The sequence below is a fragment of the Anoplolepis gracilipes genome, chromosome 1, assembly GCF_047496725.1.
Source record: "Anoplolepis gracilipes chromosome 1, ASM4749672v1, whole genome shotgun sequence".
NCBI classification, from domain to species: Eukaryota; Metazoa; Arthropoda; class Insecta; order Hymenoptera; family Formicidae; genus Anoplolepis; species Anoplolepis gracilipes.
This window is the reverse complement of record NC_132970.1, coordinates 22,261,390-22,405,568: the sequence shown is the minus strand read 5'-3', so window position 1 is coordinate 22,405,568 and position 144,179 is coordinate 22,261,390. Positions and strand designations below refer to the sequence as shown.

At 30.9% G+C, this 144,179-nt stretch overlaps 2 protein-coding genes across 3 annotated transcripts in view; one reads left to right on the top strand and one right to left on the bottom strand.

The window, feature by feature from the left end:
- Positions 1-7,998, top strand: part of LOC140664632 (transmembrane reductase CYB561D2) — a 12,696-nt gene extending 4,698 nt beyond the window's left edge. Inside the window, exons 2-3 of the mRNA XM_072889900.1 lie at positions 43-301; positions 3,301-7,998. Coding sequence (XP_072746001.1) covers positions 43-301; positions 3,301-3,822 — 781 coding nt within the window. The 3' untranslated portion in view covers positions 3,823-7,998. The remainder of the gene's footprint in view (positions 1-42; positions 302-3,300) is intronic.
- Positions 7,999-40,569: 32,571 nt separating this feature from the next.
- On the bottom strand, positions 40,570-140,929 carry LOC140665471 (lachesin). Of its 2 annotated transcripts, none has more exons than XM_072891643.1 (5): positions 140,498-140,929; positions 106,038-106,252; positions 80,143-80,345; positions 54,385-54,598; positions 40,570-45,848 (listed from the first exon to the last, which is right to left on the bottom strand). In XM_072891643.1, exons 2-5 carry the CDS (start codon positions 106,168-106,170, stop codon positions 45,433-45,435), a joined length of 966 nt encoding a protein of 321 aa, XP_072747744.1. In that variant the 5' UTR covers positions 106,171-106,252; positions 140,498-140,929; the 3' UTR covers positions 40,570-45,432. The 2 variants fall into 2 exon arrangements, with proteins under 2 accessions (XP_072747744.1, XP_072747754.1); XM_072891653.1 differs by lacking the exon at positions 140,498-140,929 and adding an exon at positions 107,287-107,803.
- Positions 140,930-144,179: the final 3,250 nt, after the last annotated feature.

Genomic DNA, 144,179 nt, shown 5'->3' with positions numbered 1-144,179 from the left:
CATAATACTAATAACAAACCATACGATTTGTATATTTTGCAGGACAATGGCGAATAAAGTCAATGTCGAGCTTACGCTTCAATCCACAGAATCTACGTCGAGAGTTCCACGTAACGATTCTAATAGAAGTATCTTAAGCACCGAAAACAGCAGGTCAGGATGCAGCGATCAACGTATATTTATCTCTGAAATGGACGTGATTAACCATATACTGATCGTAGGAGTAACGGTGTTTCTCGTATATTACGCGGCGAAGGAAAATCACGTAACAAATATACACGTAATCCTCTGCACTATCGGGGTAAGTATTCTACTCTCGTGAAACATGCGTTTGATCCTTCTCCTTCTCCGCGGTTTATTTTCTGAAGCATCATAACTCATCATAAATTGATAAAACTGATCACGCTCCGTATATTACCGCCCATGTAATCAAGTGCCAAACCAAACTTTGTTCATACTTTTCTTTGAGCACACTCCGGAGAAATATTTGGATTAATTAAAATACTTTTGGTGTATGATCATGTAATTTTATTGTTTAAAATTTCAAGTATGCGACATGTAAAATAAATTAAGCAAGCAATATTGTATGACGATAGAGGATTTAGATATTTTTCTTATAATTTGAAAATTTTATTTCAAGAGCTTTTTTAACTCATAAATATTTATATAAAAATATATAACTTTTAGACATAATATATATATATATATATTTTTTTTTTTTAATTTTAAAATAATAATTATGAAGAATATAATTTTCTTTGTAGAATTTCTGAAGTTTTAAAACTTAATATTATGTACGATAAACTCTTTGAGTTCAATATATACATATATATATATGTATAGTAAGTTTATATAATCTCTACAAGCATCAGAATTTTGCTCTGCCCTCGAGGCACAAATCGATATCAATAATTAATTTCACTGTTTATCACTATATCGAAATATCTATTAACAGAGGCGCGCATATTCAATCTAGAAAGTGTCATTGTTTTACATACGCTTACCTACTATTACAAGATGTAGCATGCTTTTAATTTCACTCATTACACGGTACGATGGCACAAGACGGCAATCATGGTCAGGTTTATAAAAAATGTAAAACCACTTAAAATTTTCCAAGTGGATCGTGATGAATAATTTGTGTAGTTCACGGTTTAAAAGGTTGTTAAAAAGGAAAAAAAAAGAGGAAAAAATTGTCAGACGATCCACATGCCGTATGTTTTGCTTTTAGATCTCTTAAATACAGCTGTAAAGAGATAGCGCTTTTTTTTTTTTTTTTTTTTTTTTTTAGTCGCGATGAAACACATTACAGGGATAAAAGTTTCGCTCGGATGTAAATTTTTTTAAAAACCTTCTCTCTTTCTTTTCGCGTTTGCAAGACGTTTTCATTTATTACGTAGCTCATCGACATGCATCTGATACACGCGCGGAGCTGTGCCAAGAAAAGCCCATTGTGTGAATTACGTTCTTCCTTGAACTCGTCGCATCAATATGCGAGTTTACGACCGAACTTGTAATGAATCGTAACGCTTATCTTTTCCTTGTAACAAAGTCCCGGTCCGCTCGGGCTTCAACTGCAACGATAATTGCTTATACTCGCTTATCCTTGCAAAGCGGAGCTTAAACTTGGATGGATCATTAATTTTGATCCGTCTAACTAACAGTTTCGCGTATATACAAATGCATTCCTTTATCAAATTATCCGTTCGCAAACGGTCAACAGATTAAATGTAATTAATTTTTTCCCTACACATTTTTTGATATAAATACAATAATAACTGTATCTGTTTGTATCATATCTGTTTCTGTTATTTCTTACGCGAAAAACGTATATTTTTACTTGGTACAAAGATAAATTTTGTGTTAGCTATTTTTTGTATTTGTTGTATTTTTTTCTACATTGATAAATATTCAAGAAATTTCTCAACTTTCAATACATATATGTGCATATGTAGTCAATACACGAGTTTTTGCAACATTTGCGTATTTTCTTGTGCGTCGTATTTTAAGCAAAATATCGTCGTAGTCGAACAAAATTTTATAGTCTCGTAAAACTTTATCCCTATAAAAATAAAAATGATGATCTTTATATAAAAAAGCCAAGCTCACTTACTTGCTAATTAAATTAATTGAAGATATTTTGAAAAAATTTATATTTTTCCAATTGATTAGTCTCCTATTTCTGTACGTGAATTATTTCTATAATATTTTATTTGATAAGTGTCTGTACTTGCTACTGCAATGAAAAAACAATTTTTTTCAATACCAATCAACAAAACTACCATAAAAATGAAATGTATAAATGCCTTTAGAGAGGAGCTAGTCTTTTTTAAGCAGTTATAAATAACAAAATTATATAAATAAATTTATTAAACATTTTTCATTAAATCGTTATGAAAAATTGACAAGAACAAAAAAATGTATGAATTCGGTCGCTTAATGAATGAGGAATGCTTTCTTAAGAAATTACAAATGAAAAATTTAATATTTTTTATCATCCAATACATATGTTACTTGTACTTCTAACAATTGTTGCGAAAAGTGTATACGTGGAGACAGTGGGTTCCGGCTCCCTGCGGGGGCCTCTACTTCCGGAAAAAATAATCTAACTCAAACTCAATTCCAATTTTGAATGGAAATAGGTTTGGGTTAGGTTATATCTTTCGGAAGTGGAGACCCCCGTAGGGGGCCGGAACCCACTGTTTCCAGGCAATTTCTCATAACGATTTAATAAAAAATGTTCAATAAATTTATTTATGTAATTTTGTAACTTATAATTTCTTAATAAAGACTTGCCCCTCCCTAAAAGCATTTATTCATTTCTATGGTAGTTTCATTGATTGGTATTGAAAAAAATTGATTTTTCGCTGCCGTAGCAATTATAGACATTTAGCTTTTATTTTTATAAAATAGTTTTTAAAAGTTTATATCTTGAATCTCGTCATAAAAATATTTGTATAAAATAAATAACTGTCCAGTTGTTGTGCGTAGTCAGAGTTAATCAAAAGTGACAGGTACGAAATTGATATGTCTCATATTTGTTTCCAACCGTATTGTGTGCGACAGCAAGAAGTATTGTACAGTGTATGTGTCCTAATTGAGTTTCAGCGACTCTCGAAACTCAAATTACAACGTGCCCCGTCGTGTAACGTCCAGCGTACAATTGCCATATCGAGGGCGGTTCCTTCCCCATCAAGAGAGTTTAGGCCAAGCGAGATGGCAAAAGAACTTCTAACGACTTAGCCAAACGATCCAAACTTTTTTCCTACGCTCGCTCACGAATTGATCTTATTCTTTCAGTACGTTCTGCTGATGTCGGAGGCCATTGTCGTCCTGGCGGGTGATAATTTTCTGACCAGCTGTCTCTCGCGTCGCGCCAACAAACATCTCCATTGGATTCTGCAAGCAATCGGGCTAATTTTCAATTTGGTCGGCGTGGGTCTGATGTACGACGCCAAAACAACACACTTTAAGTCGATCCACGGTATTCTGGGCATCGCCTCCCTGGTAATCGTATGCGTGGTAACGATCTTTGGGTATCCGGTGTGGATTGCGTGGAAACTACGCAACTTCGTGCGACCGGTAACTATCAAGTTACTCCACAATTTTCTGGGCACCGCCGGTTTTGTCATTGGTATGGCGTCGCAGTGTTACGGTTACAAAAAAAGAACGATATACCAAATGACAAAAATGGAGAGCGCCGACGATATTCTACTTGTTCTTACGGTGTTGATCGTGATACTGTCTGAGAGAGGCGCACTCGTTTCTTTCATCAGGCAAACTGTCAGTTGTCTAAAATTACTTTGTTCTTCTAGGTCGTAGAAGAATATTAGTGCCAAATCCATCGTCTAAGAAAAAAAATAATCATAAATTTTGTTTTATATTTTTTTACGGCTTTATATATATAGAATAATAATGTGAATAATTATATATAGTTTTTTTTTAGCAACAGTTTGAAGAATTAATATGATGCGATTATTTTAATAGGATACAATCCTTTTTTATGTAATAATTTAGAAAAATTGGATTAAAAACGTTGGATAATGGATATGCCATATATCTTAAATAATATTTTAAATAATACTTGATTATTAAAAGAAAGAGAGACAACTGTTTTAAATACAAAGAATTAGAAATACGGAAATTTTATATTTGCAATGTTTGCAATTTTAATTCTTAATTTAAAGTATGAAATAAAATAAAATTAAATGCAATTTTCTTACAAATAAATATATTTGCATTTAAATTAATGGAAATCATATCGCGCATGCGACATACTCTTGAAAGAAATTCGGCGTATTATGAAAGAAAATATATAAAAATGTGTGTGTGTGTGTGTGTGTGTGTGTATGATATTCAATTTATTAGCTCACGCATATTAAGAGTTTGAAAAAAAAATATATATAAATATTATTTATTATTTTATTGAATGTTGTGTTGCGCTTTTTCAAGTTGTTTTCCTTCTATAAAACTATTTTAGCAACTGAGCAGATATTTTTTTGACGAGATTTGAATACGTTCGGTGATAGTTTTACGGAGAGATTGTTGTGAAATCCACGTTTACATATAGTGATTACTCAATATTGAAACGATTCAAAACCGTATGAGTTTATCACAAATAGAATACTACCAAAGTGGTTTTGTAAATTTTTTTTCTATATGATATATCAAATATTTTTCTATTTGAACCTACAAGAAATTTTTTGGGAAAGATTATTAATACCATTGCAGATTAAAAAACATTGCGGTATAAATTCTTGCAAAAAATTCAATTATCTGCGATTTAATCTTTCAAATATGGAATATTGATGATAGAAGATGCAAAATCAATTTTACGAAGAGAGTTATGAGTTCGAAATAATATTAATAATATAATAAAAATAAAAAAAAACAATTATTATAATGTTTATTAGCAATGATATAATTATTGGATATTTTATACTATGCGCAAAATGATAAGTTAAATTATTAAATATTGATTCACCAGTTATTTCATATTTATGTTACAAACTCAAGCCGACATTAGTAGTGCTTTTAGGTAATGCTTAAATTGCGAATAATCAGGTGTTAATAAATTATTATGTTTTATTGTTGTTAGCAGTTTGGTACACCTAATAGTTTATATTTTGAGAGAAAGACAGGCACGTTGATTTAAGAAGCATTCGAGGCGAGGAAAAGTTAACTCATACTAGTAAAATATCTGGCGAATAGAAGTCCTGAATCCTTTGGCGGTGAAGATAATGTTATTACAGAATCGAATTGCGAGATGTTCCAGGCGCAAGCATTCGGTTACGGCAACATGCCACTTCTACCTTCTGACGGCGTATAAACGAGAGAAGTCAAAGTTTAATTAGACGCGAAAGCGTAGCACAGAGTCTGAAATTTCGAAAGTCGTAATTTCTCCTTCCTGCCAAACTGTAGTCTGTTTCCTATCTTCTGTCTAAAATATATATATATATATATATATATATATATATACATACTCGGCTTTATTTGAAATTACGTATCCAATACTTGTTAATCAGATCGATTGCTTGATTGAAATAGCCAGTATTTTCAAAGTGCTTATCGTGATAAAGATGTAGTCACAAAAAAAAAATCTGACAGGAATGTTCTTTTTATTCTCTTTATTACTTTATTTCTATAGCGATATACACTACGCAAAAAATTAAAAGAATATTTTCTTCCACATAAAAAAGGCCAATTTTCAAGTAGTTGCAACTTCCTTAAAAATAATCGGAGTAAGATCAATAAAAAGGCATTTCAAAGCTTGAAGTTTCTAGTTTTAGAATCTTTAAATAAATTTCAATTTCTTTCTATTCGTTACAAAATTACATTGTAGAACAGCGACGTCCGTCGATTGAACAAATTTTTCAAAAGTTTGTCCAAGAATACCGGATTAAAAAAAAATCCTAGCACGATTTTATTAATTGAATGTTAAAGAGCGGAGTTTTAGCTTTAATTTATTTTCTTAACGAATGTTCTACCATTTTTTTCGCCGAAATATTCATTATTAAAGCAAAATCGAGTTATTGACTTTGAACGCTTATAACTAGTGAAAAAATGATCGTACAATAATGATTGAAAAAGCAATTTAAAGATAAAAGTTAACACTTTAAAATGCTCCTATTGATTTTTCAATCATTATTCATTTTTAAAGCGTAATTGTTATTTAAAAATCAAGTAAAAATTGCATTTTTACCTTTTTTAATTTAAATCAATGAAAGTTGACGAAAAACATTAAAATTTTCATGAACTCTATAATATTTACAAGTAAAAAGCATTCCAGTTACTTGTACAAAAGATCGAAGTGTCAAGCTTTTTCGTACATTTCAAAAAACTTAAATTAATGATTATTGAACAATCATTTTTTCACTAGTTATAAGCGTTCAAAGTCAATAACTCGATTTTTCATTATTAATGAATATTTCAGTGAAAAATATCATAGAATATTTGTTAAAAAAATTAATTAAAGCTAAAACTCTACTCTTTATTAACTAACTACTTAAAAATTGGCCTTTTTTTAGATGGAAGAAAGTGGTCCTTTAATTTTTTTGCGTAGTGTATATATAAATGTTTCAATATTTAAATGTAAAAATATACATATGTGACAAATACAAAGATTTATTTTACAAAAATTAATTAAAGAAAGAAGTACATTCTTAAATCGATTAATTAACAAAAATCTAAGTATAATTTTTTAACTACTTTGTTCATTATTTCATTGATTGTAATTATTTTAAAATTATCTATAAAAGGATAATATAATAGAGTAAAATAAATCTATGGCACAAAGAGAGTGAAATCTGTGATAATTGATTGTCAAAAATGTAATTTAACTTATTGTTAGATAAAGAGAAAGTTACATTGTATAAAATAAAATAAACTTTGTTTTATTATTAATGCGTAACAATTATACAGTTTATTGACAGTTTCACATATACAGTTCTTACTATATTTGATTTTAATTATCTATATAATCGACATGTGTATCCTAGAGCATTTACATAATCGCAATGCGGAATCATCGTAATAATGCAAAAGTGTAAACACCAGATTGCAACTGCATTGCAATACCTAATTTCACGCAATCTACGTTCAGATAATTAATGCATCTCTGACGCGCAGAACGAGGCCGATAATGCTGCGAGTGCACAGGACTCGAGTGATATTTATTTGCGTGTGATAACGAGCGCAAGAAGTGCGCCAATATTTATTCGCTCGTGATAGGAGTGGCCATAAGGTATATATGTAGGTATCCGCGATACGCGGCCGGATGCTTGACTGTTTGCAACATGCCACATACGATTATTTATGTGGTTATTTATTTGTATCGACGTTAAAAGCGCGGAAGTGTGTCAATGATCGCGTTAATTAACACAGACTGCTTATCTACCTCGACCATCTTTAATCCCGTCTCGGCGATAATCCCTGCTCCACTTTTATTGCGGAACGAACGTTAGGTCGCATATAGACCAGAGTCTCATGAATCATTCATTCTAGATTAATTCAACGTGCAATGTCTGTCCATACTTTACTAACATGAATCCTCTGTTCGCGTCCGTATGCTTTTTTTATTCAAAGGAGAATTGCTCTTTCTTTTGAGATTTCTTTCTGTTATTAACTTCTTATACTAGGCGATTATAATAACCGAACATTTTAGAATTTTCGTTCAAAAGTTACGCATGCACGAGAAAAATTAAAATTTTCCTCCTCCTTTTACAGAGCGAGAATTTCAAGGCGTCATTTCTCACTTTATGCAAATTGCTAGCGGTGATATTTTATTCCGCGACAATTTCGCGCGAACATTCTTCGTGACAGTAAAAAACAAGTCAAAACTGAACATGTGACATTTTTACAATTTTCAGCTAATATAATTTATATTATTTTTTATTACTTTGTTTATTGTGCAATAATAAATCTAATACATCTCTCTCTTTGATAATTTATGATAATATTAATAAATAAAGATTTTATGCGATGTAGGATAAATTAAATAATAATTTAATTTATTAACCAATAAATTAAATAATAATTTAATTTATTGGTTTATATTATTTTTTATATCTTAATTTATACAGATAACATTTCTTAGATAAAACTGATTCATTTATTGCATCATATTTTTTAAAGCAATAAAACTTTTGTGAATAAACATTTGTAATAATCTTCCCTCATCGAGTTTAAGAATGTAATTTTTAATTACAATAACATAAATAGCACAATAATTATTACGTGTCTGAATGAAAATCACATAATATTTGTTTAAACAGAAAATATTTTAGTCACAATAAAATTAACGAGCTTCCATAATATAGTTTATCGTTAATTGTTACTTCACAAATACGCATCACTTTATCGAATTAATTAATCGCGTGGAATTCGGGCTCTTTAAAATCCCGTTGTATTTTTATATATTATTTGTATTTACCACAACGCACTATTATATAATATATTAACTATTGTATAATAAATTTACAGTAAATAAAAAGTTATATAGTATTTGGTTTCTGACTACTATCAACATAATTAATTATAATTTAAAACATATTTGTAAACAATCATTGAATCACATCATCATTTAACTTTTCCTGATAAGATTTAATTATAGAGATTCTCGAAAAAGAATATGTGACAATTCCGTCAAGTAAACTCCGCATGACCGTAACTCCAAGCATTATAAAAGCTTCTTTTTTTAATAAAGATTTTATTATCACTTTTTTTAAATAAGATAAATTATTATCTGCTTTCGAATTTAAAATAATATTACTTAAGTCATGCAATCACGTTGCTACTCGACAAAAAAAAATGGACTTATAGTTATATGTATAAGATCATATTTAATCTTATTTATATACAATTACAATTATATAATTATATTCATTTTTTTCTCGGATATATTAATCACCTAATAAATATATGTAATCACTGAATTTCAAATATGATTTGAAGAAAAAAATTTTATTGTACATTTTTTATTTTGCAAGAGGAATTGCTTTAATTTACCTGTACATAATTTCCGAAAAATCTGAATATCCGAATATAATGTAAATATTATATTTCAATAAATTATAATAAATACATGTAATAAGTGACTATTCTTATTTTTATTAAAATTTATATATTTTTTAATGTTGCTTGAGTAACATATATTTTTCGTAATAAACGTACGTTTATTAAATATATATTATTAAGCTAAATGTAACCCCCTTGGTGAAATAATATAGTGATGAATAATATATGAATAATGCCTGAATAATGTATTAATTATATATAATTGATTCTATGTAAAAATATAATAAATAGACATATGTAATAGAAATTATGTACTATATCAAGTGAATCGAGAGAATATATGCATATTCAATCTGTATGATAATAATGAAGAAAGACAAAATATGCTTACGTGCAGCAATTAACATATAATATGTATGATATGTATTAATATTTGATACAATTAGTACTATATATAATCATAGGAAATATTAAATATGCTGAAATATTCAAAATATCAATATTTAGGATTGACAATTCCGAATTCAAAAGATTTACAATAAAAGTTAATTAATTTTATGTGTAATAAAAGTTGAATAATCATTACTTTGAACAGTGTATTTATTTGATTTTAATAATACGATAAATAAAGTGTGCAATCTGTAATGTGTATATTATATTTATATATAAAAAACAAAAAATAAATTTGTAAATAAATTATACTATTTTTCATTATTATTATATAATGCATACAAATAAATGTTTTAATTATTATCACAATTTTGCTGATTATATCTTGCTCTTTGCGCCAATTAATAATATAGTATCCATGTTGTTCATTATTTAATAAATTTGTGTAATTCTGTTATGTAATTTAATGTAAGAGAGGTTACTATATAAATAATATCTCTTGTTTGATTAACAATAATTTAAATCTGATATAATTGTAGAATATAATATTATACTTAAAAATATTATTATATTAGGTTAATGCAAAAATAATTGCAGTTTTCATGTATCGAATTGAAAGCGCACATATCAGATGAAAATTATATTTATTAATCAAAATAAAAACCATTTCACAGATTTTTCCCAACAAGAAACAAATTGTTTTACGTAAGGTTCGCTTTAATTATGTTCTTTAAATTATTATTATCAATAGCTGAATAATATTCACGACCCTCCTCATCTTCAAGGCTTTCATCACGAAATTTTTGGAACCAATTTTGAATAGTACGTTCGCTAATTAATTCTTGTCCAAAAGCAAGCTTGATATTTGAAGCAATTTCTACTACTTTATGTCCTAATTTAAACTTATATAATAAAATTGGGTCAATTTGCTCTTTTCCATAAATAATTTAAATAGTTATATTAAGCAATGCTAAACACTGAAAATAATAAGCAGAATACATAAGGAGAAATTAGTAATATTAATTTCACTGTTTATAATAATGTATCGCATGATTTTAACAAAAGATAAAAATAACTAGAAAAACTGGTGCTAAATTAAAAATGATAAATAATTACTTTTGCCCCAATCTAATAATTTTGAATTAAGATCATATGTGATTCGAATATATACATTGCGTGAATTTTATTTAAACATTATCGCCATTTTCTAAAAAAGAATTTTAAAATTGTAATTTCTAGTTTTATTTCTAAAATCGCGTTAAAAACAATATCACAGTCACGCGATGAAACAATTTATGCGTTATATGTCTTTAGCCGTGGCAGTGATTGAAACAACACAGGTCATTTACCGAAAAAATGCATTTCAATGCGCTTTCTGTTCTTCGAGTTTCGCGCAATTTACTGCAATGCACTCGATGCGCGTCAACACACACGTTGCGTCGTCGTCACACTCTCACTTGTAATTGTATATCCGCAGGTAGATATTACCTGGAAATACAATACACAGCGTACCACGATATTTCGGCATTCCGATTTCCGGTGGGATACAACATATATTGTCTATTGCAACGCACGTCAGTAGTATCCGCCGCGGCCGTGTTTCGTGCTGATCTTGAATTATGCCAACTTTTATGACCGCAGTCAGCGCGGAGACGTCGGGATGAGGCAAAATGCATGCGTGAAATAAACTCATTTAAAGTTTTAACAGATTATTATTGCATCGTGCGCGAGAGCATTCACGCTTTATTAAACTATATTATATTCATCGATCGGGTGTATAGGTACAGAGATGCAGGTACATATTAAATTTAATCATAATTAAAATCAGAAAAAGAAAATTATGCTAATGTGTTTAAATTTTACTTTAATTTTTTCTTAATATATTTTCGTAATATTAATTAACAACACGCGAATGATATTACACACGTATATTTTTAATTGCCTCAGATTATTTCACGCATTTTGTTAATTTTTTGAATTCACACGAGAAAAGGATTATTCATAGCGCGCTACATTTCTCGTAATAGCTTCCTGCGTAACAAATGCAGGTCCTAGATAAACGTAGGCAACTAGAAATATGTCAACAGTAAATTATCCCGTGCTCTCGAAATTACAACCATGCGCGCAGTATTGCACATGAGAAGTATTGAGATATCAATTTCAAATCATTTCGAGAGAGGCAATTATTGCTTTTCATTTTGAAGTTTTAAGTTTATTGTTTGTAATTTATTATTCTTTAATTAATTAGCACAACAAACTGTAAGGAATTAAAAGAGATTCGGAAAATAAATTCTTTAAGTTTAATAATGTATATTTTTTGTCTTGCTTTTGATGATTATATATTAATTTTTTGATTTAAATTTATTAGTATATATTTAAAGCATTAATTTAAGTTTCTATCAAAATCCAACTAAAGTTCATTGAACGATTATACTTATTATTTATTTCCATGCTTAGATATTAATTTTCTATAAATTCAATAATTTTGCAATACTAATATGATTTCGTTGATTTTTAGGATTCATTAATTTCCATTAAAGAAGAGTTATCTGGTAACCTATTGCAAACATTGCCATTAAAAATAAATATTAAAATTTTCTGTACAATATATAAGCATATGTATCATGCGGATATATTTGTCTTTATAAAACGTTCATATATGAAACAGATAATAGGCGAGCGATTATTTGTTTACCATGCTAAATCGGATTTCTTTTACGAACTCATATGTATGCATTATCTCGAGATTAAAATAAAATATACATAATTTACTTACCAGAAGGTAAACAACAATGGAATACGTAATATTGTCCTATATAATACAAATGTATTCAAATTATAAATCACAAGGTTCAAAATAATTAAAAAAATAAATACATAAATATTATGTGCAATTGAATTTTTTTAATCAAAAAACCTTCTTATGGAAAATTTCTCTCGGTGAATTTTATTCAAACGTTAAAATTTTGTTGCTTATGCTACGCTAAAAAAAGTCTCGATGAACACAGAAGCTATAGTTTAGCTTGTAGAGAGCTTTAAATGTTGATGATTCTTTTTTTTAGAAAATTGTCAATATTTGCAGTTTCTTGCGAGTTCCAACAATTGAAGTCTCAAGATTTACCACCTAAAGGTTTTCTCAATTCGAGTATCACTTAGAATCCTCTCGTCTATAGAGTCAATAGAACCGAATAATCGTTTAATCATTTATGATCATTTTTTTACTAGCTGCATCTTGTATTTTTTCAAAAGATTTAATGACTGTCTTATATGATTTTGATATCTTTGATACTTCAATATTATATTATAATATACTGGTAATGTGAGTAAAAAGGAACTTGAGTTTATTTTAAAAAGTGTACGAGGTGGGAGGGGCGGGGGGTTATTTTTTAAACAGCTAATAAAAAATTGTGTAATGAAAAAGAGTTTTTAGATCTATAAATTTTTATAGAATATAATAAATAAAAATCTAATTTTTAATTTAACTTACTTTTTAATATAAATTTAATTTTAGTTTAAATAATTATAACTATTAATATTAAAATATTTCATATCTATTTGCTCACCTCAAGGTTGTTCCGCAGTCACCGGATGGCTTCCTGAGCTTCCTCCTCCTTCTTTCTTGTATAATTTTTTATGACACATAATATTTATTCATCACAAAACACGATTAAGTATAATCATACAGTACTTTGCATGGCACTTCCAAGTTAACTTTACATACGTACTTTACTGATTTGCGATGGAAAAAACGTAATGCGAAAACTTGACTATTGTTCAAAACCATTTGCTTGATACGAGAGTTACACAACTAAGTCATATATTACTTCCTATGACAACATTATCTCTATTGCAAATAATAATATATGTACTTTCGTTTTTGTTAAGACAATTATGATGTGACAACTTGAATTATAACAATAATTAATTAAAATTAAAGATGTGCACAAAATATAATCTTCTAAAATATATATAAATAAACAAATGTCAAATTTATGATAAGTAAATAAGTATTAAAAATAGAAAATTAACAAATGCATTTAATAAGTAATTAAACATGTCTTGATTGGAATTAAGTATTAATATTCGCAACGTTCTGTTAATAACAAAAAAGATTAAAAAAGTCATCGACAAGTTTATCCTGAAAATTGCGTATATTATGCGAATTGAGTTAATAATTACTTAAGATGTTAATCAAAGGAATGGTAATCAAAGGAATTAATTATATGGTACTCCTAAAATTCCTAATTGTATATCTCATAAGAAATAATTGCGTTTGACAATTAGTATCACTTGTACGCGATCGTATTTCAAAGGATCGTTGACAATAAATGAAGCGATTTGTGTCGCTATCTTCTCATTCAAGTGTTGTCGCGCGACTGACACAACAAGATCGACATACATATATGTACATAAGTATATTCCATGAAACACAAAGACTAAAATAAGACGGTAATTATTGTACATATGTCGTCATCACATAAAATATTTTGTAAAATAAACTTGCGAAATATTTCATTAAGCGTTAAAATTGTAATAATTGTAGAGAATGATAGCGCACGTTTCCTGATCATATATAACGACAAATATTATCTTTCGAAATGTAATCGCGAAAAGTACCAGTAGATGAGAAATGTAATCGTTTTCTACAATTATTACAATTATCTCTCTTGCGATGAATTACTTTTTGTGATTATAAAGAAACTATTAAGTAACTCAATTCGTAATATCACAAGATATTAGATTTTGAGGTCAAAGTTTTTTTAAAGAAACATTACAAATATTTTCTAATACTTTTACAAATAAATTTTGTATCATAAAATATATTTTAGATTTGTTTTACAATCTTTTCTCAGATTAAATATTAATTATAGAGTATATTAGTAATCTAAAAGGAAAGAGATCAATTCCGAACTAGTGATATTTTTAATTAATAGATGTACAATTTTGTGCAATTAATTCCATCAATTATTGCGTATTAATTAATTATTAATTTAATTCGCAATTTTAAAATAAATTTGTGAAATTTTTTTATTAATGTCGCGAATATACAAACAAAGGCAATTTTGATTGAAGGGCGTCAGTGATGCGTTTGATATTAATCTTATAAATAAAAAATAAAAAAAAGCTCTGATATATTATATATAAAAAGTCGGGAGGGTAGCAGAGCTAATGTTATTTATTCTTGTATATGCTGAAGATGATTCAAAGAAAGAAGAGAAACGTTTAATATTATTAAAAAAAGTTTTCACACAAGATAAATGCATTTATTTACTGCACTTAGTAATTATTAGTCTTATTCCCTCCTAACTTTTTTATACATATTAGAAATCGTTGGTTACTCTGTCTATGATAATAATATACTTGTTAATTTTAGTACTCATAAATACGGCGTTTATTCATTTACATATTTTAAGATATAAAAAAACATATGCATGTGTAATATATAAATTTTTTTTCATGCAATTCTTAAGTATCGAGCAAATAGCAGTTTTAAATAATCAAGTAATTTTCATGTGTTTTTCCGTTCGCAATTTAATAAAGTGCATACAATTAATGTTGAGAATTTCAAAAGTAAAATTGTACAAGCATAATAATGTTGAGAATTTTGTTAAATTGTATAAGCATAATAAATAACCGTGTTTTTGCAAGTCAGTGTTATGTGAAGCAGCAAAAATAAACAAGAAAAGAAAAGAAGGATTAAAGAGGATGATAGTGAAGCAACCGCAAGATAAGCGCAAATTACAAATTATCAATTTACATATTATTTAACTCATTATTTGATGCTCATGAATTTAGTTGCTCATCTATCTCCTTGATAGTGATCTGTTTTACATTATTATGTTATACAATTTATACATTAGATTGTATTCTAAATTATTTAAATTACTTAACAAAATTTTTATGTATTATAATCATAATATCTTACTTTATAAATATGTATAAAGTATTGTTTAAATTTATTAGTTATTTCAATTATTTTTCATATACAAATTAGATTTTAATTTATTATATTTTATAAAAAAGAACGCTTTATAAAAAATATTATTTTAAAAATTATGTACTTTTTTTTAAAAATATTTGTTTAAAAAATATTCAATAAAATTCAATTGCTCTAATAATTTTTTAAAATTTTAATTATTTTAAACGTACTCTACGTTTTTTTTTTCATTTCAATATATTTGTATTTTACAAATCAATGTTGTGTATTGAAATTCCGTTGTATTGTGTTAAATGTTAAATTATCTTTTTATTTTTATCTCAAGGTAATAAATTTGTGCAAAAATTATATTATATCATATATATGTATGTGTTGTGTACATTCGCCATGCAAAATGTAATCCTTTAAAAATTATCGTGATACAGTGTCATGCATACATAGTGTTGTGATATTTACATAGTTTTTTATTAAAAAAAAAAACTTAATATATATAATATTTGTAAAATAAAATTACAAGTTATTTTACTGTCAAATGCAATTATAAGCTAGTACAATACGTTCATTTAACAAGTCGAAGCATATGTTGTTTCCTGTGGACGAGTTAACGTATGTTAACGACGCAACAATGTTGTAATTATATGCGACGAGCAATTAAATTCGTCGCATGAATGAGAATTTGTCGAATATTTCACAAGTGTGTACATTGTTTCAGAGTCGGCTAAATAACGTAATGCTTATTGCTTAATAACGCAATGTTTATGTGATAACTTATGTGAATGAAAATTTTACTTTTTTTTTTAATTTGTAAATTTTCAAAAGATTACATGTAATTGATTAAGAAATTCAATATAGCGGTCTAATTCTTGGAGCATTTTTTAGAAAGAAATTTAAGAAAATTAAATCTAAAATCAAAAAAGAAAAAATATATATAATAATATATTATGCGCATGAACTTTCAAGATGATTGATTTAGTGTTCGTAAAATGAATGTTCTTTCAAAACTGCTGAAAATTAATTCATTTCTTTGAAACGCATGCATGTGGAATGTTCCTTTAATCAACGCATGCTCTGTGCATGCCTTGAAAGCAATGAAATTTGTTGGAAAATGGACATTCATGGGGAGAATTTTGCAATTGATCATGTTTTTTAGCGCAGTGCAATTAAACGTTGAACGAATCGGCATAATCGTCGAAAAAGGATGAATTATAATGGACATTATTTTTCCGAATTCGAATAAAAAACGGAGAAAAATATTATCTGTTACGTTAACTGATTTTCAACGCTTCATTTCCCGCATATATATGTCCCGAATATATTCGTAATAGGAATAATGAAATGAGTATCATTAAATTTTAGCGAGCATATAGAAGCAAGTGGAGTGAACGATGACGCTTTTTCCATTGCAAACAATGTGAAAGTATTGAGCGAAAAATACGAGTTACGTCGCAGCGTTCACTTGCAGACGATATTGGTGTCGCATGTTACGTCGTAGCTTCGAATACCTTTCGCAAAGGCATTCCAAAGTCTTTGCTTCCGCAAAAGACAAGACGTCACGATGTTGAAAGTGCTCTTCTTCACGCGAAGAGCCACTAAGTATGTGACATACGTACACTGTGCAAGTCAGAGTGTGGTCAGAAAAAGCAATATGTCACGGAAACGATAAAATCGGACGGAAAACTTTTATTTCACGTTCTTTATTTAAATATTTCTTTACTAGTCAAACATATAGTGCATGGATTAAATTACGGAAGTTACGTTTAAATATTTTCATATACAGGTATGGTTGTGCATGAATTAAAAATTCCATTATTAACAATGAATTAAAAAAATATCAAATATTGGAGATCTAAATATCTGCGATTTTCTTGCTTTATTATAATAATTTGTTATTAATTAAATTTATAATATGACTATTAGTAATGCGACGGTCGGTTTATTGTTTTACCGAATTAATATACAATTAGAAATTAATTATTATATATATATATAAAATATATATGTAGTAGCTAAATACAAGAAGCGTTCTCTTTGTGCAAGTCGACAGCATAGTGAAATATTAATTATTAGCTTGATTTAATAAAATGCAGTCTGGTTTTTGACATATTGCTGCGATTGTCACTTGTAACTGCGAGATAATGGTATGAATAAAATATGCCATTTGTATTGCGAGACATAAAGTCTGTGGAATTTATTTCATGCGTATTATATGTATAACGAAATTAATGAAGTTAAAAACTGCTTTCTCTGATCCATGCATTATATTTTTCCATCTTTTCCTTCTCTTCCATCCGTTTTTATTTTTATATATTATGAAAGCGTTATTAGAAATGGTACGATATAAAAAATTAATTAAGTTTGCTTGTATGTTTATTGTTAAAATTAGAACGTATTAACGTTTGTGATAACAATTTCCTGCGGTCAATAATGTTCTATATTGTTTGGGAATTTTAGGACAAAAGTGAAAACTTTGGAATACACCCTTTTTTTTAAAGAAAAAACATAGTTAGCATTCGACAACACGACTTACAATCGTTTCTTTTGGATAAATTTCTGTCTGTCTATTTCTTTTACTCCCTTCTTCTCTCTAATATATAATCTACATTTCAAATCGGATTCATCCGTAGATACGTAAGATACGTAAAAACTTTTGCAGAAATCCCTTTAGCTGCTTTTATGTAATACTGAACAAACAAACAGAATCCGTGAAATTGGACAATTATTTTTAGAAATGTTAAGAAAACAAATAAACTTGAGGGCTTAATAAAGAGATTTTTAAAACTTTAATACATGAAAAATGATGAAATTATTAAAATTGACTGAACATTTGTAAAAAAATAATATTTCTTCTTTATACCGTTAAGCATTATATATATCATGTCTTTATTGTTCTCTAAAATTTAAAAAAAATTACACACATACATTATATATATATATATATATGTATATATATATATATATGTATATATATATATATATATATATATATATGTATATATATATATATATATAATATTATGTAAAAAATATATAGATGCATTTTTCTACCAAAGGTATTTAGAATATTGCATATAAAATTTTAAAAGGAATTTTATCAGTTACATTTTCTCGAGATATCAAACACATAACTACCCTTGTCATGTGCGTTGCAAAAGCAAGCATGGAAAACATGTTGCTTTAATAATTGTCAGTTATTATTCATTAATTATATTTTTTTACATTTTCATAATGTTTTTATATCAATATAAATATCAAAGATTTTATCAATTGTACATATCAATTGTACACATCAATAGGTTTGCTCTGTGCTTTAATTAAACATTTGTTAATTAAACATTTCCTAGCACACAATCAATGTATCTATGTAAACATGGATTTTGCCGTTTTATACAAAGATAGGAAATCTTTTGGGACATTCTCTGTATTCAAAGGGATGTATTTAGTAGATAGTAGATGCGGATACTATATATAATGCATTATGCCACCATGTCCGATACCCACTGTTAGTCCCAAGTTAGTCCAATTTACGAGCAAGACCCCTGACTTCGTGAACCATGCACTATGCCCTCATCTTTATCCGCATACGTGTACATTGAGCTTCATTAATGCTTCACCAAGGGGACACCCACACCACTCTATGCAGTTTCCTATTATAGGGAAATACGATGTACGAGAGGGGTTTTCCGACCACGGGTGGGCAACCCCTGGCGAGCACTCCGGGGGTCACCACCAAGTTATAGAGAGGGCCAAGAAAATTGCATGTTCCATGAAATTTCAACATGATTTATCTATGTATCGTTATATTTCCTACTTTCTTTAAACTTACTAAAATGCATTTTAAACTTTTCCCTGTAACTGATTGATTTATATTTTTACAACATATCTCATATATATGTATATATATATATATATATATATATATATATATATATATTATTAAAAAAAATATTTAAATTAGAATTTAAAAATTAAAAAAAAAATATTAAAATAATTCTCTCGATACATTTTAAAATCTTTTTGTCGAATGACAATAATGCTTTATCAAAAGATGTCAATTTATAAAGCATTTTGAGAAATCAATGGAATCAACGGTTTGTTGAAATTCGGTTGGCTCATGTAATATAGAATTTTAGAAGCTTTCAACACGCGAGAATTACGGACACGCGAAATTGGAATGAATAGAGAATGAATAATGTATTTATAGATAATATCTCTTTATAAACACATCGGCAGTGTCGTTGGACTTGCTTCTGGGTTGCGCCGCAGAAAATGCGGCAGTGCGCGAAATGAAATGGTTATGCTTCATTGACGGGACCGTTGCCTCTACGTTAATGGAGTGATGTCAATTGAACGAGGTAGCGCGCGATGAGTGCCGACATTGGTAAACCGACGCGGAGCGCAAATATTGGCGACGCTTTGAACATTTGCACAGGACATTATGAATTTCGGGTCGGATTCCAACGGCAGGACGGCGACGCGACGGTTTCCCTTTACGGTAGTAATCTGTCGCCGGTGATTTGGGTCGTCGGTGGATTTTAAATCGATTAAACCGGATGCGATACCGCCCGGCGGGCTTTAAATGCACGCATTGCACGCTTGATTTGGTTATTCGATTTCGCAGAAAACAAAATCCACGGATGCGAGAGCCTATGTGTCCACGCCGTACACCGTATCTATTTAACGCGAGTCGGAATGAACAAAAAAAGACTCTCGATCTGTTTCAAAGTTAAAGCCTGTTAAACAACGCCGTTGTCAAGCTGTTAAACATGTCTCTTTTCCCTTCTCTTTCTCTGTTTCGTATGTGCGCGTTCGAAAATTAATATTCATCGAAGTCGCGCGTCGGCGATAAATTCTGTTTTTTTTTTTTTTTTTTTTTTTTTTAAGAATAGCGCCACGGGGAGCTTTTTTTCATTGTCGCTTAATTAATGTGCGCGCTGGAAAGCCTGTCATGGAAGTTGCATGAGTGAAAAGCGCGTGCGAACGTGCCAATATGCTGTTTTTGATATTTTTTAAATCCTTTTTTTAAATGTCAAATGTATGAGCACTTAAACTTTTTCAATTAATATAATTTAATTATTTCGAGAGTCTCTCTTACTCGTGTAAATGATTAATATATATGTATTGGATGTAATATTTGACTATGTTAAATTATGACCTTGAATAAACACTTAATATATCCATGAGTGGATTTGATTGCGAAATAATACAAGAATTATTTTACCTATCTAATCAATATATCAAAGTATTTGTATTTTTTGAATATATTTTTTTATTAAATTATAAAGATATTTTTAATTAATTTTTAAAAAATCGATAAACGCATTAGCTTTATGTATTATTCTAAATTTGAGATTATCTGAAAAAATCCTTTATCTCATACATATTGTATATATTTAGATTACATTCTCACTTTACAGTTTTATAAACATACATATATTTTATTTTGATATAATGTTATTTATCATAATTTATATCATGTAATTTATCATGTTTTAATATTTTTAATCGCCAATTAAGAATACATAATTACAATACCGACAAATTAAATCTTCCAATGGTATGAAAAACGTACTATAATAAATAAATATTACGATGCAAAATAAAAAAAACACATAAGTATAATGCTTATACTGGCCAATTTAACAAAATTAGCTCTATTTTCTCAACGAGAAGCGAAATGCACTTTCTTACAAGTTGCTAAACGTTCTAGCTACTAAGCATCGGCCGTAAAAAAAATTTGGTTCGTCGATCAAAGTTTTTATCCTACAAACCTATATACTGTGATGTAAAAAAATCGATATTTTCTCATAGAATGAGTTGATTATCTAGAAGTAAATACATAACGATCGAGTTTTTCGAGTTCCGGTGAATTCCTGCTAAGTTGCGAAAGTTCACGCGAGAATCTAGGGAATACCTGGCGGTGATCTTAAAGCGCAATTTCTTTTACGCTGAAAACTTCGTTCAAAAGTGAAACCCGTCTTACGTAATAAAGAAAGCACGAGACGGAATCGAAAAATTACGAGAAGGCAAGTCAATCGAGTATTTCCTTTGTTGAAACCTTTTTAGTTTTTCTAGTTAGTTTATGTATCAATTTATTGTACTATTCAATAAATATAGAGTTTAATTGAAATTAAATGAAAGAATAAGCCTTTGGTATGTATTTTTAAGTTTTATAAAAAAATATTAAAAATTCTCAAAAATAATTGAAATTTTAACGATAAAATAATGGTAAAACATAATCTAACCTAGTTAGAGATATATATCTAGATATCAATTGCAAAATTATTCTGAAAATAGTACATATTTTAAACAGAAATATATGACATATATATATATATATATATATATATATATATATTTAAAGATTAGAGTATTTATATAATAAAATCTCTTTTGATTATAAAATCTAATTATAGATTTATATCCTTTGTTGAATAACTATTTGCAAATCAGAATTGTGTTAAGCAATATAAAGTTGTTAATTAAATAATGATATTTTCAACAATTCTATTGTTGAACATATCAAACTATGAGAATATTTAGACTAACTAATTTAATTAAGCTATTATTTCAATTTAGTCTAATAATAGTAACTGCATAAAATATTACTTTCTGTTTATAAACTATATTTAAACATTCCTTATTACTATTCAAACATTAAAACAATTTCAAACTTAAACAGGAAGCATATATATTTTGTTACAAACAGGTAAAAATAATTATGCAAGTTAATAATCATGTAACAAAAATTATTAAAAATCTTAAAATCTTTTAACAAGATATATGAAAACAGATATATACTTTATCCAAGTGACTTATGGATAATAACTTATTTATTAAAATTCCTTTTTTTTATGTTTCTTAAGTTGTTTTATTAATTTGAGATTATCACCTACACATTATTATTATTTTTTAAATTTTATTATTCAATTATATTAATTATTGTAATAGAATTTTGATTAAAAGTTGAGATATTATGTGTTTATTTATTAATTCATTTGGAAAGATTGTCTTTAAATTACTATAGCTGACATTGAAAATAAAACAATACAACCGATTTTATTTGATACAGCAAATAAAATTGTTTGTATTATTCCATTTTTAATGTCGGCTATAGCTATTTAAAGACAATGTTCCTAAATGAATAAATAAATAAATACATAATATCTTAATTTTTAATCAACAGTGATGGCAACAAAACCTGTTTTTTGGCCCATTTTTTGGACCTCGAATTTCAAACTTTTTTTATGCCAAATAGTACTATATGATGGGATATTAATCTCACAATCAGAGAAATTTTAAGATGAGCATAGGCACGGTTCCGGAGATATGAAGGAGTGAAAGTGATGGTTTCTCATAATCCATGAAAGTACACGAAACTCTTCAAGTGTCCATACCAAGGAATAAAATATACAAGGTGGATCATTTTAATCCATCCAGTCGAATAGCTCGAAAACCAAGCCCGGGAGAGAAAAATGTTTCAGACAAAAGTTGTATGGTTTCGAGGGGGCCATAAGATGCTACCATTGGTTTGACCTTGAAAAGTCATTTGAAGGTCACGTGAAGGTCACTTCAAGTTTTTTAAATGGAACACTCTATATATTTTTACATATTCTTGTAGCTCATCTCGAGAGCTTTCCAAAACACTTATGACAAAATATTTTTCATTAAGTATTTTTTGAGTTATAAGGCTTCAAAGTTGCAGTATTTTGACATAAAATACAAGCTATCTCATAAAATATTCATTTTTTGATTATCTTACTCTAATAGTTTTATGCACAGAATAACGAGACAAATCAATTGGTATAATTAAAACACATAATTATGTTAAAGTAAAAATCTGAATTTACAACTAACAGTTACACATTTTTACTTTAACATAATTATGTGTTTTCTTTACACCAATTGATTCGTCTCATTATTCTGTGCATAAAAGTATTAGAGTAAGATAATCAAAAAATGAATATTTTACGAGATATCTTGTATTTTATGTCAAAATACTGCAACTTTGAAGCCTTATAACTCAAAAAATACTTAATAAAAAATACTTTGTCATAAGTGTTTTGGAAAGCTCTCGAGATGAGCTACAAGAATATGTAAAAATATATAGGGTGTTCCATTTAAAAAACTTGAAGTAACCTTCACGTGACCTTCAAATGACTTTTCAAGGTCAAACCAATGGTACTATCTTATGGCCCCCTCGAAACCATACAACTTTTGTCTTAAAAAATTTTTCTCTCCCGGGCTTGGTTTTCGAGATATTCGACTGGATGGATTAAATGGTTCACCCTGTATATAACGAAGTGAAACATATCGTTTTTTATGGATTTTTTTACGCCGGATTCAAATATGACCTTTTTTCGAACGTACAATAGTAAAGTATTTCAACTGTGAGAGAAGTTGTGAGTGCTTCATGTACCGAGACTCTACCTATCAATTTCAGCATTTCCTCGGTAATTGAATTGCTTCAAAGACTTGGTCAGTGATTAATAGAAAACGTATTTTCAGGGTGCTTTACAAAGCACCACCCCCATAAATGAAATAGCGGTGAATATTGTTTATTCTCAGAACAATGAATCGTAGATGATCTATTCGACAGAAAGTACCCTCAATATTACGTGAACTTCAGACACGCATTCTTCCTTGTGCAATACACCCTGACTCGAAATCATCACTTTCATCTCCTTGTTTGTTTGGAACCGTGCCTATGCTCATCTTAAAATTTTACTGGGATTAATGTTTCATCTAATAGTACTATTTGGCTTGAAAAAAAGTTTGAAATTCGAGGTCCAACAAATGGGCCAAATTTGCCATCACTCTTTTATTGCAATAATTAATATAATAAAGTAGTAAAATAAAAAAATAATAATGCATATGTGATAATCTCAAATTAATAAAACAATTTAAGAAAAACAAAAAGAAAAGAAATTTTAATAATTAAGTTATTATCCATACAAGTTTCGAAATACTTAAATTAATAAAAATTGTAAAATACAATGTTTTTTACTCATAATCATTGTCTTTTTCTTTTTTTTAGGTAAGATCATATATGTATATATATATATATATATATATATATATATATATATATATATATATATATATATATATTGCTCGAAGGATTTGAAAAAACTTGTAATATTGCTTGTTATATAAAGTGCATTATTAGAAAAGTGCTTTCATTTTGATCTAGATTATGACCTATTCCATCTGCGCTAAATGTTCAGTTTATTATGGTAATGCCGCAATGCAGTGTTGTGAGTATCTCTACGAGCGTATGCAAATATAATCACGTTTGTGTTCGTTTATAATCCTCTGTGTGCATTCAGGCCAGTAGCTTGTTCAGAAGCCTCAAGGAGACTTGCTTCTCGAACTTGGAAAATTTGTATTCGCGTGTAATGGATTTATTTCGCGTTTTCTCGTACATTGATTTACTTTCACTCAGAATATTTTATTAACGCAGGAGGACTTTTGCTAATTTTTTTCACAAGTTTAAAATTCCTTAGTCTTTTATTAATCAAATACCTTTATATTAATCGTTTTAATTTAACATATTTTTCCTAATTTCCGAAATTTTCTCCTTCGCGTTTAAGCGAATTTTATAGGCGTATTCAGTTTCATCTCTGTGCTTGTACCTCTGTGCTTAATATTTATTTCAAAGTTACCTGACGATGTCTTACAAAGTATTACCGAAGTCTCGTGCATCTTATGCAATCACGATGAAATTGGAAAGTTGCAGGAAGCGAACTGATCGAAGAGAAGCACAGATCCTAGTGGGGATCCTAACCGAGTTATCTATTGGTGAATGGACCATGGACTCGTACCTGGCACGACATTCGTAAGGAAGCTTGCTGCCCGGTTCTCGTTGATTTTTTTATTTACTTTAAAATATACAACATATTTATTTATTGCAAAGATTGCATTGATAAAAGTATCACGTTATGCATAAATATAATCGTCTTACGCTCATATATTTTCCGTATACAGAGGAAACGCTTGTTTAGCAAGTTATACTTTTCTCACTTTTGTGTGCGCTAGAGAAAGAGTACGTATGCACTCTCTTGTAAAATCTTTATGTAAATTCAAAGTACTACCATTGCTGCACTCCTTATTGCGAAAGATGATGCGTCTCTTCTGCAGTGGTTTTACGGGCGAGCTACATCTTTTCTCTGTCGTCTGACTATATCTCTGCGAAAAATCAAGATCACATCAATTTTTATGCGTGTGTCTTTTTAAAGTTTTATACGTGTAATTTACTCGCGGAGAAAGATAAAAAAAAGAAGACTATAAATGTTTAAATTAAAAATTACAATTTTAATTGTAAAATTTTACATTAATTAAACGTCATTTACGCTAACCAAGTTCCATCGAAAAAGTAAACACTGAGCATTGCGCTTATTAAGCCGGCCGTCGCCAATTAAGCTCGTTTTTGCGTTCGAGCTTACGTTCGCGAGTTAACGAGAGAAATGAGCTATTGAATCTGACAGGATCGTTACATTATCATAATATATCGCCTGTTAGAAAAATATGACAATATGACGTTCGCAATTTCACTATGACGGGAAATTTCGGAATGTGACCAAAGTTGGGGCTAATAGCATTAACCTGACAATCACTGGAGCGGCAACCATAACTCGATGACAAAATTATTTGCGTAATACCTCGCGGCGAAGTTGTAGAAATCCGGCGCTTAGGAAATGCAATGTATGTGGAATATGTCGTTTTGACATATGCAAATTTTAAAAAGGAAATTTGTCGTTTGTCAAAGGGCCATAAATCGTCAAAATTTGCTCTTCGATCGATCAAACATATTATATCTCGTACGGATTCTGTTTCTTTCGTCGCGTCTCACAAATATATTACTCGTAATATGTATCGTTTTCGTATTATTTCTTTCATATTCATTAATGATCTAATTAACGATACGCATTATCAACACCATCGACGTTACCTTCTTTGTGCGTAAACATTCACCTAATTTGCAGTTTAGTTCAATTTAGCACATTAGTATGCTGCGCAAATGATATATAATCATGAACCTCCAAATTATGCATGCATGCTACTTACGCGTAGCAGATGCATTTATCTTCACCAGGATGCACATGATGCCGGATTTTGTCAGTCGTGCATAGATTGTTGAGAGAGTTTCCCATGTAAAGTTAATCCTTATTCCCTGATCGGAGTATAGTCATCGTATCAGAACCTAATTTTATTTCAAACTTTAAAATTACGGCTCCCTTCATATTTGAACCACCGAGTAATTTCTCAAATAACTATAAGATCGTAAATCACGTTGTTCATCAACGTATAATGGAAGCGATACTCTAATAAGATTATAGCTTTAGATATCTTATCGTTTAATCTTTTAATCCGCTTTTGTGATTTAAACATTCATCTTTTTTTATGTGGCGAAATTTTAGAAATATCTTTATTTACTAAAAAAATTTTATTTTATTTATTACTTCAAATTTTCCTATTTTATTTTGGCAGAAAATTCCTAGAACGAAATTTTCCTAGAAAGCTAAACTTTGTTTAGAAAATCGGAGTTGTTTAATATTATTCTATGCATCACACCTTTAGCACGCTTATTAAACCTAAATCACAATTACTTGACACATTTATGATAAAACTAAGAAGCAGCAAAGTTCTGAGTTTTGTCATAAAGATGCTCAGAATTTGGACGACAGTTTATGAAGTCTATGTGCATATTTACATATATACATTTATATATACACACGAATAGAAATTTATATAATAAGTAATCTTTACATTCTAACTAGAACTACATGCAAAAATATAATAAGATATCTTTTTGCAATTTGCCGTTTAATCAAAGAATGCAAACTCACTCACATCGAAAAAATTATATTCTCAGCTTAAAAATATTTTACCTATCTTTATAATATATTTTTCTAAAATAAGCGTCAAAGAATCCTCGTAATTTAAGAGAGAAATCATCTAAAGAATAGAGCATTAATTTCAAATAACATGCAAGAATAATACTGAATAAAAATATTTTCTTACCATTGTATTATGTAATATTTAGAATTATTAATTCCAATGATAACAAAAAAAAAAAAAAAAAAACAAATTTTACAAATAGACATTTCCTATTTATTAAAACTTTGACAAGTTGAATGTACAGTTTTTACCTAATTTAAAAATAAGACATTTCAAAAAATATCACGTAAAAAAGAAAATATATTTATTAACTCTTACTCCGTATTGTTATTTTTGGCACCTTCTAACTGTACAGGTGGGTCAGCGTATTTTCGATAAGTTTATTAATACGTAAAAGTGTTTTAAAAAATCTGAAAAAATGTGTATACCTTCTTTGAACATTCTAAATAAAGACTAAAATAATAAATTTGAAAAATAATTTACTTAAATATATTATTTTATGATTATTTGTTTTCGAGAAATTGACGTTGTTAGAAAAATCACAGACAAAAATGACCCACCAGTACGGAGTAAGGGTTAAGAATATCTATTAAGAGAGTAAAGTATACAATTGGAGAATACAATTTTTTCAGTGTATAAACTTTCGTTGTAGCTTTAAATTTGCACGATGCATTTCTGTGATACAGCTTTGCGCTATGTGTTTGAATATCTGCATAGATATATATTCGCGAAAGCTTCATTTCTTTGCTTCTTTGTCAAAGACAAAACCGCAAATTCGCAGGAAAGGTAATTTAGCAAATCAGTCCGTTCGAATGAGCGCCGCAATCGCAAAGGTAGATATGTACGTAGGTATATGTATATATATATATATATATATATATATATATATATATATATATATACATGCCGTTCTCTTCTACAAACGCAATCCGAGATTACGCGCGTACCCTGACACACGCGTATGTCTTTTGCCGGAATGTAGGTCGAAGTAGGGCGTCGCGTCGCATCGCGACGCAATTTAATCCCGCGCCGCAGCAATGCGTTAGAGTCGGTACCTCGTGTATAATAATCTGAGCTTATCACGGTTCGTCGACGGGAGAGGCTTTGCCGCCGCCGGGCCAGGCTTGTCAATTCGTATGCGGTCGATAAGGTCATCAAGGATGAACCCCAGGATCATTTAGCGATGCGCGCGAAGCCGGCCAGGTATGCACACGTCATCGTCATCGTCATCATCGTCCTCGGGATCGCTCTCGTTCGCAGGAACGGTGGAGAAGCTGTACGGCCTGGGTGTCCGAACAATCACACGAGATATCCCCGTAGTTATGAAATTTACGGAATGTCAATTGAAAGCGTGTATGTACATTCGACAGCGAATCAAATTGCGGATTGGAAGTACGTCGAGTTCACGGATGGACTATTGAACGGTACGAATGGAGAAATGAGCATGCGAAAAATATGTGGATGTTTGTAAATTTTCGCTTAATGCACAAGTAGATCAGAACGATCAGAAGGATCCCTGAGGCGTACGCAGCATGTTTTATGTACGCGTGATGTTTTTTGCCCGGAAACGTTTACTACCAAAACTGTCAGTTAATTGCTTTTCAAGTTGTTGATATTTTCTTTAGTACAAATAGTAGTTTCAATTATTACGAATCGCTAGAAACAATGTTATTACGATTTATAACATTGATTAATAATAAATAAAATCGGATTTATTTTGTATATCATTCTATTTTACTTTGATAAATTTATTGATTTTCATACAATTATACAGTTAATAGTGCTTGACCATGTCAGTTTTTTATAATAGAAACGATATAATAAATATGTATATAGTGATGTTCAATCATTTTACTAATTTATTTAATTTATATTAAATTTAAAATGGCTTAAAGTGTAAAATATATAATTATGTTTTTATAAAAAAGATTATATGAAATAATAAAAACCGCGATATTTAATAAACTATTAAAAATTTATTAAATTTTAAACTATTAAAAATATATTTAGTTTTGATTAAATTTTTTTGTTAAAAAAGTCCATTGAGATATTCTGATTTATTAAATGCAAAGTGTCTTTTGATTATTTATAACAATAGTCAATATTAATTTCGATTAAATCTGTCCAATATTATTATGTATTTATTAAATTATATTTATATGCATCTTCTATCATCCTCTTTTTAAAATTTTAAATAATATTTTTTAATATAAGAATATTTTACGTACATATACTATATATTAAAATGTTTATTAAAATAACATTTTTTAATTTTTAATTGTTTTAAATAGATTAAAAAATTTTATAAAATATAGAAAAAGAGATGAGCATATATAAATAAAAAAAATAATAAATAAAAGAAAAATTAAAATATGTATAATAATTTATTAGAGAAAGAGAAAGGATGAGAAAGAGAAGAGAGGGGAAGGAAGGGAGAGAGAGAAATAGAGGGAAGTTTACCTTATTTGTATCAAAGAAACACATCAGTGTAAATACAGTGTACATTGAAGAGTACATTAATTATTATAACATACATATGTAGGTATAAATTACTGTGTGTGAACAGCTGTCAAACAATAGACCTGTAATTTAGAGAGATATAAACTAGAATCTACACATATTCACTTTACTTACTAAAAATATAATATCTACATTTACATATATTTATGCTAGTACAGTAAAAATAGTTTAAAAATGGATATAATATAGTAAAGCTTGCTAAGAAAACTCAGTATAAGTTACAATACGTACTTTCAACTGGGTGAGAGAGAAACATGTGTTTTGCTAAACAGGAACTAAAAGTCTATATACATTGTTGTAGTTTACAAATTTGGGAAAGTTCATGAATATGTATTCGTGAATTTTCCACCGAGAGTAATTTTCATAACTGCATGCTTGTCACATACAGAAATAATTTTATTATAATATGCTTTATGCACTAAAATTACTGGACAATTGTTGTTTTAGTATAATATGGTAATCGTAGAAAGCTGATTGAAAATGTAGCTTGAATATTTCTTGAAATCTAATGTTCATTCTACGGGAGACAAATACTAAAGGTCTTTATAAACTCACTTGCAGCTTGAAATAACATTTTGCACATAATATATTTGCAATTATATTGTAAAGAGTTTATTAATATTTGAAAAATTCTTGTTTTTTATTTTTTTAGAGAGATATCTTCAAACCGCAAAGTAACGCGCGAACTGATTAATAAAGTCCATTTTTTGTTTTTTTTTTACAACTACTTTGTAATTTTTGTGTAATTAATTGTATAAATTCCCAATAAACACATCCAAGTAAAATATATACTTCAATGGTGATAAACAAGGATGATTAGAAATAAATTATCTTTATATATATGTAAAGTGGTAGATATTATACAAAAAGTAAAATAATAAAAAAGATGTTTTTTATAAAAGATAAATTAAACAAAAGAAGAATGTGATAAAAAATAACACAATAAAAAACAAAAAAAAGATGCACGAGTTTCAATTTATGATGAAAAGAGAAGACAGTTGAAATAAATTCTAATAAATCACTGATCAGATTTTCATTGTGAATTAAATTATGAGTTGTTACGATTATGTTTATTTTTCGCGAAAGATTGGAGTAACTGCTTTGAAACATGTGATGTGTAAAAAATGTTATTGCTTTCGCTTTGTTCGTTGATGAACGCATTTTTGCAATACATATTGGAAGAATGCAGAATATGAGTTCACCGACGTAATATTCTATATAATAAAAATTGCGATAGAAAATACGTAAAATCACCGACCGGTGTAAAGAAACATATCAATATAACAAAAAAATTTGCATTTGATTTCATGAATAATATTATAACCGACAATCTAGAAATTATAGTTACGATTTCGCACTATGATATGTTATAACTATTACACTTAATAGAAGAGCAGAGAGAATCCCAGGCGTCGTTTTCACAATGAAAATGTCGAGTGAAAGCTCCTAGAAATACATGTGAAATACTAAAATATTCATGAAACGATTGGTGGAATCACATCATTGGTATTTCCGAAATGCTCAGCATTTTTTATTCTATCGCGTATTTTTTATGTCTCTTTTTTTCTAATTAGAATCTCTTGCAAACATCGTTATACGATAGTATACATTTTCTCTAAACTATTTCGTCGTACGCAAAAAAAAGAAAAGAAAAAACGCGTTAATCGAAAGTTTCTCTTGGCACTATATCCAGTCACCGAAACCGGACAGAGCCGAAAGATTAAAAGATTCGTATCGCTTAGAATTTGCATTTCATTCTATCGAGAATTTAGAAGTAAAATTTCCATGTTGAAAATTACGATGGATTTAAAACCTGATCCATGATGTTAAAATTAGAAACAAATTTTTTTTTATATTTCGAGATGAAAATCGTTTTTTGTCCTTTTATGATTTTAAATAAAAATACACATGTGTAAAAAAAATTAGTGTTTATTGATATTAGATATTAAATATTGTTACAGATATTGCTTTGAAAGTTGCTTATGACAAAGAGAATTTAGAAATAATTGTCAATAATTTTATAATATATCTGTCATTAGAAGCAAAACATTCTATCAGCGATAAATTTAATAATAAATTCCCAAATATTTCACTAATATAAAATATTATTACTTTAGCAGTAATAAATTTTAATAATAAATTTACTAATATTTTATGTTAGTGAAATATTAGTGAATTTATTATTAAAATTTATCGCTGATAAAGTGTTATGTTTCTAATAAACAATATATTATAGAATTATTGGCAACTATTTCTAAATTCTCTTTGTCATAAACGACTTTCAAAGCAATATCTGTAACAATATTTAATACCCAATATTAATAATAATATTTAAGAATTTTTGTGGGAGTAATATTAATTCGTTATACTTGAATAGTGCGCGCACAGAACTAATTTTGTTGTCGTGTAATTTCCTAGAGAATTAGAATCAAAGATTACTTTAAAGTTGTAATTCGGTAAACGCTTTGTCGGACTAGTGAAAATCTCGAAATTTTAGACTGCAAGACTTTAGAGTCCAGGACTGATTGGGCAGTCGTGGTAATTCCGTGTAATTCCATCGAAACTTCGAACGGTTGTGCTCGCCTCTGTCTGGAATTATAAACGGATATCACCAGCGGTCTTGAATGCCGATGCTCTCTCGGATCTGATCACCAGCATGAAATAATTTCACTCGCATCGCAATTTTATTATCCACACTTATTGACGTTAGATGAGTTAATAAATCCGATAATATTTCATATTACTGCAAATGACTATATTCTTCAAACTTTTTTATCTTATTATGCTGCTCTGATACAATTATCATGTATATTGGCAGAAATTCTCGACATCGTAGAAAGTCGGATTTTTATAGTTTTACTCAAGTTTTCTGGAAAATTTTTAAAACACAAAAGGGGAAAAGTGTAAAGTTATATAATCTCATTTTATATGTATACGCAGTAATATATAAAAAACTGTCTCGAAAAGAAAGTTTCTTTTAAAAATGTTTTCACATCAGATTTACAAATCTACATGAAATTTAGATTCTGTACTTTCAACCATTTGAAATATTTGAAAAATTATGTTGCGTGTAATAAATTATGTCCGACATATTATAATTTATAAGAGAAGTTATTTATATGCAGTTTAACTTGAAAAGTTAATATACCTTTTTGTTTTTCATAAAGTCAGATCTACCGCGTAAAAATATTAATGAAAACAGCATCAGAGCGAGTAAAACTTTATGAATTTTATGAATATACAATAAATTTTAAATCAACTCTAGACCGCGCGCATCTATTGTTAGTAAACATGATACGTGGTTTCGCATATCCGTTTCATAGAACTTCGAAAATGGTTGTGTTATCGTTTCGAATGACAAATCTATTCCGGGTGGAATAGATGTTTTTGGATATCGATTACCTATGGGAACATAAATATAGGTTATAAAATACGAAAGTTAGACATAAAAGAGAGAATCATGATTTCACACCATTATATCATATTTTATACACTTACTTTCTAGACCTCTATATCTCTATTAATCTCAAAAAATTTATTAAGATGTCTTTTATCTCAGAAAACTAATAAAATGATGCAAATGCAGAATAGAATGTAAATAAATTATTTATAATTTAAAGAACCATAAATGTAACATAAATAATAAGAAATTTTTTTTTTATGAGAGAGGACTTTCTTTTCTTTTTTGCTCTTATAAATTAATATGTTAAATAATTAAAAAGAGAAAATAAAACTAAACTGTGTAAAGTTTTACATACATTATAAAAATAAGTATTTATGCAAAAGAATATTTATTAAATTTTATTATAATATTTATTAAACTTTTTTTAAGAAACTTCAAATTTAGATTGTCAAAAGTTACATAATTTATTATTAAAAATCTGATTTATTTTTTAAAATGTTTTCTATACCATATAAATGAAAAGCATACATAACACATAAATTTCACATTTAATAATTAAAGTTAAGGATTAAGAAAAAATTAAGAATATTATGATGTGTCTGATTATTATAGAAATATAGGAAATAATTTATAAGTTAAAGATATATTTTATTTCTAAAATTTGCAAATAACTGAAGAGAAATATAAAGGAAATTTGTTTTGTAGGGAATTTGTAGAAATTGTTGACCCATCAGGAATAATTGGACTACAAGAACGATGGTTATAACCAGAGAGCGCATTGTGGTCCTTATGAGGATCTTGATTTGATTGCTCAAGTGCTTCGTCGTCCTTAGCGGTTACGATATGATTTGGGATGAGAGCCGCGGTGAATCGATAAAATGATCATTCAGCTGAGAGTAACAAATCAATCATTTGACTTTTATTAATAATCTTTTGATATATCAAATTCATTATTAAATAACGATTAAAATCTAATTTAAAACGTTATATTAAGTATATTATAAAAAAATTTTGAAACGTTATGACGTGAATGAAAAATTCGTAGAAATTAATAAATTTTAAAATATTTCTACATGCTTGTTATATTATTAATTGAAAAACGCATAAGCATTTTTATTACTGAAGTTATAGAAGCATACATAACAGCATTCAGTTTACTGGCATTATATTGAATAATCGTGCGTTCTCTCTAATATTGTCTCATTCATATAAATATTTAAATTTTCATTATTTGTGGATATAATTATCAGGTATTTGCGTAGATAATTTTAAAAGATAATTTTAGATAATTATTCGAAATAATCGAAACTATTTTTAGATAATTACTAGATAATTAAATTTCTAATAACTTATGAACAGAAGTAGATTTTTACAAGATGAAAGTTGTTTTACATTGGAAGTTTTATTAATATCAAATATATGAAATTATATTAAGCTTGTGAAAATATTGTAAAACTTTTTCACATATAATGAAATCGTTATTTTTGTAGGGCACAACTCGCATAGATCCTAAAAAAATAATTGCATCTCGCATCTCAAACACAAGCGATGAAATATACATGCATATATATGGTATCTTTCTTTCTGCAAAATTAACGTTAAAAAACGAAAAATGATATTCTTTTATAAGAGAATCTAAACTTCCGAGTCCAAAGTTTTAAATTTCATATATTGAAGAAGTTTTTATAATATTATTTGATCTGCTTAAAATGTTAAAAGCTAGTCTTTTCAGTATTATAATATTATAATATTAAAGACAGGAAAATATGATTTTTACGTTGAGCACATCCGAAACTATTCATGTCATATTAAAATACCGCTATCAATTATCCTGAAAGAAATAAAATGTCTGTTTATATTTATAACTTTTGATAATATAGGATTGATAATATTTATTTAGACATTTTTTATTATATAGATATTATTAAAATATTTTTATATGTGTAATTTTATTTAAAAAAAAAAGAGAAAATGAAAAAAGTTACAGTAAAACTACTTTTATAATAAGAATGACTAAAGATATCAAAAGAGACACATGCGCACGGACAATATTTGAGATATATATTATTAAATATTCAAAAAGAGAAATATTCAAATTGCTTGATTGAATATATTTATTGATCTTTATGTAAATATATATATATATACATATCTTGTATATAATATCTATTTTTTATAAGAATATTTATTTTTATCATTATGTTATTTACAAGTAAAATTTATTTAAATTATTTTTATATATGTATGATACATAAATACTGACTGTGAAACAATATTAATTACGTTCAAAATTATAACTATTATATTAACTATGCGAAATTAACGTTTTATAAAGAGAGAAAAATGATATTCTTTTATAAAAGATTTAAAACTTCCGAGTCTAAAGTTTTAAATTTCATATGTTGAAGAAGTTTTTATAATATTATTTGATCTGCTTAAAATGTTAAAAGCTGATCTTTTCAGTATTATAATATTAAAGGAAAATATGATTTTTTACATTAGCACAACCGAAACTATCTATATCATGATAAAATACCGCTATCAAATATTCTGAAAGAAATAAAATATCCGTTTATATTTATAACTTTTGATAATATTAAGATTGATAATATTTATCAAAATATTTTTTATTATATAGGTATTATTAAAATATTTTTTGCATAATTTTATTTTAAAAAGGAAAGATAAAGAGAAATTGAAAAAAGTTACAGTAAAACTACTTTTATAATAAGAACGACTAAAGATATCAAGAGAGACACATGCGCGCGAACAATATTTGAGATATATATTATTAAATATTCAAAAAGAGAGATATTCATATTTGCTTGATTGAACATATTTATTGATCTTATGTAAATATATATCTCTTGTATATAATATGTATTTTTTTATAAGAATGTTTATTTTTGTCGTTATCTTATTTACAAGTAAAATTTATTTAAATTACTTTCATACATGTATAATAGATAAATGTCGACTGTGAAACAATACTAACTATGTCCAATTGTTCTCGGATATTTTTAAAGTTAGTTTAACGCATGCATATATTAAAATAATAATAACTTTGCTTTTGCGTTAATCTATTGTAAGTAAGAATGTAGCAGATAGTATTATATAAGCTATTCTCTCCGACGCTAATCCGATCTCCGGGAGTCCCCAGGAATTGTATGTCATGACTGGCCGTAAAATATGCAAAGTAACGCGGAATTGCAAATAACTGCATTAAATATAATGCATACAATACATATACAGTTACCTATATGTATGTATGTTATATTTACATGTATATATGCACTTATATGTATATTGTATGTATGTATCTGAGAAAAAAATGGTTTAAATATGATCAGATATAAATATACATATTAATTAGATACGCATAAAAGATCTGATATCACATTTTTATATAATCATATATAATAATGTCCGAAATTTGGCGCGATATAATTTTATATAATCATATTTGATTAGATCTAATTATATGTATGAAAACAGATCTAACTGAATAGGATTATATAAAGACAAGATTATATCACGCTAAATTTCGAATATTATTATATATGACCAGATCATATATCGCATCAAATTTCAAATTTAATTATATTGGCAAATTATATTAGATATGGTCAAATCGCTCTACATTTCGCATACAATTATATATGATTATATATGATTATATATATACATAATTACGTAATTTTATTTTTTTCTCGAATGTATATACTTCGATTATATTATATAATTTATATATTCTTGTATCACGTAATATGTATCTAAAATCGCTTAACTTTCGTTTCTCCTGCATATTTGTATTATCTTATTTTGAACAGATTATTTTATTATAATTAATTCTCTAAAACAAAGCGATGTTAATCGGATTGTCGAACTAAGATATTTCCACATTGGTTCCGCTGTTCCGCAATTAGGTGTGTTTTAAGCTTTTCAGTTTGCCGGTGGGAAAATTAAAATCAACCGTGAATTAATCAACCGTGGCTCGTAACAACGGACATCGTAGCATGACTGGATTCGCGCAGGCGGTTATCAGCATTGTTATCAGAAGCGAGGGCAGTATCCGTCATAGCTTTCACCCTGACACTCCCTTCTGTCCGTTCGTCCAGGAAGATATATACGGTGGGTACATATAATAATCCGGGTTTTATCCCAATGTAGACAGCCGACGCTACTTCGAGATACGTGGTACGTCTGATACGACGAGGAAGGTTGTCACGAATCGTAACGGTAAGCCGAGAGAGAGAGAGAGAGAGAGAGAGAGAGAGAGAGAGAGAGAGAGAGAGAGAGAGAGAGAGAGAGAGAGAGAGAGAGAGAGAGAGAGAGAGAGAGAGAGAGAGAGAGAGAGAGAGAGAGAGAGAGAGAGAGAGAGAGAGAGAGAGAGAGAGAGAGAGAGAGAGAGAGAGAGAGAGATAGAGACAGAGATACTTGATTCCGCTTAACTAACTATAACACAGTATTCCTATCAAAGACATGAATCAGCAATATAGTCGGTCCTACGCCTATGACGAGATGGCGCGGATAGATTAGAGTCATCTTTCTGGAATAATGACGACCGACGTGTCGGTGCGCGATATTAACGATTCAAAAGCACGTTCGGATATCGGACGCTGATTGCGAATGCAGCATCCATTTGATTTGCCGCGTGCGGTGACGCTCGACGTGCATCGCTTGCGCCTGTATGTTAAAATCTTTTTTTTTCTCCTCTCTCCCTCTCTCTCTCTCTCTCTCTTTTTTATTGTACGAGAACCGACGCATCGATATGCAACGTGTTTACGCGAGAAAGTGCGGGTGAGTTTCATATTTACCCAGAGATATCGATGGATGTCGGCCGGGGCCGCGTTCGGTGCTCAATTCCCGATCGGCTGAAGGGTTTCACCGCACACTGGAGAAAGAAGAGATTTCAAAATCGATTGTTCCCCCCCCCCTCCCCCCGCATCCGTGGAACGGCGTCGAGCGGGTGAGTCCGAAAGGGTAGTCGTTTACTCCGGAATTGTTGATTTGTGTTTAGGCGTGAATGCGCTCACCTGATTATGAATCGTTATTTGCAGATCGGCTCGAAGGGTGAAACTCGAACCCGGGTTTAGCGCTCGATTGGGAGATTAACGCCTGCCGGGGGCTGGTCGACACGAAAAATCCTGCAATCAATCACCTGAAAGCCACTTTTAATCTGATGATAGATTAATTTTTAATAATAACGTTTTTTCTTGCACCAACCGAAACAATATGAACCTTCAGAGAAATCTCCGTGATGGTCTTTTAATCAAATGTAATCGCAAATATCTTTTACTTAATTCACTATAATATATATGAATCATTTTAATTATAATTCTTGTAGAACGATAACTCATTAATATTTATAAGTATATTTTATAAAAATCACGTATTACATAAAAATAACTTTCACATGTTGTTTTCATGTGTTTTTGTTGTTTCTCGCATTTAATCTATTATATCAAACGGTTTGAATACTGACACTTTGTTCAAGAATAACAATTTAATAAAATACTTACACTTAGGTATAGTTAGGTATTTCGCAGAAACTATTATTTATAAGTGATGTATAAATGATGCATTACTTATAGAATGACACTTATGTATAGGGATGAAGTTTCGTACTGTCAAACAGGAAACTTTACCTATAAAGTCCCCAACTATAAAGTAATCGATTAAATAAACTTATAATCAAACTATTCTATTTGATAAAGATTTTAATAATAGTTTATTTAAAAAATGGCATTAATTGTTATTTTCTAATATATATATATATATATATATATATATATATATATATATATATATATATATATATATATATTTATAATTATTCTTTTTTTATTTAAGTTTATTTGATTCATGGCTTATAAATATTCAATAAAAATTTAAATTAAATGTTTAAACATTTGATTGCGAATGGAAAATATGCATAAATGATTGAAATTCTATTGTATTGAGAATTAGAGTCGTCAAATTAACGAAAGAGCGCAGGCAGATAATTTCGAGCGTAATTACATCGTAGAATATGTATTTGATCGAAAAGAGATGTTACATTTCAGAATGAAAATTTCAATTTGAACACCATGAATAAGATTATGTTTCGTTGAACATAATTATGCAAATTTGATTTTCTCAAGGTAATCAGCGCTCTTGGCTACGAACTGTTTCATCAATGCATTCGTATTTATGGAATAACATACGAGGCTTTAATCTAATAGCCTATACGGATCAAACGATTATCGGAATTTAACTTTGTGTACAGAACGGGAGAGATCATAGGGAAATCCTGTACAAGTTATTAACGCTCGAATCCTACCTTCTGAAAGTGTATTTATCTGTGAAATGTATCTTTCCGAAACAAAACTACACATATAATCAAACGCAAACTTCTTAATTTTCTTTAGATTAAAAACTAAAAAATATTTTAAAGTTAAACTAAAATTGTAACTGTAATATTTAACCATTGCATTTTATTGCAAGTAAATTAAGAACGACAGATAAATATTATTAGTCTCTACTGCAGATTACATTTTGTAGCGAATGAGCATTAAATAAAATAACAATAATAGATTTTATTTTAGCTTTGAAAAAATTAACTAAATTTGACAATTTGTTTAAAACAGTATAAAGTTTATTTTAAAATATAATTACAAAATTTTAAAAATCTACATAATTTTATGATAAACTAAGATTTTGTAGAAAACTTTTAGTTTTGACACTTAATTTTTGAATCTATTAATTTATTAAAAGACATAATTAAATAATAACCATAAATCGAGGCGTTTTTTAAAATTTAGTGGTAAATGTAATTGGCGATGTCCTCAAATTCCACGAAACTGTTCAGGAACGTAATTGTCTCCTTTCGTAAATTAATGAGAAGTTATCCATCTGTGTGCTATTCAAGCATGGCACAATGATCGACATGTGCCGATCGAACGTCAATTTTAATGTGGTAAACATTGTCATTAGCACGCTGATATTATCGAGGTCAATGCATCAAATTGCAACGTGATAATTACACTTACCGGAGATACCAATAACGTAATTGTTATTGTTTGAATCTTGCAGTATGTTCATCTTTCGTCATGACAATTTATTACATGTATTAATATATTAATTTGTAATATTTAATATACTATATATTGTATTTAAATGTGAAATTTTTTTCCTCGAAATCTTTGCCTCCCACTTATAAAAAGTATACATCTTATGACGCTAAAAGTAATATAAAATTAATCAATTAGATAATAAATTAGAAAATAATTACTTGCTGAAATTAAAAGTAAATATAATTTTTATACTTTTATACCATTTTGTATAATTATAAGCATTTTGCGTAATTATTTTGAATTTATAAAATATGACATACAAGAGTGTAATTGTACTTGAAAAATCGGTATATGATTGTTTAAACCATTTATTATACGCTTAATGATTAAACAATATTCCAGACAACGTAGTTACAGAGATATTACCGTTTAGAGTTACTTGAAATCGTGCGTCGAGCGATCGATTCGTCTTCAAAACATTGTCCAGTCATTAACATTCTCTTAGTCTATGGGATAAGCCGTTGCGCGGATTTTCACACATCGGCGAGAACTCTTCATTCAACGCTGAATCGTGCGTTTGTTGAGTGCCATTCGCAGTACGAAGGATTATTCCCGTCGAAAATGTACGATATATGGCCGTTGGGGACGGCTATTGCAGGATAATGAATTAATGGAGGAAACGGGGGTAAATGAAACAATGTATTTGAACTCGCAGCACCGCCGACCGCTGGATACGCCATCCTTTCCCGTTTTTTGCTCGCTGATGGGTGAGAAAAATTTATCGCCATCATAAATTCCTTTTTCGTAATTATATGCGGTACATTTGATCACTCGCCTAATTGAATCGGTCATTCCGAAAGGGAATAACTTATAGAGGGTGAACCTTTTGGTACCATCATCCCATTTTTTTTCTAGTGACACAGAGATCCATTAGATCCAAACGATAAAAACGCGGATTTTGTTTCTCAGCAAAACGCCAAAAAAAAAGTATCAATCATCACACGAACGAGCAGTGACACGACCGTCACTTTTATTTTGCGAAACAAGTCTAGTAGATCGGGAGCGATCCAGCGGATTTCGCTTCTCGGCAAAACGCAAAAAAAAAAAAAAAAAAAGTAGCAATCATCAAAAACAGACAATAGGTCATGATCGCATGAGTCTGCTGCTTCGACAGCGAATAAATCCAGCGCGACATATTTTCCACGATATTTCACCACTGAAATACAGGGGAAAAGAGCAGACGCGTTGCTAGCGAGGGAAAGAGAAAACGATGGCGAAAATTTTAACCGGAGCGTCGCGCGGCTGGAATTGATACGCATCGGAAATCTCACACCGTTAAGACTAGACTTTTTTATCTTTTTCTCTCCTCTTCCAGTGGAGCATTTATCAATATCAAATCTTTCTCCGTTTATCTATTTCTATTCCTATCACGACGCTCCAAGGTTAAACACAAGCAGCCGGTTGTATGTGGGATGCGCTGTAATCCATAGGGAGATGTTTCTTGAAGCCAGTAACATCTCTCTCGTGAATGTTGGGTATAACTAATTTCGATGTTATAAACAAGGTCAGCAGCGCAGCGACGGAGAATAATATCGTTAGGCTGCGTTGCATCACGGCAGGATTATCGCGATTAATTATGTGCGCTATGTAGCCCGAATATACAAGATTATTCTGCGTGCGTGCGTGTCACTTACATTCGGATGCAGCTTGCATTCGCTGAAATCGAGCCCGACCGACAGAAATTACAGAACTATTAGATATCACGTGTGCTTTAGTATTCGGAATATTTCGGCCAAGATTTCCCTTCTTCCATTTAGTAAGATTTCCAAAAATTCAGTTTTCGTAATGACTTGTAATAATGGAAAATATGACATTTCAGATGTGACTTTTCTAATATCGGCAAAATATTCTTACGTTAATAGTTTGCAAAAATTGTTTACGTTCTCACTTATCGTCTTTAATTAATAATTTTTTTTTTCCGGGTAGAATTTTATCCAAAGAATGTCTATTCGATTTGCAAAAAGAGCAGTCTCAATTATTCTTGTGCGAAATATAAAATGACTACAGATATAAAAAATCCAGGATTTATGTTGTCTTGGAATTCTTGATAACAAATGTATCTTTACAGTTTCTAAAGTCAATTCATTAATTAATTCTTTCCGTTCAGCGATAGTTCGGCTAAGTTTGCTTGCGTTGTGCCAACTTGCCAGCGGGTGCTGTGCATTAAATTCGGTGATTCCAGCAGTTTGCAGTTCTCCGTCAGCTTTAAAAGGAACTTTCGAAAGCACGCAATATATACACATACTTCTTAACTTTTGTCGGCCTTGCTCGTTCGTTCCTACAGCTGTACATTCTTTCCTACAATTTTTCATCGCGCGCATCAGCGATTGGCGTTGTATATGTGTCTGTGTCTGTGTGTGTGTGTGTGTGTGTGTGTGTGTGTGCGTGTATGCGTGAAGAGGGTGATAATCAAGATTAACAAGTTCTAAACTCCGTAATTTGTCAGTGTCAGGATATATTCACGAGCGGTTAAGGATTATCGGCAGCTAGCGCTTGCACTTTCAATCGAGGGATGCACGCGTGCAAGGTTAGCAGCTTGCTCTGCTTTTCGGAGCAAGGTCGCATCCAGGCAAATTACGGAAAATTATGTCGGGGAAATGGCGGTGCAACGGTCCGGAAATATCGTCGTTAATTGTGACACTCGTCGTAGACCGATTAAACGATTATCGTTTCATTATCGGGAAAGCACGTGCACCGTACTCTTGCTTGTAACATCAATCATGTCGAATAGATTGTCGCTTGAGTATGTGAGTTTTATGCTCGAAGAGCGTAAAAGAACGTTTCTTGTATACCGAAAAAAAAGAAATATTCTTTTTTGAATCTTAAGTGAAGCAGTAAAATGAATGTTGAATAAACATTGCATTTAATGTTTCACGTAGTCAAAAATGAAATAAACGCGATACTTATTATCATCGTAAATTATGCGCAACATTACTTAAGCCGATCGCATCGTCCTTGATATTCAAAAGATGCGAATTGATTAAAGTCGCGATTATGATTTTTGCATACAAATATCTTTAATTTTATTTCAACTTCTTTCTCTTAAAAATTTCTTTAATAATAAATACAAAATATTTAATTTTATAGATAATGTGTATCGTATTCCAAAAACATTATAATATTTTTTTATATTCAATTAAGTTTATTCATTTTATTATTTATTTGAAAAGTGTAAGAGAGAGAGAGAGAGAGAGAGAGAGAGAGAGACTTATATTTAATTTATCAATACAATAACAATTTGTCAATTTAATAAATTTCAACGATAAAAGAATTTAGATCGTAATCAGCAACATTATAATTAAAGAATAAAATTTACGCTAATATTATTTTAACATAATAATTTTTGATAAAATAATCAGATTGAATTTATCGGAAACATTTTTTTTCACAAATGCAAATATACTTTACTGATTGATGCGAGCGGTTTAAGCCCGAAGATCTCTTAGTGACTTGACTGTCAGTAAACTTTTAATTATGAAAGAATGTTGGCACGATAGTTTCGTATCCCGGAGCACTTAATAGATGTTCGCTTGTATGCGCGGCTTGCGATAGTCATTCTATAGAACACATAGTAGCAAGTTGAGTTTGCTTGTTTAAGTCTCGGCATTACTTTCACTGAGGTCCACCGTTTATCACCGATCAAAGCACTCGGTGCATCGGAGAAAAGATAATATCACACTCTAGATTTTCTTTTGTTAACCCTCGCCGGTAAAGCATCTTAGGCCGTCCGTAAGAAAAGACGTTACTCTCGCAACTTTTGGAGCTGTATTTCTTCCACCTGTTGTATTTATGGCACCTGCCAGGTCGCGAACAAAGGAGCTAGCAGGGTCGTGCGATTAACGATGACGGCGAATGTATCATCGTTGTTACTTTAATGCATCCGTCGTTGATGCTCACGCATCATAGTTTGACATATTACGAACAGTTCCGACCCGCACTATCAATCTTACTTTCACACGCGTCATAAATAGGATGAGCACTCTCGATAAAGTATTTGTCGCCTATGTGATTTTTCTACCAGTTTAAACTTAACCGTTTAATTACATTTTACGTTGTCCGATGAGCGTAAATAAATCAAGGTTCTCTCTAACAACTTTCATTCGTATACGTACGTTTTACATTCACGCGCATAGAAATTCCAGTTCATCGAAATCGGTATGGGACATTTATCAAACTCTTTGTATTAGCTGCTGAGAGAGAGAGAGAGAGAGAGAGAGAGAGAGAGAGAGAGAGAGAGAGAGAGAGAGAGAGAGAGAGAGAGAGAGAGAATTGATGAAACTGTCTTCGTGTTGTTTTTGTGTTAATTTTTTTTCCCCATCGAATCATGCACGCGCGGATCGACTGATCGATCGATCGAATACTATCTTAGCGGGAGTTAATCCAACACTCTCTCGATGCCATCTGCCTCTGCATTACGACCTAATATTTCTCATTCCAACATGCGACACGGAATGTAAACGATCGATCGATAGAAGAACGTATGATATAGTGTAATTGATCTGAAAGTTTATGATGGCACTTTATTCCCAGGCTAAGATTGAACCTTTTTTGGTCCGGATAGATGACCGTTCAATTACCGTGCGCGTGAATAAGTGACCTATTATATCCTTATTATATCGATTTCTGTTTAAACATGACATTTCTTGGATTCGGAAATTTTCGCCGGTATAACAGACAAACACATGATAATCGATCATTAATAATCTTGTAGCGATGACATTATCCTGCTTTGTATTAGCATACTGCATACTGCATTGTTGCACATCCCTCATTGAATTGTAATTGAACGCGGTGGATTAAATGGCTCGATGGCGCAAATGATCACAGCTGGTCTTCCGACGTTATTTTGCTCGATATTAGACAAAGTTGATGATCCGAAGGGATAGTAATCAATCACAGCCAATCTGAGCAGCTCCAAGAGAGTTTGTGTGCCACCGATATCAATAATAACCATGTGTCTTCAACTGGAAACACCATGACAATACTGCCATTCTACAACTTTTGGCGAACTAGGGCACTCACATCCTTGCGCGACATACAATCCGCGAAGTCACGCGGATAAAGGATGAGACACGATAAATGGTGACATTACACAATTTCGCTAACACACATTTTCCGATTTCAACACTCACGAAATCTTACACTCACGCACGTCACAACAAAGTCCAGTTCGTCTGCAACGCCAGCTTAAGCGTGACGAACATGGTGAGCAAAGCGGTGCAAGCCATCACTGACGGTGACGATGCCATGCTGTGTTGCATAGCGGCAGGATTGTCGCCTTTGAAAACGTGCACCAGGACGCGCGCTGGTTGGGCGTTGTTGGCCTCGCAAGTGTAATTGCCTGAATGGCGATCCGACGCTCTTGGCACCTCCAGCCAACTTTCCCGATTTGCGAGGTCGGTGCTGACATTTACGCCCTGATCGACGTCGTAGTTGATCATACGGAAGTTGTGGTACCAGAAGACGTATAACGGCGCCTCTGTGGACTTTTTCACCAGACAGTGAAGCTGCAACGTGCTGCCGGGCCTCACGAATTTCTCCGCAGGGCCGGCTATCTCCGCTCTGGCTTCTGAAAATGGCCGAACGTGACACGTGAGACGTGAGCCGCTTATAGCCCTGGATAGACGTTAGGGTATTGTTTACTACTACAAGTGCGCAGGAACCGAGAAGAGAGAATAGCTCGTACGAAGGGGCGACAGGATCTCGAGCACGTAGCGTCAGGGTTTCTCAAACGGTTGCTATACTAAGGAAATTAGGCATAGCAGGTGATTATCATCAAACTATGTCAATTTTTCTTTTAGCAAAATTGTTTGAATAATAATGATTAATAATTTCAAGGAGAATAATTAATTTCATACTTTAAATTTATACTATATTCATTTCAAGTGTATATATATAATTTGCGAAATGCTCTCCGATAAATATTAAAAGCTGTGCTTTTTAATAATCCATCCTAATGAATTGTTTTCAGGGTTTATAAAACAATAATGCTTTAATTTATCCATTTTTTTTTAAAGTTTAATTACTCTAACTACTTTAACATTAGTTTTTATATCATAATCAACTAGCTTTTTAAAATAGCTGTCTAAATATAAGTGGGCTATAATTTGGCAATATATTATAATTATAAACCGAGTATGCCGTAATTTATTAATAATCGTAATTTGATACTTCTCTGATGAGGGAAACCCCAACGATGTTTGGTCTATGAGATTTACGTAATAGGCGATTGATGTAATTGCCACAGCGGGGTGATTTATCGGAAATGCTGACATGCTGTTTTATCCAATAATATTAAAATTATAATTAACACGCAAAATGTGTATACATGTTCGTAAGCAGTATTTGTATGAAAACATCCGATTGATAATTAACTTTTCATTTAAAGTAACAGGTCCGCATGTTGCTATTTCCATTAGTCGAAATGCCAATTCCATTTATGACACTCAAATATTGAAGAATATCGATTATTTTGATATACGATATTTTATTACAACGACAAAAATATTAATCTTTTATCTCAATATTTAAGCTTTGAAATAACGGACTGAGCAGAAAAATTTATATTTGTTACGTATTATTAATACAATGTTGAAAACTTGAAATTTCGTCAGATCTACAATAAAAGCTCTTTTTGCTGGATGATATGATTCAACGAAACGTGTTTTCCATTGTGATTAATTACCTAGTAAGAGCGAATCTCTCGAGATAATTAATTTCCCGAACAATTCACCCCCATTGAGTAAATTGTCTATTAATTAAGTATTCAATTAGACGATGTTCCGGGACAGTATGTTCCATAGAGTTTTTCTCTAGTAGAATAGTTGTCTCTCACGTGTGATAAATATTACTATTCACAGAAATCCTAATTTATATCGGCGAGAATGACAACTTAATGCTCGAGAACGACAACTGCTGTTATTTCTATTCAAGCCGCGTGAAATAATAGCGTCAAGAGTATTATTACGAATTTCATAATTCATAGCATTACTAGCTTTAATTACTCTATCAGCTGCTATTCAGTGTAACGCGATATGTTTTAGAATAATCAGTATAAAAGGATTATTAGTTCGATAAGCAGTCAACAAACGATATCTGATATTTATTTATGTTAATTATAAAACTTTAATACATTCTATTTAAAAGCTGTTTATTTTAATTAAATTTAATAAAGCTATTTGAATAAAAATAATACATATTAATGAAAATTGCAAATTGCGTATGCATAACGATAACACCTTATACTATTACGGATTATCGTCATGTAGTGCTAATCAATCAAGAGTGGAATCAATCGTCAAAGATAATCTTCTTTTAATATCTGTTTTTATTATCAGTTGTGCTCGCACAGAATTTTTGACAAGTTTGATTGAAGCCATTTATTCTTTCGTTCAAATTGTCTATATTGATTTTGAAATTTGTAAATCAAAAGCATTGAGCAGTATATGACACAGAACTTTTAAAATATTTAATCGAACTGAAACATTGAATTGATAAATTTACAATTTGTGCATAACGTTTCAAAGTGATTACGAACACATGATATGGCTTGATATTTTGACAGCTGCACGTTTCGAAAAAAAAAAAAAAAAAAAAGATTTACGTCTGCTGCTAGTTATCTACTTTTACAAAGCACATCATATTAGATGTCAAACATTTCAAACGATTGATTGATTTTTCAAAAACATTTGTTTCCATAGTATTTTTATAATTATTATTGACACATCGCAATGTATGTTGGATCTTTTAATCAGTGATAAATATGATCTATATGGTCTAAATATTCTGTAGAAAAAAAATTGCAACTTTTATAAAAATATGTAAAAGCATCTTTCTTTTCTTTTTTGTTGACAAGTATCTAGATATTAAAATAGTATATTATATATTTAAAACTTTTAATAATAAAAATCTGAATATATTACACTGTGTACAAGTTATTATTTTCTATTACTTATTGCATTAGATACGTGCGTTACAACTTTATGAAATTCGATTTGAATTTTCGATTTGAATGATAAAAACGATAAGCTCATATGATAAACTCGCAAGCATCATTTATAATAAACATTGGTTGAGTTTCATGACACGAGAAAATTTTGAAGGAGTTTCTGATCCTGACTTTGAGAAATACTGTCGAGATGACTCACGTTTCGTGGTATCTTGAGAGGAGCGAGGGCGAATTTTAAGTCCGCTCACGCCCTGGCGCGTTCCACCCTTTCACTCGACGCGACCTGACACGCCGCGCGTCGACGGTGAGGGGGTGGATTCGGGAGAGAAAGAGAAGCATTATAGTGGATCAGGTGTGTGAGGGGGTACACTGTGTAAACACGTCGACCAACATTCGCGCACTTCAGCCAGTCTAGATACGCTTTTACTACTGGCCAACCACTGTCACGACCCTGAACGATAGTCGAGATGTGTGATTCGAAACGTTTGCGCGCAATCTGAGGGTATCCCCGGCCCCGGGAGTGAATATACGTCGATTCCTGTGGGAACTGTCGCAGTTTAAAATCGCTAGAGCGTACGTCCCTGTCCGATGCTTGCCTGAACAATTTTTTGACAGCCCTTACAGAGCGTTTACGCGGGCTACGCTTTATCGCGACGAGATCCCGATGTCGTTCTTGTAAAACGCGACGTTTCGATTATGTACCCGCTCCGAGCTCACGATAGATTTTCTTGTTTACAAACCTCTTGCTCTCTTCTGGATGAAAAATTCTAGTTTTTTGTGATCGGACAATAAATAGTATAAAATAGTTTAACGTAATAAATTTTTATCATTTTTAATATCACTCAACTGTATGTCTCTATTCGAAAAATTGGATTCGGAAATAGTTTGTAATTGGTAAAATACAATTTAAGCAATATCTTTTTTATTTAAACTGTTATTTGTTTTTTCATGTGTGTGTACTTTTACAAAATTTTTCAAAATATTTTATAAAATTTTATTTATTTTGAAAAAAAAAAATAAAAATATTTGATATTTTGATATTGTAATATTTATTTTACTTTCAGGTTCACACTTGATAGAGATACGAATAGATTCAGTTACAACGCTTTTCGAATCGGATTGATTTATATTAAATAGCAATCTGTAACATATAAGCGTGAAGTAATTGAATAAATTTTTACATTTCTATTCCTTTTTGTCATTTTTTAATATTCTCGTTACATTTTTTTATTTAATATAAAATAAATTCTTAATATAGATTGTTAATACAAACGCTACGTTGCTATCACATTCCGTCAGATAGAAATATAATAAAACTGACATAAATACGCGCGACGTGGCATAGACTATATCACGTGAAAAATAACGTCGACCCACTGAGGATTAATAATTCAAAGTCCCTCGCGGCTGTGGAAAAGAAGTGTTGAGCCATTTATTATGTGGCAATGCGGATAGCTGAGTATCATTCGCAACTTATCAGACGTGCCGCATGCCATCCGTAGTAATTAAATGGGAAACTAAGAGGGCCGTGTAAATTAGAAATTCGAAATGTTACGGGCGAGAAATTGGGTGGCTTATATAAAGTGCTGCGGAACATAATATCATCACGCGTACTTGTACATTAGTTATTGGAAGCTTAAGGACGATGTACCATTAACAGATGTTCAAAATCGGAATTGGCTTTGGTGAGAGAGAGGGTGAGAGGGGGGAAGGGGAAAGTAGTCCTCTATAAGAACGAAATATGCTCGGAGTTAGAACAAATAAACAAAAGAGTTCGCATCTCGCTCGGCGCGTCGATTGTATTTTAATGAGAGCTCATTAAGGCCGAGTTTAAAACTATCTTCATTTCAAAGACAATATCACGATCATATTGATTCGAAAGTTATACTCCGGATTCCTTCCGATTCACTGCCTTCATTAAATTCACCTTTACTTCTGAGTTCTCATTCTTAGTATTCTCAATTAGATCTTTTTCATCCACTTGCGCGCTAATATATAAGTACGACAGGTTTATTTAAATTTTCTCGATAAGGATGTATGGGTTTTTGGAAATTAAAATTCGGTTAGACATGCGATTATTATATTCGTAATTAAATGAATAGAACAATTATTTTTATAGTAATTAGAAAGATAATCAGATACAATATTATTAACAAAATTATTCTATTTTTTGTAATATTACACAAATAACTCATTATATGATGTTTCTTGAAATTAAATTAACACTCAATTCAATAAGAAAGAAAATATAAAAATATAATATATGTATAAATGAAAAAAAAGAGTTGAAAAACAAGTGGATTTCTTTATAAATAATACTTGAACTTAAAAACAGCAAAAATACACAAAAATATAAAGAAAAATTTAGAAAAACATCCATTATTTGCTCTTTAAGCCTTCTTGTATTTTATTACCATTGAAGCTCCGTTAAATTATTAAATTCAAACAAAAATATTAATTTACAAAAGCAAAATCTTATCATAAAAGTAATAAATAAAAAACTATCTTTTATTTCTATTTTTGTGTCTTTAACTTTGTCAAGTATGTCCAATTTTTTTGGACAAAATAAAAATTTATATAAAACTTGAGAGTCAGAATAATTAACTTTAAAACTAACAGAACAAACATCTATTATTTAAATTTTAAAATTGCGTTCAACTTTTTTAAAATTTACAAATGAAAGAAAAGTTATGCTTTTGTCAATTTTGCCGAGTATTTCTTAAAATCTGATAGTAGATAATTTATCAGGCTCCATCTTCTTCGAAGCTTTGATGCGATCGAAAGGTCAACAACGAGGAAAATACCCTAAATTCTGCAGACAAGAGCACTTACGGGGAAAAATATAAATATTAAAGACACGTAAGAAAAGACTTTAGTTACGTATAGCGTGCCAAGAGATTCCAAGCAAAAACGAACCGACATCTCGAGAAAATTATGCGGTGCTGCATACATAAAATATATACTGTCAAGAATTAGAGTACGCATTATAAGCAACTTGGCATTACAAATTAATTCTGATATAAATAAGAAAACGTAATCAGGGCACGAATGATTTATCTTATAACAAATCGTCGAAAATAGATTGATCTCATAGAGATGTTACGTTTTTAAATATTATATATATGAATAGGTATATGTATATATAATGCATATGCATATATATTATATATTCATATTATAATGCAAAAATATTTATCTTTATGAATACTTACTTGACTCTTTTTTCAGCTAAGTAAGCTATTAATTTATACTCAAATAATCAATTAGACTATAAATTTATAAATAAAGAAAGATATAATTATATAAAATTTGTTCTTCATTTATTTATAAATTTATAGTTTAATTGATAATTTGAGTATAAAATAATTAGCTTAGTTAGCTGAGAAAGGAGTCAAGTAAGTATTTATAAAGATAGATATTTTTTTGCATTATAATATGAACTGTGTCAAGTTATACTTGTACATTGTATGTTCTCTACTTTAAATAATTATGTTATGCATTTATATCAACGTAATGTAGAATCAGTTCGATCAATATGGAGCTCGATCCGTCGCGTCCAATTCCTTAAATTGTTTTCACCCTCGTCTTTTGAAATGTTAAGGCTAGAAGAAACGCGTGTGGGCAAAGAGCTCGTATCGAAAGCATTTCAGATGACGGTACATAAATATGAAAGAAGTAGTGAGAAGGGTTCACATATAAGAATGTAATTCGGCAAAAAGTAACGAAGAACAAAGATAAAATCTCGAGAAAATGATATAGTTAAAATTACAGTATTTACCAGGTGATTCTAAAATATTCTGTACAAAAAAATATCAAAATAATTACAAGCATATTTTGTATTAAAGAGACATGAAAGCTGTGAAAATTGATATTAACTATAAACCAGTATAAAAAACGTAACAGATATTCTTGAAAAATGATATTAACCATGTTTTATGTTCCTGTTATAGTCTTTTGCGTTATAAAAAGAAATATAAAAATTTTATATACATATATATAATTTTTTAAAAGTTTTATAAAATTTTAGAAGGAAAAGATTAAAAAGATACGTACTTTATAAAGATATTATTATTATGATACCCCTTTTTAATAAAATGTTTTTCTATTTAAAGAAATATGTAACATCTCAGACAAGATATTTTCCTATATCAAATTTCGCTCAAGTAAATATGACCATCTTTTGCTATTTAATTTAGTTGTTCTTGCACTTATTTTGTCTTTATACACGTACGAGTATGAAGATTTCCATATTAAATTTATGAAATATTGTTTGTTCCAGGCAATATCTGTCAGTATAAAACAAGTAACGTTGACGTAATACAAATTTAGTCACAAGATACTGTTATTAAACAAGAACATAGCAAGAGAAATACTCGGATTTAAATAAATATATAATATTTCTATTTTATTTCTCCTAAAAATTCTCTTTCATTCTCAATTATTTTCCACAAGAGTTGGTTCCACAATATATACAATAACATATAAACATCGATACTTGATAATATATACATGTGTACAACTCATTGTCAGCGCATATTTTCTATGCAAATGTTCCGACAGTTTAATTTGTTTTGTACTATATATGTTATGAAATATATATAAAAAATATCAGGAATATCAGACATTTTCTAAAAATTCTCTAAGCTATTATTAATTGTTAAAAATTGCAACAAATCACAGATTACTTTACTAACGGTAGCTTATTTGAAAGTTATTGCGTGGAAGGAATTTCTAAAATCATGTGGAAGAGTGCGATCGTGAGTGCTAAAGCTCAAAAGGCTGGGTAAATGGCCGAAGCTCAACAGCGCGTGTTGCGAGGGCATAAATATCAAAAGCATCCTTAGGAAGAGTGGCGAAACCGCGTAGAGCACGTCGAAAAAGGGACACCGAAATCCCGAGGAAATTAGATAGCCTCGCGCATAAGAGATTCGCGCCGGAAAAAGCCGAATCTAAATGCAAATATGCGGCTGGCGCGCGTGCATCGACGTACTATGGGTGTCACGCCGAGAGCGTATTTCGTGAAATTCCCGCGACACAACACGGAAAAGTATTTTCACCCTATCGATCTCCCCTCTTTAAGCGTCCGTCGCTTAATAAAGTCTAAATAAAAATGTCTGTCGCCGGTAACCGTGTTTACGCGATTCTTATCCGGGAGAGTAAAGCCGAGCATAAACACTTAAAAATCGTGCTTTCCTTCTTCTTTCCCCTCCCCTGACCCGTAGAGCCAAAATGTACAAGTTACGAGGAAGTAGGTAGAGAATGTTGTAGAAGCGCACAAATTGTTGAGACAGTTAGATAAGCATTACAAGCGGAGGGAAAAAGAGAGCTATACTTTCATAGACGTGCTCTTATCAGCATACGGACAAAAGCATTGCGGCATTCTTTGCGTACGATGCTCTTCACGACCCTCTTTTCATAGAAAAGCTAAGATATATGGTATGTACATGTGACCGCATACGGAAAAGTTTGCGCGTTTTTCTCATACGTTTGCGCGCGAATTGTGCATCCGTCGCATCGTATGTACATGTATAACGTGTGAGCGGAATATAATATATAAGGAGACATGATGAGATGTGAAGGAAACGGCAAGATGTTGCTGCTGATGAGTTTCTTTTGCTGAAAATAATAACTTATTTATCATTATTCGATTATATGTATACAGCTTTTCTCATTTTCACGACAAACATCTGAAACGTTAAAAATTCCAAAGAAAAATATCGAAATATAATACAAACTAAATATTGTTATTGCAGAAAGAATTTTTTTAAAGTAAAGGATAAGTTTTTCTTTTAAATATAACCCATTTATTACTATCCTCTAAGTTTATTATTTAAAATTTCGTAAAAAAATGAAATAATAGAGAAGCGCAGCTTATTTGTACGATATACATTTATGTAACACAGTATTCAAATTCATTCATATTTATAATAATATAGTATAAGTTGATATGTTATTAAACTGAATTTTAACTATAGACTGTAGAAAATATTAAATAAAAGTAGAAAAAGTAAAAAATTATATAATATAATATTAAATAGAGAATAATATAATGAGCAAATATTATATTGTACATAAATCACTCATAATTGTAATCAAAAATTATATATAATTGAGCTTGTAATTGCTGATTAATTTCACGATGAAATTTTGCGCTTACCAACGACGTCAAGCAAGAGAAATATACTCGTGGGTGGATGAGTGGACACTTGGCACTCATATAGTCCGGCATCCCTCGGTTGGACGTATTTTATTTGAAGAGTCCAATCCTCGCTGTGGTGAAAATGAATTGCCTGAAACCGCTCGTCGTTGGCGTATGTCGTCAGTCCTACAGTCAGTAACTCCTGTACGTTCTTCCTCTTGATCCACGACACCTGCGAGTCAGAGAAAAAAAAATTTCTTAGTAAAGATATTCCGATAACCGTGAACAGTATTCCAGTCTAAGAATAGAGTTTATTTTTACTTTGCTGTGCCTTATAATTTCTGGATAAGAGTCAGTCAAAATGTCTTATTTACTTATTAGAAAATTGAATCATAATCAATATGCATGAATTGCGTAATGATTTTTGTCTCTGTAAATTCAATATTTATTATTTAGAGTCTTTCAAATCAGTTACATCGTATAATAATATTATACGTAATGATTGTAAACGTAATAAAATTGTTAAATTTGAAGTTATACAAATTGCGAGATAAAATATTTCCATAATTTCAATATTGAAAAATAACAAAATTATAAAATTAAAAAAAAAATTTATACGTGTGTGTAATTTTTGAAATTTTATAATTTTGTTAAAAGTTCATATTTAGTTTAAATACGGATTATTAAAGAAATAATTTCAAATTGTTTAAAAATTTTCTCGATTTTAATGTAACAAGAATAAAGAGTTTTAAATATATACCGAATTTATTATAATAAAATTATACATATATAAATATAATATAATATATACTATATAATATAATATAAATAATATAATATATAGTAAAATATAATGTAATATAATACAATACACAATAAATATAGTAAAAAAAATAATATAGTTTAATAAATAAAAATATGTTTCACAATAAAGTTTTTATATTATTTTTAATTATTTTATTCAAATAAAATGAGCTTTAGGTTCACTGCTTTTAGTTGTTTTTATACTTATATGACAAAAACAGATATTTTGCTTTTATTTAATGTAATAAATGAGACTACAGATTGTCAATGTAACTGTCACAATTGTTAACCGTAAAATTCCGTATACACATATAATATAATGAACAGTAATCACTGTTCGTTTATAACAGTTAGTAACTACTGTCCGACATGGCGATCCGCGACTACTGATATGTCCGTAGAACACAAACAGTAACTACCTACTGCGCGTAACTACTCTTCTACAATCTATATGCCTGTTGTTATATTAACACTCGTATCTTATTTCTATATACTGTGGATTTGGATACTATATAAAGATTAGTTCTGTAAACAAAGAAGTATATCTCTCATGCGTAGTCGAAATATATCGCGACATTTAGCAAGATTTAGTAAAATTTATATCCTGTAAAAATGTATGGATTTAACAAAAATGACAAATAATAAAAAAAAAGCATAAATTGCTAATAATTTTTTTTTCTTTTCGATTGTCTCGTCATCAAACAATGTTTCAGCGTACAAAAATTTTAAATTACGTTATGATAACACTATTAGAATGCCAATAATTTAGAAAGAAAAAACCTTGTTTGTTTGTGTGAGTAATTTACAAGTGTATAAATAAAATTTCTTACATTTTTACAGAAATGTAGTTACGTATACAAATTCTGCCTTTACAAAAACATAAGTTATAAACTCTCTTTTAATCTCATATAAGACTGGCTTTTATTGTAATATTACATTTGCAATTTTAGTGACCTTCTAGCAAAAAAACTTATATTACTGCGTATACGTTTTATACATTTTTGCTGTTTTCATGTGGAATTTTATTTCTGTCTAAAAAAATTATGATCTCTACATATCCTTTTGTGCATTTTTCACATGTACGTTTCAAATTTTATTAGAATTATTTTTTTCTACAAAATCTGATTTCTTTACATGTTAAACATCTTTGCATCAATTATTTCATTGCCGTACAATTTGCATCTCTGATAAGCTCATCATTTTAATGTGTGATATCGGCTTAAAAGCTTAAACAATGAATACCCCCATTAGCTTGGCCCTTTCATCACTATAGTTAATTATGAACATCTCGCGCAAGAGAGAGATGGAGAGAGAGGTGCATATTATTACCTACGTCAAATTAGGCGTTTAATATAAAGTTTATGAGGTCAATAAACTATTGAATGCCAACAACCATTAGCACGCATCGGATGATTACATAACTGATAAAAATTTGCAACGATCAGTAACTTCGACACACACATACAAATACAACACGCACATACACACACACACACACACATATGTATACGTACATATACGCGTATATCACGTGACGGTCAGTAACTACACACGTCAATAACGCTCGGTAACTATCGTACGTATTTCCAGCTCACTTGGACTACCTGAAAGCCACCAAGAAACGCTGTCAGCCAGAATAATCCGACGACTGTGCCGTGAGATGATTGTAGGGCTCGTGACCGGAATTGATCGTGAACCAAAGACGTTCAGATCCCCCCTGATAACCACATATTTTTCACCCCTTTGTCATGCTACTATTTCTTGCGATAAAGAGAAATATACATGTTGAATAAAGAATATCGTGATGCATAAAACATTTGTTATTTATAAACCAAAAAGTAGTATTTGCATCAGAAGCGTTGCTGAATATCACCTAAATCGACTTCATAAATATTATAATGTATTTTTATATATTTTACAATAATATTACTCGTAAATAAATAACGGCAATAATATGATAATTAAAGGTCGAAAATTGTATTTTGAATATTCCTCTGCATGTTACTATTCCCGCTTAAGTCTGATATTCTTTCGTTTTCGCGCAGCATAAATCGATGATATTTGTTCATAGAAAGATATACTGTAGAGAAATTTTCCACGGAGTTGATCAGAAGACATAGCTCCGTAAGAAAATATTTTGCTATAACTTGGTCAGTATCCATTTTTCACATTTCGTCGAACGGAAGTTCACAGTCTGTAAATCTCAATTAGTCGTTTGCTGGACAGAAAACACGATAGTTAATTTTAACGCACATTTTAATGCGTCAAGTTAAAAGGATTTAAAGTGATCTACTTTCAATTTGATTTAAATTGAGAAAACTATACCAAACGGAACCGAGTACTAGATGTAGGTAAATAAAAAAAAACAATTGCTTCAAAATCGATAACCGTAAACTCTAAAAAGTTTTATGGCAAACCTGTTTCATCGAATTGAACTGCCTGTGTACATTTAATATGTAGACAATGTCTGCAAACATAGAATGTTTTGCAAACAGCAAAACAAAATATTCGTAATGTATTCATATGTGTGTATGTACACACTAGAAGAAATACTGAGAAATTTGCATAAGAAGTAAAAAAGAGAAATTTATTTGCACATAAAATTCATCGTGTAAAATGTAGAAAAATAAAAAGGGACAGAAGGATTACACACATCGCACAGAAAACCAAATGCGATTAACTCTTTGATTTTAGTTGACGGTAACTCTCTATTTCTGCGCATTTTATCGTAATTATTATTATTTTTATTGTTATAAATTATTATATTTAATTAATCTTTTAAGTATTAATTAAAAAAAAACACATTTCTTAAAACATGTACATGTTTTCTATTCAAAATTAAATGTAACCACTTAAATCTGAAATTTATGTCTCGTGAAGAAAATATTTTATCTGACTAAAATTTAGACATTTAATGTTAAATATATGTAATATAAACACGAATCTATATGTTTGCAATAATCATATATTATTTATATATATATATATCTCTTCTTTATAAAATATTTCATGTATAATTTATGTATTAAATTTTGTATTAGTTTTAATATTTATGTCAAAACCATTTGTTTATAATATCTAAATGCAAATGATAGATTTATTTCACCGCAATAATCCATTATTAATGTGTTGCATGCTATTAGATCAAAATCTTTTATCTTAACGAGAAAATATTTTACGTGTCATCTGAATGGCCGGTACCATTAACCCATAATTTTAATGGAACTATATTTTAGCAAACAGTACAACATAGAAGGCGTCCATTAATATATCATAGTAGACATTGTTGCAAACTTTGTCGTATATTTTAACTGTTCCACATAAAAAAGTTTGAGTGAAATATAATATCCTCGCGGTAAGAAAACACGATTGACATAGTAAATTATTATAGAAAATCCTAAATTCAGTTCAAAGTTGCACGTTGGACTCGACGAATGTAAATATTAAAAGTACCTGAGGAATGATTTTATGTATGTACTATTTTCCGACTGGACGCAATAAAGTACTGTTTGAAATCTCGAGAAAATTAGACGACAATGGGAGAGAAAAATTCTTATTATTTTATGTATATGTATCATGCTTTTTTAAAAAATAAGCAGATTCATCGAGGAATAAAAGGCGCTAACAATAACAAATGGTTTCTATTGTAAGGAATAAAGGACGAGAATAAGCATAACAATCGATATCTGTTTTCACGTTTTCTCCAACGATCTATGGCGACTAAAAACGGTCAGTACATGCCATCGTAAGAAGAGCTATCAGCAGGGATTATCCGGTGATCGCGCGATCCTCTCCGAATGACGGTACCGCTCGTAGACAGAATTGACCAGCAAAATAGGAAAGGAAGAGGTCTGCCTGCGACGATAAGATCTCTCCGTCCATATATGCCTTTATATTCCCCGTAAAGTTCTAAGCACCTGCTAAAGCGAGATTGAGGAGCTTTTTCTCGCGGAAAATTGAATTCCATCGATCGCGCATACGCCGCGGCACCGTCCGGTTCCGTGATGACATCGCTTTAATCGAAACGCTTCAATCAATCTCATCATGATTCTGTTTTTAAACGCAATTATTGTAGATTTTATTATGATAAATCCGCTTATTTTTATAGCCATGACATTTCTGTTTCGCTTCTTCCATGGAAACAATTATTAACTAATATTTGAGCGAAAAATAATGGAAAATATACACTCAAATATTTCTTTAAAAAAAAAAGAGATTTCCTATTTACTGTATAATTAAAATAATGTCAATATTTTTAATAATTTTTATAAAAATGTAACATAATGATAATAATTAAACACAATTTTTATCTAAATTAAAAATTTTTTTCTAAATTATTTTTATTGCTATATATCTAGCAATCTAACTTGATTACAATTTGTATTTATTACTAGTTACAATTTTTTAAATATTTATATTTATATCAGATTAATAATAAGCAAGTTATTGTTATTGATATCAAAATGCATGGTTGAAATAAATTAAGTGTAATCGCATTTGTCGTCATGCCACAATGTGAAAATATGTCCACCGTACTGCAAGTCGAACGTAAAATATCGTTGCCGCCACATACACTATTTCGCATGGTTTATTCGGTCAGATTGCCCCGGGAATTTATTCATTCGCAACGTCAACCATATTTCATCAAGAATAAGAGTATTCAACTTCCTTATCTATATCAGAATATTCTATAGCAAATATACAACTAAGTTATTGAAACATTCTTATATTCTTTACATATCTTGAAATTAGAATTTTCTTTTAAGAATGCAAGAAACATATTCTAAAAGAGATATAGTATAGTATTTTTATTATAACGAGAACATTGTTTTATCTAACAATTTCAGATATAAAAATATTATTTTGTACATACCTTTTAGTTAGAAAATATTTTCTGTTTAAATTAAAACAAAATAGAGTAGTATTTTCATTTTGCAACATACACTTCCGTTAATTTTTTTTTCAAAGTGTATTTTTATATATTGATATTATACATGATGTATAAACTGTATGAGAAATGTAATTGAGACACAATCAGAAATACATGTACGTAACTTTGAAAATGTTCTAATGAGAAAATTAACTTATCGTACTTTCAACTTACTTATGAATTTTAAGCTCCGTTCCAGGTACGACAAATCATTCTCACTAGAGAGACTAAAACCCCAGATGAATAGTCACTGTTGTGAGTTGAGTGATATGGATTCAGGGACCGCTTAGATAATGATTGCGAAATTGTCGGAAGACGCTTGTGCAATATATTAATGTAAATGACAGAAATTGTTATTGTTGGCATGACATGGCCCTGTCGCTTCACGTGACATGATGGCGAATAGCTGTATTGTTGTACGTTGCCCTATTCAATTCGAGAAGCGTTAGATATCGGTCACTAACTCGCTTAGATTACTAATTGGGCTCGGCTCTTTTGAACCGATGCCAACCTATTGTATGTTATACTTTAGCAATATTGAATCAACAGAAACATGTGAGGAATACATCAGATGTTTGATGTACAATAAATAGATTTACAGAGCATACAAGTTAAATGTCTACTTTTTTCATAGAAATATATATAATATCTTATTTAAATTTTTTTATAATATATGACTGATTATATATTTTCAAAAGTACCATCGTAAAATATTGCTATTTCCGATGTGACGATATATATGTAATGTCAAATAAATTTAAGTTTAAAGTATTGATAGTCATTCTGATAATTATTCCGATTCAATAATGTACTATGCAGATTGCTAAGAGAAATCTATCGAAGAAATGTCATTACGCTTGATAAATTAAATGGCTCCTTTTGAATGAAGTCGTATTTTTTTTTTATCGCTATCGAAAGAAAAGTATTTGAGTTATTTAACGGAAGTCCGGGATTCAGTAATAAACTTGAGCACAGCGAACGTCTTATCGTTGAAAATGAATCTCTTGTCCTGGTTTCACAAACAACTTTAGATGCAAGCTTTCCAATTATTTCGTGCACCAGTTAATGGACTATACCGAGTTTTGATGAAGTCTAAATAAAATTTTCTGTTAAACACGAAATATCTTAAGCTCTATATATATATATATATATATATATATATATATATAAGCGACGCTTATCATAATGCGTTAATTTGTCTTGAAGTTCCGTATAAAATTATAGAAAAATAATGCCACTTAAACAATGTAAAATAAGAATCTTTTTTATAAAATAAATTTGTTTTCCAAATTTTTTATTACATGTGATAGCTTACATGAAGTAGATGAAAATTTACAATAAAAATTTATCCGTGAATTGTCGGAAATGTCTAAAATCATACAGACCATTATGCTGAACACTTTGTATACATATATGACTTAATTTATCTTTTGTGTTTTTTATCCCTTTTAATTTATCTATTTTTATTTTATTTTATCTATCTTTTTGCGTTGCATTATATATTTCCTCTTGCATTCCTATTCTCTTTCTCTCTTCTCCCTCGATTATTTCTTATATGTACATACATATATATTTCCATTCCTCTATTTTCTCCAGTCTTCTTTCCGCTATTGCTTTACGGTTTCTTGCATTTACATTATGTGCTGTGTGATATATTCAGTTCCTTTTTTCATATACATATAACTTGTCTACTCTTTAATCTTGCCAATATTTCTTGTGCATGTATTTTATACAATATATATTTATGTGTAGCTCTTTAATGAAATATAATAAGATTTTCATATTCATATATTTATTGTTAGATGTACATTGAAACGTAAATAGATATTAAAACATCGAAGTTTTTACAGAATTTTTACAGATGGTTTAATTCAGAAATTAATCACAAAATCTCATGTTATCTCATGTAAAGTAATTATGTTTTCAAGTGAAAGAAATGTCACTTGAAAACATAATTACTTTACATAATATAACATGAGATTTTGTGATTAATTTCTGAATTAAACCATCTGTAAAAATTCTGTAAAAACTTCGATGTTTTTATATCTATTTTTCAGATTTTTTTTTTTTTTTATTTTAAACCTTAATGCAGTTTTTCCTATATGTCATATATTATTACAACATGAAAAAAACATCACTTTTTTAAAGTATGCACATGGACTAAAAACTCATGCTTATTTTCACAGAAATATTGATATTAAATGTTTTATGAAATATTGATATTAAATGTTGACATTCATTGATTTATAAATATAAACAGAAATTTTAAACTTTACAGTCAAAATAAAACATAACGTATCAGTTTTCAACTTGGATAATACATATAAAGGAGAACAAATTATATTAAAATATAGCATTTTTGTAAAATTTGCATATTATTTAGTTTGTTTTCACGATTTGATAAACTAAACGAAATAAATATGCAAATGTCTCAATGGGTAGTTGATAGAGCTTCAAAACGACTATAATAAACTGCAAAATCCGGAAGAAGAAAGAGACATTTTTTTTTCTGGCGATAAAATCTTGGATATGTCTTCCCCTGCTTTTTCCTGTCCGCCTTATATTTTCGAAACTGCCGCTTTTCAAGCATTCTTCATCCCAACATCACTACGCGACGCGACTCTAAAATTGGCATTGCCTGAACGATTTCGCGCAATTTCCGAGATGAGGCTTTGAATGTTTACTTACTGTCTGCAGATATTTTTTTCACGGAACCTTTTATGGAGGAAGCCGGGAGAGTACGATGTGCGCGCCGTTTAAAAGCCGGCGAGAAGAATTGCAGAAAGGAGAACGATTGCACAGCTCGCGAGCAGAATTGGCCGTATTGTCGGGAAAACAGAGTATTGGGGTGGATGCAGGATTGGGGGAGCGGGGGATGAGACGGATAAATAAAGATCGGGAGAATGGCCGTTGGCGAATTCTTGTGTGCTTTCTGAACTCTAGCTCGTCGAGACTATGGCACCGCTTCCATGGGAGAAACGCCGAAGCTCTCTAGGATTAGGATCGACGCCGTGCCATCGCCGGAACGCAGGTAATAATGCGTATAGTGCATTGCGCGTAATAGGGAATTCATTAAGCGGCAAATTCGATTTTCGGCTAATTACGGATGAGAGCTGGGTATTTCCGCGAGGCTCATTGCCGAAGGGGGAAGGGAGAGGGCTAACGCAGTTAGCGCGTCATCGTCGTCACGGAAATTTAAAGCAGCTTACAGCAAATCCGCTAACGACAACACTATGAATCGATGATGTAGTAAGTAATCGAGACGCGCTTAACGCGTCAAAACGTGAAGCACGTTTCGTGGGAAGTGTATCGAATGCGCGAGCATGCGCGCTTTATGGCATTCGCGAAAAGGGTATTACATAGCCACCGGCTGCAATTTTATTCGCGCTTCAAGGAAGAATTATTGATAGCGCCTTCAGAGCTTATTACATCGCTTTCAACCTCTCTCTCTCTCTCTCTCTCCCTCTTCTTTGCCTTAAAGAATTTTATAAAATATTTTACGAAAACAGATTTTCTTTTTTTTTTTTGTTTTTTTTTTGCGAACAAAAGTGAAACGTTGATCGTATTGATTCAAGAATGCTTCGGCTAATTGAGTGTTAAACAAAGAAGAAAGAAATCTTATCTTTATGAAAAAAAAACATAATTAGAATACATTATTATAATAAAAATTAAATTTTTTTTTTAATTCTTTGAACGAGAGAAATAAATAAGTGTAATTATAAATTAACATTTCTCGAACATCTTGATGAATAAAACTACTTAAATAAGCAAATAAAATTTCAAGAATCTACGAGAAAGGTCGTCTACATTTCTTAATTATGGAAATTAATTGACATTATAGATAATTAAGATAATTAATATTCTGCTAAAAGGAGCGTCCTAATTTAACCAATAGTATTTTATATTTCATTCTTTTTCTCGTACGTGTATATGTTGAAAAAAATATTGTGTTATCAAAATTCTATCTATGCCTAAAAATATTTTTTTTTTTTTTTTTTTTTTTTGTGCAAATAATTAGAATCCCCTTCTCGTGTTATTATAAGTTTCTGATTAAAAGCACATTCTCTCATTTCGTAAATATTTTGTCTATAAGTAGAGCTTGGCACGTTAATGTCTCTTGGACAGGAAGATAATACGCTGTGCACGGGAGGATTCTGTTCGGTACGAGAGCTCCTACGGATCATTAAGCTGCTTTAGCGAAGTGATAAATACTCCTTGCACTTTACAGCTTCCAGATACAATCTCTCTTTTCTTTCGTCTTTCCCTTCCCTCGTGACCTTATCGGACGAGCGCGGTAAAACAAATATCATGTCATCCGTCGCGGTACATATTTCCCCGTTATAGGACAAGCAGATATTTATTTCCGAAGAAAGGAATTCGCAGGGGAGATAAATCTAAGAAAAGATACAGTGCAGGTTGCAGCAACGACACAAAGGGGTTGAAACAACCACGCCCATATTCTAATCGATTTTATCGCCCGCTTGATTAATGAACCCATCTTCAATGGAATCGAAAATAATCGCATGTAGTAGAAAACACACGAAGCGGAAATTAATAGCCCAATCGGCTCTTTTGTTGCATAATTTTTCTCACTCGATATATTTCTGACTTTCTCTCTTGAAACGAGGGGAATCATATGTTTTTGATAACATATATACGATACGTTGAAAGATGATGGAAGACTGAAAAGTTACGGAGAATAAAATCAATTAACTCGTAGGTCATGAGGGAAATCCGAGGATGCATCCGAGCACAATCAACCAATTGAAATCGATCTGTATGGTTGTACCAGTGCGCACTGGCTAACAAAGTCCACATTCCGGTATATATATATATATATATATATATATATATATATATATATATATACATACAAAAGCGTGGCTCTTCTCTCCTTTTGTTTCCAAAGTATTGTAATAAATATATACATTTATTGCGAAAACAGCGCAACGCGTATTCAGTGTACGCTGTTAACAATAATGATTATTTGCTTCTTCTTAAGACCGATCTCAAATTCAATTAGATTCCAATTAATTAAAGTATAACACAATAGCCACACATGCTATTTTAAAAAGATTGGGTGTCATTTTAACTAATTTATATAATTTATTTTATAAACAAAGAAAAAGTATTATCGCATATAAAATCTAAAAATTTACATAACATAAAATCTATAATATAATATATAATGTAAAATTAAATTAAATTAAGATACAATGAATTATATAATAATGAATTATATAATAACTTTATATAGCATATAATAATTTTATTAAAATAGTGATAATTTTATTATAAATTATTTTCAAAATTTATTTTATCATGTGTAAAATAATTTTATTCAGAAATTGTTAGTTCATTGTTTCATGAATTAATTAGTAACAACGTCAATAGCGTAATTAATTACGCAATGATATTAATATGATATAATTCAATGTTCTCTTAAAAGCGATTAATTGTGCATCATATTGAAATATATTAAACTCTGGCGATTTTGCAAAGGAATAGAAAATTAAATAATCATCATTTAATTACGTAAACGATTTTTTTATATAGTTGAGAAAATTGTCAGAGAAAATTTTGCGTGCAAAGCAATGAAATCATTAGTTAAAAGCTGTATTATACATTTCGGCATCAATTTCTCTTGGCGTTCTCCTGTTTCACTCTTCCCTCCATTCTCGAAATAGTGCGATAAATACAAGGCCTCTTGTAACACACTGCTTAGCTATAATAACGCTCTTCCGTATCTCTCCAATTCACCCTTGGAGTAATTTCTCCCTCGGGCAGTTTCTCGGGGAATAAAGAAGCGTAATGTATGTGGAATGTACTTTCATGACAATGCACCGTACTTCAAATAATAGTCTACTGTAGACGTAAGGTTCAATCTCACTTAACAGCATTACATGACACTTCATTAAACGTTAAAGCGCCAATTTTATCGTCGATATAAATGGGTGATAATTGCGCTTCGCTTTGTAAATTTTCTTTCTCACACTAACATTGCAGCCATTTTTTAAATACATTTCCTTATTTAAGATTGATTCTCATCAGCGCTTCCGTTAGGAGCTGCAATTTTTTTAACCAAGTGCACTTATCTCAAGCTGCAATAAAATATGCATATATATACAATATATATATTTCGTCGAGTTATAAATATATTTTCTCTACCATCGCGTCGCATATGTGTTGCGTTTGTGTATGTGTGCAGCCGGCGACTCACTGACTGGATGCAAATAATATATGTATGCACATAACTAAAAGTACTATTTTTTGCAGATCACTCCTAATTCATGCTGCACCATGATTTATGCATTTCATGCTGTACCCGCTCTACTTTTTGACCAACTGACGCTTTTGCGTTGCCCTAGTATACAGTGCGTTTTACTTAAAATTCGAAAATGCAAATACCGTCCTTCACGATAAATCGCAAAAAAATACATTCCAATAACGACTTGCAGTATATGGTGGTCGGTGTTTTATTTATTTTTATATTTTTCCGTAGCTACTTAAAAAAACTCTGGAATAAAAATATATGTTGAAGAAAAATAATTAAATAGATACTATAACGTTCTAATATTTTTCTTTGTAAAGAAGAAAAATTATTATCGTTTACAAATACAAAGATATATCCCAATTTTCATTGAGTAACTATTCGAGTTTTACTTTAAATAAAAAATTGTATAATAGATACGAATAAAGAAAGGTATTACGAATTTCTATTAAGATAAAATTAATACATTAAAATGTAAACTTTCATTATGCATGCACTGATCATGCTACCATTTCGAAAGCTTATCACTATATCGTTTAACGAACGAATTGCACGCACGTGCTCAAATCCCCGCGGGTACGCATACTACATAAGCACATAACAATATGCGCGATATATATATATATATATATATGTATATATATATATGTGTTGACAGGATACTTAATACCGTCACATGCAAGAATATATATGTATCTGAATTTGCATTTTTTTTCGCTCTCGCTGCGCCATCGATTTTCTGCATCGATGAACGCCTATGGCGTCCCACGGAATTGCGATCGGTGCAGTTGCGCGCAAAAGTCGACAGTTAAGAAAAAAAAATGGATTAACTACGTACTCATTGTTCCGAGTGCACCGCCGAATGCGCGGCGCTCGACCAATTTGGATCGATCCTACAGGGCTCGCTGACGTCAATAAAAGCGCCTCTTGAATGAATGCATGCATCGCCGTCAGCCTTTCGCGCGCCTCTTTTTTCACGCAATTTTCGCCAACACGGATCCCTCTCGCAAGAGATAAAACAGCGAATAATTTACGTCATAAAGATTGGATATATTTATCGAACACAAAAGCTTTCCTCGCGCATGTGACACATTGAATTATTTATTTATCACATTGATTTTTTTAACTGCCTCTTTATATCCGCGATTTACGGATATATTTTTTTGCGTAACACACATCCGTGACCGTGTTCCTATATTTTTTTTCTTTTCTCTCTCTTGTTTCTATCGGTGGTTAAATTCGCGAGCTTAAGTAATGCTCACGATATATGCATATGAGTGACATAACTTCATCTATTTATATGCGATATAAATGTAAACGCATACGGGGAGTAGATAAATGCTGGTGCAGATTTTCCGACACGGCTTGTGAATTGCAAAGTCGTTGTGGTGTGCGCTTTCCTAAGATCGCGTTCCAAGATTGGAGAAGTCATCTCGTTGACAAAAATAATTGCCCTAGAGTATTATTTTTTTATTTGCCGTATTGGAATACTTTCGTTGCCAACGCATTTTAAGAAACATGGAAGCGTGATAGATGCGACTGTAATTTCACGCGAGTGTAAGCTTCCTGAGGTGGTAAATTTGAATGTATTATTTATTTATATATATATATATATATATATATATATATATATATATATAAATATACCGCGTACGCATTTAATACATCAACAATGAAATTACATTTACGAATATATGTATTTATTATTACAAAGTGAAACAATGGCATTATGTAGATTACAACGAGTGATCTATCATAGTTAAATCATATTATTAATTTATCAAATATGCATGTGTCTTTAATTAACATGTTTACGTCATATTTCTGTTTTATTGTTACGTGTTATCGATAGATATCATATTGAAAAGATGTTTGATATAAGCAAATTCGATAATTTTAAAAAATATAAAAGAAGAAAGTAACAATAAATTAAATATAAAGTCATGTAATTTTTTATTTAACATATTATTACGGAACATTTTAACGATTACTGTGTTGCATCTAAGAGATATATTTTCAGTCAAAGAATAAACTTTCCGATAATGGCAGCGTTGGCAAGGCAAAGCGCGCAAATTGATTTATCGCGTACTGCGATTTATTACTATTTCAGATCTTATTCTGGTTCTGGAATACCAGAATTTCGTGGATCTACTGCACTCGCGCGGTATTTGTCAGTTCTCACGTTATGCCACACATGTTCGTCGCGTGGCGAGTAGAAATTCTCGTGGAATATATCCAACATTCGACCCCCGTCACATTTCACGATGCGATTTTTCGTAGCCATCATGCCTCATACGTGCCAGCATGACGGTTGAGTCTTACTCTTTAGAAAGTATCGGGCTGCATCGATCGTGCATGTACAATTTATGTGCAACGAAACGGGCCGCGCGCGATTCCGGTTCATGGCACGAGTTCCCGTTGTCCATCTTCACAATCCCGATGCCCTGCATCCCTCGAATCGTTTCTCTCGATAAAAGAAATTACCTGACTGTCACCTGCGACATCGATTTATACCCGAGAAGACTTGCAATGTATTTCAATGAACGATGCAACAGAAATATAAATATCGATTGAGCGAAGAAATTCCAAATATTGTTGTTGACATATAATATGTTGATAAAACTGATAATTATTTGATTTAAATACTCTGTATTTTTATTTAATATTGCAAAGCGTGCGAAAAAAAGTACAAATATTAAAAGTTAATAAAAATTAAAAACGTCCTTTAAAAAATATAATATTATTAATATAAATACGATATTAATTATAAAATAGCTAAAAAAATAAAAATAAAATGTTATAAACAATGTCAATTATAAATTTGCGCATGATGCCTAGAACAATGTTCTTTACTTAATTGTCAAAGAAAATGTGACAAAGGTAAGTAATGCGAGACGTGTTGGTTCGTGCAACTTTTATCAGGTCATGCACCTGCCGCACATTCGATGCACTTTCTCTATCATCGCGCGTGGAGTTGAAATTCTCCGGAAGTCGCGCGTTTCATTTCCGTGTGCCATCGGTCGCGTCGTGATTTTTCGAGAGACGTCTGATCTTTACGAACCGCGCGCACGAGCAGGTGTACGCTCACAGCATTTTCGAATACCGAATGCTTTCGGCACCGTATATATAGGTTTATCCACAGCGTCTCTCCGAGCGTGGTGCACGCTTATTGAACCGATATCCGGATGCAAGTGCAGCGTGAGGCGGTATTTCCGCGATGCCGACGCCCTGTATCGCTTTCGCGCGCAGATGACATTTCTCGTTTCAGCCGCCCAATTATCGGGTTGCAGATCGTTAGCGATTCCCAAAGAGTTTTCGCCGCACAATGCGATGGTCTCTCGCTCCCGGGTCCGCCAATCCTGAAAATATTGCATAACGCAATCGTTCTGCATTGCATAACGAGTTACAGATTGCGTTCTTTGCGACGATGTCGCACACTTTCGAAAATTATTTGCGTAAAGTCCGCGAAATAACGTTGCTTTGAATCTTCGAGGAAGTGAAATAAAGATTGATTTTCTGTAAGAATGAAGGAAAAAAAAAAGGAGAAAGAGAGAGAGAGAGAAAAAAAACACACTAGAGTCGTGCGGGCGACAAAAGCCGCGGTGCTCGCTTTGATTTGAATATTTTAATGGCATCGCGTATATACGCGAGCTTCTCCACAGTGCTCCAGCACGGTATTAATGAACGAGAAATGGGCGAGAGAGAGGAAAGGAGAAAATAGACGAGTTGTTATGTGATTTTTTTTGCTCGCGCTATAAGTCGGTCGCCCGTTCGATGTGGCGTAGATGACGAGAAAAAGATTGCGTTTGATGTAATGACGGTGTTCTGCAAACGTTTCGAGTGCATCCGTATACACTTGCTCGAGTAATTATTTCATACTTTTTCTTATTATTTATTTTATCGATGATATTTCTTTGATATTTTCAATTTTCCATTTTCTACGAATAATAAAATGCACGCACAGTTTTTATACTACTTTAATAAAATCTATTGAATATTCGTATTCTTTCCTTTAAAAGAGAAATTTAATCGATTCTTTTATTACTAGGGTAATAGATTTTTAATAAATAAAAGTTTACATTACAAACTGTATATAGTATGTCTTGTTACCTTATTTATTGAATTACCTTTGTACATTTAATATTAATGTACATATTTTTGCTGTTTTCATTCCTTTGTTTATTATTTATTGTTATTTTGTCATTTATTATTGTTTTACATTACGTGAGAAAACTGTTAATTTACATAATTATTTGGATATTATTATTATTATTATTTGGTTATTTTTCAAACTTTATAGCAAGAATAATATGTTCTTATTTCATAAGAGTAAAACAGTTTATTATTTTTTGATAATTTTCAATAACTCGCAAAGGGAGAATAAGACAAATATGATATTTATGCTAATTTAGATCACTTTTGTACAACGAATCAAATAAATATCTTTTCATAAGATACTCAACGGTTTCTAAAACAGTAACCTCAAATAGGTCACCTCATGTGTATAATTATAAGATAATCCTTTTAACTTTATATAATTTGTATTTTAGCACACGAAATAATTTTATAAGTATGTTGCATATAATTTTAAATATCCGATATACTGTATATTTTAATAAAAAAGTAGCAATAGAGCAATGTCATATCATTTACTTTTTCATAAGATACTCAACGGTTTCTAAAACAGTAACCTCAAATAGGTCACCTCATGTGTATAATTATAAGATAATCCTTTTAACTTTATATAATTTGTATTTTAGCACACGAAATAATATACATAAAAAGATTCTCTCTTTCTCTCTTTCAGTCGAGTTTCCTTTGATCTCTTGTTGCGAATAAATAAGCATAAATAAGCACAAGAAATGAAACAAAATCATATTTACATATAATTTATGAAGATGTAATAACATTATTAAAGAGAAATAAATTTTGTGTGCGTGTAAACATGTGTGCTTACAAGTGGAATATATTTTTATATGAATAATACTTGTGTGCTATAAGAACAAAGAGATAAAAATATCATACGCATTAAACTTGCATTAACAAATAAAGATAATTTTTAAGTTATATTTTATAAGTATGTTGCATATAATTTTAAATATCTGATATACTGTATATTTTAATAAAAAAGTAGCAATAGAGCAATGTCATATCATTTACTTTTGTTAGCAATTATATAAAATCTCTCTTAAACTATTCAATTTTTGGCCATCGTACCTTTATAACTTTTTACGTAGAATATTGCGAAAAATTGATTTATATAAAAAACTAGGCTGGTCCAATTTAAAGAAATTTAGATTGACCTTCAAATCTCCGAAATATTTCCAATTATTAAAAAAGTAGATATGTATTGATTTTCTTGAAATTATACAACTTTTATATGTAACAATTTTTTATAAAATACATATTTCACAAGTTATTCAAGATGTGCAAATTTTGTGCCTTCTCTGATATACATATATGTATATTGAGAAAGATACTGCTTTTTATATAAAAAAAAATATTGCTTTTTATTATGCAAAACTAATATTTTATATTATATAAAAGCAGTATTTTTTATTCACATTCTCTTTTCTTCTCGCTTTTAATAAAATAAGTTTAGAAAAGCTTCTTCTTTATATATGTATATTAATACTGTTTTTAATGTAATAGAAAGTAGTATTTTTTTACTCACACCTTTTTCTTCTCACTTTCAATAAAATAAATTTCAAGAAGCAAATATGATTTTTGTTAAAATGTAGGAATATAAAATGAAAAATGTTCTACAAGTGACAGCGCAGCTATATTAATGCATAATAAAATATAATAGAGAAAATATATCCGATTAAATGTAAGTCTCGAAAATCGCAAGATGTGTATATAAATTGAGTAAATATGTATTTCGACTTATGTGTTTGTGTGTAGTAAAATACATACACAGATATATATAAAATTTTCTATTATTTTTTATACTAATCATCGTTCACAATTTATGATTATATAATTTATTTTATAGATGATGTGTACATGTTATTCAATCGTGAAAGATCTATAATAAATAATTATAGCATTTTTGACTTTACGATCGAATATAACTATCATCCCTCTTGATTTACCACCCCTTTCAAACAGTCTTAATTGTATGCTATAATTGCAGAATATCCATAAATTATTAACGTTGCTTGGTTGATTGTGATCCCGGTAATTTTTCAAAACTTTTTGTATCCGACCGGAAGATACGCGCAATCGCATTCATTAAGATTGCCGATACATCAAGGAATCGAGCGCATTCGTGTATTTTCATACCGAGACGTCTCCGAATTGCCGAGCTCCGCAATCTAGCCGACCCCGTTATAATTAGATTTATGCCCGGGCGTTCGTCTCTCTTGAACGAATTCCAAATATTGCTGTAAATTACGGATAAAAAGGTTGGCGGTGTGCGACCTAGTTCGTTCAGCCGTGATTGTATTTCCGCAACCTACCAGCAACTCCCAGCACTCGGAATAGTAACGTCGTTACTTCCGTTCGCTCGAACGGAAGAAAAAAAAATAAATCACCGCGAGAGGAGGAAGGGCAAGAGTGTATATGAGCAGACCGTGTAACTTACGACGCGTTTGACGTGTTCGAATTTTGCGTTAATGCGGTTAAATCTCTGCTGGAAAAATCGACATCTTCCATCATACTCTTATCATTAATGCCATCTTAAATCCTAACGTTCGTTTAATAATAATAGGGTAAACTAGGGTATGATAGCCATACAGAAGAGATAGTCATAGGCTGTAATTTTTTCAATAATCGCTATATAGGCCGTTTTTTTAGTCATTATCAAAGATAATCGATATTTACAGTAGTTTATGTGCATACATTGTTCGAAATAACGATATTGTGAATCTTATATCATATTTTTGCAAAGTTTTTCATAACGTCGAATAAATTACAATTAAGCTATCGTAATCGACGTTAGACATATTATAAAGATATGTAAATTGTTGATACGACCTATAATTTTTATTTTCGTTTTTACTGTTTTTTTATAAATATTATGATCATCTTTTCCTTAAAAGTTGGATAAGATGGCCAATGCTTATGTTGTATTATTTTGATAATATAAAATTTCTATTAAATACTTTCCTTTTAATTTCGATAATATTACATAATTTAAGCTTCAGGGAAGATAATATGCCATACGCTATTAAAAAATAACAAAAATAAAAGTATGTGTTTTGCATTTTAAAAAACTATGGCCATCTTACCCGAGTTTACCCTACAGAAGCTCAAAATGGATTCTTAGTGGTGAAACTCACTTATGATGATGTTTGAAGAATTATTTTAACGAAAAAGAATTGGAAAAATAATTTCATTTATTCAACAATAGGATTTTGTTAGTCATACATCCTGCTTGAGCTAACAAATTTTGGTTGCAGGAATATTCTTTCTTGCATGTATGCGAAAGATCATTTATTATCTTCATTGTTATCCGTATGCAGCATCATAATTCACGTCGCTCTCCTCAACGTATGCACGAGATTCTCACATTGCCGTATATATAGCATAAGCGAAAGCTTACCCGTGACCACACATCGTGAGTTTATCAGGCGAATCTAATTTTCTCTGAAATACCAATTTCACGAAATGGAAAAGCGTGCACGCTGACTCTTATTATTATAGTCCATCTCTTGAACCTCTTTGTGGTGCTCCGGTGTTCGCCTTTACTATAACCCGCGTTCGCTCCAGTTTGCAGCAATGAAATCTTATATGCTCGCGAAACGACGCGCGTGTAGTATCTGACAACGATGGTGGCGATATAACGACGACCGGGCGAGTCGTTCGACGAGGCTGTCCCTATCGATTTCTACCTGTGTCCGTTTGACTCACGCGCGCCGCCTGCTCTCCTCTGTCCTATAACGCGCCAATTATTCTCAAGCGTTGGTGGGAAGGGCGTAATAATTCCGTAATAACTTCCGGAACATCGCCCGAGGAACAACGTGCGCGATAGTGAACGGCTGCAAGACTGACAAACGAGATGCTGCGAATGATTCCGATCACTTTTTGGAGAACAATATGATCGACAATTTGTATCTCATTTTAATATCTGGCTTTGCAATTTCCATGCCAATATCCCGCGCGTTCTTATCGGCAAAATGTTTCATTTAAATCCCAGAATAATTTAAATTACATGTTGCGTATTCACTTAATTTTCTTTTATATCAGGAGACTATTATTTAAGCTATGTTGTATATTTGTTTGACTAACGGATAAAGAAACGCGAATTTACATAAATGTGTGCGTGGATGTGATAATAGCATTCTATTTTTAAAAGAAAATCATGGCAATAATAAAAGTATCCATTGATAAAAGAGTGTAACAAATGTCAAAAAATAATATCTCAGGTTAATACCATTTAATTGTTTGATTAATATATTTCTAATAATTAATAAATAGAAAATGAATAAGAAATATATAGAAAAAAAAAATCTACTTTTTGTAATCAAAATTCTGCGAATGGATTTGCTTTTTCTGGTCGGAAAGTCGGAAAGTCTCTCTCCAGCTCTGACATTATTTGTCTTTACTTGTGAGACATTTCAATGTATTTTTCTTTGATAACTTCTTCTGACGCGTGTGAGTATCAGAGAACTTTACTCCGACATTTTCTGAAATTAAAACAGCAAAGATAAAGAAGAAGTATGTACATACGCGCAATTTTTCATATTGCTGGCGACAGCGTCGCATACTATCGCTTATGTTTGACGTGTATAAATAATGGGGTGACCAATGTGCCACAAATATTAAATTAATTAAAATAGCGCTTTAAATTTATCGTAGCGTTAATGCAATATTGCAGTTTGGAATTTCGGTCGCGCGGTAATTTGCACCTAGACGTAACTACATCTTCTTCTAGAAAGCAAAAGGAACTATTTCTAATAAGATCCGACCGCGACGGTACTGTAAATTAATTAATTAAATTCTTGAAATTCTGGAAATGGTCAAACGTCGTACGCGAGAGTGGATTACATTCTTCGCGCAACGCCATTTTTTAAAGTTACCTCCTAGAAAATCAAGAATCTTATTAAGCCTGTAATATTGTAAAAAGATTGCTATTACAAAAAAAATTTTATTCAAAAAATTTTATTAAAAATATTTTGTTAATAAATTTATAATAAATATTAAAATATTAAAATTAAATTTTATAATAAATATATAAATATTAAAATATTAAATTTAAAAAATTCACAATTACATTTAAAAATATACTTATTAAATCGCGTAATTTTAAATTAAAAATATATATTTTTTAATACGATAAATCATACAAATAAATAAAACCTGCAAGCGATAGAAAAATAAAATTTTGTAGACCGCGACGTTTTTAAATAATACGTTTTATATCTTATATTGTAAATTATAAATTTTTATCACCTCTTGCACCAATCAATGAATTATTCGATTATACTGTACAATAAGGATTTTGTTTTTTGTAATAGGTGGTTCTGATAAGTTTTTTCTGTAAATGAATTCGAAAACAAAAATACTTCAGCATTTGTCCAGGTTTTTGAGAAAAATCGGGTCAAAAAGTCAAAAAAGTTTGTGTTGACTATTTTTTTAATTATTTACAAAAAATAAGACGTCATAGTGATTCGGATAATATTTTGAGTAAAAATTCAAACCTTAAGATAAACCTAAAATAAACAAAAATAAGTAACACGACACAATTTTTCTGTAACACAGGTTTTTTGACAATTACAACCACCTATAAAGTATGCTATCCGTGTATTGCACTGTCTCTCTATGCAGATTAATTGGTTAGAAAACGCCCAAGTCTTATAATTATCTAATTAATTAATTAATTTATTGATGCTAGATAATTATCTAATATCACTAAATTAACAATCTTATTGTAATCTGACTGTTAATCTAATAATCTGATTTTACCAAACATCAATAAGTTAATTATTCAATTAGATAATCATAGATTTTGGTGGTTTCCAAACAATTAATCTATACAGAGAGAGAGAGAGAGAGAGAGAGACAGTGCAGTAAACACAGCACGCGCCTACGCTGTACCTAGATAATATACACTATTCAAAAGACTTGTGTAGAAAGATTATTTCATGTATTTATTTATCTTCATTTTAAAATTGTAACTTAAGGTTCGCTTTTATTTAAATTATTGTCCAAATTTCTATGACGTCTTATTTTTTGTAAACAAATAAAAAAGTGGGTCAAAAACAAGTTCCATTCGACTTTTTAACTCGGTTTTTCTTAAACCTGACGCGCTAAAGTATTTTCGTTTCTGGAATTTACAGGAAAAAACCTTATGAAAATTACCTGTCACATATTGTAAAGCATGAAAAAAATTCAGAAATATAGCACAGTGTTATATTATACCTATTTCAAACGTAATTAATAATTAACTCTCGTCACGTTATGCAATTTTGATATACGTTTATGTAGTGGTGAATAAAGTTGAACAAGCAATAGGTTCATTAAACGGTTCATTAAACTCTATTTGATTGTATTGCTCCATGTTTGCGTCGCATGTTAAATCAGCGTAACGTTGTTGCGAGCAAACCAGTGCAAGTTGCATTTAAGTTGTGACAGGCTACGTTGACGTTCGTCTGTTGAAATGACAGCGGTACCTTTAGCGGTGTTTTCACAGACTCAACTTTATTATTCGTATATATTTTTAGCGCACGAGGATTTTTCTATTCTGAATACCGTCCGTCGTCAACCGCGACACGTAAATCCGCGTTGCTACCCCTTCGTGGGAAAAAGCTCGCGTTGATATGCGCGCGGGCAAAGTTATTGTGCAAACAAAGAAAACAAACTTTATAACAACGTTAACTGCGAACCACCAGAAGAGTTTCGCGCGTCTGCTACACTGTAAAGTTGCCGCGTAAGAAACTGCGAATACAGTTGCGAAAACATCGGATTAATTAAACGGCGCTTTAAACTTATAATCGGCATTAATTCTCTTGCCACGAATTGCATTCTTCTAAAATGAGATTATGCCGTGGAATTTTATGCGTCGAGAAGGATGCTTTGGCTGCTTCTCTGAGTCTGAATTAATCTGTTTCTGTATATGTATGTGTGTGTGTGTGTGTGTGTGTGTGTGTGTGTGTGTGTGTGTGTGTGTACGTTGGATTTTTTTTATTATCTTCTACACAATATTATTACCGCACACATCATAAAGAAATCTGTATTACTTAATATAGCTTATCGATATCCGGAAAGTTATCGAGTCATCTACACTCAAAATGCTGTAACTTTAATATCGAGAAATTCCAGCTATGATATACACACCCCATTGGTGTTATATTTACATACATGCGTATTATTGAAATTTATAACGTTTCAAAACTAGATTTATAACATTAAGTAAGTAATTCAATATAGATCTAAAGTTACACGTGTTATTAATTCAGTGCGTGTAAATTGCATCATATAAAATATATTTGCATACGAAATATTTTATTATAAATATATTATAAAAATAAAACTTATTTAATATTAAATAATAATTAAATATAATTAAATTGTGTTTTTAATGTACACAAATGTACATTACAAAGGAACATAAATTACAATAAAATTGATTAAAATCAGTTCGTTTAGTTCGTTAAAAATAGAAGAAAAAAATATTAAAATACATTACAGGAAATATAATTAAAGTGACGCATTAATTATTAATTATATTATTAATATTATATACTTTTTTATATTACTTTTATATTATTATTATATATTATTGTTATTTTATACTAGAATGTTACTTCTCTCACATTTTTACTTTTCTTTTACTTTATAAGATAACTATAATATTTTATGCATTTTAATAATTTACATAAATACTGCACCATAATGGAAGAATGATTATTGTGAGAAATATTAAACAATATGTGCCAAGTGAAGAATTAAGTAAATCTGAGAAAAAATAGTATGAAAAAAATAGTGTGTAAAAGAATAAATTATGTATATCGTTTCTCTTTGGCAATAGCAAAAGTCGGCAAAAGTTATAACTTATGCATATTTCATTTTCGCAAAGTTGTTTAATTTTTCGTATATGTCTCTACGGAGCTATTATCCATTGCACGAGTACTTTTTATGTATCTGTAAATCTAAAACTACTTGCTTGGCGGTACCGTCAATTTAAAAGAACGCTGTCAGCGATTAATATTATGAAAAGTGAAAAGAAGGGTTAAAGTTGAAAATTCTTTAGACCGACGAAATCTTGTTTATCCTCGCTTTTATCTTGTCGCATTGAAATTAGATGACACTAATGCTTTTACTTTGTACAACTGCAAGAACGTAGCTCCGATTCGTCCTGCATACATAATTAAGGCGCAAATAAGCACAATGCTGTTTTGTCTCTCGGGGTAAATTAAAAAAAGGAACATGTAATGACGTGCAAGTAATTAATTTTTTTTTATTTAAAGAATTTATCAAAAGTTTGATTATTGACGGTATATTTATATTCTTTCATTAAATCAGCCGTTTTCAAGAACAAAATTCTAAATGATAAAAGTGCTAACAACTTAGTATCACATTATGCATTAAAAACAATATTCGTTTATGTGAAAAATATTGATCGATTGTCAAAATGGATACTTTACTAATATTTTGATTAAATAGGGAAGGCTAAAGGAACAATTTACGATTATTTAACTTAAGTTTTAAACAAATAATTAGCACAGACGCAAAGAAATTCTTAAATTATATTAAATTTTGTCGTGTTAAAGAAAAAATATAAATTTGGAACGAACAGCTACATATTTTTTCTTTAAGACAATGTTTTCTTTACCTCAATTGATTTGTCACATTATTTTGTGCATAAAAGTATTAAGGTTATTGAAAATTGAATGTTTTGTAAGATATTTTATATTTTATGTCAAAAACTTTCAAGTTCCATAACTCAAAAATTTTAATGAATTTAACGTATTTAATGAAAAAAATATTTTATTATAGTGTTTTGAAAAGTCGAGATAAGCTATAAGAATGTACAATAAAAAATAGGGGTTTTATTTGAAACTTTTAAGTTGGGTCTCCCCTCTTTCCCCTTGACTCCTTGAGGAAGCAACTTTCACCCCCTTAAAAGAGTAGCTTCTTGAAACGATCGCCCATGTTTTACGAGTTTTCGAAATTTAAAACCCTTTCCGAAATATAGGAGTAGGAACTGACTTTATAGAAACCCTATTATTAAATTAAATATGTATTAAATTAAATATTATTAATTTATAGATAATATTTTTAAACTCGCTTAGTATCATATTCTCATATTATTCATGTTTTAAGGGGAAATTCAATTTTCTCTATCTATATGATGATACTGATCACTACAAAATCGGATCTAACTAATAGGAATAATCTGAATTTCGCAGTGATAATGCTAGTTATATAGAAACCTAGTTTGTGCTTATTACAGAATATTAGTGATCATATGGTTATGCTCTATCTGAAAGCTATTAACCCAATCGATTGATGTTTAGGTAATTAACAAAATTTTAAATGATTTCTTTTTTTATTGCAACGATATTTAGACAATAGGAAACCCACGTAAAGTTTCAACAACTAAATTATCCGATTAAATATACATATACAATTTTATGTTATTTGCTCCTTTAGAAAAAATAAAAATGTCTTTGTTTATTTACATTACTTTTGAAAAAGTGATAAACTTTGTTTGATTGACATTTATAGAATAATCAATAATGAAATGTAACTGCTTATTTGTGCATTAAATTGTCACACGTTAATCAATGGGTTATATAAACGTGTTCTTGTAATTAATTCTCACCGTGCCCTCTCCTAAATTGTGGACAACACAAGGCATCAGGGCTGTAGACCCTGATTGCGCCGAAACTAATGTGGTATTTTCTGTGCCGAAGGTCATCGGCAAAGTTGGTGGTAGGTCAACGTCCAACGGTCCCGTTGTACCGTCCAATGAGTTAACATTTATATTAACATCGACTATTTCCGCCGTTACTGCCGCTGGATATTCTGAAACAAATTAATTATTAATTACATTATAGTCAATCAAACTTTTGCTAACTTTTAAACGAATTTGCAAACACAAAATTTAAAAGTAAAATAATAATGAGAAACTGTAGAATTACAATAACAATGTAACTGAATAAATATCCAAATATATTAGAAAAAAGCTCTATTTACAAGAAAAAATTAATTTAAACAAATACCATTGTTGTAATGTTGAATAAATCATATAATTAATTCAAGAAATAATTAATAATAACAACAATTGATAAAATTTATGGTTACATTAACATGATATTTGTATAATTAACTTGATGTTTGGTTGAACGGAGAAGATTGCCAATGTTTATTCGAGCAATTTTCGTTGATGTAACAATAACGTAATTTCTCCTGTGTATTTGAGTTTTCCTGTTAAATTTCAAATTAGTATAATTATAGTATAGTCTTTCTCTCACACAGGTCACGCGTTAATCAATATAACATTACCATTATATGAAATATGTAAATATTTTACAAATATTACTTCCATTAAGTGATTGATGGCAATAACAACGTGTATAACATATGCACACATTCCATGAAATGTAATACGAGCCCAGTCTCTTATCGCATGGGTGCTAAAGCTGGCCGAGTTTTGGGTGCCGGAGGTCATCAGCTATCCGATAGTAACCGCCGTTAGATGCGCCGAGAAATTGGCATTAAATCACGTTGGCTTTTACGAGGTCGAACTTCGTTATAATATGAGCTCGTCTGCGCATAAATATGAGTCAAACTCTCTTAGTTTTATATCTTTCTGGTTTTTCAGCTTTAATGCAGCACTTAACATAAAATTTTATCAAATAATAATTCTCACACATATAAGTAGCACATAAATACATATGCGAATGCTTATGTCACATTTTAAAACAATGTCCTTGTAAATATTTAGAATTGTATTTTGTAAAAAAATATGTAGAATTTATAGTACAGAAGAATTAATAATTTTCGTTGTCTAGAAAAATATATATTTATATCTTTATTTTTGTAAGAAATAGTAAAATAACACCATTTTGGAAAACAGTTTTTTATAATAATACATACATATTTTTCACTAGCGCGTGTATTTGGCATCTTCTTTTAAAAAACTAAATTTTTTTAGAGTTATATATGTATATTACAACCAACATAAAACAGATTATATTAATGTATACAGTATGTTTAAAAAATTTCTAAATTAATTTTTTCTGATAAGACAAGTGGTACCATTTATTGGCTAATAATCGAAGTAGATAATACAAAGTTTTATGGCCAACATGTGTAAGTTTCATCAATATTAGATTAATAATTAATGAGTAAGAAATACAATAAAGGTGAGTAAAAAAATGCAATAAGAATGTGGTTTGTTTTGCGTGGTTTTGTTTAGCGGAAAAATGAATGTGTATCAAATTTTGTGTCAATCTTGCTAAAAGTATGACGGAAGCTTACGAAATGATGACAGCGGCGTACAGGGAGGATATACCATTACGTGCGATAAAATTCGATTAATATGAGTGTTTCAAAGACGTCTGGCAATCATTAGAAGACGACGAGAAAGGTCGCCCTCGACGGTTTAAATCAATTAAAGTAATTAACTTTAAATATATTTAAATGAACATTTAAATATCGGAAAAGACACCATTTCTTTTATGCGCTTAGACATGAAGCGCCTGCTTCGTCCCGCAATTTTTGACGAAACAAGGTCGCAATAATCTCCCTTATTCATCTTATCTGATTTTGACAGACTTTTTTTATTTTGTCAAAATTGCGTCTATAAAGAAAATTTTTTGACGCTGTACTAGCAAGCTAAAAAAGTATAAGTCAGTTAAAAGCAATTTCGGAAGAAAAGAGTATTATACACTCTTTCTGTATTTATATATATATATATATATATATATATATATATATATATATATATATATATATATACACATACAATTCTTCTTATATTCTTTTAGTTGTTCTATTGCGTGTATCAAGAAAAAAATTATATAAAAGTCTGATGTAAAATGTGAATAAAAGTTGATATCTGAATTTGTCGATTTTTAAAAATTTTTGTTTGAGAATTTTTCAAACATACTGTATTTTCGAGAAATAATTATATTTGTTCTAGATGAATATAAAATGATAACATTGATTTTTCTGTTTATAAAATATACAGTTATAAAATGTAATTAATTTAATTACAATAACTCTTTATTTGCACATTTATATTTACCAAACAGGTATAATTACTACGTTATAATTTTCTAAAATTTGTTTTTAATAAAAATTTTAATAAAATTATTTTCAGCTATAGTAAAATATTCAAAAAGATAAAATATTGCAACGCATTTATAAAGTATATTATATTTTTGTAAAGTACATTATGTGTAAATATTATACCTGTATTTATATTAAAATGTTATTTTAAAGTTTATGTGTATGCAACAAATTAAATTTTATATCAATTAAGGGAAAATATTACAATGCAATACTTGTATAATGCGCTACATTAGCATATTTTATGAATTTCAATATTATAGGATACATATGAGATACATATGTATACACCCTAGCGCACGTATTAGTTTTCACGCACACACAAGGAAAATCGATATTTACTATTTTTGCATTTTTACCATTTGAACCGGAAATAAGTAATGCAGATGCAAAAAAAATTTTTTTTACACCGCATTTTGTAGCCATGCTTATCGATCTTGCCATGCAGGCGTTTCAATACGTTGAAGATGTTTGCAGACTGACATGGTTAAAAAGTACTTTCCACCATATGCATCACTTTTCATCCATGAAAATTTACGGAATATTGCCGGTCATGCGTGACGCGCTTGTGGCTACGTTACATCGGACGTGTTGCCTCTTGTCGGAATAATTTTATTTTTTCCGACTAGAGGAAAATTACATGCAGAAAAGGTGGTTATCCGTCCGTGCCACGCGGATTCCCGCAAGGTCGTCATTTATTTTGCTTCCGCAAAGAAGATAGCAAGTAAAAAATCTATATCCCATGCGTACAAATGTTTGTGTAGGGACAATCGTGGCGCAAGGGTGGTTAAAATCCAGCAGAAAGCCTCTTAACGAGAATCCCTCCGGCACGACATCGGGGGCTTTGAGCGGGCAACCGTTAAACCTCGTTCGACCTCGTAACGACTGCTTTGATTTAACGCCTATTTTTCAGACTCGGCGCTTACCGTTGACTTTGGTGGTGTGGCACGACTGGCCGACGGGGTGAATTTGTTAGAAGATGCTTACGAGCAAGTCGTCCGGTCGACGACCTTTGTTGACAAGCTACGCCGTTGATGATCACGTGCACTTTGACGGTCTCGACTTTATTTTAGCCAAATAAAAGTTGAAGAAAATGATAACAAAATCACTTCAAGAAGCTAAAACGCTACAAAATTTGGAAAAGAGATAACACTAAATATAAAAAGTATAAACGTGAAGACTCATGCTTGAAATTGTGCCAACTTCTTATATAAATTTTATGGAAGAAGTACGACGAAAAAGAAACCGACGTAAATATCGAAAGAGCGTGAAATAAATCAAAATCAATTGTAACCATTTTTTTTTTTTTTTTTTTGCTTGAATTCACGTGTGTATGTGTTAAGTTATATTATACTTTATAATTTAGAAGTTAAAAGCGATAAGAATGTTTTAAATGATAAAATAATTTCCTTGTATATATTTGTGTGTTAATTATATGTATAACAATATTTATAGTTGCTTGATCATTTAAATTTTTTTATAAATCTCGAGATATTTGCATATATATATGCATGTGTCTGTGTGTGTGTGTGTGTGTGTATGTGTGTGTGTGTGTGTCCGAGAAAAATGGATTTATATAATTATAGAAGATCATATTTGATATATATATAATCGCGTCAAATTTCGAACATAATTAAATATGATTTTATATCCATTTTCTTCTCGGGTATGCATACAATATTTTCATGAATAGAACCTGGATATTAAACACGCAATAATCTCTTTCAAGATCGGGACAATAGGGAGTTTGCATTAAAAAAAAATACATTTTTTTATATATGTAATTTAAATATATTATAAATTTATTTATAAGACAATTTTAATCAATAGAAAGGTAGTAAAAAATTAAATTAAAATTTAATAAAATTTAAATTGTGAGAAAACTATTTTGATTGACTGGAGTGCGTGACGTCACAGTGCAATAGTTTCAAACGTTTGTTTTCTGTATTCTGTATTGCGATATTCGGTCATTCTTGATCTTGAGGTACAAAGAAAAACAATTTATTGGATGTTTTAATTGTTGTACTTTTACATAGAGGTACAAAACAGGTTTTGTACGTGTTACCTTTGCCCATTTTCACAATAACTGGATATTTTAATAAATAAAAATAGTATGTTGTCACTGTATATATTGGTTAGGTTTGAGAAGACGCTAGTTCACGCTATTTAGCGCTATTAGCGTCAAAATTATGCAAACTCCCTATTGACCAGTATATTAAGCATTATGTATATTTTTTCATGGATAGGATATATTTTAGAATAGGAAATCCAATTTTCAAAGTCTTTGTTTAATAATGATCAATAACTCTTAGCTAAATTTCAACGATAGAATCCCTTTGGATCCTCCTAATTATTATGTGAATTTCAAGTCGAAATATCGGATGTCAAAGTTTGGATATTATAGCCAAAGTACTAATTACCATTGATTAATTGTTCAAGAATTTACATGGTTACTTACTACGATCGTTTCTCAACGGTGCGTGATTATAAATTTATTAAATGTGTAATTAATTATACATTTGGCTCTCTCTCTTGTTCCGGTTACATAGAAATGTCTGAGAATATTGTTCGCGTTTCGTGACAATGAAATTTCCGTACGCGATTTCCTAGAAACGTTACTGCTCGCCGGAGGCATGAGCAACGCGCGTGATATACATTTGAGATATTAGCTTTGTGCTCGTGTCCTTTGATCTGAGTTACTAGTCCTACTTGACCCGTTTTTCACCCAAAATAAAGGCGAATTCGGTGACCTAAAATCCGGTCTAAAAAACATTTTGTAAAATTTGCGTCAAAGAAAAGTATTACCTTCGCGCAATCTCATCTGTCATTAAAGCTGATAGGTTTTTATTTTTATAACGAAAGATAGGAATAAATGAGGACACCATTATCGACATCGAAAAATCGAGTTTCTTATAAGTGTGACAGTCAACTCATAAAAGACGGTCGATAATGCTAGGAAAATATTTAAATAAAGCTTCTTTCTCTTTTTTTAGCAGTAAAGTAACTCAGTTAATATATTAGATTTCCTTATATTAGAATATTTTAGATTTCCTCATAAATTTTCAAAACAAGAAGACAAAATTATACGTGATACATCATACATAATATAATTAATATACTCAATTGTCTCGATCTTGAAAGAGATTATTGCGTGTATAATATCCAGGTCCTATTCATGAAAATATTGTATGCATACCCGAGAAGAAAATGGATATAAAATCATATTTAATTATATCATTATGTCCGAAATTTGACGTGATTATATATGTATCAAATATGATATTCTATAATTATATAAGTCCATTTTTCTCGGACACACATATGCATATATATGTGTGTATATATATATATATATATATATATGTGTGTGTAAATATCTCGAGGTTTGGCTTTATAAAAAAATTTAAATGATCAAGCAACTATAAATATTGTCATATATATAATTAACACACAAATACATACAAGGAAATTATTTTATCATTTAAAATAATCTTATCGTTTTTAACTTCTAAAATTATAAAATATAACATAACTTGACACATACACACAGATATATCTGAATGTTTAATGTAATTAAAAATTATAACTAGAGAAAGAAGAGAAACTTTGAAAATTATTTATTATATAAAAAGTATACGTACGTAATAATATTCAGACACTATTAATTTATTTTCTTGTCAAAAGTGAGTACATCTTGTTTTGAAAATAGCTTCTTCACAATTATGAAAGTTAAATTTCAATAATTAAAGTTTTGACGAAAGAAAGCCAACAATTTTATATAGGTACGTATATATTTTTATATACGTATCATGTATATATGTGCGTATGCGTGGGTGTATGTGCAGTGTACAATAAAAATTTGATATCTTGTTAATAGAATATTTTTGTATTTCTGTTTTTTGTATAAAAACAAATCCAAAGATACATTTCAGTTAGAATTCAACAACCTCTACTTCTGGTATAAAAAATCAATCGAGCAAAATAAATATATTTGAAAATAAAAACGACGTTTGTAGAAAGCGAGATATCAGATTGAATAATATTACTAAACGAGTCGAGAACTATATCAATGATTTCTGTTCCTCTTTTCAATGATATACATACAACTTGCAAGTGTATATTGAAAGATGGAAAACCTTTGCTTATATGAAATAGTAAAATGTAACTTTAAATTGCAAAAATATTGCAAAATGTATAAGAAAATAGAAGATAACCATAAAATAAACATAAAATATCCTTATAACAAATTTAATAATGTCGTATATATACATATATATATATACATATATATATATATATATATACATATAAAAATAATCATTATATAATAATAAATTAAAGTAGAGTGTTTTGATTTTGATTTTGTGTATAATTATTCTTACGTTTCAAGTAATTATGAATCAAAACTTTAAGCCATCATATTTTTTCATAAAAGCATCTGACAAAAAAAAAATTTCGAATAAAAACTAATTTGTTTCTTCCTATAGAATAAAAATGTAATTTTATATAAGGGTTCTCATTAGAAATTATAAAGTTAACCTTTGCTTCATCCACGCACCCAGGGTTTAAAAACTAACTTCCATTTTGAAGGCCCATCAGACCCATATTCTTCAAGACCTACATCTTTAAAATCGATGACATACTTTCCGAGATATCAAGCTGTAATAAGTTATATGGCTTATATATGTACAATATATATATATATATATATATATATATATATATATATATAAGGGGAGGGGAGGGGAGAAAGAGAGAGAGAGAAAGAGAAAGAGAGAAAGAGACTAATCAATTTATTATTGCCATTTTTCACAACAAGTAGCATATAAAATGTTTTAATTTTAACTCTGCATTATTAACCTAGAATTTATAAGGTTTACATACTAAACGCGTTTATAATTTATATATTATATTACTATTTCTTTCCTGAATCTTTATTTTAAAATTTATTTAAAAAAGGGATGTAATTTTTCAAACTATTAATGACAAGGAATAAAATATTTATACTGTATTTTAAATTTATTATTAGTTAACCCCTAGAGAGAAGCTTTAACTATACATATATGTATGCGTGTATGTGTGTGTGTGTGTGTAATATGACATATCACACGTATGTTTTCTTAAAAATTTCATGACATTTTTATTTCGATTCACATAACTGTTAATATTTCTGATAAATAAATATTTTTAACAAAATTGTAATTATTCTTAATCTCTCATCTGAGCACGATTCAAATTAAATAGTTAAAATCGATTGCATGTTAAATAAAACAATTTATCAGATATATGTATATAATAAGACGGAATTATTAAATAATAATAATGTGCTTCGTCTAAATTTTGACGTTGCAAAGAGACGAGAGCACTTGATGCTTCCTGCAAATGATTTTCACAGTGATTTCAATTGGCGATCAGTGAGAGGTTTCAATTCCATCGCTATGTTATACTCGTGGGGCACATTATCCTTCGCAGTAACTTTTTATAAGCAGAGATCGTTACTTTCAATACCTGCTGGGTTATATTAACCGCTATTTCCTCGCTTCGCAGGAGGATGAAACGAATCGTTCGTCTCTGGTTCACGGTTCTCGACCACGGTGAGCGAGCAAACGGTCTTCAATTTAACGAAGCCGCAATAAAATTGGTCTATACTCTAATAAATACAAGCGGCAAATAACAGACGGGCGAGTTTCGTTTATTATTTCCATCAAACTATGTGTCGTTTACAATATTCTTCTTTTTTCTCTTTCACTTTTCCTTTTTTTCTTTTTTTTTCATTTGCTTTTCCTTCACGTTCAACTTTAAATCTCAAGCATCACATTGCCGTGAAATACACAGGGATAAACCCCGAGAGGCCAGCAAAAACAAATAGCAAAAGTTTAAGGACATCAAAAAAGTTTCATTATTTTCGAAAGGTTACGTGCCGCGTATTTTTAATAAAACCATGCTAGATAAACGTTTAACAAAACCATAGACAATTTTTGCGCTGCTTATTGCTTATCGATTAGAGACTTATATCATATATCTACCTCTTTTTTTAGATACAATTAAAAAAAGTGACTTGCCTATTCGAGGACGAAGAAAAATGTAACGGATGATAATCTTCAAAAACATTTTAGGTCTCAGATCTTTATTAAACATTCGCTTTAACTGCTGAATTGTAAAACATTATAAACGAGTAGAAGTATAAGAAGATTTTTAACACCTTTTTTCAAATTACATTAATAATCACATCCAATTACCCTTATCTTGTTGCGAGCAGATAAAGTCTCTTTATCGTTAATGTTCATAAATAGTAATTTAAATTTATTAGAAATTGCTTTTACCACGTATCGTTGCTGCTGCATTTAATCAATAATTAATTTTTAGTTTCGCATCTTTCTTAGTTATTAGTCTTGATTAAGGAACATGACATATATTTTAATCGTTTATAAATTATTGTAATTCTTATAATGTAAGAATAGAAACAAGATTTTTTTGAATAATTTTATTTCTAAAGTTATTGAAATTTGTAATATCGTATGAAACGCGTACGCGAAAATTGTTTAATCTATGTCATGCTTTTAACATTTAATCGTTTGAAGTTTATAAAGACTATCTCTGAGTTAACTTTTGAAAGTTGCACCAACTTTTTTACACATATATGGGAACGCGAACTTGTGCAACTTTACGTAGTCAATTTAGGAGTTATGCGGTTCAATTTTTTCATGTTTTGAATTAGTTAGCGCGTATTTTTTTTATCACTTTTTTATAACTCTTCGGTTTCGATGCTTTTTTTTAATATACATATGTTTTATTGATTTAAAAATTCATAATTCCGATCTTATAACTATTCGAAACTTCCGTTTAACAAATTTATTTTTAACTTGGTTTATATTATACTTTATTTATGCAATACATGAAATGGAAAAAAATTTATGACAGAAATGGAAAACAATTTTCATAAAGTATTCGGTTACTGACATCCGTTAATTTAAAATTACAAACAAAATAAATGTAAAGGGCTGTCTTCTATGTATATTTATTTCAATTTATTTATCCAGTTGACAATCTGTCGACTAATCACACAATAGAAAGCGATGTAGTGAAGCAATTATAATCATCTTCTCTGTAAACGCAATTTCAACGATTGCGTCTCTTGACGTAACCGTGATTACGCTGCGTTTTCCGATTAATTACTAGCCGACTTCGTTAAAAACGTCGGCCGCGGAGAATTGCCATGCATTTCCTCACGAAACACGGTACGTTAAATTACGACGTTAAGCTCGCGCATACCACTTCACAGGTACGGTGCGTTAGCCGCAAGTGACACAACCGGAATAACGTGATGCCCTCGTGCTGCGCAGAATTAGACGTATCCGGAAAAGTTTGATGTCAGTTCGGAAACTTTGGTCATGAATTATGTAATCACGCTAAATGGACATATTTTTAGAAACAATAACAGTTATACTCTGTCTCTCTCTTTTTGCATATTATACAATAATTGATGGCGCGTTTAATCTCAGAATGCATGATTTCTTAATTTTAAACAATTTTATTTAACTAAAATTAAATGCAGTATATTAAAGAAAAAATGTAGCAGTAGCATTTTTTAAAAAGACATTCTGCGATATGTACAGCATATCATGTACTAAATATGTAAATAAATAATATTCGTTTGCAGTCGAGATTTAGAGCTTGATAAGGAGAAACGAGATCTGATCTCTTGACGAGTTTTTTGCAGGTAGTAAGTGTAAAGTGGAAATTTTTCTTCGCCGCGAAATTCGTTAATTATGATTTAATACTTGCATGTATCTAGAAACTTTGAAAATTTATGCAATTAAACAACTGTAATTTTCCTACATTTTCACGTAATGTGTATCTTTCCCACTAATTTCAATTTTCTCTGATGTTGGTCAAGCTGGGCTAAAATACTGAAATCGTTTTGAATATTCGTTTTATCGTATTTCATTTGTGCGCATAAATAATTCGCGGTCATTCAAATTTGTCTTATAATTAGATATATTATGCATGAATATTTTGATATTTGCAGCTATTATTATAACATACAATTAATATAACATATAACAAAAAATACAAATACAGGAATACATCGCTCAGGAAAGGCATATACTGGAACTCTGTGTATACTTTATAAAAAGAAACAAATAAAAATGACTAGAACAGAACGTGAAACGAGATAACTTTGTTTTTGTTTTGCACAACAATTTTATAAATTTGTTAATTAAAAAATAGTAGGAATTTTCTGTAGGACTTTTCTATTAGAAAGTATTATATAATAAAAATTAAAAATGTTTTTATGTCAAAAAAAGTTCGTTATAAATTTATTTTCATTAAAAATAACACAAGATATATTAGAAACAAAAATAATATATCTGAAGCAAAATGATATATCTGAACAAGATCATCATTATTTTAATTATTTTTTAAAAATAATGTAAATTTTTCATAGAACAAGTGAAAATGTCGAGATTCTTTTGTAATAGCATTTGATGTATTTTATTTTCAAGTTATAGTAAGTGATTCGTGTATACATATTATACTTTGTAAATATATCTGATTGTATAATTAATTACATTTATAACTCTTTTCAAAAATAGTCTGGATTTAGTAATTTTCGGAACAAACTATTTAGATTTTATCAAGCTAAGAGCATCCAGAAAGTTGTCTATTTTATCCATTAAATAGTTGTACAGTTTTCGTTAGTATGAACATTTTCGGTATTGAAGATATATAATTGTAAAAGCTTTTACATTACATAAACGTGCACAACTTTATTGTCGAAAATCGATTGTAATTGAGCTAAAAATGAAAAACAATTAAGGTGTTATGAGATTTTGCACGTCAATTTGCAGGAGATAATTGGGGAGTGCCATATCAAGTTGCAAACTAACACATAAAACGATCATTATTCAATTGTTTTCCATTTTAGATACAATTTCGACCGTGCCAAAATAAATTTGCGTATGCACTTCCTACCTGTAAAAGCGTTTGTAATGTTGTGCAGTCAACACAAAGAATGGTTCTATAAAAGCTTGTATTCTGTTAAAATAGATGACTATTGAATTCAATCAATTTTACTGAAATACAAATGTTTAAACATTTTAATTGTTTTAATAAAAAAAAGAGAACGTTGATGAAATATTTCTTATTTCGAAATTCCCGTAATCCATCGGAGTGCCAATTGATTCTATTCTTAAGATACTGAGAATCTACTAGAAGAGCGAGATTCTGCGAGGCTTTCCGAGCGAGAAGATTGTGTGTGTAAATGTATTTACACTGAAATTAAGATGGATAGAGATTTATGCTGATTGAACAACACTGACTGTAGAAAGCTGTATACAGTTGCATTTGCTGCACACATACACACACACACACACATAAATAGTCGCCGTATAATTTTTACTGGAAAGTCGGCAGTTTTATAAAAGTCATAAAGCACCTCCAAACTGCAAAATAATTTATCTCAAATTTCCATTTTGAAGCAGACACAAACCGCATTAAGGCATTATGATCTTTTTTTATATCTACCGTTTCTTCCAGCTGCTAATAGTGATACAATTAAAGATGCTTGGAAAAACGGTATCCTTGAATATAGTGAAAATAGTGTAAAGGTTTTATAAACGTTGGCTAATTTAGCACCTTTAATTGAATTTTTATTATTTTTGATTGATTGTTATAAATTACAATACCAAATTTATTCAAGTAACTTTCTCAAGTTTCTTCCTTTTGTAAAAACATTATATTTCATTACATTTCTAATACTTTTGTTCGAATAATCGTTATGTTTATTAATTTTCCACTAACGGCGAAAGCAACGCGAGTGGAGATTCTGACTATCAAATTTGACATTAAAAAAGTTATCAAAATATGCAATCTCCACAATGCCAATTTTTCAATATTTGCAAAGTCGAAAGAAATATATTTCCATTTTTTTCGTTCTTCAAAAGCAGTAAATTTGCATCGAACAAATAAAATTATTCACACTCTATATTGATTTCTTCAATATGTATGTTCGAGCTCTCAAATTACACGATCTTTGCTCGATGACGGATCCTCATCTGTACGAAATAATATAGTGCCACATATCGATATTTAATCGACATTATGAGAAAGAAGCAACTTTGAATTACTTTCTAATAATCGACTTCACATTCCTTTCTTAAGATTAAATATATGCGTAGTTCTCTTACAAATTTTAATATAATAATAATACAATTATCAATGTATTCATTGTTGTGCAATAAAATAACCCGTTTTTACAATCCAACATTTTGTTCGGTATTATCGCTCGATATAGCACACATCGGTCTATATAAAAAATAAATCGAAAGTGAAAAAATGTTGACGATATTTTTGCAACGAGGTAGAAGCAGTTTTGCGAGAGGAAATACACTTCGGAGTTCCACATTTTACGATACATTTAACAAATATAACACAAAATCACCAATGTACGAGCATCTATCTATACATATTTATACATAGCTTTTTTTATCCTGACATACATAACTCTACGTCATTCCTTCCTCTCTGCATCGTTCTCAATTTCTCAATTAAAATCACCAAATTTATTTGACATATTGCACACATTAATCCCGTTTCACTCAAATATACTATTTCTGCGGGTGGGCGATCTTGTAGAAGTGCGAGAAATGAGTAAAAGGAGGAGGAGAAAAATACTCCCACCCGGCAGGAGTGCAGATGGTCTCAAATATATAGAGTATGAAATACACTCGGACCCCTCTTCTTGTTCGCTTGCACAAGTATATTTAGCGACACGTATGATGTACAGTCTTGATTTTCTTTTGCTGGAGCTTATTTAGTGTCGCGAAATTACGTTACTCGTACTGCGAGAAAGCGCGCGCTCAAATGCGAATAAATCGCGGTAAATTTAGCCAGTGGCCAAACGAGCATCGGTTACAGTTACGGCGATTAATTTGCTTTTCAGCCACGCATTAAGCTTTAAAATTTCGCTAGAGGCTTATTGTTAGCCGAGCAGTAAGCCACGGGATATTCGATTTTAGTGATGTTGACATTTAAAGAATATTAATTTCATGATTGTCAATTATATTTTTTAATATCATCGTTTCTCTGTTTAAATATTTCTTTTAATATTTAACAAGTTTTACATTATAAAAAGAACTTTCAATCTAGGTTTAATATTTTGAGAGAATATTTTCCTACCTTGTGTGTGTATGCGCGTGCTCAATGAATGGTACAAATGTTCATGTTTAACCAGATTAAACAATACGTGTCACAAACGCGCATGATGTGAAATTTAACGCGCTCAGAGAATTATAACGGAGAAGTGAAATTTTAATTTATAACACTGATAAAAATAAAATTTTATTGCGCACACATACCAGCGAAAGAAATCTTTATATCCATTATGACTATCGCGCGTAAGGTAATTGCAACGAGAACCGAGAAAAAGTTTTCGCTTAATATCGCATTTGCGAATCTCGCAGTTCGCAGTTACGTAAATTCCAGATTTTACAGTTGTGAGGAATTTGCATTAATTTTAAAATAATTACATAGAAGTCTCACTAAAGCTGAGCTTTTTCGCTACTTAATCCCACGGTAACCGCACGTAACCACATGCGACTTGTATACATGAAAGAGAAATGAAACTATTTAAAAAAAAAATATGGTCAAAATATTTAAAGGTATAAGAAACAAATTTTGTTACATCATTTAACTTTCTTCATTTCATTCTTAAAAAAAATTTTTTCATTAATTAAAATCATAAACTCCGCTATAAAACATATATAGTATGTGTGTAAATACAAAATAAGCAATCTAATATTTTCTACAAAAATATTAGGGTAAACTAGGGTATGATGGCCATACGGAAAAGATGGCCATAGGCTGTAATTTTTTCAATAATCGCTATATAGGGCGCTTTTTTAGTCATTATCAAAGATAATCGATATTTACAGTAGTTTATGTGCATACATTATTTGAAATAACGATATTGTGAATCTTACATCATATTTTTACTTTTGACTACCTGCAAAGTTTTTCATTTCTCCACTAAAAACTGTTATAACGTCGAATAAATTACAGTTAAGCTATCGTAATCGACGTTGGACGTATTATAAAGATATGTAAATTGTTATATGACTTATAATTTTTATTTTCGTTTTCACTATTTTTTTATAAATATTATGGCCATCTTTCCGTCTCTATGGTCATCTTTTCCTTAAAAGTTGGGTAAGATGGCCAATGCTTATGTTGTACTATTTTGATAATATAAAATTTCTATTAAATATTTTCCTTTTAACTTCGATAATATTACGTAATTTAAGCTTCAGGGAAGATAATATGTCAAACATTATTAAAAAATAACAAAAATAAAAGTATGTTTTTTGCATTTTAAAGAACTATGGCCATCTTATCCGAGTTTACCCTATATAGTATGTGTGCAAATACAAAATGAGCAATCTAATATTTTCTACAAAAATATTATACATAATTTCTTACAAATGAAATAAAATATTATTGATAAATTTGTCTTTAATACGTATATACGTTATTTTAAAGTAACTATAATTTAAAATTATTTTCTGATATAAAATCTGAAATCTTTCCGATTTATTTAATTTTCTCTAAAATTTTCAAGTCTACCGCCTCCGCCAATTACTTCAAATCATCCCGGATAAGTCTGCGAATCTAACATTCCCACCAATCAGTAACGAAAGTCTTTAAACGAACTCGGGCGAAGATCTCGAGAAGTCTCTACGCCGCGGGCGTAACTTTAACGAAGTAAGCACGCTCCCTCAAAATTTCGACTCTCTTTCTATCCCCTCGTAGAAGAGGGTAGATCCCGAAGTCACCTCAATCGCCGCCACCGAGCTACGTACTATCTTAAACAGTTCGAGAAACTCGGCTCGAAACTCTTCCAGCCGAGCTTACAGCGGTAAGCTTTTTAGCGCGCCGAAATTTCCTGAACACGCAGGGTACGCTCGCTCGTGAAAGAAGAGGGAAAGGGAAAGAGTATGAAAGGGGATGGGGAAGGGGAGGGGGTCGCGCGCTTAAGCCGCTGCGGGAACAAATCAATGTGTAAGATAAACGGAAGTAGCACACCTGGCGCGAGCACCATCCCCCCCCCCCCCCGCCTCCCTCCTGCGCCCGTCCCCGAATTTCACGTTATATCGAAGCCGCAACCCGTGCTTTATTACACCGCGGTGAATATCGTTGTCACACGCGAATTCGGCGCAGTTTGTTACCAAGTATCGGAGCGTGTAATTCGCGAACACGCGCGCCATCCGCGCGGTATGCGCGGCGCGTATTAAACGGCGGTGCATAACTCGCAACAGACAACAGGAACTTTTGCCCGTGTGTACGTGTGCAAGCTGTCTTATTTGCATCGGACGTATATATAGCGAGAAGGGGTGTAAAGCGCATATTTAAATGCTTCACGCCGTATTACGTCGCTTTTCAGAAGAACGTGAGAATAATTTCGCGGGTGAATATCGGGCGTGAAATTCCAACCTTAATGATCCCCTGAGCGTTAATTCTTAAACGGACCGGACAAAATTTAAGTGCACTTTCTTGCTGTCAGAATTTTATATATATATATATATATATATATATATATATATATATATATATATATATATATATATATACGCCCATTAATACGTATTAGTAAGATATTCAGTTTCAAGTACGATCAGATTAATCATTCACAAGTGCTTTTTATAACGAAGCTATACTTCACAGGATTTGCGCGACGAGTAAATTTATGAATTTTATGCACGCTCGATATACATACTATACGCCCACACACATATATCAGTAATTTACAAACCAGATGAAACCGACCACACAGTAATTATTTATCTCTTAAATAGATTAACAAACGTTTGCAGCAAATATCACTAGCGCAAAGCTTAGGAATTACAAAATTATTAATAAACAATTTAGTTCATGTGTAATTTGTAGGAAAAAATATCTTATATTAATATTTCACACATACTTTACATATATATATTACAAATGTATTGAATTAATGTTTTTAATTTGCAATCCTCCTTAAAAAGATACTTGCATGGAAAGGGTTGAAAGTGTCCCTCTCCGATTTTCATGAGCTTTGAATATATTGTAGTCTAGATCAAAATAAGAGACACGTATTTTTTATATGTGCTTTTACGGCCGTTAAGGGGGTAAAACACCCTCTTGAAAAAAAAATCGGTTTTTATATTTTTGAGCGAACACCGTCCGCTCAAAACAATAAGAGATATAAAAAAAAGTTTTTTAATGTACTTTAAAACTGCCTAATCAGATTTTTCAAAAAATGCAGAAAGGGAGGAAGGATTTCGAAAAATGGGACATTTTAGAAACACAATAACAATCTTTTACAAACTTTACAAGCAACAAGGTACTTAATATAATATTAAATTGCTCAATCGTAAAATGGGTTAGCAGTAACAATCGATCAGTGGGACAGAGCGTTTCGCAATCAATCTAATAGAATAAAGCTGACGTAAGCAAAGGTTTCCTTAAGGAGGAACACCTCGACTGCTGCGATTTTCCACGAGTCCCTTCGCGAAAACGCATATAGCTCTCGTTTGCACAAGGCGTACCCCGCGTATCTCGGATACCTCGCTCCGATCTCATTCCGATTTAACGGCAGCCTAATGATAGTAACGGCAGTCACGTGCGCGATACGCCGATAGGATCCATAATTAATTGTTGGCAAGGCGTACCCCGCGTATCTCGGATACCTCGCTCCGATCTCATTCCGATTTAACGGCAGCCTAATGATAGTAACGGCAGTCACGTGCGCGATACGCCGATAGGATCCATAATTAATTGTTGGCGGAGCCGCTACTTTATTGACGCTCTCGATTATCAGCACGGCCGATGCAGTCTCCGTCTTCGTAATTTGCGGTCGACCGTCGCTTTATCGTCGGCAGAGCCTCCCCCTCGATCGTCATTTATGCACTTAAGGACTTCTATCGACACGTCCCTGCGCTCATTTGAATAGCAAATACGCGAGCGCGGGAACGAGCGAGCGATTGGTGACAGTTTTCAAAGATGAATACACAAAGATGAGTACACACACTTGATGATGGAGCGTGTCGCGCGCCGGCACGTCGATTAATCTTTCACGACCCGACTTTTTATCTTTCCCGATAAAGTAATTCACAACTTCACGCCGCGCCTGGGTCTATTATATATTCCTGACGGGCGGTGATCGATCCATTAAGCTTTTCGCGCCGCGCACGTTTTTGCATCAGGATCGGAGTGCATCTTCCCGTCTAAAAGAGAGATTGATACAATGTTTGCAACAAACATAATAACGCTACCGGAATTACGTGATGATTCATATCGCAAAACTTCATTTCGCGATGTACAGCATGCTTTCGTTCGGGGATTACGAGTTTAAAAAAGAAATATACACCGTGGGATATAAATTCTTTTCTCCTCTCTTCGTTCTTTTTGCAGAGTCTTTTTTTCTTTCTTTCTTTCTTTTTTTTTTTTTTTTTTATTGTTTAGCTCTAGATTTCTTTTTGCACTTCTAAATTCTTTCTGGCCCTATAAAGTACGTACGGCTTTATGCATTGACACTTCCGTCTAGACTCTAGACTACTCCAGAAGCTGTTCGCATATCGAGTGCTTTTTGTCTCGGGATCGAAAACAATGACACTGCACTCTCCGATGTTGCGTTCGCTTGGGTCTCACGTAGAGTTACTCTCAAACTAAAACAGTACTTTCTGAACTCTATTCATAGGGTCGACTGTGTGTTGTACGCGCACAATGCGTATCAGGTTATTGTATTCAGCTCACATGCAATTTATCTGCAACAGTTGTTATCGAAATATTGGAAAGTATCTCGAAAAAGTCGAGAAACAAATTGAAGAAACATTAATTGTGAATCCCGTGAATCAATCTGTATCCAAATATACTTTTTTATATCACGATTATATAAATTGCGAGTTAACTTTAATAATCCTCGATCGACTATTGTGATTCAGTGATTAATAATAATTACACATTTAAAACAGATTTCTAGTTTTAATTAGAGACACGTTAATGACTCTAATGAATTTAAAAGTGTAAGTTAAAATAAAAATTCTATCTATCTTTCAAAAAGCTAATTATTATGTGCATTATCTTGTAATTTATTCGGTCCATGAAGTAATATTAGAAAAGGATTAATTTTAAAAATTAGAACATTATTATTATATATATGTAAGGTTTTCTTTTTTTTTATTCTATTGTGAGAAAAGAGAGGAAAATTGAAAAAGTGAACAAAAGAGAGATTTGAATAGAAAATTACTCAAACATCTTTAGTTGTTGTATGGTTTTCTCTGGCACAGCAGCAGTAAATACATATCATCCGCATTATTATCGATCAAGGAACTATATTATCGATCAAAATTTAACCTAACGTGACAATATATTTGTTTAATATAAAAGTTTTGCAATTTATACACACAAAATAAGATAAGTTTCTGCTAGAAATTGCATGAAGGAATATTTGTGAACTTTTACAAATGACATCTGACGTGAGTTTATGTTTCAATCTCGTACACTCACATATGCACGAGAGTAATTTTTTACAGATTTTGAAAATCTTTTTTACTAGGCTTCTAGGCTTCACACATTTCCAAAAGTTTACTAATATTTTATTATGTTATTCCAAACGCGGACGCTATATCTCTTGCACCAACATACCGTAGAACTTTTTATATTAAATAAATATTGTTAGGACGTAACTGTCATTTTTTAATTTTTTATCATTTTTATATGAAATTATTAGCCCCTGCGTGTTATTTTTATAAGTGTTTTAATTGTGGAGAAGGATTTATCAATCCTTATAGTCAAAAAAGAGATTTTCAAAATCTGTAATTCATGGTCTGTCGATAATTTTGGATCCCCTTAAGATATTTATTCATTCGTTGCATTTGAGCTTGCATAGGATCTAATACTGTGAGAAGAACAATGACGACAGTTAGTGCCAAGATGTTTTCTCCAGTCAATAATTCAAACCTAACACTTCGTGTTAAAGTATGCAAAAATCAGTACAAAAATGTACACGCTAAAATCCTCCATCGAACGATTGAACGGACTGAAACGGAGAAAATCAACACACGTAACGATATATGTGAACATTGAAAATCATCTCTCGAAGATACTCCGATATTGTAACTTACTTTCACGTTTATTTTCTCTCTCTTGTCGCCTCCAACATACACTCACAGTTACTTCCGTGATGTTATTCCGACACTTGCTCTTTTCGTGTTATTAATAACATCGAGCGTATATATGTTATTGCTTTTCCTTTTTAAACCAACCAACAGAGTAGGTTACCGTCAACAGGTGAGATATTATTGTTGCACGAATGACAAGAACAATGCTGTGATTTTCTCACTTTTTATTCAAGCATGTCAAAACAAATTAATTATTTCAGTATACGAGTTAAGAAAGAAATTAATTTCAGGTCTTACCGTCAACAGGTGAGATATTATTATTGCACGAATGACAAGGACAGTGCTCTGATTTTCTCGCTTTTATTCCAGTATATCGAAACAAACTAAATATTTCACTTGAGCATATGAGATAAGAAAAAAAAATGTATGCCCCTGTTTCATAAATATCTTCTACGATACATTCCACTTTAAAAATATGTAGTTCCTGTTTCTAACAAATCGTCCTTATTTGCCAATCGGAAATCTATTAATCTCGAAAAGTGTCAGATACTTTTTTATTTACTTTTTCGATCACAAACTATTGAGTAAAAAAAAAACAATGAGAAGTGCAGTTTGTGTCCCGTATGTACATACATACGACGGTAGTACAAGTAGCAATATGGAAATGCATGATTATGCAAGTAAATCTCAGGCATCCTCATCGTCTTTAGGATGAATATATGAATTTATAGTAAGTTGAATCTTATGTTCGGAGATATTGAATAAGAATAAAGAAAAAAGTTAGGAAAGAAGAAAGAGCCGATTTCAAACAAATTACATGTCAATTAAAACAACAATAATAAATTATTGTTCATAAATATCTCAGACTAAAAAATTGATAATAATAATAATAATAATTACGCATTCTATATATATATGAGAAAAAATACAGAAAAATAAATGTACGTAGAATAAAGATACTATATCTCAGATATCGTTTAAATATCGATAAGATAATCTATTGTTGATTTAAGTAAATCTCGTAGTAAGTGGCTACATTTTCCACTAAATTGAACCCTATCTAATATAATTTACTTGCAAGTATAACCATAAATTAGCGATAAATATGTAGAAAATTCGTACGAAATAAAGTTATGTAAATACTTAATAATGTTTAATATTTATTGTACTGTAATGCTTAATATTTGTAACCTGTAATATTCGTAAACTGTATACATTTATTGCAACATTTGAGTAAAATCATATAGCATTAATATAAAATTTTGCATTAATTATTTAAAAGGAGAAATTGGACGGATCAGATACATAAAAAATTATTAAATCTAATACATTTCGAGTTTCATGAATTTGACATTAACAAAGTACTTTTAGCCATTTAAAATATAAACTTTAATTAATTTGTCAGTGAAAGTAAAGATTTGTTGTGTAAAATATAACTTAAAAATTGTAAATATTATCTTATAATTAGCTCTTTTTTATGGTAATAGCACCATAAAAATTTTATAGTAACTATACATAAAAATTCATGAAACTAAACATTTTAATTTTGTAGGATAAATCTTTACTTTAACACAAATTAAGTGTTAATTTTATATATTAAAATATTAAAAGTGCTTTGCGCAAATTCTGTAAAATTCTTGAATCTCAAAATGTATTAAATTTATTAACTTTTGACGTAGCTGATCTGTCCAGTTTCTCTTTAAGAATCTCATAAGACAAACTCCAAGAGCACACTTGATATTAATTCGTGAATAAATATTTCGTAAAGATGGTATCTTTTGCAATCGATAAAAACCGCTTAAATAAAATCTTTAATGATTAATATATGATTGCCATTTACCTCGGGGTTGGTTATTGGACGAATTTTACTTCAACTACTTGCGATACTTACATCATGTTTTTAGAAGATAACTTCTTAGTCCGACATCGTTTTATTATTTTAACAGTTCTTATGCCGTTTAGGAGTCGTTAAATGTCTTATAATTTAGCTGCAATTTAATCCGTAAAGAACACGATAATTTAATTTTTAATTATGATATGGTAAGGACATTTAAATAATTTATGCTGGAAAAAGTTTTCTTAATTAATGCGCGAGCGCGTATATGTAGGAATGTCCCTTTCTCTTTTATTACTTTTTTACATAAAAAGTAAGTGAAATTTTTTTTAAATAAACAGACGCTACTACTCATAAAATGTATGTAAAATAAGTTTATTACATGTGTGCTTGTATTCTAAAATATAATCAACAAACGGGAATTTAAATGCAAATGTCACAAAAATAGTGTTCTCGACTCTGTTGCCAAAAGTCCTTTTACGTGCGTTGTTTCGGGAAATGGGGGTTTGAACACCATTTCCGCTAAACGGAGACGTCGGCTTTGTAGAACTTTATCCGCTCACACATACGTGCAACAACATCTCAAACATCACGAGAGCCATATATCGCAACGATTTGTAGTTCTCACCATTACGTTCCTCGAGGAAAATACATTTTCTCACTACGACGCTATCAACTCGCAATATCTAGGAAATGATATAATCGTGCCACGACGTGAACACAACGCACAAATTACTTATTCAACCATTTATTCATGCTTGATGATATTGAAGGAACTTATTACTCTGTTTTGAAAACCAATTATGTAGAACAATCAATTATACATAAAACTGTGTGTATTATTATTGCATATATTCTTGTTAAAAATACCTATGACTGATGATTTTGCTTGATTAAAAATTTCAAGAATTTTTTCTCACTTTCTTTTAAATCTCTTCCTCTTTCTCTCTTTTTCATAATCATTGTGCACTTATCTAACCATGTTCAATTTCCCGCGAAAGATAGATATGATTATAGACTCTTTTCCAAATGTCCAAGTTACGATGAAATCGAAAATTTCACGTTCAAAACTTTTCCTCGCGAGATGCTGATCGAAGCTGTCGGATGGGGATACTTTCTACTCGAACTGATTGAAACTTACAGGCCGATAATTGGATCGCAGCCGTCAGGACGAGCATCCGAATAGATGCAATCGTTGCTTTGTTGAATTGAGAGTGTATAGAAGCGCCGTTAAAGACTGATTTGGTAGAAGACGTTGCGCGACAATGGCTCTTTTTTTATGAATCGTTTTTAATAAAGGGTCCAGGGTGGATGTCGCCGCACATATATAAGAGGTCATAGATGCACTTCTCGAAAAATAATGATCTTCAAGGTTCAACTTCAAACAGCTATAAAGACTTTACTGTGGCAGCGCGTTGCGCATGGTGCGCCGTTTAAGAGCATTTCGCCAAATTTCTTTAAAGACTGACACACCTGCGTTTTATTATTTTTTTTAGATTTTGTTCCCCTTTTTATCGCGCGGCTAGATTTTTTTTTGCCCATGTAGATTTATAGAATCTATTATTTAAAAAGACGTTTTATTCCAAACTGCGCAGTATTTTCCGATTTTAATAAGCGAGTCACTTGTTTATTTGTCATCGCGAAAATTGTTACAAACAACAACTTTGAGACTAAAAAATTTTAAATGTTTTTATATTTCTTCACATTACACGTAAAATTTTAAGAGTTACCTTTTTTAATTTTGAAATGATAATTATTCATATATATATATATATATATTTATTCTGGAAATTTGTAACATGATAACACGTCAATTAAGACTGCAGCAGTACTCAAAAAATAAACACATATATGTATAAAAATTTAATATGAATCAAATATGAATAAAATATGTTCAATTTTTTTTATTTATTCAAATGGGAATAATACTTGGATAAAAATTTTATTCAAATAAATTCGACGAGAGAGAAATTTAGAAATGAAATATATATTCTGAATGATATAACTCGTAAGATACAGATAATAATTGGAATAATCTTTCCTTTGATAATTTTACAATTAAAATAACGTAACTTGGATTTCATCTATTATATCTACAGTCTGTTGCATCAGAATATAAAGTTTTCTATCCTAAAAAGTGTAGCTAAGAGTGACAGTTGTATTTTTAACAATACAGCATGCGCGAAATTTTGCATTTTTGGATGCATATTTTACGCGATGTAGATGTTAGAATATTTTTCGCACATTTTTATTTATATCTGTACATGTATATACATATTTTGTATATTTATATATATTTTGCTTTTAAAGTGCTATGACATTCTTGTACAAAACTCACAAATGTATTTTGAATAAATGCATAAGCATTTAAAACAACATTAATTTTTCATAACAATTTTAATGTTGTGTATATTTCAAATAAATATGTATCAGAACATAATTGCATATACATTTTCTTTGGTTAATACAGTTATTAATTTATTTTGTACATATGAATATTTTTTTATGATTTTTTGAAATATGCACAATTTTGATCACTAACTCTGAAGTATCTTCAAAATAGGATTGAAAATGTGCAAAAATGATTTGGAATTTTATTAATAACGTGATTGATATTGGCATAGAGAAATAAATGTCCTTATAAATTTTATTGCAAGTGGTTGAATGGCAAGTGTATCATCGTTTTATTTACGATTTTGATGTTATCGAATTCATAAAACATAATATGGGGAATATGAATGCAGCCAGATTCCACTTTTAATGCTCGTATCGATATGCAGCAGTATATCTGTGCACTAGGACGTAATTTAAATGCATTAATCCTTTGAGTGGCAAACTATGATGTATCGTCATATCATATCGTGTGTCTGGATTGCCAATGCCAATTTATCATTGTTGCTACAATATTTGAAAAAATAAACAAAACAAGTATACTTGAATTTTGAATAAAATTTTATGAATCTCTTATTAAATAAGTAATCTTGTATATTTGCAAATTATATAAAATAATTATTAACAATTAATATTAAATCACATAATTAATCGTTAAATCAATAAAATTAATAATTATTGATTTATTAATAAAGTGTCAATTATATACTAATAATTTTATAATATTATTATTTATATTAATTATTTAAAATAAAAGGACAGATTTATTTGATTGAATAAAATTATTGTTATTGTAGAATAAAAACTTAAAATTTTGATAAAAAATTAAATATTTATCGCGATCATTTTTTTATACATTCAAATATATTAATGCTTGCAATGTTATAGCAGTCTTTTTTATAAAAATCTTTATTTTATATAGCACCGAAAATAAACTGTAAATTTGTTTTATCCCCAAACTCATATATTATATAAACAAAATAGTTTAATAAAATTCTATCAAGAAGAAAAAAAGATTTTATTCGAACTACGCTTATAAATATCAAATAACCCTAAGATTGTACATGCCAGGGGGATAGGTTCATAAAATATACATGTAAAGAAATCTAATATATAAACTTCTGTAGAAATCTCATATATAAACATTTCTGTTTTCAGATTCATCATGATCAAAGTCGATCTATAAACGATTAATTTTTACAACTATCAATTAATATAAATACTTGTTTTATAAAGAATAATTATTATTATTCTTATCGCCATTGAAATAACACACACACACACACACACACACACACACACACACACACACACACACACACACACACACACACACACACACACACACACACACACACACACACACACACACACACACACACACACACACACACACACACACACACACACACACACACACACACACACACACACACACACACACACACACACACACACACACACACACACACACACACACACACACACACACACACACACACACACACACACACACACACACACACACACACACACACACACACACACACACACACACACACACACACACACACACACACACACACACACACACACACACACACACACACACACACACACACACACACACACACACACACACACACACACACACACACACACACACACACACACACACACACACACACACACACACACACACACACACACACACACACACACACACACACACACACACACACACACACACACACAATCGCTTTGTAAAAAAGTACTAATTCAATATTTAAAATAAAAATATATGATATTTATAGAATAAATTTTCAGAGAAAAAGGGAAAAAGTGTGTGTAAATGTCAAACAGGTAAAGTAAAAAGGAAGCACGCGAATAAAAGCGCTCGAAGCTGTAGCTACTAAGAAGCTGCGGAATCCGCTCAGCTTTGACAACGAACGTACCATGCGCAAAGGAGCCACGAAAAAACAAAAAAACCTGCCCCAACGCGAGGGAACGGGGAATCCGGAAGATGGTTATACTCACCGGTGCGCACCAACACGTTGAGCAGGACGTAGAGGACGAGGGTGGTGGCTCGGTATCCGTGTATTATGATCATCAGCCACCTCGATGCGTTGAATCCCGCTGCGTGCCATAGACCCGTGCCCTCGTGCACCATATTTTTTCGGCTGGCCCGTTCAAACTTGCTTCAAAGCCACCGCCGTTGCCTTGCGTCCTCCGCGTTCTCATTCACCAGCACTCTACGATGTAAACCATCACGGCGATGTAAACACGGAAGTTATCGGCACGGTCTCACTTCGCATCTGCGGAAATGTCAATTTTCCGTCCGCCTGATGCGAATCGAGACGTCGAGAGAGTTCGTTTTACGAGATAAACAGTTTGAACGAGTTAGTCGCTAGATGCTTCAAAATTTTTAATGTGACTTTTATTTACTTTTACTGTTGCCTTCTTGTTACAGTTACAGAAACGAATTCTATCTCGTCTATATGTGATGCGTCACATGGCCCTACTAATTTTGACATTTTATTCGACGGTAATGAAAACAGAATTCTAAATTCTGATTTAACTTTGGAATTTGTTTTTATGCACATATACAATTAGAATTATTCTTTTGGGAAAAAGATTACATTTTTAAGAACTCTTGGTGAAATTCACTTTCGTTAGATATAAATATTGATATTGGTTGATAAGATTTTCATAATGATATATGATATATACTATAGAAATAGTATAAAAAGAAATAATTGACGCTTATATTAGGCAAAGAAAAAATACAATAATTCATTGAGTAGATAATAATCAAACTATTGCGTTGAAATATAATAATATATCATATGTTAATACAGTATTAATAATTATGTTCATTGAATCAACTGAATAAATCTAATCAAATTTTGATTGCATTAATTATATAATTTGCTCAATTAATTCGATGTTTGTTTATATAAAGACAATTAGTTATGTATATGTATATGTCGGATATGTCTGTCATATTTTTTGTCAATGTATTGTATAGCAATTTTTGGAGTTGAAAAATATTTTTAATCTTATCATTTATCGGCGACTAATAATTTTATTATTAAAATTTGAATTCTATTTGAAAAATATAAAATTCTAATACAATATAAATACATATTTTAAGGATATATTTTTATTTTATTTGTTATATTTTTTATCTCTATACTTTTAAATTCTGCGCGTAGAGCAATAAGCTGTGAGAAATTATTTCATCATACATATGTTGGATCGTATAAATTAAGATTGAAATGTTTACCAATATCCAAGTGTTTGCGGGAATATTGATCATCCAGTTCTACATTTGCGGTGGATGAGAATCGATCAGAACACATCTATTTGAAATGCGATATAGTTCGACGATCATCCTACCGTGTCTGTGAAGGGAATCGACGATATCAATTAATGCGAGTAAACAGATTCGAAATTTCTCGATTTCATCACAAGATATTAGACAAGTTCCGAATAATTTCTACCGATATCGATAACGATATCGTTTCCGATCAGAGATATCAGAGACATGTGTGTGAGGTTTAAATAAAAAAATCTGAATTTTTGCATGGATGCTTTTGTAAAACAGATTAGGGTCAATGGAGATTTAAAGAGGAATCTGCACTTCACATCATTATGTATCTAGAACAGATGCAGATTTACCGACGAATGACAGCGCAATTCATTTAATATGAAACTTTTTCTTCAACATTTATTATATAACTTTTTCAATAAATATTTATTCTATTCTAAATAATTTAAATTAAATGATTAAACTAGATTTAATAAAAGAAACACAAAATTGATGAAATAAATAAATAAAAATAACTATCTTATCTTTTTAATTGGAAAACAAAAATTAATGCAACAAAGTGGTCAAAATGTGCAAAGTGTTTCAAATTCTTTAATTATTCCTTAATATATAAATATTATAGATGTTACAACTTATTTCTTGAGACTAGTTCGATATATTGTGTCATGCTTTTTACGCATTAAGAAATTGCGTGACAAATTTCTAGTTGTCACATGCTCGAAAATTCCTTTCTCACGGGAACAGGAGATATCAGGGCTCGTTTGCATGGAGGACATGTCTAGAGCGTGTCACCTCAACGCGAGCGATGCTGTTCGCCTAAATCTTCCTTCGCACCGCCTATCTCCTGTTCTTCTTCATTTGGCTGACGCTCTACCAACAATAATATAAGTCAGAAAACTTTTATTTCAAATTACAAAAATAGACAAAATTGTCTAAATCGATAATAAAAACGTATTTTATCAAATAGTAATAGGCTACGTCTTGATATTGTTATAATGTTAATATCCTTATTTAAGATTTTATTTTATTAAAATAATTAAAAAAATTAATTCTTTTTTATTCTACTCTAAAATATCATAAAAACGTCGAAGAAAGAAATATATATATATATATATATATATATATGAAAAAGTCATAGACAAGATGTATGCTAATAGACTAATAGGTCTTGATATTGTAATAATGTTAATATCCTAACCCAAGATTTTGTTTTATTAAAATTATTAAAAAAATTAATTTTTCAAATTCCACTCTAAAATATGAAAAATATAAGAAATGAAAAAATCATAGACAAGATACTTATGCATGCAAAAATCATAAACATAATATTTTATCCGTATATATAAAAACGTCGAAAACAGTTTTTAAAGAAAAGTCTGTTTATGGCATTACTTTGATATCTATCCGAAAGTTTTATTTACCAGATGCGCTGGATAATTTTCTGTTAACGAGCTTAATGTTCGCGGAGCTTCCTTTAGAATTGCCCTTTGTTTGCGAGGACTTATCGCTCATCCTTTTTATATGATGTTTTTTTCGGAAACGTGTAGGAACGAACAACCGTGCGCAACCCTTCAGGCAGCGCTACAGAAACGCTTATTCAGTAATTAACCGTTACTTCCGGAAATAAATCGAATTTTTTTTCCAGGTTATTTGCACAACATTCGTCGTAATTCCGGCGACTTGGGAAAAGAGAGCGAGATTAATATCGGGTCTGAGAATGGAACACGTGAAATATTTCCTACCTGACAATGAATTCTGTACTCTGACAGTTTTTTTTTTTCTGCTGTCCGACAGCGTCTACCAGTGTCACGTAAAACGACGTTACAAGTTACACCGATGCAATTACTCGAAAACCACCGTCGCACCGACAACGTGACAATATAGTGTATCAATGGCTGGCACATCAAAGCTTACCTTTTTGACTGCGTTAATTTCGAATGCGAAACGTCGAATAAAAGAGTCGCGGGAGCGTTTTGCAACGCTGCTTCTATTCTGATGATCGAGCAAATCTCTCGTGTGAACGTAACATTACATTTTTGCAAACGTCTGTTCTTACATATTCCGTTGCCTCTCGAGAATTATTCAGGTCGACTTCTGTCGAGATCGAAAATGTCAATATGCCTTTAGAAAGATTTCCTTTATATTTATATTTGCGTTTTCGATTAATGATCATTGTCCTAGTTTTGATATTAGGGTAAACTCGGGTAAGATGGCCATAGTTTTTTAAAATGCAAAAAAACATACTTTTATTTTTGTTATTTTTCTAATAGCGTTTGGCATATTATCTTCACTGAAGCTTAAATTACTTAATATTATCGAAATTAAAAGGAAAATATTTAATAGAAATTTTATATTATCAAAATATTACAATATAAGCATTGGCCATCTTACCCAACTTTTAAGGAAAAGACCAGGGGTTGGTCACTAACAGTTATAATGTACAAAAATTATCCTTTGATACGGATTACCCTTAAATTATACCTCGGATTACTTAAGATTACCTAATAGTATCTCAAATTAAAAAGAAATTTTAAAAAAGAAATTTTACTTTAAATTATTTTAACGCTAAAGATTATTTAGATTTACCAAAAATAACCTTGGATTACCCAAAATTTTGCTGGGATTGCCGCTGAATTACCTAGCCTTTGTACAAAAATTACCTCAGTGACCAACCCCTCGGGAAAAGATGGCCATAATATTTATTAAAAAATAGTGAAAACGAAAATAAAAATTATAGGTCATGTAACAATTTACATATCTTTATGATATATTTAACGTCGATTACGATAGCTTAACTGTAATTTATTCGACGTTATAACAGTTTTTAGTGGACAAATGAAAAACTTTGCAGGTAGTCAAAAGTAAAAATATGATGTAAGAATCACAATAGCGTTATTTCGAACAATGTATGCACATAAACTACTGTAAATATCGATTATCTTTGATAATGACTAAAAAAGCGCCCTATGTAGCGATTATTGAAAAAATTACAGCCTATGGCCATCATACCCTAGTTTACCCTACATTATCTTCAAATTGACTTTAGTTGTCAAAACAAAAGCAAGTAATCAGAGACAATATTTAATGAATCGCGTTAAAGTCAAATGTTCTAATTTGTCACGGTACAAAGGAAAATAAACCGTACTACAGTTAAAGTAACTATACACAGTAAATCTTGACGTACGCGTTTCATTTCAGGTAAACAGTCGCTAACAATTGACTTGAGTCGCACTGTGTGCTCAATGTAAACTTAGTCTAGAATACGACCCAAAAAGAGATTCTGTAGAAGAGATACTGTCAACTTCGTCAGAGTTGAAACTCGGTACGAAATTCAGCCTCGTAGATGTAACGGTAGCTACATAAAGGATCGGCCGTATACTTCGAACGCTATGTAACTTTCTTGATATTTCAAGTTCAACAAGTTCTTTGACATACGAATCCGCCCGTTCTTTCCCGGAACTTAGGAATCGACATAGGAAAGATAGACATTCCAAAAGTAAGTTCCATTTTCTCCGGCAGTGTTGCCAAGAATTTCCCACAGTCCGGATTAGACCGCGTTACCGCCGCCGTGGGGTGATATCTCTCACCCGAGACGTGATATTAACTTCGTCACCTTTGGCGGGGATGATAACTTCATCATCTAAAGCGCACCGCTAACCGCGTTAACGGTCTGCCGGATCTCGATGCTCGGTCTTATCCCGAGGTTCATACCCGACGATACGGTAGTCCAAACTGGCGCAATGACCATAATCGTAAGATTCCCGGCAACATGTAGATTCCCATTATGGCGCGATCTACAGACTGCATCTTCTCCTCGTCCCGAAAGCGGCGAGGAGAAACAGCGCGGCATGATCTCTCCCATTCCACCTTTCGAAACTACTTCGATAACTTCCGCGCGCTTACGCTTTGTAAGCGCGGGTCGGTCGGTCGGTCGACTCGTTACAACGAGTCCTCTTCACACAGGCACTTTCAGAGAACGGGAAAGAAACTTCGGCTTTCCGTTCTACTGGTGCGCCGTGTGTATTTCTTGCGAGAGCGTTGGAAATAATGGAGCAGACACATGTCGGTACACGGGGCGTAACCTTCTCGATTCTCGCTCCCGTGACCCAGAAGAAGCTTTCCAGCGAGCGCCCGAGCGTTCACCGACGTGCATCCTCAAGCCGTCGCGATCCCGGTTTGCGGCGCGGATGCCGTGCGTGCGGATCTTCCATTTGGCAGCTTGCATTTTGCTCTACGTTCCTCCTGAAAACAGGAACTTTGATGTTTCGCTTCGAAGAGCAGCGTCGTTACTGAGTAAAGAGTTAAAGGAACGACGCGTGGCGCTGTATCGCAGTGTCGTCGTAGTTGGAAATTCCCATAAGGAAGAATGTTTTAAGAGACTTTGAATGAAGAAATAATGTGAGAAAAAACGATGAGAGAAAGAGAGAGAGAGAGAGAGAGAGAGAGAGAGAGAGAGAGAGGAAAAGCGGAAAGAAGATTTTCAAGGCTTTTTGAAGTATTCATATTTCTCGTCTCATGACAGGTAAGAAGAATAATATTGTAGTTGGTTTACCGGATCGAGATATTTTTGAGAGGAAATTATGAGCATTGCATAGATAAAAGCATAAAAATATCATTTATTATTTAAAAAAGAAATAACTTTTTTGTTAAACAATACAATCCACTGTTAATAATTTTATGTATTTTATGTAGCATGATTATTTTTTAATAGACATGTATGTATTAAAATACACACACACATACTCTGTTCACAACAATATCATGCTAGTAGATTATTCAAATTTGTGTCACGTAACGTCTAAAAAGCGGAAAATTTTACGCTACACTAATTTACGTATACAATCGCGATACAGAACTAATTGTAAGGAGAAAAAAATACAAGTACTTAGGACAAATTTCGAAATTTGATAAATTTGATTCAACATTATAGGAGATCGTATTTCCAACGATTATATGAAAATAACACGTAAGAAAATTCATATTTATCCTCACTTGTTTGTATTTACGATTTATATTATTAACATAATTAATATTATAAACACACTTTTCCTGTAAGAATAATTGTAGATTATAATTAAACTTACACAGTATCGCTTATGATTTTTAAATAAATACAGAAAATATATTATTTCTATTATATCTATTATTTATTTTATATCCGAAAGATTTCTTAAAAGTATTTATATTTATCCTCACTTGTTTGTGTTTACGATTTATATTATTGACATAATTAATATTATAAACACATTTTTCCTGTAAGAATAATTTTAGATTATAATTAAACTTACACAGTATCCGCTTATGATTTTTAAATAAATACAGAAAATATATTATTTCTATTATATCTATTATTTATTTTATATCCGAAAGATTTCTTCGAAAAGTTTATATTCTTTATATGATTGCGTGTGTGTATACAATTAAATAAATTTAATTAATTAATTAAATTTTTATTTTTTACTTAATTATTAAACATTTCAATTTAAGAAAAAAATGTTATACGTATAATTTAAAATATAGGGAAATATAGGAATAAAAATAAGCACGTATTTTAGTAAAAGAAATAATCTGTTATTAACAAGAGAAGGATAACTCAAATATGAAAACATAATTTCCAATGATTTAAAAATTTCCGAGATATTTAATAACAATTGGACCTAAATTTTTTTAATTTACAACCTAATAAAATATATCTGCTTGCGGTACAGAATCACGATTCACCATTTATTAGAAAACAGAGAACAATTATTTGGAATTGTATTATATTTTTTAAATAAGTAATAAAGATAAAAATAACTGTCCCGGATTAAATCATAAAAATTGCAACAAACCTAGATAGAAGCCACCTGTTTATTTATTCTATCTCGAGAAATTTGTGACGACGTGCCATGTATCAACGAGTTATCTATACATATAGAAGATTACATTCCGTAACTTGCAATGCATCTCATGCTTCTGATAATATTCATACCGAGGTTACGCCACTTTGGAATGTCCCGAAGACATACATTCACGACATTAGAAAGACAGACAATGTCGTGCAAGAAAGTGCTTACGGGACACTATTAGCCTTGTCACCTAGAGCGTTTCATTGTCTAGACATAATATTAACTACGTGATCTAACTGTCAACGTGCTCTCTGTTATGGCAAGTCAGTGACTGACGGTAATGTCGATAGCGATTTGCGTTTTTGCGTCATTAATGAACTGTGACATCTAGCCATCATAATAGAGATTGTAATCGCTAGATGGAGATTGATAGATAGATAATTTATTTAACTTGAAAAGAAGAGAGAAAGAGAGTGAGAGAGAGAATGTGTTTTAAGAATGTAAACATCGAGATACATTTGAGAAAACCAGTCTACGTGATTTGCATAACGTAAACTACATTGCGTTGTTCTATCCTGACAGAGGACAACCGTGAGCGAAGATACGTGCAGTAACGTATAAATCAGGTGAAACGAATCTCACTGGAGAGCTACAACGCTTAAATAGGTGAATTTGTCGAGAAGCGTGAAATTCAATTGCTACTCCTTATTTTTTGTAAAGTATTTAATATAGTATAAATTAAATAAATGTACAGCGCAACCTTTGATGTATATATTTATTCGTAATTTAGAATATTATATAATATTAGTATAATTCGACAAAAAGTATTAAAAATAATGTTTTTAGAAAATTAAAATATTACTTGAATAAAATTGATATTGATAATGAATAATGAAAAATATTATAAAATAATATCTTTTAGAGACTTGGCAAATGTTTAATAAGATTTATTTCAATCTTCAGATGACCAATTGATTTTCGGAATTATCCATAATAATTCCAATTATCATAGAAAAGGGGCACCAAATACTTTGACATTTTCGAATAATTATCTTTACATCTTTGTTTTTAAGAGTGTATATTATATCTTTGAAAATGAGTGGACGCATGCGCGACTTTACTGTTATTCAACACTTCTTAAAGTCAAACTTCTCCTTTCCTACCTGAAACTTTGAATGGTTGCACGGACGAGTGTTAGAGCGAGTTACCGAAAGTCAACTGTGCGTTGACAATCCTGTAATTAATATTAATTCTCGCTCATTACCCGACACACCGACATCGCAAGCGCATTCTCGGGAGTGTGGAACGTCTGTCGACAAATATTACAAGAGGCACGAAACGCTCTAGGTCATGGAACTTCTTCTTTCCCAGGTAGCGTCAAAGTTTCTTCTCTTGGAAGTACGGAAGACGCAAACTCGAAGATCCACGTGGACCTCTTCTCGGTCCCACGGATATTGTATAACTTTTGAAGATATTGCGCGAGTGGGCATAAGTTACGCGTTAGCAAAAGCCTTCTAGAAAACGCAGTTATGCCCTTCAGGGAAAAAGACCTTCGAACCATAAACACACTTATAAATTTTTCAATTTATCGTAAATATCTATCTATACTTTTTACATAAATATAAGTTGTATGTATATGGTAATCGTAACAAGAGTGGATGTAGAAAAACATAAGAATGAAAATTCGTACGCGCACGTAATTCTTATTGTTTAAGAAACAATCACTGATCGTTTCAGATCATTTATTCAATTTTCGATCAAAAATTTCTTGCGGATAATAATATAATATAATTTCAATTTTCTCAAAACATTTTTTAGATCTTACTACTCTGATGCCGAATAATATCCGCATATTTCATGACAGTGAATAATATCTTCATGTTTCATCGTTGGAGGCTCGTTCTTTTTTCAAATTGTTTGTGATTTAGTTAAAAAATATCGCAGTATGCATCATCTTGTACTAACAAAGAGCCCTTCTTCTCGCAAAGCTCCACAATCATCACTTGAATCATAATAATAAGTTATCGCGGTTATGTAAGTAGTATATATATAAAAACTAAAATTTAAATATATACATATACATATTATACACAAAATCTTTTATTTTTTAGATATTTGAGAATGATTTTTTTTACGTATTTATTCTCTCAAGAGAAGCTCCGTTTTTTTACACGAGTAAAGTTGTCGGTGTAAAAATAGAGAAAAATTCAGAGGTAAGTATGTGGAAAGACATTTGCCGCTACTTTTACGCGTGGAAAAGCACAGGTGGAAAAACGTTTCCTTGTATGTGTATGGAAAGTAGGCAGTATTAGGTATGCGAACGTAAATACGCATTTCACAAATAATTCGATGTTCAATATGCGTCCAGGTAGGGTTTACACAACAAATCATTCAAATCAATTATTTTTGTGAAAATATCACGAAAAAAGTTGGCAAATTGTGTCACGAGATCCCAAATTACATCCATATATTTTCCAAATATTTAAAAAAAAATTGAAGTCATCAAAATAATGGAAATCTTTTAGCATCAAAGATAGCTCTCTATCAAATTAATAAAGTATAGAGATACAATATACAAAAGTACACGTTCTCCGTAAGATTTACCCAAGTACCAATACAGACGATCAAAGCATCGTAACTGTAACGGCACGTAAACGCGATCCCGATAAATTGTCGAGAAAGTACATCGTTACTGTAAGAAAACATCATACGAATGTCTTTATTGGGTATCGAAGTCGCGGCCAGTTCGCGTCTTTGTGGAACCCGAACTGAAACTCGTGGAGGATATCCTGGTTTAAGGCCTCCCTCGAACGTGCGGCTTCGGGGATTACGTTGCCTCTTTAAGGATCCGCCGTTGCTCTTGAAATTCGAGCAAAGTGGATATAGTTCGCGGGAGCAATTCCGTCTGGCCCTGTAGCCAAGACACGCTCGGGCTGTCGTAAAATTCGTTGAGGGTAAGCTGCTTTTTGTTGAAAGCTCGAGGGTTTTGGTATGTAAGGGATGCGCTCCTGCGGACACAGCGCTAACTTTAAAGAGTACCTCGTAAAAATATAATTGCGCGTATATCATGATTTATCGTATATAACCGTAATTTTGGATTTCAAGAAGCGAACGCGATACGTCTTTGATATAAACGCGAGCTGCCTTTACGGTGTCTTTACGTTTGCGAGAGTATCTATTGTACTATCAATTCGACGATTCGACGCTTATGTACAAATACAAAATTTGAATAATATCTCGGTTTTACAGCACATATCTTAAGCAATTTATGAATATATACATGAATATGTATGTACATCATTTATGTATACATATGTATGCATGTATGCACATATATAAATATTCATATATACATATATGATATATAGGGTGTTAAAATGTTACGAAATAAATGATTATTATGATTATGATTATGAAAAATAAATTACGATGTTTTTAACAAAGATGTACAATTTCCGGACCTATATTTATTCGTCCGGAACCCAAAAAGAAGGGCTAAAACTACATAAACATAGGTCCGAAAATAAGTCGTTTCCGACTTATAGCTACTTTTATGTTAAATACATCATAATTTATTTTTCATATTTATAATCATTATTTATTTCATAGTGTTTTAACATAAATGACTTTATTTATGACTATTTTGGCGTTATCCAAGGTGCACCACGTGCAGACATAGCCCGCTTACCAAAAATTTTAAAAAATTGAAAAAGAGGAATGCCAAGTTATTTACGTTAAAATATTATGAAATAAATTATAATTATTATGATTATGAAAAATGATGATCTCCAATTCCCACTTCTCGAAGTACTGTGAGCGATTTTTCGGACCCCGTGTATACATATAGATATATGTACATACATGCGTATAATATATCGGTACGTTACACAGTATACATATATATTTACATAAATGTCGTTTAAAGATAAAAAGAACTATTATACACAGGGCTGATTAAAAATAATTAAAAGATTTAATGCACGATATGCAGAAACTTTTATATTGTTCTTAAAAGGGAGGATTTGTTAAGATTGTTAAAAAAATTTTGTTTATACATATAACAATTATATGTTAAAATTTCTTAAAAATATTTCTTCATATTTTGTTTGAATAGTAATCAAATATAAGTTAATGTATTTTCTTATTACTCTTAATATATAATAATCTCATTTTTATTATATATACATATATCCTTTAAAAGACGGCCATTACTCACATATTAATTTTATAAAAAAAAACTACTTATAGGACAACAATAAAATGCTTCGACATAATTAACGCGTTCGTATAAGCTCTTGAAAAATCTCCGAGCTTTACGTGAAAGAAAATGAAAGCTTTCAAAGCCATTTTCTCCTAACGAGTTTACGATATCAAACAATGATAAGAGAACAATGTGAAATGATACATTGGAAGCAATATTCAATATTCGAGAAATTTTCTTTGTGATATTTATTTCTCTTTGCAATCTCTGTCTATACAAAAGAGAGAGAGAGAGAGAGAGAGAGAGAGAGAGAGAGAGAGAGAGAGAGAGAGAGAGAGAGAAAGAGAGTCTCTATAATACTACTCTGTCTTTTATAGGAAAATCGTGGAAATTTTATATCTTAAGCATAACGAAAGAATCAATCGCAATTGATAAGAATAACTCAAATATCAATACGGTGTTTATACAATTTTACTAATATGCGTACAATATTTTAAGAAAATTTAAACAAAAAAAAGAAATTTAGTTAAATTAATATAATACAGACAAAAATGAAATACAGATAGACACGAAATACAGACGAAATGATTCATTTCAAAACGTCACTATGCCCAGATAAATCTTTATCACAGAGCTAGAATATAAAAAAGATACGAAACATTTCTAACTCGGGAACATTCACGTGCCATGACGTAAAACCTGGCTTTCTCTGAAACTGCACCACTGTACGCCAAATCGATAATGACGTACGTTGATCAATCAGAGACCCGAATAGCCGTGCGCGCGCGCGCACGCTTCGTATTTCGAGAAATGCGTTTTACAGTACGATCGTTTGTCGTCCTCTCTCTCTCTCTCTCGCTGATTTAAACGAGCGAAAAAATGTAGGGCGTACTTTACGCGCAACCGCTGGAAGATTTTCCGATACGTGTTAATCATCCTGAGACGTCTGGATCTCAACGGCGTGTTCCTATAAAAAGGAACTGTACTGTACGGGAAACGGGTTGTACTTTCGTTTCTCTATTACAGCGTACATTAAGCTGCGGAAGAGGTGCATCGGTGCAAACTCTAACGAGTGACCTCGGTATAAGAACGAGCGGTAAAGAAAAAAGATGAGGCGTAACGGCAGCGGAAAACGGATACGATCATCGTTGTAGCGACGGTTGCAACGCGGCAGCAACCACTGAAAGTAACGATATGGTGGCACGAATACACTAGATCAGGTACACACAGCAGCGCTTAGAGATTAACCGGTGGACATTTGTTCGGCAATACGGTGGATTAAGTTTCAGCCGAAACTCCTCCCCAGGGAACACCCAGCAGCGCACATTATGAATACTAATTGCTATCGGAGAAGACATTTGCCGCGCCGGAAATTTATCGGCTTTATCGGGAACCGGACGCTCTCCCGTCATATCCCGGAAGACCTCATTGAAAAGAAATATCTCTCCATCGAGGAAGACATCTACGATCGTGATACGCAAACAAGCCAGTGTTATGTGCTAATTAATGAAATATATGTTCAGCATATACCTATGTATATGTATATGAGGAGTCTGCGTGGATTTATATACGTGTAATCAATATTATATATACAGGGTGATCCTTAAGTATAAAAAATTTAAGGGGATATTTTTTGGCTTATTTTATAAAAAAAATGTCGTATAATGTATACGCTTTTTAAATTTCAATTTTTTACTTTATCTCGAAAATTGCTAATCGCAACAAAAAACACAATAGACAGATTTTGTTGAGTTTTAATTCTGGATTTCAAAAGAATTGCTAAACTTGAAAAAATAGTTGCGTATCATTCTTTTATTAAAAAAAATTTAATTATGATTAGGTACCCATATACATTCTCCTGATCGATCTAAAATTGTTTTCTCGACATTGGAAAATAGTTCTTATTATCACATGTATATATATGCACATCAAATTTGAATAAAATGTCTCTAAATATTTTTTTTAGATTTTAAGTTTTTATTTTTTTTTTATCTAAAATTTGACACTCTATTTTAAAATTAAAGCCTTAGGATATACATTCGTAGGACATTTTCTTTACATAAAATAAATTCAGAAATATCCTTTTATTTGTTGTACTTACTTAGAAATCACCCTGTACATACATGTCAAATGCGGAAAACATTCGAATCAAATTTTTATTTCAAATTATGCTATCAATTTTCAGTAATTAGATTTTTACAGAGTTTATGAGTGGATATTATGAATTTAAAACTATCGGCTTAGCACTTTTGTAATATATATTATACATATCAAAAAAATACAAGCAGAAAAAGTATAAGCACTGTCGAGCGCTTTAACAAACTAGACTTTTGAATAGGTTTTTATCTGCATATACACAATTACGAACATTGCGGATATAGCAGCTCACGTGAAACACGCGCTCGCAGGCGGCTTTGCGGAAATATGGATTTACGTTGTCGAGATCCGTGGTTTTGTAACATGTAAAATAAAATGTATGGGATGTATAGCAGGAAATATAGTGATAAGTGTTTGATATTTTTTTATATTCAGTTATATTTAGCTAAGTAAGTTATTATAATTGTACGAATTTGTAAAAAGACACGTTATTGTAAATTATAATTAGTTCGTTGCTATCATAATTACATAATATACGCATTTCTGTTATATAAAAAAAGTAAAACACGCTTTTCTATTAAATAAAAGTAAATTAAATATGTAAAATGTAATAGAAAAATTATAAAAAATACAATACATAGTGCACAATGTCGTTTGTTTTCTGCTGGCCTTTGTGCTTTATGCAAATTTGGAACTTTTAACTTCTAACTTAATTAGATTTTGTTATTAATTTTTATGATTTAAATGATAATTGCATTCATGTAATTATTGTATTAATGACGATGTCTCTTGCTGAGCTAATAATAAGCTGTACTATTGTTTGTAGGAAGAACAAAAACGGCTACAAAAGAGATTAATATTTATGATAATTTAAAAATATTTTACATATGCCTTTTAAAAACATTCTCATTAAATAAACAAATATATACGTTTTATATATATATATATATATATATATATATATGTATATATATGTATATATAAATAAACACGCATATTTGTTTTGTTTTACTTGAAACCGTCTAAAATATAATTATAGAAAAAATACGGTTATTTTTATTATCACATATGGACACATATTTTTCTTTTTTTAAATATCTTTCTATGTCTATTAATATTAGGTGTACAAATTCATTCTCGGCCTTTTTTCAATTAATTTATTGTTTATTTACAAAAATTAAGTTACATTTTAATCTACAAAGTAATCTCCATCAGAATCTATACACTTTTTCTCATCGAATAGGTATCTGACGAATCCTCTCTCGGGAAAAAGATGGTGGTTTTGAATTAATAAATTTGCCAATGATTTTATCAACATCTCGAGTGTTTTGAAATGCGAATCAACCAAGTGGTATTGTAGGGACCGGAACAAATGATAGTATGAAGGGGCTAAGTCTGAAGAATAAACTACGTGAGGGAGAACTTCCCAACCCAACGAATATATAGTAATTCATATGAATATATATTGATGATTTTCGTCATATCTTGCGTTGTCATGCAGCAGTATCACTTGCCTAATCTCACTGCCGATAAACGGTCTTTTCTGCTCAATTGCGTCACTCAAACAATTAAGTTGTTGCTGATAACGCTGATAAAGCAATGACGGTTTCACTTGGATTAAGCAACTCATAATACAATGTGCCCTTCATGTCCTATCAAATGCACATGTGTCATCCGCGAGATTAAAATTTCCTTCCCGAAATTTTTAGAACCACTTTTTACACGTGCTGTAAGATACAACATTTTCCCTTAAGGCTGAACAGATCATTTATTTAGCCTCATTAGCACTTTTTAAAAATTGGAACGCGAAAAGCATGTAATACCTGACATGCTGCTTCTCGGACGCCATTATGCTGGTTACACTTATCCACTGGTTCCTGAGGTTGGGTCACCTGCAGAGTCGAGTATTAGAGTTTTTGGACAAAAAATATTAGAGTTTTATTAGAGTTTTGGCGACAAAAAATATTTAGTTTAAATAAGTGATACAATTGATTAAATTTAGAGGCCGAGAATTAATTTGTACACCTAATAATATTATATTGTTTTAATATTAATATGGTTTATTAATAAACTCATTAAATTTAAAAAATATAATACCTACATTTGCAAACTTTTAATTATTAATTTAATATTTAATATTTCATTTCTAAACAAATTCTACGAAAGTCAAAGTTATAAAGTCACCGCCAGTTATTTTAGATAATGTTGAAGAAATAATTATTCACAAATTTGCCATCAGTTTATACTATATATGCAATGGCGTGCAAATGACGCTGACAGTGCAATTTTATATAATAGAGTAATACGTTTTATATATAGTTCCTTCCTAATATAAGCATCACATCAGTTATAAGCTGAACACGCCATGCGCAAGGCAAAGGCATCAACGCATATACTGCTACAGAATTAAAGTGCACTAGAAGGATAACAATTCCGCGGTCTCGTGCGCTGATGATCGTAACAATAACAATTTAATGCAGTAATGCCATTTTATCTAGCCATTTGCAAAATAACGCTGACCTATTTATTAGCGGGGTATTTCATACACTAAATGCTGTTATTGTTATTTATTTTATCAACGTTAAAAATAAAAAGATGATAAAGAAAATAAATAAAATGTATATTTTCTCTTCAGCAAGAATTATCTTTTTATTAAAGTTATTTTGTTATGTAATTTAATGTATATTTTTAATAATAAAAATATTAATTATAAACTATTTATATTGCAAATAATTGGTTGCAGATTGAAATATATATATATTTCTAAATACCTTTAAAATTTTTTATATACAGCTTCTGTATATTTTAAAGAATTTTTTATCAAAATATATTTTTTTAAATAAGTTTGATCTACACTTTTATAAATTCTAGATAGCTTTCCTCAAGTAATAAAAAATACACTTTTCCAAAACTGTGTGAGCAAATTTTTCTTATTGCTACATTTAAATAATACAAGTTTCAATTATATTATAATTTTTTTAAACTAAAATGTTTCAATTCTGTAAATTTACATGAGCATTGATGTGAATATAACTCAGTTTTTTAGACATAATGAAAAAAATTGTTAACAATACAAAATATCGTTAAATCTCTACAAATTAAACTAACAATAAAATAAAGTTTATTAATAAATTTTGATATGTCATATAAGAAAGAAGTGATATTAAGAAACAAAAATATTTTTAAAAAATTTCTATATCAAAGTATATATCTCTAATAAGTACACTAAATTTAAAAATATATAACTTTTAACCAAGATAGTAAAACGCAACCCTCATGACTGATGGTAACATATCTTTGCATACATGCAAGCTGCATACAGCCTGCTGGCTGGGTTCTGGCAATTGCATCTAGCAATTAACTCTAGCATTAACTACAACGCTACGTCAAAGCGTTGAATCCCACGAACCATGTACGGCTAACCATTTCCTCGTGTATTCCATGTTATTCCGAAAGCCGAAATTTTTTTTCATCAAATTAATCCCCGCAGCTATCGTCTCTCTGGGCAATTGCCAGATAGCACGTGTCTCTCGTTTGCTATTTGAACGTTATGGGCAGAAAGTAATGATACAATCGTGAGCGGAACAAAACCGATTCAGTGAAATTTTATCAAGAGCTTATGATATTATAATATGTTAGCTTTGAGAGCCCTATATAATCCGTACAATCATCCTGTGCTTGAATATTATTTTAATAACCAAGTGCATTCGTTAGTTTTTATGACCAAGTTCATTAGCAGTTTTAATATTTGCAACTCATAAATATATATATATTTATTTTAAATGGACAAAATGTGAACTTTTACGATTTGATGATTATTTTGAGTATTTCAATATATTATATTTGTAAAAATTCTGCACTGTAATGCTGCATTAGGCGAACTAATTTCTAGTATATATTCGAAATTTAATGCGCGCCCAAGTTTAATCAAAAGCAAAGTGTTCTTATCAAACAAGAGAAATCCCGAAATTCCTCCAACGAAGCGGCTCGTAGTTTAAAATTAGGATATTGGATCGATTTGCATCACGGTATGCGAGAGTTCTATCTAGTCCTATCGTAACGCGTGAAGAAAATAAAATCTCGTTCTCTAATCCGATAGTATCGAGAGTCTCTCCGAAACTGTTCGTATACCCCATCGAAATTGTATTCCGTTGTTGCTCTACTTAAGGGTTGAATTTCGTCACTGTATCTCTGTCTGCACTTGTGTGGGAAATTGAGCTGCGGTTGCTCACATTGGTTAAAGAACCAATGTTGGGCATGAATTTAACTTACGGCTTAGTATCAATTACCGTTGGGTCAATCGTTGTCAAATGTCGCGTTTAGTCTGTGGCTTTTGCGTTGACCGGAAGTAGCGGGAAAGTAGGATTTCAAGACAATTCCGACAATTTCGCAAAGACGATGCTCAATGTTTGAGAATAAAGCGAGTCGAGTAAACTAGATTTCAGTAATGTCAGTTGATAAAGTCTTGTAATTTTTGCGAGACATAAAAGTTGATCTTCTTTCAGATTATATTATAATGTAAAAGATATTCGCACCTTTATCTATTAATTAAATTAGAACAGATTCTTTTATTCCTACAAAAATTTTATTCGAGACTTAACTATATAATATTAAATGTGATTAAAAAGTGTTATATTATAAGAGAGGCGAGAAATAAAAATTAAATGCGAAAACTTTTACGGAGGGAAACTTGAAATTATATTTTTCTATACAGAAAAATTATATATTGATTGATATTAAAATTAAATTATTTATTAATCATATATCAAAAACAAAATAGAGAGAGAATGGGATATATGAATATCTTTAATACTCACAAATAATATTATCAAATAAATTTCTTAATTATATCATTATCGTTGACTTCTCAAAGCATAACAAGTAAATATATTCGTCACTGCAAACTTGATATTAATAAATAGTTATATATAACATTTCATTATTCACTGTTTTAAATATATGTATATATTTATTATAATTAATATAGTTACAAATCAACTAATTAACGTATTATTTACGTTCCATTCGTCTCGCCAATTCTTTTGTCAATTCTTTACATTTGCTATCTTAATTAAGGGCTTACAAACTACAAAAGAAGTAAAAACAATCCTGTCCTTGACTTTCCCTTTTCATTCTTGAAACAAAGCTTTCCTAATTTGGTGAACATTTGCAAGTGACACCTTTCAAAATACGTGTTGAAAATCTTTCTTGCCACCATACTATCAATTATGTTGAAGCTTGTAAAGCTGTATAATGTATGCAAAAGTAATCAATTGAAAACCTGTATTCTTGATGTCTAATATTCATTCATATTACACGATCTCATTATGCACTGGATATCGGCTCATATTATATATGTGCATAATTTGTCGCAAATGTTACGCGTTAACATTTTTTAAAAATCGACATGTATTATGCAGAAACTGATGTATCTACATATTAATAGTTTATAGTTAACATTAACGTTAGCGTTAATGTGGAACTTTTGTTCCTCCTGTATAAAAATAATTGTTCCAACTTTTAATTAAAACATTTTTATAAATTACAAATTAAAACTTTTATATGATAAGGCCTAAACATTGTGACAATTTTTCCAATTTTGTTTCTAATTTATTTATTAAAAAATATCACGTCGCTATCTCTACAAAAGTTTGTCATAATCGTTTATTGTAAAATTAAATGTCAACTGAAATTGTAATATAAACACGATAAAAACGTACACAAAAATCAAGCAAGATTGTAATATTTTATAAAAAGGCGCGTGATAAAGTTAATATTTTAACTTCATCAAACATGCGTATATTTATATGTTTAAATAAAACTAAAAGTAAAATAAATTTTACGCAACTGTGCACTAAATTTTATCAAAAATTAATATGGCAAATATGTATTATGGATTTTAAAAATTTATAAAATGGATTTATTTTGTTTAAAAATTGTTTGGAAATTATATTGTTATTACTAATAACATTCACAAGTAATTTTCATATATTGTATTATTTCGAATTTTGTTACAAATTCAAATTGTATTATATTTGCACATTTTCAATCATTATATATCAAGAATGTCTCGTTTTATGTAGAACAAAAATATATACTAATATAAATATAACACAATATAAATACATAAAATGCAATTGTTATTTCTATAATATAATATAACGAAAAGACGATCCATTATAATGTTTTGGAACAAAAACAGGGGTCAACTAATTTCACAGATATGTCAAGTGTAAATTATCGTATTTCAGGTGAAAATTCCTTTAAAATGATCCAGCTGGAAAAGTGTTAATGTAGAAAAATATGTAATTAGCGCGAGGTAAACGGGCGTAGATAGATGTTAAAAATGCATGTAGAAGAGAAACGTTTTGGGATCTTGTTAAAAAGATGCTTTTGATAAAAAATTTTACCACGCGCAGCACCCGATTATCGAGCCTTCCACATATGTACCGTTGACCTCAACGTGAAACGCTTCATACGCGAGGTTTTCAGAGAGCGAAAAATGTTGGTACCAAAAAAACGAGGTTTCCTAGCAAATCAAAAGCCAGAAAACTCGATACCACGTTTAATTTCCACTCGTTTCTCGCGAATTGACTAATCCTATTGTTAATACTTATATTGTCATGCTTTCGTGGAATTCAACAATGGGGAACTGGTAATTTAATTGGCAAAAATCTCGACTAGAAGAACAGAAATTAAACAAAAGGTCGCAACCAACAATGCAGAAAAAAAATCGAGAAAGAGACCAAAACTGAGATAAACATAGAAATAGAGACTCTGTGACGACGAAACTTTCAAAATATCCGCTGCCAAAATTTTTTACCTTTTACGTGAAAAAGTTTCCATAACCTAATAATCGAATAAAAAAATAGAAATGTTTGTAAGATCGCAGGACAGTCCTTTTTGTTTCAATGTTGTGTTTTTATCAATTTTTTTGTTATTAACAAAGAATAAAGTAAATCTTCTTATTCAGCGATAATGAATAGCTTTGAGCTAAATATTCGAAATATGAGGGAATAAAGTACAATACGAATATATATATGTATATATTTGTACGTATATGTGTGTATAAATAAAAATATAAAATAAAATATTAACCAAAAAAATCTTAATTAAAAGTATGTAAAATACATAAAATAAGCGGAATATTATAAAAGATAAGTTAATGTAGATAGATTTTATTAAACTTTGTATATAAAAAAGAGAACAAATAAAACTTGAGATTACGTAATGCATAATTTAACAATAAGACAAATATAACAAATGCAAATATAAATGCAAAACAAATTAAAATGAAAAAATGTGTAAATTAGAACATAGAAAATATATAAATAAGCAAGATAACATATAATTTGCATAATAAATTCAACTTGAGAAGAACAAAAAATATATTGATAATCATGTAGCGCATTTTTCGATAAATAATGGCGAATTAAAAAAAGGATATACCTAAAAGATAATTTAAAACATGCACGAATATAATCACTAATTTATACAGTACATTGCACTTAGTTCAGCGAAGAATATAATGCGCTACATAAACGTCATTAGCCATGGCAAGATAAATTCGCATTACTTTATGCGAGCATTCCGGCCAATTATCCATTGTGCGCGTTTTAATAATTCTCATAATGTCGTTACTACGGTTATTACCTAAGAATAATTGTGCGCACAATGAGTAATTTTAATGTGTAAATATGTAAATATACTGTATACAACATGAAAATCAGAAATCACTTATTTTATTTATCACTTATTGTTACTTATGCATCTAGATCTTGTTTATAGCGTTTTGCAATAAAAAATATCAATGAAGGTTGATATCGAAGGAGCATTTTCTGCGTTATTCATGTAGCCAGAAAATGCTAAAGACTATCCTGAGGCAACTCTATATATTGAGAACACATTGAAGAAGTGATAAGAAAAATGTATGATACATTTGATATATTATAGAATAGGTACAACTGAGAGAGAGAGAGAGAGGCTCCACTCTCCTGCCTCTTGGAACTTCCGGTAGCGCAAAAAAATGTTACCGTGGTGTGTAACTTGTTTACGTGTCGCTTAACTCCCCCGCTTTTCTTGGCACTATTATCTCGCTTGAAAGCTTTATAGAAAAGAATGCTGTATATGTTGTCAGTGCGCTTATTTTTTCCATTAGAGACTTCGATATGTTCTCCTTTTGTTCAGGCAATCTCTTGCCGAGTCGCGTATAAAGATTAAATCTACAAGAGAGGCTGTTATCAAAATTGCCATAAACTGTATTTTGCTTGCTGCATCGTAGAACTCTTCATCCTTTTTTTTTTTTTATCCTAGTGTCTCTGCAATGGAATTTTGCGAAAATTGCAAAACCAAGCGTGGACCAAAATCAACACGTGATCGGTGCAAAAACTAAAAATTGCGGGAACACGAGATTAAATTGCCTAACATGCCAGAGTACAGGACAACGTACAGCAACGAAATTGTTTTAACTGAGATGTTTCATATTTTTCGGTAAAAAATGTACTCGCGTTTCACTAAAAAATTATCTTTCAATAATATTTAACGAACCAATCAATTCATAATTCATCGGTTAACGATAAAATCTCTTCGTGAAAATTAAGTACAAAGTTTAGATGTACAAATGAAGTTTTATCGAAAAATCTTACGAGACACTTACAAATCTTTCCCTTCTTTCAAACGGCGTATGAAATTTCGATCGTGTTTCAAGAGGAAGCCGACGACGGAAAAATGCGGTTCTGATACGTCGTTCATCATTATCGACAGTATCATTGATCATCGTGGAACACCGGGGAAACTGAAGGAAGCAATCAACGGGGACATTCGATCTATCTCACAGACAGACTAGGCGTGTTCTTGTGTCTATGTCAATGGTAAACACTGAAAATGCTGTTAACAATAATGAAATCCTTTGCAGCACGAGTTAAACGATAAAATGTACATTCGTGAAATCGATCTTTCTTCTCTGATCGTATCCTGTTTTATTTATTCGTCATAGAAATGATAATACTGACAATGAGCAAATAATAATAGAAGCGAACAAATTAGAAATATGCATACATTTAATGCATATATTTAATCGCGGTATAAAACGTTGTGCTTTTAAGGTGCCATTAAAGTTTCAAACGGATTGGCCTTGATAACGGAGTTAGGTGCTAAAATGTGCGCAGTAAAGAGTAATGTGGCGCGCTGTGTATATGCAACGAAAGTGTGGTTGGTCAGATATAAGTGATAGCTCGATAATGCACCTCGTTTTATCACAAGCAGTGCACCGTGATGATTACATTTTATTATATCCCTTGAACAATTGCATTTCTCGATTATATTTCTATGTAATGTGTGTGTGTGTGTGTGTATGTGCAAAAACATTACATACTTTTATGTATTTAATTTATCAAAAATTTTTTATGATCATAAAGATATCTTTTTTAAGAAAGGAAAAGAGAAGAAAAAGAAAGCAAAAACGGGAAGCAAAGAAGAAAGAAAGAGAAAAAGAGAGGAGAGAGAGAGAGAGAGAGAGAGAGAGAGAGAGAGAGAGAGAGAGAGAGAGAGAGAGAAGAAAAGGAGAAAAAAGGAAAAAAAGAGGAGACGAAAGGAGATAAGAGAGATGAGACTAAGTGAGTGAATGAGTGAGTAAGAGAGAGAGAGAGAGAGAGAGAGAGAGAGAGAGAGGAGAGAAAGAGAGAAGGGAAAGAGAAATAAGCGGGTTAAAGATATGACAGAGAAAGAAAAAATACAAAAATGCATTACAGAGTCATTTGTTGGTACATGCATGTGTGTGTGTGTGTGTGTGTGTGTGTGTGTGTGTGTGTGAGTGTGTGTGTGTGAATAAGCCTGTGTCTATATGTATGTACATAAGTATGCATATGTAAAGTTATATTAATGAGAAATGTTTCTTATTTTAGTATGTTAATTAAATTATAAGTTATTTAAATTATTGTTTTCACTTTCAATTTTTTACTTTTAATTGATTGTATTGTTTTTACTGGTTTATATGGAATTTTATCACGTATAGATCAAAAACTATAAAATTATATATTAAATGTATAAATTAGAAATATATAAATATAAATATATTATATTATTATTTTTTATATTAATATAAATTGAAAAAAAAAAATATATATATATATATATATATATACATACACACATACGCACCCACATACACACACATATATATATTTATATGAAATATTAGCTATTATAAAATGTAAAACGGTGTATCATATTGATGCATATTAATCGGCATACAATATATAAAAAATTCAAATATGATATACACGCATAAATCTGTGATAAATTGTGATAAATCGAAGTATACGCTTGTAATGTTTTAGTAAGATAAAATATAAATTGTAACTAAAGCAAAATAACTACATGATTCATCTTCATTAATGATTATAACTGAAAAATAATTTCCAATTTTATGTACGTAAATCTAAAGCAAGAAATATTTGCAAAATTTGCTTTGTTATTTATTTTAAACATTTCGTTAAACCTTAAATACATTTTGTTAATAATATTGAATGATGGACAAACAAATCTCTAGAGAGTTTAACGATAAAAGGATATTTCATAAATTGTCCAATAATGACAAGACAATATCTACTTGTCAACAAGAAAAATAACAAACGTAGCATAACGCGTATATAATTTTATTGTAAATATCGAACATGTCATTCTAGCTAGAAAGTTTATTATCAAACTAAATAAAGAATAAAAAGCGCGATAATAGAGATATTTAATCAATTATTTTATATACATAAAAACAAATAAAAATCTTGTTTGTAAATATGAAAATATTTTCACTTTCTCAATAAAAATGTATTCACATTTCTAGAAAATTTAACGATTCTCTTCGCTTCAAATGGTATAATGTGAATTGAGAGAATTATAAATCTAGATCTTTGAGTTTGAGAGATGCACGAATTCAAACATCCGTATTTGATAAGTCGGATTTGATAGATTTATGTAAGTGGCTCTAACAGTTAGATTTGAGATCTAAATTCATGACCAATTCGAAAATTCAGTTTCTCGTATTATTAGACAAATTATAAGACTAAGTAGGCTATTTTGCTACGTCAGAATTATGCTAATTCAATTAATTATCAAGAGACATGGTAGTGTTTGGCGCCAAGTTCAAGCATTCCATGTATATTATATACGCGAATCGACTAGTTGAGACCATCTTGGATTATCGGTCCTCAATAACGGCTGAACCGATCAAAGTTTCAATTAAGTTTTAATCAATTTAATCGAGAAAACTTGAGTTTGTTTTATATTACAAAAATATCTTTACTTTTGCTCTAAGTATAGTCTATAAACAGAATATACGATGCAAAGTTCCAATATGAAAATTTATGTTTAAGAAACATCGACGTCATCAACTAAAATTAATGCATTTGCGCAGAACGGTGTAACAATTAAGGTCAGTTAAGGCATTCGTTATAAAATTACGCTAACAGTTTTGAGATTTGATAAAATTTGACAGCTGTGAGATTTGACAATTAATAAGGATTCAAATTTGAAAGAATTTATAAACTTCTAGGATATTCACAATAATATTGTGTGATCAATTTTAACGATCTGTTTATGTATATTGGGTAAATAGTGATATTTGAAATTAAATATTTGAAAGAAATTCAATATCCCTCGGCATTATTGATTCTTACGAGTTTTTATTATATATTTGGATATTTTAGAGCGTAAAGTCGATACTTTTTTTTTGGACGTTCGAACTCAAGGATTGATAAACGACATATAAAAAGAATAAGAATTGCATTATTCGAAACTAATCTAAGGATAAGTAATAAATATTTTTAAATCAAAAAGTAGTTTACGGTATAATTAAATAAATAAACTCTTATTTATAAAAAAGTAAAACATATTTTTTTGTTTCAAAAATAGTTTCCACGGAGTCTCTACTATGACAATCTTTACTTAGCTTAGAAAAAAGTTTTCCAATTTTTTTTATTTACAGAAGATTTAAGAATTTTTATTCACAATAATTTTCTCAAAAGATTTAATTATATGTATAATTTCTTAATTCTTAAGTACATACTAATAAATGTTACAAAAATATTCATATTAATTTTCCTGTTTAACTTAATCAAATTTGTAAACAAAAATATTATTTTTTATCATTCTAAAGAAAAATATTATTTTTTATCATTCTAGAGAAAATAAAAAATTAATTATAAATTTAACAAACTTATTTCAAAGCAAAGAATAAAAACTTGGCGTATATGGATCGTATTATAAGACATATACATTTTGTGAATATATAGTGTAAATTATTTTCATATTTTTCCTAATAATATTTTGTTTATTATTTTAAATTATACAGGGTGTCTCATAACTAACGAGCCAACGCTCGTGAACGGATAGAGTACAGTAGACTGAACAAAAAAGTATTAGACTATTTTGCGATTTTCGCAATAATTATTAAAATATTAATTAAAACCGCTCAGCGTATGAGCGCGCGCCGCATATAGCGCATACCCATTTTTAATTAATAATTCAATAAATATTGCGCTAATCGCAAAATGATACAGGACTTTTATGTTTAGTTTGATCTGCTCTATCTGCCCTAGAGAGTTGGAGCGATTATTATCGGACATCTTGTAGATATGTATAATATTGTTCGCTAAGCGTTTTTAATTAATATTTTAATAATTATTGCGAAAATCGCAAAATGACTTAATACTTTTTTGTTTAATTCACTGTACTCTACCCACTCATGAGCCTTGGCTCATTAGTTATGAGACACCCTGTATATATTATTTTGTATTATCTGATATGTTGATTATATATAATGTATGTGGTATATATATATATATATATATATATATATATATATCACATACATTATGTAAATGATGCAAATAATATGAAATATTAAACAATATAAATCAGATAATATATTTTAATGCAACTCGGGCATGCCAAGTTTTTACATTTTACTTTAGTGTAAGTTCGTTTTATTTCAATTGGCGTAATTTATTAATATCATTATTTTTGAAAGAATAATTTTTTACAGTAATAAACTGGGTTTTTGTATAATAACATTATTTTTTGTAATAATTGGTTTTTCGACATTTGACGTCTTTTTTATCTTTTTATTAACTTTTTAAGGATAACTAATATTCAAATGTTTCTCAACGAGACAGCTCTCTATTGATCACAATCTTTTACAGTGTAAGTATGTATATATATATATATATATATATATATATATACATAGATGTAAATTCATTATCATAAAATTGAAGAATCCGACAAACCAGATTTTACGACAAATCCGGATCTCAGATCGGATTCTTGATCCCGAATATCCGGATTTCAAATCCGGATTCATAATTTTTATCTGAATATCTGAAATAATTATTTGATTAAAAAGAAGCTTTAATATAAACCGAAACCTTATATATTTAAAGAGCAGATAATTATAATTTTTTGCTTACAATTATGAACGTTCGAGAAAAATCTGAGCACATTTAACTTGCACTTAATATCGAAAAGATAATACTAGATAAACAAAAATATATACCGTAAAGATTATATGTACACGCGACTGTGTGTATGCGTAAGAGATTGCGGCTCTTCGCATATAGAACATAGAAAATATCGCACCACTAAAGGCGATAAAATGTACAAACCAACGGGCACACAAAAAGCATACGTTACATCAGTGCTTCCCAATTCTATCGGTGCGAGTATACTTCGTTAAGTTATATATTTGATTTCGTTTAACGATCACTGGGAATTGGGTTTTCTGTGAAGCGCTCAACGATCACTTCTTTTCTATATATGACTTTTTCCTATGTTTTCATTTGATACATTAATTTTTTAACGTTAGATCAATTTCTAAACTTTAAAATGTCTTGGGAAAGAAGAAAGCGATAGAAAGAACATTACAAATATTTTTCTTACGTCTCTCCGTACTTTCCCTCAAAGTATTGTTGCAATTGTTTTGTTGGGATAAAATTGATTAAATTATCCGACCCTTGTAGACGTTTGCGCGACTAAAAAGTTTATCGTTTACAAGGATTGAGAATCTCTGTGCGACGCAATTGTTCGCGCGGCCAACCGAAACATATCCGATAAAGAAAACAAAAACAAAAAATAAAAAAAAGAGAATAGTAGAAAATTGTTGAGATCTGGTCGCGTGCGATCCTCTGGGAAAATAACTTCGACAAACAGGCAGTGACATTTTCCATCGGTGCATTGTGCTTTTCTTCTTACGAAGAGATTATGCCTCCGACACTGGTATTGTACACCTTTAATCTACTGTTTATGAAAGAATTGTGGGTGGACACATATCCATGGCATAGTTTCGCGAAAATCGTACGCGATTAAAATTGGAGTTGGTTCAAACAAAATCAGACTCTTTTATAATGTAAGAAACTCTGCACTCTGTTGTCGACCGCAGAAGGGGTAGCGCTTTCTTTTGTAGCTGACTATTCGCTTTTATCTTTTACAACCGCCTATGCAAATATTAAACTATTCGACCTATTTCCTCGTCTCTCTTCTTTTCCTTTCTCTCTGTTACTCCCACTATGAACGCAATGTTTGGTGTTCTATATTATCACTTTGAATAGCGAACAATTAGCCCGGGGAAACGCAATATTGTACAATTAAAATAATCATTTACGAATCGTAACCGCATGTTGCATTCAATACTGGAGAAATTAACGCGTTAAATGAAGTTGTCGATAATGGCGATTTATCGGTTGGTAATCGCCGCAATTATTGGCATTTAATTGTCTCCCCTTTCCTGCCCCTCATGCCGATACACCTCTTCTCCGTTCGATCCCTGTCACTAATCGCTTCTCGAGTGACAACTTTCTTTGGTGCTGAATGTCGAAGTTTTTCAATCCCCGACTCGCGCGAGGAGTGGATAACGAAGAAATAAAAAAGTCCCGACAAATTAGCATTTATCTAGCGCCAAGATGCAGGATTAATCAACTCCCATCATCGCGTACTCTTCCCTCGTTCCTATTTGCGTTTTTCTTAACCAACTTTTTTCGATGTCAGCGACCTGTCCGGTTATGGCGCGTAATCTTGTAAAATACGATGTAACCAAACCCTCTTGTGCCGCTTTTTCTGGTTCGCGCGTCGGAAAAGAGCGCTTCACGAGCGAAGAGAAATACAGGAGACGCAAGAAACAACAGAAGTGAAATTTCTCCGCGAAATTCTTTTTCTCTCCGATGTAATTGCTCGTCCATTTTTACGACGCCGTCACAGGTTATTATTACTTTCTATGAAAACGAGAGAGAGAGAGAGAGAGAGAGAGAAAGAGAGAGAGAGAGCACACAAAATGTCAATATTAATGCTGACATGGCCGAATATAAGAGTCCTCCAAAAGTTCCGAGTGTCATTTCAAGTTATTCCAGCAAAATATTTTAAATCATTTTAGCTATTTAAGATTTAGTCGCGTCTGAGTTTTATGATTATTTTAGTAACCTTAAAAATAAATTTGCGCGTTAATGTTATTATTTATTTCAGATCTGATCGCGTCTGAGTTTTATTTTTATCATTATTTAAATTGTACTTTAATTGTATCTTTTTAAATGTATAATTATATACAAATAAAATATATAGTATAATAAAACATTATACAACATTAATAGAAATTGTCAAAGTTTATAATTTTAGAAATTTATGTTTTAATCTTTAATAATTTTGTTGAAAATGACGACATTAATTAAAAAATAAATTATTTTTTTCGTAAAAATTAAAAATATAAAATACTATCTTTTTATTGTAAAATTAAAGCTTTTATTTTTATTCAAAATTCAATTCTTGTGTGGAATTTGTCAACGATATATATAAAATATATTGAATATATAAATTCCAATCGTACTTGTCATATTCGGATATAAATATAAATATTGTGATATCTCATGTAAAAAATAATAATACAAAAGAATCTGTAATAATACAAAAGCTGGAAAATAAACAATAAAAAGTATGTAGATAAATGTAAGAAAAAAATTGCAATAGAATTTGATAACAGAGGTAAAAATGGCAAGAGAATTTTTCGTTATATTTCATTAGTTTTTATTGGAATACGATAAGCTACACGTTCACGCTTACTTGGAAAAGCTCACGCTTTTATCTAACGATCTCTTGAAGAACTTTGGAAAAGAATCGTATCCAATTCGTGATTGTTTAAAACGCTTCTTCGCTTTTGCTTATATTACCGGAAAGTAAGATTATCGAGTTAGGCTCATTCTTTCCACCCATACCCTCGATTGATTCACTGTCGAAATATTCACGCTTGCTTAGAATAATCATTTTATTCGTTTCGCTTTTTCAATATTCCAACTCTACTTCTTCCACCAAACGAATCATCTACAACATTTCGTAGCTCGCAAATTACGCCTCGAAATTACCTCCTTCATTAACCCCGTACCTGATTATTCAAGATAACTTGGACGCCCTCCATGGCCGGAAATTTATAACTCGGATTAAATCCACTCTTGGGTCGGTTTTTTATATCAAGTGGATTTTAAGCGGAAATAAGAGAATGCCCAATATCTGAATCGCAAATTCCTTTTTTTTTTTTCTCCTCTATTCCTCCAAAAGAAATAAAAATATATACGTGTAAATTGCATGCATATGTGAATGTTAATAAGAGATAAGAATTAGCGCCTCATACGTTTGAGTGAGATTATTTTAATAACATTATGAAAACATATCCTTTGCATAATAGTCATTTTAACGTTTATGACCAAAGATAATACGAAATATTATTTAGAAATTTTAAAAAGTAAAGATATTTACAATATAACAATTTGCACAATAAAAATTTTCATTAAAAATATATAGACATAAGATTTAAAAAAAATAAAACAGACGTATTGGATATACAAATTGATATATAAATATATTTTTAACGATATATATAAGAGAACATAATATTATTTTAATTGTTGTAAAATAATAGTCTTTTTTTATATACATATGAAGAATTAGTCTCTTCTTTTTCAAACATTATAATTTTTTTTTTTACTATTATATTGTATAAATTTAAACATATTTATTTTTCATATATTACTATGCAAAAATTTAAAACTTAATATTACTTAAGGAAGAGACAGCTAGCTATACAAGGAATTCAATTAAAAAGGAACTAACTGTGTATAGAGAGTTCCTATATGTCCTACATGCACGAGAAACGGAATAATCCGCACATAGTCGTGCATACGGAATGGGCACACGTTCGGTAGAATAAGGCGCAGAAAATAAAAGAAGATGTCAGTTTTATCTTGATTCGCTGGAATTATTAACGCGCTCAAATATAGAATGTTGCACGTCGTGAGGATCAGTTCAAATCCAACCGAAGTAATTATTAAAAGACTCAACATAGAGGTGAATATGACGACATGACCCGGTAACGTGGAAAAACTTACACAACCCTGGGGAGGACTTACGTGCAACTTTTATGGGGGTTAGAAAATAATTCGTCGGAGTAAAGTGTGTGCAGAGAGTACCGTGTTACGGTCGTACGATGGTCATATTTCTAGAACGAAATTTGGCGAGAGCGCGTTACAGTAAAGGATTTTCCAAGAGTCGCAAATATGCTTGTTACGTAAAACGAGCCGTTTGTTATTTCCATGGAAATGCTAAAATTAAAAAAGTTGCTTAAAATAATAATTTAATTATAGCAGTCGCAGATGAATGAATGAATAATTAAACACATTTACTGTAGTTCCCCGTATGTCTTTACCATCAAACAGCAATCCTGTGTAGAATTTGTTTGTAATGTAAACATGTAACATTTCTAGCATTAAATATTCTCTTTACGAAAGAGTGTAATGGATAACTTGATTACGAAGTACTAGCAAGTAACTACTTTAAATGTGGAATGTTTACAAATAATTTCTGATATTTTGACAATCCAAAAATTCTCGTTGCGAAGGTATTAATATTAAATGTCGAAAATTCTCATCGTTTTAAATATAAAATATAAAATTTTATTTCGACTTCAGCGAGTTAAAAAATTAAAAGTTTATTTCGATTCAACCGTACACTTATAAAAAAAGATATATAATATAATTAATAAAAGAAATAATATATATACTTAAAAAATAAACTAATTTTAAAGAACAACAATATATAATTACGCTGTTCAATAAATCTATCTAACAGATATCTCCCATAAATCTTTGCAAAAATTTGAACTAGGAAAAGACGGGAAATGCGGCAACGTCTTTCATGGCTTACAGGCTTCGCGTGAATTAATGCGATCCAGTCTATCCTGATCTACGACAAAATCTTGTTAGTACACCTCAACGAACGGCTGAATTTCGTGTCTGTAGCGATGTTTCGAAGACAAACGTACGCAATTAAATGCTCACGTGAACGATATAACAAGCAGGAATCGGAGAAGTGAGAGGAATATTTTCCACAGCTTCAAGTACGTCCTAAATTAATGATAACTAGGCTGATTCGAATTCGCGACGAGATTCAATTAATACGCCTGAAAGATTAGCTGGAACTCATCACGACAAGAGCAAACGGATACGCGACGCAATCCACATGATGGATGTGTGATATTAAAAATCAAGTTTCTCTGTGATAAAGAATTTGCTCATTCGCTACACATATATTTCTTATATCTGTATTGTGTACAGTTTTATTGATTTTTAGATATATATTCCTTGATTAAACTTGTTGTTTAAACTCGAAATTTGATGAAATACTATTCCACAATCTTTTAACTCACTTTTTTCATATCTTTTAAATATTTTAAATATCTTGGTATTAAAACGTCAAAAATATTGAAATTCTGTTATTTTTAAAAAATTAAATAAAATTGAACAAAGAATCTATCGACTTTAGATTTAGTAATATAGAAAAAATAGTAAATATTAAGATATTTGCGATATATAAATGTCTATAAAAAATATTTTCTAGATGCAATATCGTGATAACAGAACGATCGTAAGTTATATATAATTTTATTCATGCATTCGTTTGTACAACATATAACAATAATAATAAGACGTGGTTTTTTCCTGATTTAAATATATGAAATTTAATATATAAAACAGCAATATTCTCTTTTAGATATTACTTGATAACAAATTCCAAGTTATTTCTCAAGTACCTGAATACGTTCAATATGAAATACTTTTAGTCGAATATAAATGTCAAAGTATTCGATCCAATTCTATCATGCATATTTCAATGTACCGCAAGAAAGTGAAATAAAATGTCGCCGGAAGAAATCAGACTATCTTCGCATGTAAATCAGAAAGAGAGCTCGTCTACCTCGAGAATCAATTAATATAATCTAGCAACGTTCCTCCAGGCATCCGTTAGAAATGCAACGTGTTGTAACGACGGACGTCCATGTCAGACGGATTGCAAGGTGTGTCCAATAAAAGTTTCAAGACTTCTGGATAGAACATTGAAAATCTTTCACCGAAAGAATGTAATGCACAGTTATTGATTGCTACAAACGCGATGGTAAAATCTCAAGGAATTTATATAAATATCCTGCGCTAACATGTCTTTGTTCTTTTTATTCTACATAGCTATGTAACAGTTTATTTAGTTATTACAGTTATTATTTTATATTTGACTTGATTTGACATTTAACTTACATTTGACTAATTTGCAATCTATCAAATTTATATAATAATATAATCAAATTTATATAATAACATCTATTAAAGAATTCAGACAAAAAAGAGATTCGTATTATTAGTATAATTATTTTATTTAGAGTAATTTAGGTTTTCAATATTATTATCAGTTTTTCATTTCTTTGTAATTTATGTTTGTTTACTAAACATTATCAACACAAACAAACGAAATGAAATTAAGAACAAAAATAATTTGAATAAAAACTTGTTTATGAAAATATCAGAAAAAGGTAATATTAAAAGGTAATATTAAACTATATTCAATCTACTAAATTGCTTTTGTAAATCTTTAGTCTAACTAATTAACTATTATGTTGTACGTTTTATAAAAACATACAATCTTTTTTCTCACATTTTCGTAAATAATTTTTTTCGAGTTATTTTAAACTTATTTGTATCGGTAATTTTGAATAATACATTACGAATCCCTTTGTAGAAGCTCAATTTGTAGCTTGTGACAACATTAACATATGTTAAACTAATATTTCTTTTTGATACTTCTTTCAACCTCAGTTATAAGATATGTTAAAAAATCAAGCTTGTACGAGAGTATAAAGAACACTCTCAAACAAAGGATTTTTCACGAAAAGCGTCACAGTGACAACGTCACCTGCACAATAGCATTCGATATATAACGCGACAGAGAAATTAAATAACGTTGAATTGAAATTAAGTAACGCAATTTTATATTCATCTGGAGATTAATTTAACAAAATGGCGATAATTATTGTTTGGCAATTGGTCGAATATAATCCGAGAAAAATTAATCTGGAAACAATTGATTGACATTCGTGCCAATATCAATCTACATTCCCTGTCCGCTCTGATTCTCCGTTTCATTCATTCAGTCCTAGAACTTCTCGGACACGCCTGGCACTACCGTGTAATAATTTACGCGCGGTGGGCGCGCCAAGGGATTATTTTAATTAATCGCCGGAGGCGGGCGCATCCGTACTAGCGAACGACAGTCGCTAAGGATTCCGCATAAAAAAAAAAAAAAGATTATCCCGGATTCGCGAGTTAAGCGGATTCGGCCGATCGGTCGATCAGGAGGCGTGTTCAATTAGCAAGAATGACGGGAATGGAATTACGCTGTAAAAATTTCATTGTGGAAAAATCTCAGGATGTGCTGTTCCCTCAAGATAACGATATTCGTGCGTCGAATAACCTGTCTGTCAAAATAACCCGGGCGCCGAAAATAACCTGATGAGGGGGAAAGGGCGGTCGGGGAACTACCCTAACCCGCAGCACAGGATCTACTCCGTCATCTACGATCCACAATGTGAATCCGATCAATACGAGACCGCAACGCGACCACCGAATTCTCGCAGAGTCCTCCTCCGAGGATCTGTCGTGACGCGTGCGTCGCGTGGGAGACTTACGTGTCGCGGCACGACATCACTGGATCGGATCGCTGGATCGCGGTTCCGCGCGCCGTAGCGAACGCCGCACGGTGTTGACATCGCGGTGATTAATCTCTTCCGGAATTCCGGATCGTCAGTTTATATTCCGTGTTCCTAGATATATATATATATATATAAATAAATATATATTCTGTGTCCACTCCGTCGTATCACTTTTCGTCCATATCAGTTTTTCACTTCTTTATTAATCCCTACCCACCCCCCTCGGCTCCGAAGGATCCCGGTAATATTTTAAATTGTCACATCGTCGATTTAATTAAAACAGCGATAACCCGTTTTGGGAAGATTCTTCGAGATACGTTTCGAGATAAAAAAAAGAGATGTGCGCGAGAAGCGTCGGAGATGGACGCGCGATCGCCGACTAGGAGCGTAGACTCGACGCCGATCTCGTCGGGAATTGCACTGGCCGGCTCAGCCCTTTACTCCGTGGCGGAGGGGTGGCGGCATGAGAGAGAACTCGTCGCGGAGAAGGGATAAACGCGTAGGAGGGAAAGGAAAGAGAGAGGAAGAGAAAGCGAGAGGCAGGGCGCGGTGGAAACGGTGTGGGAGGATGGAGAGGAAAGCCGACGGCGGAGAGAGCAGGGAGAGATGTAGGAGAGGGAGCATGAGGATATATACCTAGCAGCATCCACAGTGCTGAAAACCACCGTGGTACATTTCGCGGAGCTCCCACGAGGGAGAAACGGCGAACAGTGACGGAGGATAGGGGGACACGTTCGGGAGAGGAAAAAAAAAGGGGGAACGCGAGAAGGGAGAAGAGTAGGGGAGCGAAATGGGGAGCTGGTGGCCTCTAGGAAATTAAAACAAAAAGCATAGGGAAGCACATCGTGTCGTTGGAAACGGACTGGTACACACGCCGACGCGCTTCACTCCTTCCCTCCCTTCCTCTCTCCCTCCTCTCCCGCCCCCGCTCTTGCTCGCAACCACGATGTCGCGCACCCACGTCTATCCTTCTTTCGTCGCTGGTCGCATTGGTTTTCCCTTCTTTGTTGCGTAAAGCCACTTTTATTTCCCTTTATCGTTTATTACGAGTGGTACGTTGCCCGCCGACACGCTCGTCGACGAAAAAGACGCGCAAGAAGGTGACAACGCGTTTTTTTCTTCCTCTTCCTCCCCCCTCTTTCTCACTCTCTCTCTCTCTCTCTCTCTCTCTCTCTCTCTCTCTCTCTCTCTCTCTCTCTCTCTCTCTCTCTCGCCCTCGCCCTGGTCTCTCTTCAACTTTCTTGGAAAATTCTACTTTTGTGGCTTTACTGCCGCGAAAAGTTGAAATTCAAGTTGGAATCAGCCAATATACCTATGTAGTTAATCGATATTTCGCTCATCGCTTATGTTCGCACTGTCCTATATATAGTATCTCTTATCATGTATTATCTTTTTTTTTTTTTTTTTTTATATATATATATATTTTATTCGATAAATCGATGTACATATTTTTGAAGGTAAATGCAATCATATTAAAGTATAATAAAATTTAATTCTCAATCCATTTCCGATGTACTTCTATATGTCTCTCTAACGTCTTATAAATATTTATATCAGAAAACCAACCTGAGATATTTATAGGATAAAATATAATAATGTGTACATAAAAAACAAATCGTTTTTCTGCTATCGGTTCTGATAATCAAATTACTTACGTTATAATACTTAACAAAGTGAAAATTGCAAGATTAAATTTCAAACTGTTGCATTGTATTAATTGTATTAATTTTTCACGTATCAATTTATTCTTCTATAATTGAATCTTGTTAATATGTAACATGTTTGCCATAATATTAATTGTCTAACATGAATTGTCTATACTGTACATTATTATAACAAATTAATTTATATTAAAATTGAATTGATTCGAGGAAAAGAAAGAGAAAAAAAGACCAGATAATCATAAAATTCCTGATCGTAATAATATAACGCACATGTATATGCATAAAAATAAAGTTCTAGTACGCACTAAGTATAAAATTGAATAAACTATACACCAAAATAATGCACAACTAGTATTATCATTATCATTATTATGCATAATAATGTTGTATAAAAGCACACTTTTACACCATACATAATCATTAAACAGAGTAAAAGAAACATGTTGCAGCCTGCGAAACTCACCGTCATGAACTCTAGCGTACGCATTATTTCATTTATATCACTCAACCATTTCGTTGTAACTTTATATGTTACAGTTTCTTTCCATTGTCTCGCCGGCCAACTTTTCAACCAAAGCAAGGAAGTTCAAGGTAGAAAATTCGTTCGCTCGAACGGAGCTGTCTTTACTCATACGTCTTTGAGAATTTTCTCGCGAGCTTCATATTGCGGAAAGAATTTCACGCGCGTGAGATAAATCGAGTTTTGGAACGCGAGTGAAAAGATAGAGAGAAAGCTGGAGAAGGGACAGGAGGGGACAGGATCTTATTGAGGGTAGGTGTGTGCTTAGTGTTAGTGGACGAGCGCGATTTATCCGCTATTTCTCACGAGATTTATCTATCCATTATTTAATCCTTCCCCGACTGGTTCGCCTGCCGCGCGTCGCCGAGGAACTCCTACCGATTTTTTTTTTTTTTTTTTTTTCACCGACTTGGAACTATTTTTTTCCCGCGCCACCCTTTGTACTGCTAGACGGAGGGGGGAGGGGGGGGGAGGTTTTTCGTGCGCGCGTTTGCGATAAATCGAAGTCGCGTGGGGTGTGGAACCGAAAGAAACGGCGAGAAGGCGTGAGGCTGGATCGTCTTATTGCTGACGTATAAACGTTCGCAGAACGTGCGCGTCTCCTCCGCCATTTCTCGCGAGACTTTTCTATCGTCTCTTTAATTCTTTCACCAACTGCTGGAGATAAAATCGAATCGGGAACGGCGCGCATATACGAGCTAACCAGACGGATTTTATCGGAACATACGCTTGAGCGAAGATTTTGTGCGTGCCGTAAACCGAGCTTGATCCATTCATGCATATTCTCTTCGCGAGATGATACCATTTGATATTTTCTTTTAGATAAAATTGAACAGAAACGGTACGCAAAAGGGATTTAAAATTGTTTTCATTTCCACTCTTAATCAATATAATATTGTAGTTATTTAAATCGTTTAAAATATCGTAAAATTTAATATTTTCAATTGAAAGTAATCGGAAGTAATGATGATTCATATCATATTTCTTTTCAATTTTTTAATATGAAATAAGTAAAGCAAAGCTTTTATTATCCTGAAAAAGGTCGGAGTTATATATGCAAACTAATCGATATGCTTTTGTAAATTTTTTGAAGAGAAAATGCCATGTTGAGGATGAATTGAGGTTCATGTAGACGAGAAAAGAGCTGTTCACGGACAGGCAAGTGCGGAACAATTTCCGTCGTCCTCCTTTTATCGGTCGATCTACCCTCGCTTTAATTCCTCCGGTAGGACAGCATGCGTCCCGCCCTACGAGATGAAAATCTTCTATTTACACACACACACACACATGCGTACACATATTCATACGTCAAGAGTTGACTTTTTATTTTTACATCAAAAATTTCTTCCGCCTTTTGTATCGTCACATAGGATTTTGCGCTCGGCCATAAGATAAGAAGTCCCACAAAGTGCTGGCCGGCTTACGTGAGAAGAGAGGGGTGCTCTCTTATTGCGGATAGGATACTTAGTGGACG

Bases quoted from the DNA above. Each gene is read 5' to 3' on its own strand.
- LOC140665471 (XM_072891643.1), bottom strand. From the start codon at position 106,170: ATGGTGCACGAGGGCACGGGTCTATGGCACGCAGCGGGATTCAACGCA. The intron at 54,599-80,142 runs GTGAGAATTAAT...TCTGACTCGCAG, and splicing joins ACAATTTAGGAGAGGGCACG to GTGTCGTGGATCAAGAGGAA. The intron at 45,849-54,384 runs GTAAGCGCAAAA...GGCCATTTTCAG, and splicing joins TCTCTTGCTTGACGTCGTTG to AAGCCAGAGCGGAGATAGCC.